The following is a 118,836-nucleotide window of genomic DNA, read 5'->3' on the forward strand; positions in this document are numbered from 1 at the left end:
CCCTGCAGCTCTGGGTCGCTCTCAGCCTGGAGAGCCAGCTTCATCACCCTGGGCCCTCCTCCAGAGCAAATGGCCCTCGACACCACCACAGCTCACCCCTCATGGGCATGAGAGGGCAGCACTGGGCTCAAGGGCAGAGAGGCTGAAGGCAGTGTAGCACCCTCTGGGCAGCATGAGCAGCACCGGGCTCAGGGGTAGAGCAGGGCGAGAAGACACAGAGGAAGAGGAAGCAGAGCTCGAGGCAGCTGTGGGCCAGGGCGTAAGGAAGCCCTTACCACATTGCCACACTCGCCTGGTCCCTAAGGGCAACTAGGATTTGGCAGTGGGGCCCTGGGCTTTCCCCACTGCAGGTGGAGCCAACCCCTGAGGGAAACAGGGCTGCACACCCCAGACCATTCTTGCACTGTTTGAGGACCACCGCGCCTCTCCTAGCAGATGGCTTAAGAGCTACTGCTGCTTGGCTCCTTTTCAGGTGGTGCCGGGTACTTAGAGGAACATCAGCGCATTCCATCCTCACAGCAGTCCTGAAAGGTAGAATTTTTTTTAACTATCATTTTACAAATGATGAAACTGAGGCAGCTCGGAGAGGTTAGCTGACCTGCCCAAGGTCTGTGAGAAAACTCCTAAGGGGTAAGAAGCAAGGTCCAACCCCAAAGCAGCTGGTCCCCCAGCCCATCCCTCTCCACAGGCCATCTGCCTGCCCTGAAGCTGTTCGGCTTTAGATGCACTCTGTCCCACCCTCTGAGTCCACCAGTGCCAGCTGTCTCCGCCACACTCACCAGCCTGAGCCAGGCCGTTAGCACTCTGTAGGAGGGCTCATGTTCTCCTGCTATCAGTGATCGCTTTGAACAGACAGTCCCTGGCAGCCCCTGAGCTCCACATTCTCCAGGTGAGCAGCCCTGGGCAGGCAGGTGGGTGTGCAGCTGGGCAGCGGCAGGTACAGTGAGTGCTTGCCCCCTGGCTTCTGCCCATGCTTAGCACTCCACCATCGCTTGCCACCCCCAATGCGTAGAGGACAGTCTCGATGATCTTGGTGTACCAGGACCCATATGGTCACCTGCAAGACAATACAAATGCATGAAGTGACAGCATTTGCTTACCTTTATCCCCAGAAGCCCTGCTGAATCAACTGAGAAGAGACCTGCAGAGCAATCACCATGAGTATCTCAGCTCTTGGAGGCAGCACCAAAGGTGAGGCCTGGGCTCCCTGGTGTCCCAGGCTCTGTTTGGGGCTGTTTTCTTCCAAGCCTGCCCCTACAGGCCGCAAGCACTGTCCCAGCAGCAAAGGGAGAGCAGCATACTGGGAGAACTGGAAAGGAGGCTGAGGGTCCTGGGGCTGCATTCCTCTTCTGAGGCTGTTGGCTTTTCTCACCACAGGGAAGCCTCTGCCACCAGGCGAGGAGGAGCGCAATAACGTTCTCAAGCAGATGAAAGTGCGAACCACGCTGAAGGGGGACAAGAGCTGGATTACCAAGCAGGATGAATCGGAGGGTCGCACCATGTAAGGCAGGGAGGCCGGGAGGGACCGCAGCCACATGGGGGCGTGCAATCTGTGGGGGCCCGACCATACCTGCGGATGCGAAGGGGCTTCCACCATTCAGAGCTCCGCCAGGCCATGTAGAGGGCAGAGCATGGGAAAGGCTATCCAGCAATGTCACAGGGTGGGAGAGCCCCTGGGTGCCTGGGAAGGAGAATGTGAGGCAGAAATGGCAGGACTTGCTGGGCAGCCTCTAGGATGGAGGCCACAGGGTGGCAGGTGGCAGGGAGTCTCAGAGCCACTTCTTCAGGATGCCTCTTTCCCCCAGAGAGCTGCCCTCAGGCCGGAGTCGCGCCACATCCTTTTCATCAGCTGGGGAGGTTCTGAAGCCCAGGTAAGAGGTGGTGCTCAGGTGGCTGGTGGGTCAGCCCCAGGGACTGTCCTGCAGCTTGGGGCCAGCCCTCAACAGGGAGGGGTGGGCAGTCCACAGGGGACGGCGATGCAGCCCCAGCCAAAGGTCTGCAATGAGTAATTTGAAATCTGCAGGAAGGAGGGGCTTCTCCACTGCACCTTCCTTTTGGGAAGGGGAGTGTAGGAGTCACTTGGTCCAGGCCCTTGGCCTTGCTGTGTGGCTGTGGGGCAGCTGACTTCCCTGCTGGGCCTCCGTGGCTCCAGCTGTTAACTGGGATTGAAATTGTCTTTAAGAAGAAGACGATCATGTGGCTCTGGAACAAGGAGCTTTAATGGAGGCAGAGGCCCAGCACATAGCTGGGAACCAGCACTTAGGCCTGCCCCCATCACTCCAGCAGAAACATAAGTACTCCCATCTGGTCATGAGGTAAGTGGTGAAGGGATAAGTCCCTTGTCTCCCAAGAACTTGTTCCTAGAGCTGGGTGGACCCAGGCAGTGCTGATCCCTCAGCTTAGATGCCTGCCGGGGCTGATGCCTGCTGGAACCCTCAGAGAAGGTGGCTGCTCTCCGGGAAGGACACTCATCCCAGCTTTGCTGCCCTGGGCAAGTCCTTTTTCCCCTCCTGGTGTCTTGGTTCCCCACCACTCGATAAGGGCGGCAATGACCAAACCATGGAAGAACACACGTGGAAGGGTGACCCCAGCTGCTACACCTTTCCCCCCAGTCCTCCTACAAGAGCCAGAGTTGGGCTTTACAAACCCAAGGCTCCAGGCTGCCCAAGCCCCAGAGCCCAGCCAGCCCAGGTAGCTCCCCTGGCCAGAGTCCCTCCACCCCTCCATTCTGGTCCAACTCAACCTGGGGACCACCACCACCAGCACCAAGGGGTGAGAGGGAGGCAGTTCCCTCCCAGGCTGTGACCGCCCCCTCCCCAAGCCTGTCTGACAGCTTCATTTGCTGGAGGACTTGCCTTGCCGGGCGCGGTGGCTCACGCTTGTAATCCCAGCACTTTGGGAGGCCGAGGCGGGCGGATCACGAGGTCAGGAGATCGAGACCACGGTGAAACCCCGTCTCTACCAAAAATACAAAAAATTAGCCGGGCGTGGTGGCGGGCGCCTGTAGTCCCAGCTACTCGGAGAGGCTGAGGCAGGAGAATGGCGTGAACCCGGGAGGCGGAGCTTGCAGTGAGCCGAGATCGCGCCACTGCACTCCAGCCTGGGTGACAGAGCAAGACTCCGTCTCAAAAAAAAAAAAAAAAAAAAAGAAGAAGACGATCATTCTGACCTCCCACCCATTCCCTGCAGGGAGTGATACTGCCTCTGAGATGCTTTGGGCAGCTTCCAGAGTCACAGTGACTCACTCCTGCAGGTCACCCTGACTGCTTGAGTGTACTTGGGACTCAGCATGCCTGTAGAGAGGCACGAGTTTACTCTAACTGTCTCCCAGGTTTACCGTGACATATTTTGTCAGCTGACCAAGGAGAACCGGCTTCTCCCTCTTTTGGGGACTTTTCCGTAACAGTGTCTAGGGGGCTCTGAAGCGTGGGCGCACCCTGCTGGCCTCTGGAGGAACTGCTCCTGACAGAGAAAGGGAACTGAAATTCAGGCTGGCTCCTTGCTCCAAACAGCTGGCAGGCGGCTTCTCAGGGGGTGGTAGAGGCAGTGGCGGCCTCTGGAAAGGAGGGCCTCAAGTTTACTGCCGGCACACAGGGCTGCCTTTAGTGACTACGGTCTCTCTGTCACCCCTGGATGACTCAGCGCCCACTACCTGCCAGGTCCCATGCTGGGCACAGAGGAGGCAGTAGTGGTCAAGACAAAGGCCCTGTCTCGCGGCAACTGACATCCCAGCAGGGGACTCAGGCAGGACCCTAGTAAACAGTTCAATACAAAAGCGAGAACCCCCAAGTGTGCCTGCAACATGGCCACCTCTGGGAGGCTGTCCCCTGTTAGGGATGGAGATTGTGGGGTTGGAGGCTACCGGGGCTCTGTGTTGCCCTTGACCCAAACCCCGATGCTCCAGCCCAGATCCCCTCCATTGCAGGACAGAAGGGTCTACCCTGACCCCTTGACTCCTCCCCTAACTCTGAGGAGGACTCTTTGCAGGGGCCCTTAACTCTTGCCCTGAGGCCACAACTTACAGGCCGACCACCCCTGGCTGTCAGCTCCCTGCCTGCTCGTCTTGGCTGCCCCCTGAGTTATCTGAGCCCCCTCAGTTGCTGCCAAGCAGGAGGTCCCAAGCATCCAGAGCCTAATGTTTCCCAGACACTGAACAAGCCCTGGCCATGCCCTCTTGTCTCAAACTTCCACCAAGACTTGGGGTGTGGGCCTGCAAGGAGCTGGAGCAAAGAGGGCCCTGAGGGACAGGAAGGGGGACAGCTGGCTTTGGCTGGCTGCTGCCTGGGCTCTCCCCTTCAAGCCCTCATGCACCTTCCTGGTGGAGGCTGTTGAGGGAGATCAGGTCAGATCCCGGGCTGAGGGGAAGCCTCTGGCTCTGACTGAGGAGCCTCCAGCTTGCACTGGTTCAGCCCCAAGCACAGAGCATGGGAGGGCTGTCAGCTGAGAGGAGCGCTCCCTCAGCACAGCACTGGGGCCCAGCTGGCCAAGGAGAAGCTGGACTTTGGAGAGGCCATCAACCTGCCTTCCTAGGCACCTGCCATGAGGAGTCACCTTGGGCACTTTTCCTGGCGGAGCATGAGGGAAATAGGCAGAGCATAGCGGGCACCTGATTAGGGGCACAGGGGGCTGGCACCCCTCGTTTCTGCTGTACTGGGACACCTGGAGCACTTGCCAGCCACCCTTATTTGCTGTAGTTAAGGGCAGGATAAAGTAGGATGACCTCAGCCCTCCAGCAAGCCTCGCTTCACTCCACCCCTCCTTCTCTTTGGCAGGCCTCCGAGCACAAGGGCTCCCACTGGCTACATCATCCGGTAAGTGACCGCAGGACTCTGCCGGCCTTCCTGTGCCCACTCATACCAACCCCGACTTCTTACCCCTCCAGTCCCTCCAGGGAGCTCACCAGCATCTTCTGGGCTCTCTTTTAGGGGCGTGTTCACCAAGCCCATAGACAGCTCTTCCCAGCCCCAGCAGCAGTTCCCCAAGGCCAATGGGACTCCAAAAAGGTATGTCCGTGGGGTGTTGGCCAGTTGGCCAGTGGGGAGGTGTGAGGGCCTGGCCTGGGCTCCTGGCAGAGACAGCGCTCAGCCTGTAAGGATTGTGGGGTCTTGGAGGCGCCAGCTTTCATCCTGTGTAGGGCAGGACCCTGGAGAGCAGGGTGGGGTGGCCAGAGGAGATGGGTTGGGGTGGCACTGGCAGTCCCAAGTGGATGTGTGGGTCTCTGGGAGGTCCTGGGCCACTAACAGTGTCCTTGTCCTGGGGTCAGTCCTGACTAGGCCTGGGTAATGGGACAGAGAGGTGCAGGAGTTTGGGAGGGGCTGGGTGTAGAGTCCCCCTAGCCTTGCAGTGGGCACCCTTGACTTGACTTGCTGATGGCATTGAGAAGGCTGGAGTTGCATGCCATTCAAGCACATTGGCATCAGACATTGTCTGGGACTCTGTCAGACTGGAAAGGCCAAGGGGACCCGGAAACAGGAAGCAAAGACAGAGGCAAGAGCCCACTGGGCTGTTCCCTGAAGCTCGGTGGGGTTTGCCTATGCAGCAGGGGCTGCCCTGCTCTGAGCGGCGCAGTTCTGGGTGTCTGTCAGGGCCAAAAGCAAAGAGGAGAGGCTCCCAGGCAGCTCCTGGTCCACCTGTCACGTGGCCAAATCTGGAGGCAGGAGGGAGCCTGCGGGTATACCCATGGAGCCTTCTCCTCTCTAGTGCTTCCAGTCTGGTGAGAACAGCTAACACTGCTCCTCCCCGCCCCTCCTCCTCTGGCTACAAGATGACCACTGAGGATTACAAGAAGCTGTGAGTATGCAACGCCAGGCTCAGTGTGGTTCCCTCCTCCAAGGAACAAGTCCAAACTCTGGGTCCGCTGAAGGCAGCTGGCTACTTGCCTCCGAGCACAGCCCGGGAAGTCCCGCCTGCCTGACACTCCCTGCCAGTTGCAGCTGTGGCCTGGAGCCCACCAGAGGGTAACAAGCCCCAGAAAACTGGATGGCTGTGCACATTGCACGTCTGATCTGAGGCAGAGCAGAGACTGCAGGAAGCTTGTAGGAGGGGCCCCACGGATCTGGGGAAAGGGTCACGGGTCGTGAGGCTGCTGCTGGCTGGCTGTGCTTCCAGGGCTTGGCCCTGCACCCCGCCGAGCCTCAGGTGCTCTGCCTGGCTGCACTGGGCTGGGGGCCTGGGGATCCTCAGGGTGCTGCTGTCAGTCTGAGCATTGTGTGCCTAAATCTGAGCTGCTTCTTGGATGGAAACCTTAGTGCTCCCCTTGGGGTCCCTTTCAAAGCCCCCCACCCCCCACTGCATGCTCAGGGAGGAGGGTTCTCTGGACAGAGGTGTGAATTGTGTCTCTAGTTCCCAGGGGACCACATCTTTCTGTTGTTTGTCCTTTGCCTCCATCATCCAGGGATGGGGAGCTGCTGGGTAACCTTTCTGGGGAAGGGGAGAGGCTCGAACAGGGAGGGAGGGGAGAGCTGGCTCTCAAGGAGGAACAAGTGACATGGACTAAGGCCCAAAGGCAGAGATACTGACTTGCCTTGTCACTGTTGTTGAAAGCCAGGAAGCCAAGCTGCTGAGGGTGGCAGCCTATGACAGGAAAGCGCCTCTCCCCTCTCTTAGGGCACCCTACAATGTCAGGCGCAGCTCTGCATCAGGGGACACCGAGGAGGAGGAGGAGGTGGTGCCTTTCTCCTCAGATGAACAGAAATGGAGGTAATGGAATGGTGCCTTTTGGGCATCCCGGGGGGCAGGGCAGGAGCCTGAGTCTTCGAAGACTGCTGGAATGAATTGTACTGGTTGGGGTGACAAAATGCACAACACGTAGGCCATCAGCGGTAGCTCATGGAGCATGACAACAGGTGTCATTCTCTGAGTGCCAGAACCGCCCACTCAGTGTTGGGCCAGCTGAGGGGCCCTTGAGAACCTTCTGTGGGGTAAATCCTAGGTAATGTGGGTCCAGGGAAAAGCCTCATGTGGGGGCTCTTCAGGGCTGTAAATGGGTGTGTTAGAAAAGGGCCCTGAGACGGTCGGACAAAACTATTCAGGGGGAAGCCACCTGCACAGTGCCCTCTATCTGCATGACCTGCATGCCTTGGGGGCAGGGGTTGACTCCACAGTTCTGAATGCCCCTGGACCCCAAACTGAGCCCCAGGCATGCACAGCAGTGGGAGTGTGCCCCATGCTGCTGAAATTCTACCCCTGTCTCTGCGCCAAGCTGCCCTCATCCACACAAAGAGGCCAGCAAAGTTCCATGGACCCTTGCCCCTCCTCAGTCCTCTATCCATGGGGACTGACCACACACCACTCAGTGCTGGCGAACTATGACAGGAAGGGTTTGTTAAGCACCTTTTGTATGCCTTTGGCTTGGGGCCTGTACAGCAGTTGGGCCCTGAGGAAATAAAGCCCTCCCCTCCCTGGGGTCAGCCAGCCACCAGTTCCATATCTGCTGACCCATCTGTGGCGCAGGAATCACAGCAAAGCCCCATTGCCAAAGGCCCTGGCAGATTGGCTATCCTCAGGGAATAGTTCACAGTGGCAGGGGCCCCCAGGCCTGGGTGGAGCAAGGAAAAGAGCCGGAAGCTAGGAGTTGCCGAGCATTGAATACCAGCTCTGCCACCTGCTAGGTGAGTGCTCTTGGGCAAATAATGAAAGCTTCTTGGACTCAGTTTCCTCATCTGTAAATCGCAGAGGATACTAGCACCTACTTTCCTTGATTGAGAAGAGCAATAAGCCAATGTGAGGATGTTGGCATCCAGAGCAGAGCCGGGCACATGCCACATGCTCGATAAACGTGGGCTGCCCTTCCTTCAGTTTCTACATTTCCTTTGAATAGTCCTTGGAGCAGGTGCAAATCTGGTTTCTCTCACCCCTTTGCTCCCTGGGGTGGCCCTAAGTCATCCCGAGTCCATCCCAGGCTAGGCTGGCAGAGCATGTCCAGCTTGGCACCCATCAGATGCTCCCCCACCCCGTGTCACCCCAGGTCAGAGGCTGCAAGCAGTGTTCTGAGGAGGACAGCTCCCCGGGAGCATTCCTACGTCCTGTCAGCGGCCAAGAAGAGCACTGGGTGAGTTGCCACCAACCGGCTCCAGGCTCTAGGACAGCTCTCCTCTCCTCAGAGCTCCAGCCTTCTCTGGCTGATGGAAGGGTGGGTGGAGAGATCACCCCCAAGGGCCTTCCTAGCTAAGCCTTCTCAGATTCTCAGATATACCTTCTAGAAAATGCAGAGGTCTGGCGGCTACCACCAGGGACGGTGAAGTGCCGGGAATGGAGAGGGCCCAGGACCGTCTGGGGTAGAGCGGTCTTGATGTCACCTGCCCAAGGGCTCTGCCCAAAGCATTGCCTTTCTGCTTCCTTTCCAGCAGTCCTACCCAGGAGACACAGGCGCCGTTTATTGCGAAGAGGTAAGTGTCATCAAGGGACACCTCGGAGGCCTGTTACTGGCCACAGGAAGGCCTTCCGTCAGCAGGGGTGTAGTGTGGGAGCTGTGGAGAGGGGATGTGGATGTGGGGGACTACTGTCCCTGAGCAGGGGGAGTTGGGAGGGGCTGGGGGTTTCTGTCTGGAGGCCTGGCAAGCAGCTGGGGGGCTGTGGTAGCATATGTGGTCAAGCTCTTCCATTTGCCAATGGCTAATGGGGCTGGGCCCCTGACCCAAGATGGAGCATTTCCAAGGCCCTCTGGGAGTTGTTCCCCTGCCCCTGTTGCCTTGCCTTCTGCTCTCATCCAGGATCCAAACCTGGGCCATCAGGAGAACTTCCCCTGGAAGGTGACTGTGACATTGGTGATGGGCCCTAAAGGGTGAACAGGGCTTAACAGGGAATGATCAGAATGTCAGGACACTCCAGCTGAGTGAGGGAGGGGCGTCACCATTAGTTGAGACAGGGCACCTTCTGGAGGAGGAAAATATTCGGGGGAAAGCAGGAAAGAAACTTCTGGAAACTTGAATTTGAGGGACTTCCAGTTGAGTGGACAGGGAAGGCCTCTCTCTGTGCTGAGGTGGCTAGCTGGGGACTGAAAACCCAAGAGAAGACAGCATGCCAACTGCCCCAGGCAGAGGGCCCCAGTGCACAGGCCTGGGGTGGGACTAGCTTGCTGTGTTGGAAGACCAGAAAGTTGGCAGGAATACAGAGAGCAGGGATGGTGGCAGCACAAAGGAAGTGACAGAGAACGGGGGGCGGGGGTGGTCTTCCTGGCTCCATTTGGTTCTTGTGGTTTCTGTAACGCAGTACCAAAAACTGAGTGGCTTAAAACATCAGAAAGGGATTCTCTCCCGGTTCTGGAGGCCAGAAGTTTAGATCAAGGTGTTAGCAGGGTGGGTTCCTTCTGGAGGCTTTGAGGGAGAAACCGTCCCAGGCCACTCTCCTGGCTTCTGCTGGTGGTTGGTGATCCTTGGCGTTCCTCGGCTTGTACCTGCATCACTCCAGTCTGTGCCTCTGTCTTCACATGGCCTTCTCTTCTCTGTGTGTCTGTGTCCAGATTTCCCTCTTCTTACAAGGGCAGCAGTCATTGGATTTAGGACCCATCCTACTCCAGTATGACCTCATCTTACCTGATTACCTCTGCAAAGACCCTATTTCCAAATAAGGTTACAGTCACAGGTTCCAGGGGACATGAATTTTGGGGGGACACTGTTCAACCCAGTATGCTGTCCTTATCCTGAGCTGGAGTCACTGAACCCCCAGCCTGGGCCACCTCTTGGCCGTGATCCTGAAGGGTTGGGTCAGTTAGACGCCACCGGAAGCATGTTCTTTGAGGCCTGCAAGCTCCAGGGCAGCCAAGAAGACCATGAGCGCCGTTTCTCTTCTTGCTCAAAGGGTGGAGGTGGTGGAAGAGGACGGGCCTTCTGAGAAGAGCCGGGACCCACCTGCTCTGGCAAGATCCACTCCTGGCTCAAACAGGTAATGCACTGCGCTCATCTCTGCCTGGGGCTGGTGGCTGCCATACCTGCCACTCAGTCACTGAGGAACCTCATGCTGGGCTTTGAGATCAGTGTCCCCATGTGCCCAGTGACAAGACGGGACAAAGAAATCAGTAAGGGCCCATCTGGCTGGATGTCACAGGGCTGAAAGGAGCAAAACAGTCCAGCCTCCCGGGAGAGAGCACCTGGCTCTGGTCTGTTGAGTTCGTATCTGTGTCACCTTAACCCTTGCACCACTGAGCCTGGTGGCAACTTGAACACCCCAAGAAAAAGTACCATCCTTGGGGTTTGAGAGGACCGGCCGCCATGGCAGTAGCCTGCCATTGTCAGACTTGCTCCTTGCATTCCAATAAGTCAGCCACATTCAGCATGACATCTCCAGAGCCTCTCACAGCCACCTTCTTTGCCAGTGCGGATGGAGGCAGGACCAAAGCATCTCGGGCAATTTGGATCGAGTGCCTGCCGAGTATGCCTAGCCCCGCTGGGAGCCAGGAGCTCAGGTGGGTGCCGAGAGCTGACTCTGGCTTGTGAGTGGGTGTGATGGCTTCCCGCCAGCCTGGCTGGCTGGTTCTGCCAGCTGGGGAGGGTCTGGCAGTGGGGCGATGGGGCAAGGACAGGCTGAGCACTGGTGATCTCACTCCAGGAAGGGCCGTGATTTGTCCTGATTTCTGATCCCTGAGAATCTGGGCAGATAATGGTGCTCTCTTGTCTGTGGACAACTAATACCTTCTTGTACTTTGTGCAGAATGGTGCTAAGTCCTGCAGGGAGAGCCACCACCCTGTTGTTGCTGCTGTTTAAAGTGCCTGCCTGGATTGAGACCTTTGCTCAAATCTAGGTCTCCTAAGAGCTGCATCTCTGTAGCACCCTTGGAAGACCCCTGCATCCAGAAGGGGAGAGGGCCTGTCCCTCCCGGTCACTTCCCAGGCCCCCAAGGGCTGTTCAGGCTCTCCTAATACCATAGCAATCCCCCAATTTGAGATCCACAGCCATTTATAGACAGGTGACCACTGTCTTCAGGGTTACTTCCTCAGTCTGGGAGGGAGACAGAAACGCTGGCGGAGGGAGCCAGGAGCATGAGGCCAGCTCCCTCCATGGCCCCAGGCAGCAGACTGCCAGGGTGCTCCTCCTTTTCACTCTCTCCCTGTCTTGATCTTCTCTGGTTGTCTGACTCTCCCCATAAGAACTTTGGTCCATAGAAGATGTGGAAAGGAGGATTTGAGAATTCTTTACAAGGCAATATCTGGGGCAGAGCTCCCCAATCTTTTTGGCACCAGGGATTGGTTTCGTGAAAGACACTTTTTCCACGGGACGGAGCAGGGGATGGTTTCAGGATGAAACTGTTCCACCTTAGATCATCAAGCACTGGATTCTCACAAGGAGCGCACAATCTAGATCTCTCACATGTGCAGTTCACAATACGGTTCACGCTCTTATGAGAATCTGCTGATCTGACCGGAGGCGGAGCTGAGGCGGTAATGATCTCTAGCTTACCTCCTACTGTGCAGCCTGATTCCTAGCAGACCACGGACTGGTACTGATCCTCAGGCTGGAGTTGGGGACCCCTGATCTACGGGACTTGGCAATTGAGGGATATGGGGGCAAAGGCTGCCACAACAAAGTATTATACCACACCCTGGGGGGCTTAAACCACAGAAATGTATCATCTCCCACTTCTGGAGGCTGGAAGTGTGAGATCAAGGTGACAGCAAGGTTGGTTCCTCTGGAGTCTCTCTCCATCTTCTCCCTGGGCCCTTATATGCTCATCCCTGTCTGCGTATGCCTGCGTCCTAATCACTTCTCTTTTTCTGAGACAGAGTCTTACTCTGTCGCCCAGGCTGGAGTGCAGTGGCACAGTCACCACTCACTGCAGCCATGACCTCCCAGGCTCAAGAGAGCCTCCAACCTTAGCCTCCTGAGTAGCTGGGGCTACGGTCACATGCCACCATACCCAGCTAGTTTTTTAAAAAAATTTTGTAGAGACAGGGTTTCACCATGTTGCCCAGGCTGGTCTGGAACTCTAGGACTCAAATGATCCTCCTGCCTTAGCCTCCCAAACTGCTGGGATTGCAGGCATGAGCCACTGTGCCCAGACCCTAATCACTTCTTATAAGGACATTGGTCCAACTGGATTAGAGCCCACCCTAACAACTGTTATTTTAATTTAGTCACTTCTTTAAAGGCCCCATCTCCAAATGCAGTAACATTCTGAGGTCCTGGGGGTTAAGACCTCAACATATGAATTTTGGGTGGCACAAGTCAGCCCATAACAGTATACAGTTCTCATTTCTCCTTATTTCTCTTTTAAAGAAAGGCAATAAATGGTTTCAGGTGCCTTTTTGTTTGTTTGTTTTGTTTGTTTTTGAGATGGAGTCTCGCTCTGTCACCCAGGCTCGAGTACAGTGGTGCGATCTCGGCTCACTGCAACCTCCACCTCCCAGGTTCAAGCGATTCTTCTGCCTCAGCCTCCCGAGTAGCTGGGATTACAGGTGCCCACCACCACGCCCGGCTAATTTTTGTATTTTTAGTAGAGACGGGTTTCACCATATTGGCCAGGCTGGTCTCAAACTCCTGACCTTGTGATCTGCCCACCTCGGCCTCCCAAAGTGCTGGGATTACAGGCGTGAGTCACCACGCTTGGCCTCAGGTACCTTTTAGAAGATAATACAGGAGGCTGGGCATGGTGGCTCATGCCTGTAATCCCAGCACTTTGGGAGGCCAAGGCAGGAGGATGGCTTGAAGCCAGGAGTTTGAGACCAACCTAGGTAACATAGCAAGACCCCAATCTCTACAAAAAAATAAAAATAAAAATTAAAAATTAGTTGGGAGCATTGATGTACACCTGTAGTCCCAGCTACTTGGGAGGCTGAGGTGGGAGGACTGCCTGAGTCCAGGAGTTTGAGGCTGCAGTGAGCTATGACTGCACCCTTACACTCTAGCCTGGGTGACAGAGCAAGACCCTGTCTCTAAAACAAGAAAAAAAAAGAGAGAAATAATGGAGGAGAATTAGATTGTGCTGTATTATAGATTTAAGAGGCACTTTGACATTTATTCCAAAAAATTCCTTTGGATGTTTAATCCCCATCATATGGCTGTCACTGCAAGGTGGCTTTTTAAGTTTGCTCAGGCTGCCATAACAAATAAAGGCTAGAGATTCGGGGTCCAGGGCAAGCTCCCAGCAGGAGGCTCAGCTTGATGCTTCTGACAGTTCTCTCCTCCAATTCTGCTCACTCAATATTTGGAGCTCACCCAGGCAGCTTCCAGGAAAGCTGCTGGCTGATCCTGACCCTGGAGGGCCGTCTTCTCTGACCCTATCATGTTAGGTGCTGCACTGGACCAAGCAGCCACCATCAGTACTCGCAGGCCCAGCTCCTATCTGCCTGGTGTCTGAGAAGCCCAGCCCGTGAGGGGCAATGACTCAACCAAACTCAGGGTCCTGCAGCACTTCAGAAAAGGCTGGTTTGTGGCAGAGTGGAAGAGGAGAATGTCACAGCCTTGTCCCCAGGCACAGACCCATCGAGGCTACCCTCTCCCCACCCTCTGCCCTGCCCTGTCTCCCTTAGCTACAGTGCAAAAGTCAGCTCCTCATAACTCTTGCCCCCCTTGCAACCTGAACCCAGTTTAGGGACCCTCTCTTGGAGAAACTGGTTCTGCACGAGCACCCCTTCTCGACACCCCCAGGCCTGGCTGCTTTACCTGCCTCCTGGGTCCTGGTCCTAGGCTCTGCCCAGCATGCTGCCTGGCAGAGCGTCTGGGGAGCAGAGAGTAGGAGCACAGCTTCTGGCGCAGGACAAAACCCTGGCTTTGCATCGGACTGACTGTGATCTTGAGCAAGTCTCTTAATCTCTCCATGCATCGGTTTCCCCGTGGGTAAAATAGGGAGAGCAGTAATAGCTACTTCCCAAGACTGTCCCAAATACTAAGTGAGATAATGCACCTGAAGTGCTTACCACAGTGCCTAGGTGCTGGTATCCTTGGGGGCTCCCAGTCATAGGCGTGCTGAGCCGCAGAGCCCTTATTCAAATACAGGAAGAGATCAATATCTCCACCTGCTGGCATTTGAGGGAAATGCGGCCAAAGGCAGTGACAAGGAGGCATCCCCTCGCCCCACATCCCCGCCTCCTCGCTCGCTCTTTGGCAGGATGAGTCACACACTGTTTGGCACAGGCCACAGTTGCTCGCATTCCCACAGGTGGCTGTGATCAGTTTTGGGCCTCAGGCTTCAGCAGATCCTGCCTCTCTTCCTTGAGTGCCTTCCAAGGGTGTGCAGCCTTCCAGTGTGGTCCTGGACTTCAGCTTGGACTGGAGCTGTCTGCGGTTGAGAGTCTGGGGAGATGCTGGGGTAGCGGGTTGCAGGGCAGGAGAGACCCTTGAATTAGTTTACTGGAGCTGCTGTAACAAGGTACCAGAGACTGAGTGGCTTAAAACCACACGCATTTATCCTCTCACCATTCTGGAGGCTGGAAGTCTGAGATCAAGGTGTTGGAAGGGCCCTGCTCCCTCCCAAGGCTCGGGGGAAAATCTGTTCCATGCCTTTCTCTTACCTTTTGTTGCCCGCAATCCTTGGTGTTTCCCGACTTGCGCCCACCTCACTCCCATCTCGGCCTCTGTCTTTGCACAGCCGTCTTCCCTCTGTGTCTGCCCACATTGCCCTAGTCTGACACCAGTCACTGGAGCAGGCTGGGGTGACACTTTGTTCCCATTGCCTCTGTGACAGAGCCAGAAACGCCAGTGAGAAAATATGTTGTGCTTGCCTGTGACATCCCTGTTCCCTGGCACCACCTGATTTAAATGAGGCAGCCAGGGGTTTTATACTGTCATCATAAATGACGTCATCCTCAACCACGATGTCATCTTCGTTATCACGAGAGGAGATGGGGAGAAGTCACAGCTGTCTGTGTGTCTGGGGCCCCTCCTGGCTTTCATGATGGGAGAGGCCTTGTCCTTGGTAGCCCTTCCATTTCCCTCTGGTCACTTTGAGCGCTCCAGGCCCTGGCCAGGGTGGAAGGGGAGGCACAGAGATGAGCGGCCCGCTGACCCAGCCCTCCCTGGCTCATTCCTTGCTTTCACCTTGGCCACTCCAACCCCTACCCCTCCTGGGACCCCTGAGTGGCCTCTTTAAAGTTCCAATCTGAACCTATAAACCCCCCACCTCCACTTCAAGCCCATCCTGCATCTTCCCTTTGCCATACCAGATCTAGTCTGTACGTTCAGGACCCCTGCCAGCCTCTACCTCCTCCTCCTCCCCCGGTCTCCCTTCAGCTGGCCGGGGTCAGGCTATGCCTCCATGAAGCTTGTCCACTGCTCCCATGGCTAAACCTGTTCTTGGCCCTATGACACAGCAAGGTCAGTTTCCACGCCTCTCTGCCCCTGCCTGACCTTGCTGGGCCCAGAGCTTCACCAGGGCAGGCCTGGGGCTCACGCTTGTCTGCACTTCCAGTGCCCAGGGACAATCAAAGGCAGGGGTGACTGCAATGTGGTTTGGAATTAGGCTTTGCTCCGTGGACCTAAGGAGGTCTGGTTTGGGGTGAAGGGTCCACCCCCACAAAGCCTGGGAGCTCTATATTCTCTCTGGCCCTGGCCACACCATGGCCAAACCTGCTGGGCGTCGTGCAGAGAATGCATGAGACTTGGAGGGATGTGTGTCCGGGGTGGCCTGTGGTCACCTGGGGGAGGGCTCTGAGCGTGGCTGGCAAGAGGAAAGCTCAAAGGGGCTCTTTGTCCTCACCCCCGAGTCTGCGACATCCCCTCCCACTGGTTTTCATTCCAAATTTGCTCTGTGGGTTTTCTCAGTCTCTCATACCCCTCAGTCCCCACCAGTCCCTGAATGCAGAATTACCCCTGGCCTCACAAATGGCCACTTTGCATACCCTGGTGGGGCCACAGGCTGGGGTTGCCCCTGCAAATGGTTGGTAGATACACGGGTTGGGAGGTTTCATTTCTACCTAGAAGGGCCCTTGCTGTGTCTGAGGGAGGGCTGGGCTCAGGTCAGGGGTGGGAGACTGGGGAAGGGGCCTACAGGTCAGTGGCCCAAGCTCGGCTGCAGCACCAACGAGGCTCAAGGCCAAGGAGGAGATGAGAGCAAAACAAAAGGAGACAGTGGGTCTGGACGGCCCACTGCACTCACCAGCCCAAGAAGCGGGGAGACTTTTCTCACTTGCAACCCACTGGGTCTCTCCTTTGGCCCGCAGCTCAAGAGGTGAGGAAATTGTCCGCCTGCAGATCCTGACACCCAGGGCAGGACTCCGCCTGGTGGCCCCAGACCTGGAAGGCATGAGGTATGGGGGTCCTGCTGCTGTCCTGGCTCCCTGGACACCATTCTAGAGAGGGAAGCAGCAGCCTCAGGTTGCAAATGATGAGGCCCAGGGCCGGCTCTGCCACTGTAGGGCCAACAGGTTGATGGGAGGCATGGTCGACCTGGGTTGTCTGCCCCATCTCATTCTTTCACTCAGAAAACCATTATGGAGCAAGCGCTTAGTCTGTGTAAGGGCACAGGCCCGACCCTGGGACACAGTAATGAACAGGACCCCCTGGCTGGAATTGCCATCTGCCTGGTGGGGGAGGCAGACGCCGACATGAGCGTGAATGAGGTCAGCCAGAGATGCTGTGTGCCAGGAGCCCCTGGGAAGTGACAGCTCAACCCTGCCAATCCCTGAAGATGGGACCAGCCAGCCGTGCTGGGGATGTTGGTGGGGGTGGGAGGAGGCTTGGGTCTAAGGAGCCCGTGAAGGCCACTGAGGCCATTGCCCTGCCTGTGTGAGAGGGCCACTGGGAACAGAGTGGGGTCACTGGGTCAGAGTCCACAGCTCTCCATGCCACTAGGCTCTGTGCTGGGGAGGGATGGGTCAAGGAGGCCACAACCAGCAGGGAGCACGAGGGGCTCAGCCTCTGCCCTGGGGTAGGGGTCAGACAGCCAGGTGACATGCAGGCAGGATTCGGGGGCTGGGGTGGAGGCTAGGAGAGATCCGAGCAAGGAGACTGGGCCCCTACCTTGTGAAGGCCAGAGACTGGGGGGAGAAGCGGGAGTGTACACTGAAGGTCATCCCTGAATCCCTGGGGTGGCAGGAACTTCGAGCAGAGGTCTCTCAACAGTGTGGTGGGTGGGAGTGTTTGGGGAGGGCTTCCTGGAGGAAGTGACATCCAAGACAAGTCCTGAGCGATCTCTAGGTCCCTTTACTCTCCTCCTTGGCTCCTCCCACTTTAATTCTGCCCCCAAGGCACCAAGTCCTGTCCATTTTATTTTAGAGATGTTTCCATCCCTATTGCTCTGCCCCTGGCCCAGGCCTCCACTGCCACTCACCCAGTTGTCTGCGACCGTTTCCTACTATCCACATCTACCTGGGTGATGTTTCCAAAGGGCAGAAGTAGTTATGCCAGCCCCCTGCAGAAAGCCCTGCAAAGCCCCTCCCACTATGCTCTGCAGCCTGAACTCAGTACCTGGACCCACCTGCAGGCTCCTCCCTCCCTGGGCCTTTCTCTGTGCAGGCTGGAGGCTCTGCCTGAGATGCCCTTTCCCCTCTTCATTTTTCTGTTCCACCTCAAATGTCCTCTCTTCTGGGTCATCTCCTTCTCCTGCGTTTCTTCCCCAGGCAGCATCTGAGGCCTTGTTGATTCTGCATGGATGTAGATACAATCACTATGCCCATTTTACAGATTGAGAAACTGAGACCCTGAATGGTGAAGTAACTTGCTCAAGGTCACATGGTCCAGAGCAGGCAGATCCGCTCAGCCTGCCCTACCCCCACCTTCCGCCTTCTGCACCATAGCTCATTGTACTAGTTGGGGCAGGGAGCAGGGGGACAGAGAGGGGTGATGGAAAGACTTGGCATTTGCTGAGTGAACTCATTTGACGAGTTTATTCGTAGGCATTGAAGTCAAAATTTCCAGGAGGGAGGTATTTTAAGATTTGTGATTGAGGTTTGAGAGAGTGATTAGGGCTCAAGAGATTTCCACGTTATATGCAGACAGAATAGAGCTGAAATCATGAGCATAAACTAGCTTTACATGGGGCTCATGGTGAGCCAATGGAAGCTGGGCACCGACCTCAGTATGCAGGTGGCAGCCACCTGGCCAGCCCTCCTGGGGACAGCTGGGTGAGGGCAGTCTCTTCTCGCCACGTTGAGAGTGAGCCTCCTGAGGGCCAGTTGGGCGGTAGTGGGTGTGCAGACCAGTATAGAGGAGAGGTGGGAACAAGTGGAGATCATTGCTTCAAGGGTGGCAGTTGACGCCTTGGGAGGGGAGGAGACAGCCCAGCAGCTGGTGGAGCATGCGAAGGGGAGGAGAAAAAGGCGGAGACCAGGAAGGTGTGTGGCCAGGGAGGTAGGCAGGTGGTGTTGACAGGATCAAGGGAGGAGGGGTGGCGAGAAGGCTGGAGTGGGTCAGCAGTACTGAATGGTGGTTTGAAATAATGTCGGGAGTGTCTCTCCTGGATTTGGCAACATGGGGCTCCCTGAGGACCTAAAGGAGAACAGAAGGGGGCTTAAATTAGGAGATTAGGATCAGTCTTACACTATACAGGGATATAGTCCAGAACTCTGAAGTCAGACTGCCTGGATTGAAATCCCAGCTACTCCTCTTATTACCTGTGAAATTTGGGGCAAATCACAGGGGCTTTGTGTGCCTCCGTTTGTTCATCTGAAAGATGGGCATGGGTGATAACAGTGCCCACATCCTGGGGTTGATTTGCAGAGTTAATGCATATAAGGTCACGAGAACAGGCTCAAATGCTCAATCAACAGTAGCTATTGCCAGGCGCAGTGGCTCACGCCTGTAATCCCAGCACAGCAGCCATAAAACAACAACAACAAAAAACAAAAAAGCAGTAGCTATTAGTAATGAAGTTTTGAGAATTAGCCAATCTGTCAGTCAGCAGCGTTTGTTTGTTTTTGGTGTTGTTTTTTAAGACAGCATCTTGCTGTGTGTGCCCAGGCTCAAGTGCAGTGGTGCCATCACAGCTCACTGCAGCCTCAACCTTCCAGGTTCAACCTCCCAAGTAGCTGGGACCACAGGCACACACCACCACTCCTGACTAACTTTCAAAAATATTTTTGTGGAGATGGAGTCTAGCTATGTTTCTCAGGCTGGTCTTGAACTCCGGGGCTCAAGTGATCCTCTTGCCTCGGCCTCTCAAAATGCTGGGTTATAGGCGTGAGCCACTGCACCCGGCCCGGTAGCAGGTTTTAAGCTCCGTGGAGACAGCTGGCATTTGAGGATGAGGTAACAGCCCACACCTGAGTGTGAATGGCTGCTTCATGGTTAACTTCCGTTTCTTTCCTCCATAGGTCTTCCCCAGGCAACAAAGACAAGGAGGCCCCTTGCTCCAGAGAGCTCCAGAGGGACTTGGCTGGTGAGGAGGCTTTCGGGGGCCCCAACACAGATGCTGCAAGGTAACTCAGTGCAGGAAGCAGACACTTCATCCCCAGAACATGGAGCCCACATACACCCAGCTGAAGGACTTCCATGGCCTCTGGTGCAATGTCAATGGATGCAGCTGGGGCCAGGAAGGTCCTGTTCCCACTGTTCCCCGAGTACCTGGGGTAGTGCGGGTCTTCAATGAACATCTGTTGAAAGAAAGAAAGAAAGAATGAATGAATGAGGCCTGGAGGGGGATAGGCGTCTGCCATGATTCCTCAGGGAGCCGGTTTGAGAGCAGAACCAAACTCCAGGGCAGGCTATCCCCAGCTCCCAGCCTGTGCTGGGTTCCTTCCATTCCCCTGAAGCTTCCACACTCACTATGCTTTTACTGCAGGACAAAGCAACCCTGCCAATGGCCAGGGCAAAGCAAGGCCACCAAGCTGGCTGTCTGGGAGAGTCAGTGACCAAAGTATGTGGGCCCCCATAGAGCATGTAGCAGAGACTTTCAGGATGACCTGTGGACTAAGGGAGACATTGTGGCAAGGGGTGAGGGGCCCAGGATGGGAAGTTGGAGCCATAGCGGTGGATGATGAGTCCAGATGGGATGATTGTCCCCAGTTGCTGTACAGCCAGCCCACTGACCTGTCCTCCAAGCCAGAGCAGTGCCAAATGTGTCTCATGAGCAGTGGCTGCAGGCTGGGCATTTCTTCAGTGAGAACCTGGTAGCCAGTTACAGCTAAGAACCCACACACCCGTCTTCTCAGTGTGGATCCCTGGAGCCCCTAGCTGGGACCCTGAGCCCTGGGAATGAGGAAAGGAATCCCTCTATGGCTTATTACCAGCCCCACGTCTTGCCCCTTGCTCTGTTGGCAATCAGCCCCCCGCCCCCCAAACGAACTGACCTCCTCCTGACTTTCCACCTTGCTCCCAACCAACCCATCAGGTTTGGAAAAAATACAGAAATACTTCCTGTTAGAGTCAACTTGGGCTTGGCTCAGCTCTCATGGCCTCTGGGTTAGATGAGATGAAAGCGCAACCAGAGTCAGCAAATACTCCACTTTTCATAACAGGTCAAGTGCACAGTTGAGTGATGGCAATATGGGATCTGGAGCCACGGGCTCCCGGCCTGAAGGCTTGGCTGCAGTAGACATCGGCTCCGAGAGAGGAAGGTGAGCTGCCCAGGGGAGGCAGGTTCTCTCATGCCCCTGGTGACAGACCAGGGTCAAGCTGCCAGGCTGCTTGGGCTGCTGTGGGTGGGGCACTGGTCACTTCCTATGGCTCCTGTCTACTGCTTCTCCCACACTCCCACCTTCCACCACATCCTGTGTCCTTGGGCTTTCCACTTCTTGGAATCTTGTTCATTTTTTCTGACCCCTGCCACTGGCCCTCAAGCTCCTCCAGAGTAGGCACTAGGCCCACTCACAGCTGGAGGCCCAGCCTTCACATGGTGCTGGTCTTAGACTGGTCAAATGAACGTGTAGAGAATACATGAAGGGACAAATTAATGAGTGAATAACTGAATGATGGAGGAGTCGGCACCTTCTTACTTCTCGGTTAAGCTCTGAGGACCAGCTAGGAGGCCCTTTGCTCCTGCTTTCTCCCTTCTCTCATTTTCCTGCCCCATCCCTACCCCAGCCAGCTCTGCTCTGAGGTTCAGGGAGAGGAAAAGCAGTAGCCCTGGAGAGACCAGCGTGTCCAGCTGGGCTCTGGCTTCTTGGACCTGGAGCGAGTCAGGAGCCACATTCTCAGGTGATTTGCAGAGTGGCAAGGTCCCTCTTGTCCCTAAGTGGTTCCAAACCAAGCCTGAATCATCCTTGGGGCAAAGGCTAGGTATGCAGATGTTGGCATAAATAGTTTAGCTCCAAACTATGCTAGAGTCCTTCTGGTTCAGAGCAGATGGCTAGGGAAGAGTGGCAAAGCCAGTGTCTGCAGAGCTACAACCACAAGATATCATCTGCCTCCTGCATCCTACTGCAGTCTGGCCAAGGAGGGAATCCTGTGGGGAAGGCCCCGCTGATGCTTTCCTACTTCCCTCAGCACACCCAGGGTCTCTTTCCCTCACTAACTTCAGTAGTTGACAATTCATGCCATGGAACCAGAGCCCGACCTCTAAATCCAGGCCCGCAAGTCAACACAGGAAGGGGACAGCAGGTCCTGGCCTCTGAAACCACTGTCTCTGAGCAGGTCCAAGGAGAGGCCACCAGAGACTCTGAGCTGCCACTAATGGGGAGGACTCCGCTAGAGCCCTGTCCATGCAGCCTGCATCTTTTTGCCATCTGCAGAGGCATTGGAGGGATCTTTTAAAAAATAATCTAGATCACATTTCTCCCCCGCTAAAACCTTCTAGTGGCTCTCCATTTTCCTTAGAATGAAGTCCAAACCCTTTCCCATGGCCCACTGGGTCCTGCATGGCAGAATTTTTGACCTTCTATCCAGTCGGGGCTCCTGCTACTCTCCCCACAGTGGTGCAGCTTGACCGGCTCTGCTGACGGCTGTTGCGGAAGAGACTTCTGGTCTACTGTGATTGGGTGGCTGTTGTCTCCTCCATGTCGCCCCGCCTGCTTATACACCCTTAAAACATGAAGCCTGTGCTGTCCACTGTTTCCTTAAAATGAAACCAAGCCTCAAAGTTACTTGTAAAGTCATCTGAAGAATCTTCTACATTTTCATGAATTTTAACCCATCTTTTACAGTTGTCTTACCTATATAGTTGTCCCTAGGTATCTGTGGGGGATTGGTTCCAGAACCTCACTCATATACCAAAATCCATGCATGTTCAAGTCCCTGGTGTAAAATGGTGCAGCATTTGCATGTAATCTGCTCACATCCTCCTGTACCCTTTAAAGCATCTCTAGATTATTATAATACCTCATACAATGTAAGTGGTATGTAAATAGTTGTTGTACTGTACTGTTTAGGGAATGATGACAGAAAAAAGCCTGTACATGGTCAGTACAGATGCAACCATCCTATTTTAATTAGTTTTCCCTCTCCTCTCCTCTCCTCTCCTCTCCTCTCCTCTCCTCTCCTCTCCTCTCCTCTCCTCCTTTTTCAGACAAGGCCTTGCTCTGTCACCAGGGCTGGAGTGCAGTGCTGTGATCACAGCTCACAGCAGCCTCAACCTCTGCGGCTCAAGGGATCCTCCCACATCAGCCTCCCAAGTAGCGGGGACTACAGGCATGTACCACCACGCCTGGCTAACTTTTGTATTTTTGGTAGAGACGAGGTTTTACCATGTTGCCCAGGCTGGTTTGGAACTCCTGGGCTCAAGCAGTCCACCGACCTCAGCCTCCCAAAGTGCTGGGATTATGGGCATGAGCCACTGTACCTGGTCCCAAATATTTTCAATCTGAAGTTGGTTGAATCCACAGATGTGGAACCCACAACATAGAGGACTGACCACACTTAGTTTGACTATAATTTTCGACAAACTCCTTTATTGTTTTTCCTTTTTTTTTTTTTTTGAGACGGACTCTCGCTCTGTCCCCCAGGCTGGAGTGCACTGGCACGATCTCGGCTCACTGCAAGCTCTGCCTCCTGAGTTCACGCCATTCTCCTGCCTCAGCCTCCCAAGTAGCCGGGACTACAGGTGCCCGCTACCACGCCCGGCTAATTTTTTGTATTTTTTAGTAGAGACGGGGTTTCACCGTGTTAGCCAGGATGGTCTCAATCTCCTGACCTTGTGATCCACCCGCCTCAGCCTCCCAAAGTGCTGGGATTATAGGCGTGAGCCACCGCGCCCGGCCTTGTTTTTCCAAAGGAAAGGTTGTTTCTTATGGAACCAGCACTCTCCTTTTCCATTCATTTTCATGGATTTACTTAATCATTGAACTTAGTGATTCTTCCCCACTAGTGGCAGCTCAAAGAACTGAGTTGCTGCCCCAGGGGCCTTTCCTTGGATCTGCTCAGAGACATTGGTTTCAGAGGCCAGGGTCTGCTGTCCCCTTCTTGTGCAAATACAACTGGCATAAAGAGGTCTGGGACCGAACAAGAGCGCCTCTTAGTGAGTGTGCTGGTTAGTGGAGGGCACAGGCTTGTATAGGCAGTGATTGCTCAACATGCCGTGAGCATCAGTCTGCCTGGTTTACAGAGACACAGAGAATGTGACTCAACCCTGAGAAGGTTGGGTAAGACGTTCCCCACTAAATCCGTCTTGAGTGGGTGAATACAGGTGGACTGGGAAGGGGCACTGCTTCTATAAACAGCCACTGCGCCCAGTAGTAACAGGAACACATTAGCACATGTTATGGCCCAGGCATTATTCAAAGTACTTGGCATCTATGAACTCATTTACTTTTCTCAGAATACTTACGAGACAGACATGATTAGCATCCCTATTTCATTGATGGTAAAACTGAGGCCCAGAAAGAAAGGTCAGGTAACATGCCCAATGTCACACAGCTGGGAGATAGCAAAGCCATGATTTGCAACGCCAGAGGGCAACCACTATGCCACAGAGCCCCAGGTGTCAGGCTGCCTTGAGATATATAAATTTTGTTCCCCAAGCATCCATTTGAGCAGCTTCTTGGTCCTCATCATCTGTGGGGGACAGGATCCACTCTCTTGGGAGAGGGTAGACATACAGACACACAGTCCTGAACCTGGACCAGGTTTGGCCTCCTTTCACAGGCTGTGTGCAGCTGCTAGCTTTGCCTCTTTCCTGGAAGACCAGGATGGGCACAGTGCCAACTCTCAGCCCTGTAAGCCTAGACCAGCAGCCATCAGGTAAGGTTAGGGCCACTGCCCTAGTGCCCTATCCCATTGCCGGACACAGCCTTTGGGGCCCAGCCTCAGCTGCAGCGCCCCAGGATCCCCCTCGAACTTCTCAGCTCCATGCCACTTTCACATCAGGTGATCACAGCAAGACAGGGAACTCCAGGGGGAGCCCTGACCAGGGGCAGTGGAAGAAGAGGGACGGGTGATATGTCTGCTCACCCAGAGAGCCCAGCACCAACCTACATGGACCCAAGCTGAGGTGGCAGAGAGGAGGGCATCGGAAGGCAGAGCCTGGGAAGAGATCCTGCTAGGAGGTCTCAGAGAACCTCTGCTGTAGGGACTACAGCCAGGGTTAGCAAGCAGGAGTCAGGGAGAAGATGCCTAGGGGCAGCCACATGACCGGTGGCTGGGATGGGCAAATGGCTCCTGGGGCACAAAGGTACAATGGGAAGAAGCTGTGCATTCCCATGCTGTAAGCGTCTGCCCTGTTTCACTCACCAATCCACCAGTGGGCATGGCCACTTTGCTGTGGGTGTGTGGAGCATTTGGCAAGTCCTAGTAAGGAACAATCTTTCTTGACTCCCATAAACCCTAAGAAGGTGTAGATCAGGTAAGGTTATGTCATGCTCAGGGTCAGGTTCCAGCCACAGCTGAGGGCTGAGGGGAATGGGTGGACGTGGGGCAGGGAGCTGGAAGAACACTCGAGAGATAGCAGGTAAATGAGACATGGCTTTACTCAGCAGCAGCTCTCTTACACAGCTTTCTCAAACTAGCTTTCTCATTAGCAGCTTACTCTCACACCGTCTGCCCTGACTTGGCTGCTTAGTCCGGTGGCCCCTACGCACAGCCGTGTGGCCAGCTCTCCCTTGCCTTCAGGGTCAGCAGCTTAATTCTTTCTCTCCCTGGGCACGGGCAAGCCAAGCTGTGTCCTGGCTCCCCTCTGTCCTGGCTCCCCTCTGTCCATCTGCAAAGACAGACAGCTCTTGCTCTCTCTATTTCTCTAGGTTCCCGTGCACCCGCCATGTCAAGCTATGTTGAGCTGAGCCAAGCCCAAAGAGACATGTCCCCCATACACAGCTTCAACAGGGCAGTTATACCTTTTACAGACAATAGTGGTTTAGAGCCAAGTATGAAGTTACACAAACAGGTTTTATAAGAAGTGGAGGTGTGCACCTGTGCACCAGACTCATTGAGTCATGCAGGCCTGGATGTCCCCCTCTGCCTATTCCTTGACCAAAGCACATCCAGGTACCTTACAGGATACTAGAACCCAAAACCAGGAGACTTCCCCAGGGAACCCAAGTTGGTCAGGGGCAGTGTTTGCTCTTGAACTCAGGTGCTAAGGCCATGTCCAAAGCTGACATGAAGTTGTCACACACAGTGGCATCGGTGCCACACTACTGCCAGGACTGAGACACCAGCCTTTATTGGAAGACACAGTTCCCCCCTTTCTGGTGAGAAGGCAGCCTGGAGGGGGAAGACCTGGGCCCCAGCCTTCTTTGGTCTGAGATTTCAGCGGGCCTGTGTTTCCTTCCTCAGCTCCAGTGCCACTTCAGTCTCTGCTGTCCCTGCTGATAGGAAGAGCGACAGCACAGCAGCCCAGGAGGATGCAAAGGCAGACCCAAAGGGGTAAGGCATGAGCAGACAGTGCTGGACTTCTGGGGTGCAGAGAGGCAGCTTGGGCTGTGTGTCCATTGGCCTTTGGCTGGGAAGGTGAGGCCAGCAAGGTTTGTGAGCTGGCCCGAGGCACAAAGCAAGGGCAGAAGCCCCAACCGGAACCCTCTGGCTTCTGGGGCCAGGGAGCTTTCCACCAAACTCTGTTGCCTTGGCCAGGAAGTACATCATAGTCAGAAAGGGTCTTTCAGTCAGCAACCACTCTGACAGCAACTGCCTTTTGCTGGAGGCTGGAGCACGCAGAAAAATCAGAAACACCGCTGCCCTCCAGGAACTCTCAGGCGGGGGTGGGCAAAGGCTGGTCCAGATTAGAGCAATACATCAGAGCTAGAGCAGGGGAAGGGGGCTTCATGGGGACTGTATGTAGCTGGGTGTGGTCAGCGATGAGTGTCCTTGTCGGGGAGTGCTGGAAGAGGAGGCTCAGTGAACTAGGTAGGGCTTGATTGGCCTCTTGTACTGTGATATTGGAGCCTACTGCGTGCACAGCCCTCTACTCACAGTGTCTCATATGGTTCTCCTCATAGTCTCTCAAAGGTTTATGCCTAATTACAACAAAACCCAAAAGCCTGGAGCCTAGGTCTCTGTGCCTCCTGGGAAGGACAGTGCTCTGAAGAAAACAGCCGCAGCTGAGATAGAGTGACGGCGGTGAGGAGGGTACTACTTAGCTGGGTGGAAAAGGCAACTCAGGCGAGCTCCTCTAAAGAGGAGAAGGAGCCAACTCTAGAAAGAACACGGTGGAGAGAGCTGTAGATAAGGAACCACAAACCAACTAACCCTGAGGTGGGAACATGCTTAGCATGTTCCAAAGGATAGAGTGGCTGGAGCTTGGCCAGTGAGGAGAGCCATAGATGGAGCAGGGCCATGATTAAGAGATTGGATCTTATTTCAAGTTTTAAGCCAAAGGGGAGTCTGATGTGATTTAGGTGTTTAAAAGGTGAAGGCATGTTTGCATTTTCATACCACATTGCTGTTGCTTTTTTACTTAAACCAAGATGCTGGGGGCTGGGGTGGGCAATGGATATCTAAGGTATGAGGCCTTATTGTATTTCTTTTCTCATTCAAATTGCACTGACAATTAACAATCAGTGAAAACAATAGCTGACACCAATACTGTGCTGTGCTAGGTGCCTTACAGCCTTTCCAGCAACCTTGTGAGATGGGTAAGGTGGGAAACTGAAGCACAGAAAGATTAAGTGACTTAGCCAAGGCCTTACAAGTGGCAGAGCTGAGTTCCAAGGGAAGAGGCTCTAAGAAAATCCTCAGGAGAAACTACGAAAAACTAGTTTATGAAATCTTGTCTTTGGAGCCTAGTCTCAAGACCCAGAATCACTAACTTACAGCTGGTTAACATGGTTAACATGCTGTCTGATCTCACCTTAATTCTCCCCAAACGTGGAAAAGGATAAGGCTTCTTATTATGCAACTTGACAGAGGAGAAAATTGAGGGACTCACTCCTGTGATGAACACACTTAGGAACAGAGCCCAGATCCAGCCAACTCTAGAGCCAGGCTCACACTACTTTCCTCGGATGTTTAAATGTCTGCAAAATCAGAGGTGTTTTTCTTTTTTTTTGAGATGGAGTTTCACTCTGTCGCCCCAGCTGGGGTGCAGTGGCGTGATCTCAACTCACTGCAACCTCTGCCTCCCGGGTTCAAACGATTCTCCTGCCTCAGCCTCCGAAGTAGCTGGGATTACAGGCACGTGCCACCATGCCCAGCTAATTTTTATATTTTTACTAGGGATGGGGTTTCACTACGTTGGCCAGGCTGGTCTCAAACTCCTGATATCAAGTGATCCACTCATCTTGGCCTCCCAAATTGCTGGGATTAGAGGCGTGAGCCACTGTGCCTGGGCAATACAAACTTTCTTGATTACAGTGTTTCACAACTCTGGGGCTGTACTTGAGAATCACCTAGGAAGTACTGAAATACACTGTTGATGAAAAAGGCCGGACTCTGTAAAATATTTGAAGAAATTCTGAGCCAAATGTTAGGACTATGACCCATGACACAGCCTCAGGAGGTCCTGAGAGCATGTGCCCAGGGTGGTTCAGTTACAGCTTGGTTTTTTATGTTCTAGGGAGACATAAGACATCAATCAATACATGTGAGGTATACATTAGTTAGGTCCAGAAAGACTGGACGCCTCAAAGCTGGGGGTGTGGTGGGGGTGGGGGTGGGGTTCAGGTCATAGGTGGATTCAGAGATTTTCTGATTGGCAATTGGTTGAAAGAGTTGTTATTCTCTAAAGACCTGGAATCAACAGAAAGGAGTGCCTGGATTAAGATAAGGGGTTGTGGAGACCAGGGTTCTTATATAGATGAAGTCTCGTAAGTGGCCGCCCTTAGAAGCAATAGATGGCCAATGTTTCTTATTCAGACCTTTAAAAGGTGCTAGACTCTCAGCTAAACTCGTCAGATCAGAAAAAGGCCTGGAAAGGGAAGGAGATTCTCTACAGAATGTAAATTTCCCCCAGGAGAGACAGCTTTGCAGGGTCGTTTCAAAATATGTCAAAAAATATATTTTGGTGTAAAATACTTCAATTTCTTTCATTACCTGCTCTCTGTCATGTGATGCTATACTAGAGTCAGGTTGGAATTTGGCATATTATTGCTTCAAGGAGTCTGTTTTGTCAGTCTGAATATCTCTCTCAATGTTAATACTGGTCAGTTGGGCATGAATTCCAAAGGGAGGAGAATATATTGAGGCATGTCTGACCTTCCCCTTTCTCATCATGACCTGAACTAGTTTTTCACGTTGTGTCCCCTTGGCTGAGAGAAGTGTCCATTCATTCAGCTGGGGAGCTTAGAATTTTATTTTTGGTTTACAACACAACAAAAACTTTCCGAAGTCCCAGGTAGAGATTTGGATTTTATTTTTCTGGGGTGGGTCTCCATCACGTGTGTCTTTTTCAAAGTTCCCCAGTTTATTTTCCTTCCAGGCTACGTTGAGAACCATTGTTCTCAGGCAGTGGTTCTGAACCAGGGGCATCTCCCAAACCCTCCAGCCACGATACAATGTCTGGAGCCATTTTTGGTTGTCAAAACTGGGAGTGGGAGACACTACTGGCTTCTTATATGCAGAGATCTGGGATGCTACTAAATCTCCTACAGTGAACAGGATAGCACCTGCCCCACATCCCCCAACACACACCATAGAATTATGGGGTTCAAAATGGTAATAGTGCTAAGGTTGACAAACCCTGCTCTAGAGCTTTGACGATCTATTTGGGAAGACAGAAGGGACGATAAAGAAAAAGGGATGGCACAGAACCACACTCCTCGCCTTCCCCGGAGTCTGGATAGCGGGCGCAGGACGTGTGCGCCTGCGCGAATGCGCGCTCGCCACCAGCGTACGCGACGCGCGCGCGCCTGTGCACCTCGGCGAGCACGCGCCCGTGGTGAGTACGCCTGCGCAGGCCGCCATTTCTTGAAGCCCCGAACTCGGTCGCAGTGCCCGCCGGGAAAATGCGACTGTCCACAAAGTGAAATGGCCGACCGGGACGAGCTCGGCCTCGGCGGGGATTCTCCTGAGGCCATGCCCGTGTCGGCCGCCAGAGGTCGCCCGAGGATCACGAATGGGCCCGAGGAGCTGGCTGCCCCTTCCCCCGCGTAAGGTCTGAAGCCGCGGCCAGAGTGGCCTTGGGGTGACCGCGCGTGGACCGTCGCCGGCGGGAGGGAGCGCGGTCCCGCGGGGGCCGAACGGGGCTCCTGTGGCCTGAGCTTGTTTCGCAAGGAGCCCTGGCGGCCATGGCCTCTGGGACACCGGACACGGGTCGTCAGGGCTGTCCAGGGGGAGGGGGTGTGGACGTGCAGACAGGGAGGGCAGCTGGACCCTCCAACCACGCTGGGCCCTCGGGCTGACCGGGGCTGGTCTGTGGGGCTCAGTGAGGAGGGGCTTCGTTCCCTAGGAGTTTGATGAGGGAGCGCCATGGGGGTGGCGTCATCCTGACATCCTGCAGGACAGTGGAGCCTTACTTTCCCTAGGTTACAACACAGTTTTAACTGTCCCAAACTGTGGGGACTCTGCCCTATTCCACCTTGGGCCGCTCCATCACACTGAAGGGAGAGGCGGTATAGTATAGTGGTTGAGAGCCTGGACTCTGGTGCTTTGGGTTCCAGTGCAAGCTCTGTCACTTACAAGCACCGTGACCTTGGGCATGTTACTCATCTTCTCTGTGCCTCAGGTTCCTCACGTGTAGAATAGTGGTAATCATGCCTCCTACCATATAGGGTTGTTGAAATGGCCAAATCGGTTTGTATATGCAAAGCATGTGGGACATTTAAATCTGCGAGCTAAGTGAAGCAGCACCAGACGAATATCTCCTCCTCTCAGAGGTGTTCAGGGACACCTGGAAAGCTAACTTTACCAGCTTTATTGGTTTGATTTCATTTGACATGACATGATATCTCATCTCCTTCCTACTAAACTTTTGTCATCAAATTTTACATCTGGAACATGCTGTTTTCCTCATGATGTTGCAAGCATGGGCTTCTCAAGTTTCTATTTTTTCTGCATGAGGATCAGGTGAAGTTTAGGCACCACATTTCCTCACCACTGGCAACCGTTGTTGGCCAGTGGAGGAGTCTAGTGGAGGCAGTACAAGAGTGGAAGTGTCAGCTGGGTGCAGGTGGCTCATTCCCACCTGTAATCCTATACTTCGAGAGGCCGAGGTGGGGAGACCACTTGAGTTCCGGGGATTGAGATCAGCGTGGGCAACATAGTGAGACGTGGTGAATGAGCCACCTGCACCCAGCTGACACTTCTACTCTTGTCTATCATATATATATGATGTCTATCATATACATGTGATGTCTATCATATACATGTGATGTCTATCATATATATGATGTCTATCATATATATGATGTCTATCATATATATGATGTCTATCATATACATGTGATGTGTATCATATACATGTGATGTGTATCATATACATGTGATGTCTATCATATACATGTGATGTCTATCATATACATGTGATGTCTACCATATACATGTGATGTCTACCATATACATGTGATGTCTACCATATACATGTGATGTCTACCATATACATGTGATGTCTATCATATACATGTGATGTCTATCATATACATGTGATGTCTATCATATACATGTGATGTCTATCATATACATGTGATGTCTATCATATACATGTGATGTCTATCATATACATGTGATGTCTATCATATATATGATGTCTATCATATATATGTGATGTCTATCATATATATGTGATGTGTATCATATATATGTGATGTGTATCATATATGTGATGTCTATCATATATATGTGATGTCTATCATATATATGTGATGTCTATCATATGTATGTGATGTCTATCATATGTATGTGATGTCTATCATATGTATGTGATGTGTATCATATGTATGTGATGTGTATCATATGTATGTGATGTCTATCATATGTATGTGATGTCTATCATATGTATGTGATGTCTATCATATGTATGTGATGTCTATCATATATGTGATGTCTATCATATGTATGTGATGTCTATCATATATATGTTTTTGAAACAATGTTTCAGTTCTGTCGCCCCAGACTGGAGTGCAATAGGGGTGATCTCGGCTTACTGCAACCTCTGCCTCCTGGGCTCAAGTGATTCTCCTGCCTTAACCTCCCAAGTAGCTGAGACTACAGGCACACACCACTGCACCTGGCTTATTTTTGTATATTTTTGTAGGGATGGGTTTTTGCCATGTTGCGCAGGCTGGTCTCAAACTCCTGACCTCACCTGATCCACCCACTTCTGCCTCCCAAAGTACTGAAATTACAGGCATGAACCACTACGCCGGGACTCCAATTTTTTTTTTTTTTTTTTTTTTTTTTTTAAAGAATGGCAGTGTGTAGATTATGGTTGTGTTAGGAGTTGACAGTGGCTGTACTAGGCTACTGGATCTTTGGTCCAATTACATTCAGAAGGAAAGGCTTCAGAGAAATTAATCCCAAATCCAAAGTCCCGTTGGTCACCATCCCCTGTGTTACCTTGCCTATGTCTAACCACTTGACTTCCAGGAAGTTCATGAGGGGCTCGGACAGTATAGCTGGGAAGTAATTCCCCTGGATGTTACATTGTCCAGCAGAGCTTCCTGTGAGTGTTTGCCTAAGATTTCCTTTTTATGACGCACATAGGTCATATCTCCTAAAATCACAGTGGCCCTGCCACAGGCCTAGGAACGAAGAAGCCTTGTTCATCCATTTGTCCCTGTGTCACAGTGGAGCCCAAATTTCTCTTTGGGGAGAATCCTGGCTCTATCCACAAACTTGGTGAGGGCAACCTCTACTAGTATATTTCTACAGAGGACGTGGGACAGGACGGGACTCTGATTAAATCCATAGTAAAGCTAACTCAGGGCTACCACAGTAGGGAGACAAGCTCTTCAGGCCTTGTATGTTTGTCTTTGGCTCAAGCAAGCATGTCACTGACAGAGATTGAGTGGGTGTGTCAGGGCACCCTGCTGGCAACCCTGGGACTGGTGTTACCTGTGCAGAGCACTTTTGGATTTGCATGGGCTGCAGCAGACCCTAAGGGTGGAAGCAGCACAGAGAAGCACAGGCCCAGTGGGATGGTTCCCCACAGTTACTGTGTGGCGTCACACTCACTTGCCTGCAGTTCTGCCTGGTGCAGCTGGAGGTGGCAATTAGCTTGTTTTACCTGCTGGAGAATTGTAGTCCCCTCGACCTCCACCTGAGGCTGAAGAATCATATTGCTTTCAGGGCATACTTTCCAAAAAGTGTGGCCTCTGTTGGCCTTGTTATTCCAGCTTGAAGGCAGGAAACCTGCCTAGACAAAGTTAGCTCCTATATACAAAGAGTCCCAGGGTAGTTTGTAGCATGTTCTTGTCTCGGGGTAGCCCCCACCAGCTATTGAAGGCAGGCTGGTGATGTTGGGAAGGTTATATTCAGAGTGAGCTAGGATCGAGGTGATGGCGAACTAGATTTTCATTCTGAAATGCTGGGCTCACTCTCTTAGTAGCCCAACTTGGTGTTTGCCCCTGGCCTAGTAGACTCTGGAAGCAGCACCTTGCACCTCGGTGTGGGGCTGGTGATGGCAGGGGTGTGGAAGTGGAGGATCAGCTAGCAGCCTCTTTCCCACGGTACCCAGATTGGAGGGTGAGGCGCAATCATGGGGTGAGGCCAGGGAAGACCCCTGAAGAGCTCGATGCCTGAGACATCGGGGGGAAGCCCCGTCCTTCTTGCTGGATTCAGGGGTGGCAAAAGCCAAAAATTGGAGGGCCAGGTGCAATGGCACATGCCTGTAATCCCTGCACTTTGGGAGGCCAAGGCAGGAGGATCACTTGAGACTAGCCTGGGCAATATGGTGAAACCTTGTCTGTACAGGAAAAAAAAAATACAAACATTAGCTGGGTGTGGTAGTGTGGACCTGTAGTCTCTGTTACTCGGAAGGCTGAGACGGGAGGATGGCTTGAGCCCGAGAGGCAGAGGTTGCAGTGAGCCGAGATGGTGCCACTGCACTCCAGCCCGGGCGACAGAGTGAGACCCTGCCTCCAAACAACAACAACAACATCGGAGGCTTCGGCTTCGTCTGTTACACATGGAGGCCTGTTCAGTGAGAAGGGAGCAGCGATGCTGGGCTCCTACCAAGGAGGAGACTATCTGCTCCCTGGAATTGGGGCTGTGCCTGGGCTCCTTTCTGCCCCGCTTTCAGGGATATGAGTCCCTCCAAGTCCACAGGAGGTGACAGCCAGCTTGCATCCTGGGGCTGAGGCAGGGTTAGTTTCAGAGCACTGTTTTCATAAGGGTGCTTATTCTTCTTCAGGACCTTGGCTGATTATGAGGGGAAGAGTGTGGCCACCAAGGTTGGAGAGGCCTGGCAGGAAAGGCCTGGAGCCCCAAGAAGTGGCCAAGGAGACCCAGCTGTACCCACTCAGCAACCTGCAGATCCCAGCACCCCAGAGCAGCAAAGCAGCCCCAGCGGATCTGAGCAACTTGTTGGACAAGAGAGTTGTGGCAGCAGGTAAGGGCTGAGCTGCAGTGGGCTCTGCTTCTAGAGCCATGTTTTTGTTGGGGTCTGCGACCCACATAGGAACCACTTCCCCACACCCTGTGCCAATACCCGACACATTGCACACCTAGGCTCCTGTTCTGTGAGTGGGTCATGGTGGTGATTCCCTGGTCCTAGAGCAGTGTCACCAGGCTTCTTGTGGCTCAAGGAGCTGGGAGGGGACTGTGATAGGAGGATGTGTCTGTCCCCAGGTGTGAGAAGCCCTGGCTAATTCCCAATGCATGGGGCAGGAAGGAAGGCTGTCTCTCAGAGCACAGGTGCTCTACAGGTGGGGGTCCTGGGCAGAGTGAGGGCTATTTGTGTGGGTAAAATGCCATTGTCAGAGAAGGACAGAGTGAAAGAGCAAATAAAAAAGAGGGTAAAAGTGCAAAAGTGACAGAGTGAAGCAGAGAGATAGAGGCCAGAGGGAGAGAAAGGGAGCATGTGTGAGCAGGCATGAGAGAGTGACACAGGATGTGACTGGCCAAGTGTTGGTGTGTGCCAGTGTGCATGAGCAAGAGGACAAACGTGCCTGTTACTGGAGCTGACCATGTGGCATTGGTGTGAGAGTTTCAAGTCAGGCTCTCTTGAAGGCATCTTGCCTGCCAGCGCAAACACTGCATGTCCATGCAGCTCTGGACACGTCAACAGGCCAGTGATTCCAGGGGTGCAAAGCGAACAGTTTCTTACACAAGACAGAAATGTAGAAGGAGAGAGCTAAGACTCATATAGCCCCGAGAGAGGAGCTGGTGGAATCCAGCAGGGCATCTGCTGTGGGGAGCAGGTGGAGCCTGGGGCTCCTTTTGCAGGGATGAAAGAAACACAGTCATCTGCCTTCTTTGCTCTGGGGCTTCTTGTACCATAGAGGTTCCATAATTATTAATAGTTAGATAGGAGGTTATTTTTAGGGCCTGGCTCAACTATTAGATAACAAGTTTTACCTTCTAAGAATATCTAGCCCATCTTGTGACTTTCTGTCACATCGTGTGGCTTCTAGAACTAGTCAGTGTTCCATGCAGAAGGGGTATAAAAAGTGAGGCTTGTGGATGAAGGAGGAGGTGAGTGGTTCTGGGTTTTGTTCTCGTTTTGCAGGGGGAGTGTCAGGAAAGGCTTTCTTTACAGGGAGAGTGATGTTGGAGCTGGCTTTGGAGCTGAGGGAGATTTTGCCAGATGGATGTGCTTGGGAAGGCATTCCGAGTAGAGCCTCACAAAGTGTATAGGGAACATCACAAAGGAGGGTTAATCCAGCCTGGCTTGGCAGGAAGCACTGAGTAGGGGCTGCGCAGGCACCTGCTCCTAGGCTGAGGAGTGTGACCCACATCCTGAGGGCCCTGGGAGCCACTGATGGTTTTCCTGCAGGAGAGTGCCACAGCCAGACTTGAGTCCAAAGAAGATCCCTCCATTGCCCTGTGGAGGACCAGGCCAGGGGAGTATACGACAAGACAAGGCAGGAGGCCATATTGGAGACTGTTTGCTTACACCAGGGGCGAGGTGATAAGGCTGCAAGTATTTTTGACTTATTAAAGGTAAAAGTGGGCTTGGCTTGGTGGCTCACACCTATAATCCCAGCACTTTGGGAGGCCAAGGTGGCAGTATTGTTTGAGCCCAGGAGTTTGAGACTATCCTGGGGAACATAGCGAGACCCCATTTCTACAGAAAATTTAAAAAACATTAGCCAGGTGTGGTGGCACATGCCTGTAGTACCAGCTACTTGGGAGGCTGAGGTGGGAGGATTGTTTGAGCCTTGCATGTGGAGGATACAGGGACCCATGTTCCTGCCACTGCACTCCAGCCTGGGTAACAAAACAAGATCCTGTCTCCAAAATAAAAATAAAAAAACTACAGATAACAGTGAGGGAAAAGTGGTAGCCAAGGTTGCTCCCCAGATTTCAGGGCTAGGCAGTTGGATGGGTGGTGACAGGAGCTAGCTGAGGGTAAGGAGTTTGGGGGCAGGCCTGCTGAGAGATGCACAGAGATGCTAAGGTCATTGGGCCATGCCGAATGAGAAGTGCCTGTAGGGGCTCCAGCCAGTGATGTCCAGTAGGCTACTGAGTAAACAAATCTGGAGTTGAGCAAAGATCTGACCTGGGGCTAGAGAGCTGGGAGTTGTCAGCTCATAGGAAGTCACTAAAGAGAATGGATGAGGTTGCCTGGAGAATGCCTTTGGAAGGCAGTGTGTACAAAGCATGTATTCTCGGCTTTTCTCTGCAAGCTTCCAGGGCCACTTGTCCAGCCAGGCCCTTGGCTGGGTGGGTAAGTCCATGTGGTTCAGGGGTGCTGAGGGAGCCTTCCTTTTGGGATGTACATCTAAAGCCACCTGCTTCATCAGCTGACATTTATCTCCATTTTCTGCTCTTCTTTTGTCTCAAAAAGAAAAAAAAGAGGGGATATTAATTATTGATCCCCTAAAACCCTAGCTGAATATATAAAATGAAAAGAAGTAAAAATATGAGAGAAGCAAAGGCAGATGGACCATAATTTTGGAAAATAATTCCAAAAGGTCTTGAGGAGGAAGAGGAGCTACAGAGAGGTATTGAGAAGGAAAATTTTGGATAAATGGAAGAATCAGGAAAGACTACTGTCATGGAAAACAAGCCACGCTGAGCTAACTTTCCAGTGCTCTGTAGATCCTGAAATAGGCCCATCAGATTTGGCTGTGTAGAACTTATGACTGCCTTGAGGGGAGTAGGTTGGGGCAGTGGGAAAGGCTGTAGTTGGATTATAATGGATTGAGGAGGGAGCGGAAGATAAGCAGGTGCTGTTGATGGGGTACACACTCTGAAACTGGCTGTGACGTGATGGATGTGGGAGGGGTGAGCAGATAATTACAGCTACAAGATAATGGGGAAGGTTTCCTATAGGTGAAAGCAACGTGTCTATGTTAGGTAAAGGCTGGGCAGAGGGTGCCTACGTGACCAGTCCCCGATAAAATCCTTGGACTCTGAGTCTCTAATGAATTGCCCTGGTCGACAGCATTTCACACTTGTTGTCACAACTCACTGCTGAGGGGAACTGAGTGAATCCTGTGTGACCCACTGGGAGAGGACTCTGGAAGCTTATGCCCGGGTTTCCTCAGAAATTTGCCCTGTGTGCTTTTCCCTTTGCTGATTTTGCTTCATATCTTTTCATTATAATAAACCATAGCCTTGAGTGTGATGATGTGCTGTGTCCTGTGAGTTCTTCTTGTGAATCACCAAATCCAGGGATGCTCTTGGGGACCCCTGACACATCCTGGGCAGGATCAGAACTTTATGCCATAACAAGGACTTTAGATTTTCTTTCGAGGGCAGAGAGGAGCCAGGAAGGTTTGAAGCAGAGGAATGATGCGGCAAGGGTATTGCTTTGCGATGGGGTCTCCAGTGGAGTCAGAAGAGTGGACTGAAGTGGGCAGAGTGGAGCAGGGAGAAGAGAATCCTCCCTGCCTAGGCTGGCCTGGCCGGATTGCCCTGGCCCACTGTACTGTTTTGCTGAGGCAGACGGCAGCACTCTGCAAGTGCTCCTCTCCTGTTCCTCTTAGTGGTCTAAATCCTGTAGCATGCTGGGGTGCGACTGTAGACAAATCCTCTTTCCGGGCCACCTGGGGTTCTCTATTTGCAGTCTCTGGGTCTGGTCACTGGCAGGGCATCTCAGTAGGCTAGGTTCATCAGGAAGGGTCGACTATGTCATGGCACCTGATGGGCAGCATTTAGAGTCTGTGGGCCAGGGGCTTAAGGGCTGCTTACTGCTAATAGTTCTAAGTAGCAAGCATTCCCTCAGCTCTAGTCTGGGCACACGCCGGGAAGAAAGCCACTAGATGCGCTCTCCTAGTGGATAACTAGCCTGGGGTTCCAAGAAGGGAAGGGACGGGCAGAGTGAGAGCCTCCAGAGACGTAGGCAACAACAGTAGCTGAACTTCGAGGGAGAGTGGATGGAAAAATCGAAAAAAAATCCTTGTCATTATTTTTAAATGTCCGAATTGACCAGATTAGAATCTTTGAGAGTCTAGACACTAGGGAGTTCTCATGGGTGGGCCAGTTACTATATCATATGGAGGGAGAGTAGATATGACCCAGCACGAGAGGACCAGAGGGCAGTCAGTGCTAAGGGTAAAACCTTAGCCCTGGGAGATTGAGTTTTTCATCAGTTTGTAAGTTTTCACTTTAATACTCTACTGTTTCCATCATTTCAGATGACTGGGGATGATAAGGACAATGTAATTTGGGGGATAAAGGAAGAACTCATTTTATTTCTTGAATGACTTTACTGGGGAAATGGATTCCTTAGTCATGTGAAAGAAGCGGTAGAATTCCACATGTGGGGAATACTTGTTCTAACAAAAGCTTAATGACATTAGTGGCAATGATCCTTTTATATAAGGGAAAGCTTCAAGCCAGTGAGAAAAACATAAATAAACTAGTAAGAACATATTTATAACTGTGAGATTTGGGTGCAGAATAAAATCAAATTGGCAGTTAAGGAAAGGTCCTAAACATCTGTATATTAACAATATTCCATCAGTGAGCAATGTGAATTTCCCATAATTGAAATGATGATTGATAACCTTGTATTGTTCTTATCTAATATAAGGCAAAGCAGCACTGGGGCTTTGATAAAAAGCAATATCTCATGTGCACTGAGGACACTGAAAACCTGCTAGAAATTCTATGGAATTTCTAAAATATTTATATTAAGGACATTTTACCCATTATAGACTAATTTAGGGAAGTTTCTGCATTTTTTTTTATTTGACAATGCTTCCAATGCAATTTATACAATATTAAATAAGACTAATTAATTTTTGCACCTTTCTTGTTACAAGGTGAAAGAACTAATCCTTTGAGATTTTCCAGAAGGTCCCTGGCAAATCCCAAAGCCAGTTTTAGGTATAAAATATATTTAAGGTTTGATTGTGGGGAGGCAAATGTTAAGAGTTGTCAGGAGTTCTTGAACATTTGATTGAATAGCATTATGGGTTAGTGAGAAATACTACTTGGTTAGCTAGTGAATCAGAGTTATAAAAATTTTAAAGTAAACATATGAGATAACATGATTGTAAAGAATCTTCCCTTCCTTTAAAATTGAAAAGACTTTTAAAAAATAACTAAGGACATAATAAAGTGAACATACAGATAGGTCATTAGAGTATTTTGATAAGACATAAAATCTTTGCCTCTTAGGCAGATTACTCAGAAGAAAAACAGACCATTTATAACTTTTTATTAGGGACAGACTAATGATCAAGATTTTTTTTTTTTTTTTTTGAGACGGAGTCTTGCTCTGTTGCCCAGGCTGGAGTGCAGTGGCGCGATCACCATGTTGGCCAGGCTGGTCTCGAACTCCTGACCTCAGTGAACTGCCCACCTCAGCCTCCTAAAGTGCCAGGATGACAGGCGTGGGCCACTGCACCTAGCCTAAGAAAATTTTGTTATGTTAACAGAGAAACCAACATTTTAATTTTATACAATTATAATATTTGATATTAGTTCTTTTTTGAAAATCTTATAAATATACTGAATAAATACTAGTTTCAACCATGACAAATAAAATTCCTTTTCTGTGAACGTTTTCTAATTTTAAAGATATTTATTTACATTTTGTCTCACACATTTTTAAATTATTTGTCATTTTAATTCGGGACAAAGCTATTCTCTTTTTCCTTAGGAAAAGCATATTTGCATACCTTGCGTACAAAGTTGTTTCCCTTTGCCATTATTACTTTTAGTAGTTTCATTTATATATATATATATATATATATATATATATATATACTTATTTACTTATTATAATTTTAACCATTAATAACTTGTCTTTTACAGAGAAAACAGGAGGTAGGTAATTTTGAAATATCATATACCAGCATTTTGTAGCAGACTAGTAAAGCTTATGAATATACATCTCATAACTTTTTATAGTTATATACTTTTTATAGTACCATTTTGCAATGTGGACAAATAAACACATTTAACAGATCCAAATATAGTCACACTGTACCATAAAAAAAGAAGCAAAAAGTATATAAACTCAAAATTAGGTCTAGTGACTAAATATTTTATCTTCTTTATAAATGATATTTAATGAATTTAGTTAACTTAATTCAGCATAAGTCTAAGGTTTTAAGTTACCAAAAAGATTTTAGAAACTGCCTTTAAGCTTACATCTTATAAAACATAATTACTGTTGAAATAAAGTTTGCCAGAATAATGACTCAGTTTGGTTAAAAGCAAATTTAAATTTTTATAATCTTAAACATGTAGTAGATATAATACTAGCTTATTCAACATGTAAACCTGTTTAAGAGGAATATACCCAAGTAGGGTAAAAATGTATGCTTGTATTCTGTTGTATTATATGTAATGCTGATAACTCAGACACATAGGTGTCTATTAAACTAACAATATTAAACTAGTTTTGTTTGCCAAAAGTTTACGTAAATTCTGTGAACTTGAATTTTAAAAGCATTTGGGTTAGTTTTTATAAGAATACTTTTGTTGTTTACATTGAAAGTATTAGAAGTTGTTTCCTTAATTTATGAGAGCTTTATAATTATTTAATTTCTATAAGTACTTATTTATCTCTAAGTCAATTAGAATAGAGGATAAGGGATTTTGTAAATTAATTTGGTAATGCCATCTGGAGGTACTGAAATATTACACATGTACAACATACATGTATACTAAACGTACAGACAGACACAAATAGAGATCTAATGGCGAGCCCTCAATGGGGGCAGGGGGCCTGAAGCTCTACTGGCTATAGGTAGTTGAGAGGCCTGAGTGGGAAGGGGAAAGCCTGGTGAAGAATAGGTAGGGGTATGTAGGAGGTAGAGGCGTTGAAGGGGACAGATGAAAAGATTCAGGGAGCTGAAGGGAAGGTCCAAGGTGGTGAAAAGAAGGGAAGAGAGATGCGGTAGGAAGATGGGAAGGGAGAATCTTAGATGAGCAGGTTTGGGGAGACCCCAGGTTCCCTAATAAGGTCACTGAAGTTCCAAATTACCCTTTGTGATTACCTTTTTTTGCCAGTTTTGGAAATACTGGACAGAATGAGTGCCACAGGGGCAGAGCATGTAGTCAGCAAGGGAGGAGGAGGAGGAAGAGGAGGAAGGGCACCCAGTAGATTGAGAGTTACCTGTGGGAAGAGGCAGATCAAATAGAGAAAGGAGCCAGGCTGAACAGTCTCATTAGAAAGTTCTGCACGCAGTCCAAAGTTTCTCTTCAGTCCTCATTGAAGAGCTGAAGGGCTTTCCTTGTGCAATCTCTAGACAAGGTGTCAACGGAAACAATGAGGCCTCAGAAAAGAGCCAGGAATTTGGAGTAAATCTCCACTCAAAAGGAACCAAGAAAACTTCTATCCAGGACGATTCTGGCTAAAATTGAAAAGAACCAGGAAGAGTCCTGCTCAACAGAGTCAGGGGTTAAATCCCTACTCAAAAAGAGCTAGGAAGACTTCTGTCTGCGAAGATTCTTGCTCAAACAGAAAAGAACTGGGAAGAGCTCATTTAACAGAATCAAAGTAACTGAATCACAGAACCATAAAAAGTGTCCAATAAAAGCAAATACCGTCTCCGGGCAGGGTGCAATGGCTCACACCTGTAATCCCAGCACTTGAGAAGCTGAGGGAGGAAGATCACTTGAGCCCAAGAGTTCGAGACCAGCCTGGGTAACATAGCGAGACTCCTATATCTGTAACAATTTTAAAAATTAGCCAGGCGTGGTGCTGTGTGCCTATAGTCCCAGCTACCTGGGAGGCTGAAGTGGTGGAGGATTGCTTGAGTTCAGGAGTTTGAGGCTGCAGTGAACTATTATTGCACCACTGCACTCCAGCTTGGGTGACAGAGTGAGACCCTGTCTCAAAAACAAAAAACAAATATGGATTTAGATAAAGAGAGACTTTTATTTTATTTTATTATTTTTGAGACAGAGCCTTCCTCTGTCACCTAGGCTGGAGTGTAGGTGCCATCTCAGCTCACTGCAAGCACCACCTCCCGGGCTCAAGCAGTTCTCCTGCCTCAGCCTCCTGAGTAGCTGGAATTACAGGCGTGCGCCGCCATGCCCAGCTAATTTTTGAATTTTTAATAGAGATGGGGTTTCACCATGTCGGCCAGGCTGGTCTTGAACTCCTGACCCCAAGTGATTCACCCGCCTTGGCCTCCCAAAGTGCTGGGATTACAGGTGTGAGCCACCATGCCTGGCCAATACTTTATTTAAAAAGACCATTGCAATAGGGATGATGCTGCAGCCTCAGGACTTGCAAACATCATAAAATAATACAAAAACATCACAAAATAATACAAAAAAAGCCTTTTTTTTTTTTTTGGTAGGGAGTAGTAAGTAGAGCTAGCAGCTCAGCTACTTTCAAGGGCCAGTGGGCAAGCAAAGGGGAACCTGTTTGGCATGACCAGAAATGTGTTTTCCTGTGGTCAGCCGATTCTCAGGATAAGCTACTAAGTGGGGCATGTTCTGCATTTCAGCACTTAACCAGGAGCAAGCAAAGTTCAGGCCCTGTGGGGAGGAGAGAAGCCTGCCTAACATTCTGTCAAGGCAAAGGAGAGGGTAGAAAGCAGACAGCTGTGAACACTTGATCATCCTCCAGGCAATAATCCATTCTGGGTTTCTGGCTTAAGACTCTTGAGAAGCAAGGGGAAACATAGCTGGTAGGAGCAGCAGGCTCACCTATACGTAGTTCCATGAGGTAGCCTTAGGGACTTCTGCCGCCTTCCAAAACTCAGCACGTCCCAAACCATCTTTACCAACACAGCTTCTCACCAAAAACAACCAGATAAAACAAATTAACTAATGTACTAATTTTGCATCTCCCCCTGTGTTGCTCATCTCAAAAAACTGTTATCGCCTCATTGACTCAGGCTCTCAACCAGGGAGGTAGAAGAAATGTTTGGGGGCATGTTAAATGTAACACCTATGAGACATGTAAGAGGTGAGGTGCAGGACGCAGGTACATGGTGATAAAAGAAAAACCTCAGCCGAATTAAATTTAAAGCAGTTTCATTGAGCAATGAACTATTTGTGAATCGGGCAGCCCCCAGAATCACCGCAGATTCACAGAGACTCCAGCGCAGCTACATGGTGGAAGATTTATAGATTAAAAAAAAGGCAGGGGGGAAATGACGTACAGAAATTGGAAGTGAGGTACAGAATGGCTGGATTGGTTACAGGTTAGGCGTATGCCTTATTTGAACAGTTTGAACACTCACCAGTGTATGAATGGTTGAAGTATGGCCGCTGGGATTGGCCAAGACAATTAGCTATTGTTACAGATACACACTCCTAAGTTAGGTTTTCAATTTTGTCTGCCTGTAGGTTACAGTTTATCCACAAAGACTCAAATATAGAACTATGGAGTCCTTCTCAGGCCGTATTTAATTTGCTTTAACAATTCCCCCTTTTTGGTCATTTTCTCAACTTTGAGAGATTGACAAAAACCTTAGTTATTGATATCACTATTACCATTGTAAATGTACTTATATGGTCTTGAAACCCACTGGGAAACAGGAGGACAGTGGGTTTTGTAAGGAGAGAATAAGGACTGAATAGAAGGTACCTCTTTATGCTAGAATGTTCTGTTTACAGGACAAAAACAAAACCTGGTCTGTTTTAAGAACTATTTGTTTCCTTAAAGTCTTAGTTTGATTATGTTACATTTAGCATGAACGACTCCATTTTGTTTGGTTTGGTCTGTTGGGGCCTAGTGCATGAGCTCAGTCCAAAACAATGGCTTGCTATAATTTTGTTTAAAAAACTCCCCCTGGCCGGGCGTGGTGGCTCATGCCTATAATCCCAGCACTTAGGGAGGCTGAGGCGGGCGGATCATGAGGTCAGGAGATCAAGACCATCATGGCCAACATGGTGAAACCCCGTCTCTACTAAAAATACAAAAATTAGCCGGGCGTAGTGGCACGTGCCTGTAATCCCAGCTACTCGGGAGGCTGAGGCAAGAGAATCACTTGAACCTGGGAGTCAGAGGTTGCAGTGAGCCAAGATCACGCACCTGCACTCCAGCCTGGTGACAGAGCGAGACTCCATCTAAAAAACAAACAAACAAACAAAAATTTCCCCTTATTGGCCAGGTTCTCACTTAGGTGAGAGTGTGACCAAAACTTAGGGCCTTAGCACCACTTTTAGTTACCATCATTTTAGGTTTTCCAGTCTCAGCATGTCATTCATAGGTTATGATGTCCTCATAATCACACATTTCTTTCAGTTTTGTTATTCCAGTTGAAGAGAGACCATTTGACATTTCTGAGATGGCTGCATGCAAACATTTAAAACCTTTGAGAGAATACAGTGCACTGGGGAGACTATTATGACTATCGGTATGATAATACCCAGAGTTTGGAGTATGCTGTTTACCCGAGATCCCCATAAAACAAACCACCTAAATCAAATAAAATAAAGAACGAGCTAGATGAAGAGTCTACTCGCTTCACTAAGTGATCTTTTCATTAATCCCCTGTGACTGAATTTTTATAATCTGCACTTGATATACATATTAGAATTTTAGAAACCCCATATAATTTTGGAATATATATTAATATCATTCACTAAAAATATAACCTGAAGATTAAACATTATTTTTATTGGCCAAGCGCGGTGGCTTATGCCTGTAACCCCAGCACTTTGGGAGGCTGAGGCGGGTGGATCACCTGAGGTCAGGAGTTCGAGAGCAGCCTGGCCAACATGATGAAACGCTGTCTCCACTAAAAATACAAAAATTAGCCAGGCATAGTGGCATGCACCTGTAATCCCAGCTACTCGGGAGGCTAAGACTGGAGAATCGCCTGAATCCAGGAGGTGGAGGTTGCAGTGAGCGGAGATCATGCCATTGCACTCCAGCCTGGGCAACGAGGGCGAAACTCAGTCTCAAAACAAGACAAAACAAAACAGTATTTTTATTTTGACAATGCGTCCCATGATTTTTATACCAAATAAGCCAAATGTCACTGTTCCATTAATGCATTATCGATGTCAAGCCTAATTCTTAAATAAAATCTTATAGACAAATGTATTCAATCTTAATCAGTTTGAACATAAGGTAAGAATTTTATAAACCTTTTATAACCCTTTACAATTTTTGTTAAAGAGCAGATTAGTGCTCTAAGAAAACCTGTTGTGCTTTTATTTCTGTGTTCAAGTTATGGAAAAACCGAATAATACCCTTTTAAATTTAGTCAGTATTTTCATACATATAATTTTTTACAAGGTTAATTTTTTTTTTTTTTTTTTTTTGAGACGGAGTCTTGCTCTGTCACCTAGGCTGGAGTGCAGTGGCATGATCTCGGCTCACTGCAACCTCTGTCTCCCCAGTTCAAGCAGTTCTCCTGCCTCAGCCTCTGGAGCAGCTGGGACTACAGGCGTGTGCCACCATACCTGGCTATTTTTTTTTTTTTGTATGTTAGTAGAGAGGGGGTTTCATCATGTTGGCCAGGCTGGTCTCGAACTCCTGACCTCAGGTGATCCACCTGCCTCAGCCTCCCAAAGTGCTGGGATTACAGGCATGAGCCACTGTGCCTGTCCTACAAGGTTAATTTTTATAAACCTTCCACAATTTGTTTAAACCTTTAGCTTTATTTAATTTAAAACAATCCTTTAACCCTTTAATCTAGGCAGAACAAATCCACATTCCCATACCTTCTTATAACCTTTTATCAAAAACATATTTCACTTTTCTTATCAGCCTTGCAGGTAAAACTGTTTCTTCAGTAGTCTCAATTACATGTTACAGTGTTAACTTTTAGGGACTTTTACTTTTGGTAAAAACCTTCGTAATTTCAGAATTTTAATTATGTACTAAGTGTGGAGCCTAGGACCCAGACAGAAATGCAGATAAGGTCTGACTCTTTCCAGCTTCTCACTCCATGTGTCTCAGGCCTTTCCTAACTGTAAAGCAGACAAGTTGTACAGTTAAGAGTTACAGTGGCATTTTATGAAGCATTTAGGAGTCCTAAACATCTTTAAATTATACAACATTTTTTGCATAAATTCCGTTTCATAAATTCTTTCACAACTTATACAGACTAAGACATTCTTGGACTTTCTGACTTGCCCTAAACATCCCTCTTTTTAAACAACCAGTCATTTTACTTTAGGACAAGAATTTACCATACAAGATCCTTTCTTATATAAAGTTTATTTTCTTTATAACCTTCTTTGCATAACTAGGGAGCATGGCTAATTCCACATGTCCCCAGGCCTTATCTAGAATCTAATGCTCCAAAATAAATTGGGCAATTTTCAAAAGTCAAAGCAGTTTATGACCTTAAAGCATTTAGCAAACCTAATATCTGACCTGCATAATTTAAAACAAATATTTTTATTTTGCCAATAATTTTAAAGCTGTTTTTATTTCCCAAAGATTACTAAAGTTACATGAAGTAAAAGGCACTAGAGTTTTTATTTTTCTTTTAACATATTTGATTTAAATGCTTATTTTTGTTTAAACCAATTAATTAGAGCTCCTTTGTATAACTATTACACACAACACATATATAACTACACAGACAGAAGATTACTACAGTAGTTGTAAGATTTTTCATTTGCCAGTTTTTAAGTTTCTTAATTGACTTTAGGATGGAGTCCTTGGAAGAACAGGGCCAGGAAAGGGTCATCAGTGCCTCCTGTTCTTCTGAGGAGTCCAGGCTGTTAGAGCTTGTATATCTGCTCTTAATTAAGCTGACTTTTAACCATAGCACTCTTTATAAATTCATTTTAAAATTTTTTATTACCCAACTTTAGCCAGGCAACATGGCCAATATTTCTGGCTTTTGAACTTTACTAAATGTAACTCCCAGGTGCTCAAAGGAAAATTTAAGACAGTCCATGGAGGAGAAGGGAATAGACAAGGTCATGCAGATATTAAACCAGAAAGGACTTATTTCCTAAGCCAGGAATCGAACCCAGACTGCCACTGTGAAAGGGCAAAACCTTAACTACTGAGCCCAGAAGGAGTCTAGGGTAGTTAATTTTGAGCTTGCAAAGGCTTTTAACTACTCAAGATAATTTTTAGAACTAACTATGATATGAACCCTAAAATTCCTGTTCCCTGGAAGGTAGAGACAAGGAGAAAGTACTGCCACATGCTTACAAGGTCAAGCTCCCAAGGACATAAAACAGGATGGCGACCTTGTCCAGTTTTTTGTTCGTTTCAGGGACCTGCAGCAAAGTTTGTCACTGACCAGCTTGCTGGGCCATCTTGAGCAGCAAGCTTATGGGGGCCCAAGCCCATGTTTTATCCTAAGGTACCCCTCGACACAGAAAAACGACTTTATAGCACAAAATATACCAGTTTGACTACAGCTTAAGACTAGCCTCAGAATTCCTTTTTGCATTAATTAAAATTTTACAGAGGAGATAAACAGTGATTTTACAATCAGTTTGCACAGAGAGAGAGAAGCCTGAAATCTGACTGGTAAGAAATATTTACCCTTTTGCTGGCATGCCAGGCTTCTGGGCTCCCTTTCCCTGAGTGGCCCTGGTGATCTGGTTCTCTGCACCACTGCCCTGGGAGCCAAGCCACAACACAAAAGAATTTTGTTTTAAATGCACTTCAGTGTGGTGTTGTTCATTTGGAACATTCCACCATAAGTTATCTTTTGTAAGATGTCACCATTTCTGTAAGAATTTGCTGCCTCCCGGGCGTAATGTGTAAGCCAGAAGGAACTCAGTTTTCCAGAAATTAAGGATCCCATTTTTACCTAAAATATTGGCTTTTCTCTCAAGTTCTCTTGATTAACTTAGCCAATGATTTTTTTCTACCAAGGCATGCAAGAAAAATGAAAGTAAGGAGTAGAACACAAAAATCTCTGTGAATTTTTAAAAGCCAAATTGTATAACCCTTGCAATATTACTGTTTACTACCAGTTCCTTTCTGATCCAGTCAGATGTGAGCGACCTCTAACTGGATCCAAGCCAGTTAATTCCCAGATCAAATCCATTCCTGGACCCAGCCCAGTTTCTGTCACAACTTCCAAACCCAGTTTGGATCAGAAATGTGCTCAAAGAAACTTGGAGAGTTTGCTCAAAACACAAATCCATGGAGCTCTGAAATCTGAGAGGGAGCTTACCCACTATCCCCAGCCACTCTAAGAGATCAGTGGACACAAGTGGGTCCTGCAGGTACCTTGTGTGTTCACTCAGCACTCTTGGCGGGGGGGCGTTGCTAGAAGCTCCACTTCGGATCCTGCTTCTGACACCATTTGATAAAAGAAAAACTTCAGCTGAATTACATTTAAAGGACTTTAATTGAGCAATGAGTGATTTGAGAATCGGGCAGCCCCCAGAATCACAGCAGATTCACAGAGCCTCCAGCACAGCCATGTGGTAGAAGATTTATAAACAAAAAAAGGGAAACGACGTACAGAAGTTGGAAGTGAGGTACAGAAGAGCTGGACTGGTTACAGCTTGGCGTATGCCTTATTTGAACAGTTTGAACACTCAGTAGTGTATGAATGCTTGAAGTATGGCCGCTGGGATTGGCCAAGACTTAGCTATTGTTACAGGTGCATACTACTAAATTAGGTTTTCAATTTTATCTCCCTATTAAGCTAGGTTACTGTTCATCCACAAGGACTCAAAATATAGAAGTACAGAGTCCTTCTCAGGTCATATTTAGTTTGCTTTAACAATGGACAAATGGGACTGGAACTTTGGGGTGAGGTCTGGACTGAAAATAGGTATTTGAGAGTCTTCTGTATATCAGTGCAACTGAAGCCAGGGGGATGGGTAATATTGTTGTGGGGGCGTGCATAAAGTGAGAAGAGAAGACATACAGGAGGAGCACCCCATATTAAGAAGTAAGATAGAACAGGAGCTTGTGAAAGAGATGAGTGAGCAGTGGCCAGTGAGGTAGGAAACCAACCAGTGTGCTGCTGTGGAAGAAAAACGTAAAAGGGAGAGTCACCAACTGTGTCAGTTAACTGGACTTAGCTGCAAGAATGTCTAGAGTAGTGTGATCTGCACAGTGATCCTGGATTAAAGCATCCTAATCCCCCCCCCACCAATTTGTTACCACCTTAGACAAGTATAGAAATTGAGAATATTTATACTTTTGTAGCACTTTGACATTGCTAGGACATGTAAGCTTGTGATCAGTAGACTTTCTGGTTGAACAGGGTAGCGACCAGTTCAGGTGTTGTGGTGAGTCCCATGGTGTGGGGGGCTGCACCTTAAGACCGCATGTCAGTCCCAGACAGATAGGAAAGGGAGGTCATTCAGTGCAGATAGTTTGAGAAGCAATTAATAGGTTCCATGGAATGTTGATGGTAAGAAAGGAAGGAAAAGGTGACAAGAGTGAGTGCAGGCAGCTCTTTCTAAGGAGTTTGGCTGCTGGAAGGGGAAGAGAAGCAGCTGGAGTTAGGTGGGAGGAACTAAGTTTAGAGACGCTAAAAGTGTAGCAGGGGTCACGTGATCAGGTTGAGCTGCAGCAGGAACAACGAAGTTCCATTTTGACTACTATTCGTTGCAATTGGACCCTTACGTCAACTTTTTCATCTGTAAAAAAAGGGATGGCCAGGCACGGTGGCTCACGCCTGTAATCCTAGCACTTTGAGAGGCCGAGGCAGGCGGAATGCCTGAGTTCAGGACCAGCCTGGCCAACAAGGTGAAGCCCCGTCTCTACTAAAATACAAAGAATTAGCCGCGCGTAGCAGCGGGCGCCTGTAGTCCCAGAATCTCCGGAACCCGGGAGGCGGAGGTTGCAGTGAGCCGAGATCACACCACTGCACTCCAGCCTGGGCGACAGACCGAAACTCCGTCTCAAAAAAAAAAAAAGGGGGGGGATGAAAATGCTATTGCTTTCCAGGAATAGCTATGACTGCTTCCAATAAAAAAGACCAGAAGGTTCCACATGTGAAAACTGCGCTGTCACAATAAGTGGATGGGTACACGCACGCGCGCTGAGATCGTGCGTGCACAGGGCGGGGTGCGGCCGGCGTGAGTACGCCTGCGCGTGCCGCCATTTCCTGCAGCCGCAGACTCGGCCCGCGGTGCCTGCCGGGAAATGAGGCGCTCAACAAAGAAAATGGTGGTTTTGGGCGAGATCGACCGTGGAGAGGCTTTTTCTGCAGCAGTCCCGGTTTCTGCCGCCAGATGGCGCTCGAGGATCACAAATGGGCCTAGGGTTCTCATCATGGCTCCGCCTGATAAATTTTGGATTCTCCTGGCCCTTCCCCCCTTTGTGGGGTCAACAGCGGATTTGGGAATCTGGCGACCAACACGTGCCCACTCCCCTACTCTTGCCCCTACCGAGCCCTCCAGGGTAACTTGGGGGAGAAGCTCCTCCCTAGCTTGCCGGGTTTTTGATGAGCCTGGCCAGCGCACAGGTCTTGAGCACCGTGGTCAGGGAAGAAGGCTGAATGGCTTAGGTCTTCCTAGAGAGGCCGGAGGCGGGAAAGAACTGGAGAAAGGAGAGATGGCAGTGGGAGGACAGGGACAAGAATACCAGTGTGTTTCCAGCCAGAAGACTATGTCTTTTAATACCTCATTGAAGTCGTCAGGTGACTTTGCCCTTGTCAGAAAGGAGCAGCACTGCTGGGGTCCTACTGAGGAGGAGACTACCTGCTCCTTGCGGTGGCGGTTGTGCCTCCTTCCTGTGTGCGCCACCCTCGGGGAGATGAGTCCCTCCAAGTCCACGAGACATGACAGCCAGCCTACCTGCCATGGGAGAACAAAGTCTAGTCTCAGGGCACTCACTTCATAAGGGTCTTATTCTTCCTCAGCGTGTTGGCTGATTTTGAGGGGAAGAATGTGGCCACCAAGGTCGGAGAGGCCTGGCAGGACAGGCCTGGAGCCCCAAGAGGTGGCCAAGGAGACCCAGCTGTACCCACTCAGCAACCTGCAGATACCAGCACCCCAGAACAGCAGAACAGCCCCAGCGGATCTGAGCAATTCGTCAGACGAGAGAGCTGCACCAGCAGGTAAGAGCCGAACTGCACTGGGACCTTACCTGCTAGAGCCAGTGTTTTTGTCCAGGGCAGCAACCCAGGACAGACCCCTACATACTAGGCATGCCTGTTACCCTCTGCAGGTGAGTATGGTTAGGAGCCAGAGGGAAGGAGAGAAACCAGCATCTCGGGGTAGATATTCATAGGTTTCAGCTTGGAGCCATAGCATCAAATCTGTTAGACTAAGTCTGGCACAGAAAGGATGCACAGAGAATCAGGTTGTCTGGCAGCCAGTTCGAACCTGGAAACCTGGATCGGGGAGGGATATAGGTTGCTTTTTCCATTAATGGAGATGGAAGCTCTCTGAGCAAGGTGTGCCATGGTGTGGATGGGATTCACTGCCAGAAATAACAACTGTACCATTTGGATGAGCTCTTCCACTGCCATCAGCACTGGGATGGCCATGGATTTGGGCAGTAATGTAGCTCCACAGTGCTGACTCAGGGTTGCTCATTGGTTGCAAGAAGTTGGAAGCAGTAGCCTGAGGAAACAGGGGCTCTGAATTTTCTGAGAGAGACCAAGAACCAAGGAACAACCAGGTACTAGGGAACAGACAGCACCAGACGCTTGTGCTTTTCTGTGAGCAGCTCAGGTCTCCCAAAGTGGTAGTTTCGTGGCTTCTGGCCTTTGTAGATCAGTGTGGATCCACACCAAATTATGATGTTTGTGGTAGCTGTAAGAACTTTCCCGATTTTGAAATCCTAGGTGACTTGTAGCATATTTTTTCACATTTGAAAATAATTGAGTTTTGAAAATGTTTTTACAGGCAATCTAGTATCAGATTTTATATCATCCTGAAACATTCTGTCAATTCTCATTTCCAAAAATCCATGGAAAGCTGGAGTTGTTGGACTGGAAACAGTGTGGTCTCAGGAAGGGCTTCACAGCCATTGCAACATGGGCAGGGCCTAGAGGGCAGGAGAGAATACCATGATTTGATGACATTTTACCCATTCCTACCAGGTGAACTTCATCTCCCTCTCTATGACAGAATTTTCTGGCTCTCACATCCAGCTCTTGTCACTGAGAACCCCCCTATTGGCTCTTGCACTGGCAGGACATGTGGTAGAGGCTTGCAGTCTGAGGCAGGACAGGCTGCATTCTCAAGATGTCCTTATTTCTGGTGTTTTGTGGCTATTGTCCTGTCCACTTAACTGATTTTGACCCATTGCCTTGCTGTGACCTCTGTGCTCTCTCTGTCTGTCAGTTCCAGGTCATTCCCTTGACCAGCTTCCAGTCTTTCCTCATCTTGTCCCTGCCAATGAAGTATTTTGGCTCTGCCTTCACTCTCCTGCCATGATCCATTGCTTTCACAGGGTGGCTTCAGGAACAGAGTGAGGAGAGGGCTGTGCTAGCTTTATCTTGCCAAGGAACCCAGCAAAGAAAATTTTTGCTGACCTCTTGCATTCCTCAGCCTGGCTCTGGTCTCTCAAACCTAACACATGGGATGCATGCCAGCAGCCAGCCTCAGTTTCCCTCTGGTCCTTTTCTGTGTGAGGCCAGAGGTCCTTTCTTTATCACTGCCTGGAGCTGCAGTTGATGATGGTGAAAGAAGGTATACGTGTCTTTTGAGAGCTCCCTTTGTTCCCCAGAGTTTTTTTTTTTCCCAAAGTGGCCATGAGTTTGAGAATAACCAGGAGCCATGGACCGCTGGCTGGAGATGCTGCATACTAAGAGCCTCCCGTGAGCAGCCATGTACACAGTGAACATGATGGCTAAGGCCCCGTCCAGCCGCCCTCAAAGAGCACAGAGTCCACTAAGGAATAAGCAGGATCATAATAACCGTTAGCACCTGCTGTGTGCTGAGAATGTGCACGCACTGTTCTCCATGCCTTATGTGGACTCACTCATTTAATTCTCACACCAACTCTAGGAAGGAGGTGCTTTTATTATGGAGAAACTGAGGCAGATGGAGGTTAAGTAATTTGCCAGCAGTTTTGCAGCCAGGAAGTGGCCTAACCGAGATTGGAATCCAGACAGAGTTCAGAGCCTGTACTGTTCATCGCTGTGGCATCCATACTGCCCCTCTGTTTGTGATAAGCCCAGGAAGGAAAGAAACCAGGTGCTCTGATGGAGAGGGGTTAGGGCAGAGTGTGGTAGCAAGGATGGTTAGGGAAAGCTTTGCTATCGAGGAGGAGACAGTTCAGCTGAGACCTGAAACATGTGGAGGAGCCTGCCTTCCAAGGAACCTGGGGATAGGCACTGTGGCCAAAGAAGATAGGGAGGAGGGCCTGAACACTGAGCCCTGTGCTTGGAGGGTGCGGGGTGAGGTGAGCAGGGGGCAGGAGCTGGGCTCTGTAGGGTCTTGTAGGTGAGGGAGAGGAGGCTATTGGGAGGGCTCCTATTGCTCACATTGCAGTCCTGGGGGGATGCCCAGGGGATTTTATTTTTTTAAGAGGCGGTGTTTCACTGTGTTACCCAGGTGGTTTTTGAACTCCTGGCCTCAAGTGATCTTCCTGCCTCAGCTTCCCAAGTAGCTCCAGGGAATTTCTGTTTTACCTCGCCCCTGCGGTATTCTGCTGACACGGATCATGGGATACCAGACACCTGGTAGTTGTTCAGTCAGTAGGAGGTCTTCCTTCCTTCCTCTTAGAATCAATCCTTTTCTCACTCGTTGGCTCTGCATTTTATCCCCCATGTGTCTTTTCAGATTTTTGTGGGGCATCCTCTCCCATCCAGTCCACCTCCTCCAGTCTCTATGGTATATTTCTTTGTCATAGGGTGAAGCAGGAACAGGCACAGGATGATTGGGTACACTGAGGTGAGGTAGGAGGGCAGGACTTCAGGAAGGGCTTCCCAGAGGAGGAGGTGATATTGTCTGCAAAGGCATGTGAGAGCTTGGCAAGTCCAGGGGAACTGCAGCCTGGTCTGTATGGCTTGAGCTTGAGTGGCACGTGATATAGTTTGAGACTGTGAGGGATGAGAGCTAGGCAGATGCTAGATCATGATTGTTCTTCCCTTTCCTCACTCTTCAACTAGTTGTAATCTTAGGCATTGGATTCTCTGGCAAGGGGACAATACCCAATAGCCTGGGCCAGATGGAGGCAGCCATATCTGGAGTATGATCTGAGCCGCAGCATGTTGGAGAAAAGCCAGAATCAGCCCAGGGCAGTGTGCACCCATAGTGCTGGCCTCAGGCCATTGGAGGGTGGGCAGACTGAAGTTGGAAGGTGCAAACAAGTGGTCAGTGGTGCTGCCCAACATCGTGCTCTGAACTGCAGCAGACAGCTACAACAGCTTTGGTAATGAGGCTCATAGCCTGGGGGCAGGCAGAGTGAGAGCCAACATGGGCTTGGCCAGAGAAAAGCCCTTTTGGGCTGCCGAGGAGGTTGGATTCCAGGCCAAGGGCCGTATCTGGCAGCTGAAGTGTGGAGGTTCAGAAAAACTTCGACGCTGGTCAGTTTCTCGCCTCTGCTGGGAATGAGGTGCATCTGACTTTCCTCCTCAATGAGGCCTAATTTCATTTGGTCCTCTGCCCCTTGGCCTTGTGTTCTCTAGAGAGTTCCCTGTAGGGTGGCAGAAGGAGCTGATCCTAGTAAGGGACCGTCCCATCCAGTGAGGAGGTGAGCTGGGCTGTGTCTTCCCCTTCTGCACCCTCCTGACTGTCACATCCCCGGGAGCCCCATGGTTCCACTCTAATTGAGTGAGTCACAGAGGCCAAGGCCCTTGGCTGCAGTCAGGAGTACTGAGTGGACACTGGAAGATTGGGGTCTTGCTACCGATTCACGATGTGACCTAGGACATGTCTCAACTCACCTAGCCTGGGTTTGCTTATCTGTAAAGTGAGAAGTTCCATTTGTTGGTCTTAGAGGAACCTTCAAGAGCAGTGGTCAAGGGTTAGGCTCAGAAAAGCCTGTTTGACCCTGGAAGGTGTCAGCTCCCAGGTTGACACACCTACCCCTCCCTTTATTTCTTTCAGGGTGAGGAGCCCCTCGAGCTGCATGGTCACCGTTACTGTCACTGCCACTTCTGAGCAGCCTCACATTTATATTCCAGCCCCCGCAAGTGAATTGGACTCCAGCTCTACCACGTAAGAAGGGCTATCTGGCAACCTGGGAGATGTTCCTCTGCCACTTCCTCCTTGGCAGTAAAGGACTTGGCTTTTGTTCCATGTTGCTTCCCATTTAGTGCCTTCCCCAATTTCTAGCAGGTCATTAGCCAAGGGGCCACACAGGACAGTGTTAGTTCCCTAATACAAACTCCCATCTACGGGCCTAGACGTTCCCACACCTCCTTTTTCCTATCTCTGTAAGAGGCTGCAGTGGTGCTTCCTAGTGCGCTAGTGGATGTGGCTCTGCCATTCATGGGTCCATGCCTGGAAAGCCAGCTTAAGTCCATGAAGGCCGGGCGTGTGAGGGCATTCCTGTGTTGCTGTAAAGGAATACCTGAGGCTGGGACATTTATAAAGGAAAGAGGTTTAATTGGCTCACAGTTTGGCAGGCTGCACAAGCGTGGCACCAACAGCTGCTTGGCTTTTGGCAAAGGTCTCAAGAAGCTTATAATCATGGTGGAAGCTGAAGTGGGAGCAGGACCATCACATGGCACGAGCAGGAACAAGAGTGAAGAAGGGGAGGGCCCGGACTTTGAAACAACCAGATCTTGTGTGAACTAACTGAATGAGAACTCACTTTTCACTAAGGGGATGGTGCTAGCTGTTCATGAGGGATCCCCCCATGATCCCGTCACCTCCCTCCAAGCCCCACCTCCAACACTGGGAATCACATTTCAGCATGAGGTTTGTCTGTCTCTCTCACATGCCCACTGCTTCACCTGCATTCCTGGCCACCTGTCAGGGTGCAGGAAGGGATGTCACTGCAGGAAGGCTGCTCAGTGAGGTGTGTGTGTTGGGGGCGGGAGGGGGGCATCAGGTCAGCAGGCTGGAGTGTGCAGCATGGAAATGGGGGCAAATTTGGGGCCATCCCGAGCCCAGCATGATGCAGACCTTGTTTCCAGCCCTGCAGAGGCCAGTCCAGCATGAGGCCACCTCTAGGCCTCTGGACTCTAGGAGGGAGAATGGAGAGGTTAGACGTGAGGTGGAAACTGCACAGTAGCTGAGTACCTTCTGGGAGGTGCTGAGTGGTAAAGACTGACAGTGTAGGATTAAGGCTTGGAGGATATCTTGGTTGTGGGTAGAGGGGAAAGACGACGCAGCCCTAAAGTAGGGGTGGAAAGCCCACAGGACTGAAGTGTAGAAGTATAGAAGCCTGGGGAGAAGATGGGGTCACCGAGGTCTGCGTGGAGGAGGACAGCACATTGTCATTGGTTGCAGGAAGCCTCTTTCTGGGGCCCTCAGTCCAAACACAGCAAGAGACGCTCATGGCCTGGGATTGTAGCCTGAGTCCACAGCAGTGCCAGTGCCTTTATCCTGGGCCTTCCCATGAGCTGTTTCACTTCCTTCAAACCAGGCTGGGTCTCCCCAGCCCTGAATCACTCCTGTGGGCCAGGCCTGGTTCCCTGGAATCTTCTGGTGTACCTCTGATTTCTTCTGTGCTCCTTCTACAGCAAAGGGATTCTCTTCGTGAAGGAGTACGTGAATGCTAGTGAAGAGTCTTCTGGGAAGCCAGTATCTGCACGCTATAGCAAGTAAGAGCGGGTCCCAAACCCTTCCATGTCGGCCTTCTCCTGCCGGCTCCCATATTCTCATCCCTGCATTTCCAGTTCCTTGTCCAGGGCTTGGCTCAGAGTAGCTTCAGGGTAATTGTCGAGTGGATGAGTGATGTAGTTGCCCTCTGATGGGATTGATGCATTTTCTACTGAACTGGGCACCTTTGGGTTCTCTCTTCCGGTGAATTCATCCTGCACACCATTTTCACTGCCATTCTGTTCAGCTTGTCTTTGTTATTTTATTTTGTAAAATGCTGAGAGCACCACTCTTGACAGAGCTGGCAGAGCCCTAGGGACCAACTAGCTCATCCTATTTCCTTTCAGATCACAGAGCTCTTCTCTTCTGCCCTCATGTTCTTTTCTGTCACACCAGGCTGCCTCATTTGAACACACATGTGACTGCAGTTCCTGATACATGTGTGGCTTTGCTTTTTTATTTTAATTAATTAATTAATTTTAATTAATTAATTTTTTTTGAGATGGAGTCTTGCTCTGTTGCCCAGGCTGGACTGCAGTGGCGCCTTCTCAGCTTACCCCAACCTCTGCCTCCTGGGTTCAAGCAATTCCCCTGCCTTAGCCTCCCTAGTAGCTGGGATTACAGGCGCCCACCACCATGCCCAGTTAATTTTTGTATTTTAGTAGAGATGAAGTTTCACCATGTTGGCCAGGCTGGTCTCGAATTCCTGACCTCAAGCAATCTACCTGCCTTGGCCTCCCCTTTTCATTGATCATCTCTTCATTTTCTTGCTTTGTGATGCCATGTAGAGGGGTACTTCATGTCACCTCAGTGTATTGCCACCTACCACACTGAGATGAGGTCCCTTAGAATGTTTCTTATGACATGTCATCTCACTGGAGGATTTTAGTAACAGAGAGGAGCATCCTGGCTTTATTTCAGGATTGGGCCTCTGGGGCTTCTGGACTGGCTTTCATTGGTGCTGTGGAATGATGAGCATGGCTGTGGGGGTCAAGTTCAAGCTCCAGCTCAGGCCCCCCGTTAGGATCACTTCAGACAACATGTTCAACCTCTCTGAGCTTTGCTTTCACCATCTGTAGGCCCTTAGGGTGGTTTTTCTCAACAGCTTATTGAGTTATAATTCACCCTTTAACGTGTACAGTCCTGAGGTTTTGGTACATTCACAGAGTTATGCAAACATCACTATCCAATTCTGGAACACCTTTGTCACTCCAAAAAGAAACTCCAAACCCGTCTGTACCCCCTAATTCTACCCCATAACTCAAGCACAGGTATTATACCAGAATGATCCCTTCTTTCTTCTCATTCCCAGTATCTGATTTCTGCTGAGTGGGCTCCTGGTGACTGTCACATTATATCATAGGTGGGGAGGAAAGCTCTGCTCTTTTCCCACTGGTCAGTGGGGTCCCCTTGGCATATACAACCTCAGGAATCCTAGCCACCCAGCCCCGATCATCTCCCTCATTGTGAAAGGTCTCTTTTGCCCCCCCATAGAAGGGCCCTGTGGCACCAAGTCATGGATGACGACTGGCATCGTAGTTATGTCTCAGCTTGTGGCCAAAGGTTAATTAGAAAATTAACTATGATAGTGATTTGGCTCTCATCTCTGCCCTCCTCTCCCCTGTCAAACTCCCTGCAGCGTCAGCAGCATTGAGGACTCTTTCGCCATGGAGAAGAAGCCTCCATGTGGCAGCACTCCATACTCTGAGAGGTATGTTGACTTTCTTAGCACAGAGCTTGCACTTCTACAGAGGAGAAACAGGGAAGGGAGAGTTCCTGCTGAGTCTGTTTGCTTTTGTCTTCTGCTTTGCAGCCTCCAATCCATTTGCAGAAAGGTGAAGGACACTACCGTAGGGTGGTGCTTCCGTTGTTGGGATATCACACTTGTGACAACTAAAGCCTTTGAATTGAGCTAAGACTAGAGGGTAGATACCAACGGTGACTCAGAAGGGAAGTGGTGGTGTCTGACAGCCCAGAGGACTCATGTTAGCAGGAGGGGCCCTTCAGATTAGAACCTAATCAATCACTTAATTAACTTGCAAATCTGACCAGAAGTAAAAATAAAATGACTACAAAAGAGAGGAGTGGGCAGAGAATGAAGAAAAATGGGCTGCTGGCATCAAGAAGCCAGAAAGACACACAGAGGTAAGAATGCCTAGTGCTGTGGAGCCACCAAATTGAAAGCAGGGGCAGAGAACACCTTGTTCAGCAGTTTTGAAAGCTGTCACTAGATGATGGCACAGTCACTAGAGAGTCTTAATGACAAAGAAATCTTATGTTAAAATTCTTGGAATGGGGAGAAGAGAGTCTCAGAGATTGAGTTCACTCAGGCTTCTGTGAAGAAAATAGAATAAGTAGCCTTCAGTCCACAGTAAGCGAATATGGCAGACCCTGGACTAGACCCCAGGGCCCTGACTACTCCCAAGTTAAGGATGTTTCCACTCTGCCATCTGGCCTCTCATTGATGGGCAGATCTAAATTCATGTGGATGACATTCAGAGACTAAAGCTACATTGGGGAGGAAAAGGAAGGAAGTAAGAGGGTTAAGATAAAGAGAATCCTACCGGGCCCCAAGGGCAAACATATAGGAGCAGGCAAGCATATGGGGCCAGGGAATCTCCTCCACTATAGCTGAAGAAGCAGGTGGTTCTGAGTAACTACAGATTACTTGGTGAAGCACATCAGCAGATGAAGTCTTAGCAGAGAAGGGCAGGTTGGTCAGAAACCTGAGAGTTAACCACCTACATAGGAGCAAATGGAATGAGGCCTCCAATTCTAGTGGACTGACAAACCAGATACTCTAGGGACCCCCCTTTCCATTGCACAACTACGAAATCCAGAATCAGTCGTTACTGATCCATTGCTAGGCTTGGAGGAAGGAAGGGGACTCTCTAGGGACAATCTCAGTCACTTGCACACATGCATATGCACAGACACACATGCACATGCACAAAGAACAGCTGTGAGCTGGTGCTGCTGGTGGTGAAAGAAGCAGGAGGAGCAGGGCTGTGCTGAGGGCAAGGGTTGCCAGCAGCACGGCTGTCCAGAGTGAACCCTGGGCCAGCAGCAGGATGGTGGGCCACACCCAAGCTGCCCGTGGCACTTCTGGGTCCTCCGACAGAGCTAACGTGGATCTAGACTGGTAATGTCCCCCCACCCCTTGGGCTCCTGTCAGAAGCAGACCGAAATCTCTGGAAGAAAGTACCCTGAATTTTGGCTTGTAGGATCAGATCAAGCAGTCACTTTCAGGAAGTCCAGTCTGAGGAAGAAAAGCAGAGGTGACTCTCAGAAACAGGCATCCTGGATCTGGAAAGATGCTCAACCCAGGAGTCAGTATCTAGAACTTCAGTGTCGGATCTGAGTAGGCTCTACAGACAGAGCATGGAGGGTGGGTCCAGGAGTATAGGCAGGGGCAGGGCTCAGTTGGCCCAGGCATGAGGAGAAGGGCCATCAAGACAGGGGGCCAGGCAGGGCACACAATGACATGTCTCCTGTAGGAGAAGGCATTGGTCTTCCTGCTCTAGAGGGTAGCAGGCCCCAGCGGATAATCTAAGCCGAAGGTCAGGGGGAGGCAAACTGTCTGGAATAAGTATCACATCAGGACACCTACAGGAGACATGTCATTGTGAGCTGGAAAAAGATGCATGACTAGTTTTTGGAAATAATGCAGAGGTCTACAGCAGGCTGAGAACTGATCTGGCCCAGAGCTGTGCTGCACACCACAGAAGACGATGGCAGCCTGGGGATCCTGACAGCAAACCTGGACCTGGCTGCACCAAACCGGAAGGTCTGGCTGTGTCACATCAGAGGTCTGTACACCAGCCTGACCACTGGGTTATTGTTCTTCATCTCACAGGACAACTGGAGGGATCTGTACTTACTGCAACCATGAGATCCGAGACTGTCCAAAGATTACCCTAGAACATCTTGGTATCTGCTGCCATGAATATTGCTTTAAGGTAAGAAAGAGGTGGAAGACAGCTTGAGCTAGGCGGTAACTCCTGATCACGTGCTGCTAAGAACGTTTTGTAGCGTGCAGGAGTCTTACGGGTTCAGAGACTGTGGAGAAGGCTTGATCTCCATATACAATTGCACATAGTCGCAGAGGCTTTGCACAACTGGGAGGTGAATGAGCTTCCAAGTCTAAGAGAGTAGATGAGTGTTGGTGGTTCTGCATGCTTAGTACTGTAGGGGAGACAAAAGAGGTCTTTTCAGGAAAGACTATTCCTGGCAGAGGGCCAGCAAGTGCAAAGGCCCTGGGGCAGAAGCCCTAGAGTGTTCTAGCTTGCATGGCATGAGTGACAGGGTGGGCTAGATCATGTAGGCCTTGGCGGGCACAGAGTTTGGATTTTATTCTAAGTGCCATTGGGGTCCCCATTCTCCACAGTGTGTGGCACTTTGTAACCCCAGGTTGTTGGTTCCAATCCATTTAGGGTGTCACCTCTGGGTGCACTGAGAAAAACAACCCTCTCCTTTGCCTTGATAGAATGTTAGGCAGGCTTCTCTCCTCCCCACAGGGCCTGAACTTTGCTTGCTCCTGGTTAAGTAAGTGCTGAAATGCAGAACATGCCCCACTTAGCAGCTTATCCTGAGAATCGGCTGACCATGGGGAAACATATTTCTGGTCATGACAAACAGGTTCCCCTTTGCTTGCCCACTGGCCCTTGAAAGTAGCTGAGCTGCTAGCTGTACTTACTACTCCCTACCAAGAAAAAAAAAAAAGGCTTTTTTTGTATTATTTTGTGATGTTTTTTGTATTATTTTGTGATGTTTTTGTATTATTTTGTGATGTTTGCAAGTCCTGAGGTCCAGGATGTGCCACGGGCTCACAGCATCTGCTCGCCCACCTTGTTCAGGCATCCCCTTCCCACTCCACTCATTCCTCTTGCTTTGCTTTGTGTGTTGACCTCCAGCTTGCTTTTTCTTTCAGTGTGGGATTTGCAGTAAACCGATGGGCGATCTCCTGGATCAGATCTTCATTCACCGTGACACCATTCACTGTGAGAAATGCTATGAGAAGCTCTTCTAGGTGGGTGCTGGCACTGCAAAGGACAAGTGGCCAAGAGACTCATTAAGGAGTAGAGATGCGCCCTGGTCTCTCCTGGAGTCTCAGCCCCAGACACAGCTATCTTTCTTGGCTCTTCCTTATATTCAGGGAGCCTTATGTCCTCATGTCCCTATACCTTGTGATACTTTGAGATCTTAGGTAGCATGGACAAAGGCCCTCTATGAGGACACTTCCAAATCACACCTTCCATCCAGCACCTGAGCCGAGCCCTCTAGCTACCCTGGGATACTCGCTGGGCCACTGTTGTTAGCCCCGTTTTGCAACAAGGAAATAAAGATATAGAAAGAGAGGGGGCCTGGAGAAACCCAGGTAGAATCAGGACCTCACCCCAGGTCTTTGGATTCTTGTCCAGGGCTCTCTGTTCACTGTCGCTCGCATAGCTTCAGATCAGGACTGCATAGCCATGGTGCTCAGTGAGACAAGCCTCTGGGCTACATTATGAGAACTGCCTGAAGATGTGTGTTTGCATGCTTATAGCCAGAGGAATTTATCACAGTGTCTGAGCACAGAGCAGAATATATCCCTTGAAGGCAATCGGGATCAATAGCAACCAGGCTTTCCACTAGCTCCATGCTGATGGTCTTCTCTCCAGAAGACACCTTGAGCTAGGCGGTAACTCCTGATGACTGGAGCAGTCACCCACCCTGAGGGCCTCTAGCTGATGTGTTTCCAGTCTCATGGCTACTTCTGTTTTCTTTTAGCGCCCCCCGGCCAGGCTGATCAGAAGCTGATGACTCGTGGACAAATTTGGCTGTCCCCAGTTTTGCCCCAAGTTGCTGTCTCCCCTTCTCTTACCTCCTCCCTCCCTGTTTGATTTCTTCATGCTTTTGCCCTTCTCAAGTTGAAGTTGCATACATCCAATATCGTATCTTAATGATGCTAGGATAATTGCTTGTGTGTGTAGCTTCTTATAGCTTGGTAAGCGCTTTACGTCCGTGATCTCATTTCAGGCTCAACCAAAGAGGATCAAACAAGAATTCCATCTTGGCTTCCCTAAGACAGATTGGCTTTCTAATGAGTTTAAGTGGGCAGAAGTGTAGGGTTCAGTGTGTCCTGACTCCCTTGAGGCTTATGATGGGCCAAGTTGAAGACTGTTGATGATCCCTGGTGGGTAAATTGCAGACATCGAATGCTAGGGATTGGCATAGGCTAGTGTTTAGCTTGTCTATTTGCCATATCTATTTTTTTAAATTTCCATACACTTGTAAAAGTAGTTAGTTGCTTTTGATTGAGTTATACAGCAGTTTTTCATTTTGTCTTCCACTCACCTTTCACTATATTTGAGTGTTCCCTGTTGGCATGTGTTGGAAAATTTACACAATTAGGTTTAAATTCAGTAGGATGTGATTTTAGGATGCTACTGATCAAAGTGATATATGTGTCTGTTGGAATCTTGATAGCTGATTAATTTGCCCTCAATTCTGCTCCCTGAACTTTACACATAAATCTTCCCAAGTGGGTTTTAGGGTGTACAGATCCCAGCAGGACTAAGGAGGTGGAAACGCAGCTAACATTTCTTGAGGCTCTACCACATAGCAGGCACTGTCACAAAGTGATGGCATTAATCCCCATAATAATCCTGTGAAGGTGATATTCTCATCCCATCTTAGACATGAGGATATTGGAACTCAGAGAGGTGGCTATTGCATTGCGCAGAACTCTACAGAGCCCATGCTCTTCCCAGAGCAGCACCCACAAAAGCAAGCATTGATTTTGTGACCAGTGTGTGCCAAGCACTGTGCAGAGGGTACATAGTTCCTGCCAGGTTAACACCCTCCCTTCAGGCCTCCCAAAGGCATAGGCTTGCAAAGAGCAGAAGGTGTGAAATCACACTCTTCCTCTGGGCATCTTGGATCCCTGAATTATCCCCACCCCCCATGAAGTACTTCAAGGGCCAAGCTTCCCCTTTCCCTCCCCTCCCCCCATGAAAATGCCTCCAAGCTGAGATGCTTTCAGCTGAGAACAGATTTGACTCACAGACATTACCAAAGAGGAGCTTGTGAATCCAGGAAAAGCTCCAGGGGGCTAGCTGATCTGAGCAGAGAGCGTTCAGTGACCCATTTTCCTGTCTAGACTCTGCCTCAAGCTAGTGGCAACTGCTGGGGCCCCAGGTACTTGGGACATGGAAACTCGTTGGATCGCTGGGCAGATGCAAGCCTGTTCATGCAGTCAGCCGACCCTCTGCTCAGGTTCAGCTGGACTCTGCCATCTGTGGGCCCAGCATCACTCTGTAAGTTCCTTGAAAGGAAGAACAACCTTAGAGTATTTCTGATACAAAATGAGGGCCTCTTCTCTTGATTTAATTATAAAATGTCTATGTCTTTCTCCAGTTTCTGAGCCCTATGCACATTGGCTTGTGGACTTGTTCTTCCTGCCAAATGATCAGAGAGGAACATTCCATTTATTTGTATTGGATTTCCTCTGGAGGGCATGTACCCACACCAAATACCAACTGCTCTTCCTCAACTGTAGTCCCCAATATCAGACTTGGCACATGGTGGACACTAACACACAGGTACTCAATGAGTGAGTGAAGGAAATAAAAGTCACCCCGTTGGTGAGAGGTGCTATCCCTGAGTCTCAGTGCAGGCCCAGTGGATGAAAGGCAAGGTAAAGAGGCCCAAGATAGGCTGGCTTCCCCCGTTCAAGGTATGGTCTGCCTTTAAGGGAGTTTTAGAACCAACATACAAGATATTGAAAAAAATCTTGCAAGAGCCATTATTGACTTAGATCCAAAACAGCCTCTCTCATGTCTAAAAAGGCACAGAATTTTGCAGATCTGAGGAAGAGGGATACATTACCTTTTTGCTTCTTTTTAATTGCTTAGTGTTTCTAATCATACTTAATCCACATTAATGTGCACAATTATAATAAATGGTAAGATATTACATGTGTCAGTGTTAAAGTTTTCTTTTGAAGTGTAGAACTTGGTGTATTCAGCTGTGTGATTTCTTTATTCCTATTGCCTGAAGCCATTCTCTGTACAAAAGTAAACAAGTACTTAATAGCAAGCTGTAGACACTAGGCATGCACAGGAACTGTGGAATTCTAGACACATCAAATCTTAATGAAGAATATTGTATTGTGGCGGCAATGGGGGGGGGGGTCCATCTTCCTCATCATTACCATTGCAGACAGACAGCCACCTAGTCATTAGTGCCCACTTCCAGTGACCAGGAGCTCAGTTCCTTACAAGCCCCTGCTGTCTGTGGTTTTAGAAGATGCATTCTTCAGTTGAGTTAAAGTCCATTTCTGTATGTGACCCACTGGTGGTCTTTAATTCCTCTGCTAGATGCCAGCCCTTAAAATAGATGAAAATACTTCTCAGATTCTGTCTTCGTCAACTCTTCTCACATTTAAACACCCCTGGTCCCTCTAACTCTTCCTTGACAGTAATTCTGAATACACATCTCTCAAAGGCCCTCCTCAAAGGTGACCCCACCACATACTCCAACTCATTCCTCTAGATGTGTACCAATGTAATCTGCATGCGATCCAAGTCTTGATTCAATCCAGGGACGGGAAAGGGTGATCAGGAAGTCCAAAGATAGATATAATACTCCGAGAACTCCTTCTACCACTGAGTAGGGGCCTCAGGGCCATTGGACTAGTGTCCCTCTAGCTATTTTCTCACCCCAACCTTGGCCTTCATCTTGTTACAATGGGAAGGAAGGAAGAGCTTTTACTAATTCAAAAGACAAGGACTGCAACAGTAGCTCCTAACTAGGTATTTGTAGGACTCTTAATTGGTGACAGTGTGACACAAAGACCTAAAGGAAAAATAGGGGAGTGTCATTTTGAAACAGCAAGTCGATCCTAGTGTTGGGCCTCCTCCATTACCATGACTTCTCCTTCCTATCCCAGGTTTGTATCTGTGACGGTCCCCTACCCATGCATCTCTATGTCCTCTGGGGACTGCTCCTTGCTTATGATTGTGTTCGGCCTGTGGATTTTCCTCCCCAGAACATATTCCTCTTGTGAAACTTCTCTGTACAGTATCCTCTGCCTGTGAAGGTCCCAAGCCTGCTTCTGAATGCCTTCTTCCCACTGTCCTCTGCCTCCTAATGCCTTCTGCTCCTGGCTCCTTGCACAGTCCCTTCTACCTGCAGATGCCTTCTGCTCTCTGATCTCTGCTGCTGAGTTCGTTCATCACCTAGGGCCCAGCCAATGAGGCCTATCTGCACGAGGGCTTCTGCCTGTAATTGCCCTTGCCATAGTGTGCTTTGCTTAGTTAGTCTTACTTAAGGTCTATTGTTTTTCTTGTTTCTAAAGAACCACATCATTGACTTTTAAGAAAAAATCATTTTATTGATTTTTTTCTATTATTTTCTACTCTGTTTCATTAATGTTGCCTTTAATCTTTGTCGTCATTTCTTCCCTTCTACTTGCTTTGGATTTACTTTGCTCTTCTTTTTCTAGTTCCTTTAAGTTGTAAAGTTAGGTTATTGATTGGAGATCCTTCTTTCGTTTTTTTTTTTTTTTTTTTTTTTTTTTGGAGACAGGGTCTTGCCCTGTTCCCAGGCTGGTGTGCAGTGGCACAATCATGGCTCACTGTAGCCTTGACCTCCTGGGCACAGGCAATCCTGTCACTTAAGCCTCCTGAGTAGCTGGAACTACAGGCATGTGCCACCATGCCTGGCTAATTTTTTCCTTTGAATTTTTTTGTAGAGGTGGGGTTTGGCCATGTTGCCCAGGCTGGTCTAGAACTCCTGGGCTCAAGCAGTCTTCCCACCTTGACCTCCCAAAGTGCTAGGATTACAAGTGTGAGCCACCATGCTCAGCCAATACCTTTCTTCTTGAATGTATGCATGTACAGCTGGAAATTGTTCTCTGAGCACTTCTCTAGCTGCATGTTGTGTTTTCCGTTTCATTCATCTCAAAGGTTTTCTAATTCCCCTTATCACTTCTTATTTGATCCACTGGTTATTTTGGAGTTTGTTGTTTAATGTGGGTTCCCCAAATTTCCTTCAGTTATCAGTTTCTAATTTCATTCCATTATGGTAGGTTAACACACTTTGCATAACTTCCACATTTTAAAATTTGTTCAGGCTTGTTTTATAGCCCTGTGCTTTGCTGTGAATGTGTTCTTCATGGGGTTCTCCCTGCACAGCTGCGGTCACTGCCTGTGACCACTCTCCACTCTGCCCTCTGCCTTCACAGCCTCTCTGAATAATGCACACTGCTTGAGAACTGCCTCTCCCTCTCTCTGAAAGCCTGCTGCACATTGCTCTTCATTTCTGAGGCCCACTGTACACTGTGCTCCACATTGTGCAAGCTGTCCGGTTGTGAGCTTGGTGCGACGTGGCATGCATAATGCTTGGCTGCCAGATCACCTCCTTATCATGTCCTCTGCCTGCAGTGCCCTTGGCAGATCCCCCTGCTTCAGTATCTCCTCCCACAAATGTCTTCTGCCTATTGATACCTTCTTTTGATCAGCACCTAGATGTTCCAGTTGGTCACTTAATCACTCAACAAGCATTGATTGGATATCTACCCATGTGCCAGACGTGGGGGCCCCAGAAAAGTATACACAGTTTGTATTTCTGTGGAGCTCACAGTGTAAGAGGAGAGGAGTAAACCAAACATCCCACAACAAAATACTGTTGTGATAAGTGCTCTGAACAAAACATACAGGGTATGTTTTGGAGACAGAGTCAAGGCACTCACTGTAGCCTTGACCTATATGCTATAATATAGTGACCTACTCTGGGCTGCTTGGTTATCGGGGGAGCCCGCCCCCAATATTTCAACATAAGTTCTTTCTATTTTCCATAAGTGTCAACCAGCTGAGAAATAAAGAGAAAGAATACAAAGAGAGGAATTTTATAGCTGGGCCTCCGGGGGTGACATCACATATCGGTAGGACCATGATGCCCACCTGAGCTGCAAAACGAGTAAGTTTTTATTAAGGATTTCAAAAGGGGAGGGGGTGTACAAATGGGGAGTAGGTCATGTGCTTTAAGGGGCAAAAGGCAGAGCAAAGATCACATGCTTCTGAGGAAACGGAGCAAGGACAAAATCAGAACTCCTGATAAGAGTCTATCTTCAGCTGTGCACATATTGTCTCGATAAACATCTTAACAGAAAACAGGGTTCAAGAGCAGAGAACCAGTCTGACCTCAAATTTACCAGGGTGGGGTTTCCCAATCCTAGTAAGCCTGAGGGTACTGCAGGAGACCAGGTCGTATTTCAGTCCTTATCTCAACCTCATAAGACAGAAACTCCCAGAGCTGCAGTTTATAGACCTCCCCCCAGGAATGCATTCCTTTCTCAGGGTCTTAATTATTAATATTCCTTGCTAGGAAGATAATTTAGCAATATCTTCCCTACTTGCACTTCTGTTTATAGGCTCTCTGCAAGTCGAAAAAATGGCTCTATTCTGCCTGACCCCACAGGCAGTCAGACCTTATGGATGTCTTCCCTTGTTCCCTAAAAATCGCTGTTACTCTGTTCTTTTTCAAGGTGCACTGATTTCATATTGTTCAAACACACATGTTTTACAATAAATTTGTACAGTTAACACAATAGTGGTCCTGAGTGGACCTGATGTATATTCTCAGCTTACAAAGATAACAGGATTAAGAGATTAAAGACAGGCATAAGAAATTATAAAAGCATTAATTTTGGGAGCTGATAAATGTCCATACTAAAATGAAATCTTCACAATTTATGGTCCTCTGCTATGGCTCCAGCCGGTCCCTCCGTTCAGGGTCTCTGACTTCCCGCAACATCTCTCCCTTTCTTTTTGAACATAACAGGATTAAGAGATTAAAGACAGGCATAAGAAATTATAAAAGTATTAATTTTGGGAACTGATAAATGTCCATATTAAAATGAAATCTTCACAATTTGTGTTCCTCTGCCATGGCTCCAGCTGGTCCCTCCATTCGGGGTCCCTGACTTCCCACAACACTTGGTCAGGGAAGCTTTTTTTACATTTTTTGTTTTTAGAGACAGATTCTTACTCTTTCACCCAGGCTGGAGAGCAGTGGCATGATCATAGCTCACTGCAACCTCAAACTCCTGGGCTCAAGCAGTTATCCAGGCTCAGCCACCTGAGTTGCTGAGACTACAGATGCACATACCACCACATCTAACAGAGAAGCTTTTCACAAGGACATGATATTTGGCTTTAGTATGAGTTTGCTATACAAAAGGAGGCTATCTTCCAGCCCCTCTTTAATGTTCCCCTACACTCAGCTCCACCCCTCAAGGCTACTCACTTTCCTTGTACAGTGCATCAAACCTTCTGTGGGGCACTGGGGATACATCAATGAGCAAGACAGACAATCTGTGAATTTGTGGAGTGACCATCTCGTGGGGAGAAAGACAAGGCAACAATCCTATTTCAGTAGCAATAGCTAAAGGAGCACAGAGGTGTGTCACCTGGATTTCTGGGGCTAAGGATGGTATTCTGGGGGAGGTGACCTCTGAACTGAAACCTGAAGGACGAGGAAGAATCATTCATTCATTCATTTAATAATTTAAATATTTCCTGAGCACCCACTGTGGGCCACACACTATAGTAGGCACTGAGGACACACCAGTGACAAATCAGACAAAGACCCTGTCCTTCTGGTCAATGATGGGAAGCAGGTGCTAAATAAACATGAAAGTCTTCACTCTCTTTTCATTTTCTTTTGAACCCCCTTCCTTGAGGCTCTCACCTCCACCATGGTACTAAAAATGCTAGTGCTAAGGTCCCCAATGACCTCCACATTGCTAGACCGCATGCACACTTCTCAGGCCTCATCGACTGAGCAGCAGCATTTGGTCCAGTGGGCATGTATTAGTTTGTTCTCACACTGCTATAAAGAAATACCTGAGACTGGGTAATTTATAAAGGAAAGAGGTTTAATTGACTCACAGTTCCACATGGCTGGGAGGCCTCAGGAAACTTACAATCATGGCAGAAGGCGATGGGGATGCAGGCACCTTCTTCACAAGGCTGCAGGAGAGAGAAGTGCAAGCAGGGGAAATGCCAATGCTTATAAAGCCATCACATCTCTGAGAAGTCACTATCACAGGAACAGCATGGGGGGAACTGCCCCCATTATCCAGTCACCTCCCTCCCTCAACATGTGGGAATTATGGGTCCCTCCCTTGATGTGTGGGGTTTACAATTCGAGATTAGATTTGGATGGGGACACAGAGCCAAACCACATCAGGTCCATTCCCTTTGCTAGGCCTCTAGGCCCATTCTGCCTTTCCTTCCACCTCACTGGTCACTCCTTTTCTATCTCCATTACTGGTTCTTTCTCATCACCCCATTCTTTCAACTTTGGAGTACTCTAGGACTTTGTTCTTGGACCCCTTCGCTTTTCTATCTGCACTCACTGCGTTGTATCACTGGGGTCCAGGCTTCAACAGATATAGTATACACTGCCTCCTTCTGGAATTGCAGCTGCTCCAGCCCATGTCATCTTCCTGAACTTCAGACTTGTGTTTCAACTTCCCACAGCTCATTTCCACCTGGGGAGTCTAATTGTCATTTCATACTCAGCCACGGAAGCCATGCTGTATGCATTGCCATCCACAGCTTCGTAAATAGCAGTCCCATTCTTCAGCTTGCATAGACCAAAACCTACACATCACCTGCTGATCTCCCACTGCACTTCCAGCCCATCAGCCTAGCCTGTTAACTCTCCCTGCCAAAGGGCTCCAGAGGCAAACCATTTCTCCCCACCTTCACCATTAACATTGTCCCCTAATCCCCCATGTGGATGATTGCAATAACCTAAGCAATCATCTTTCCTTCCTTCCCACCCTGAAGTGTACTCCAGCGTGGCTGCAAGAGTGAAGAGTTTGAAATTTCAATCCGATCACGTCCCTCTTTTGCTCCATACCTTCCCCAGGCCTCGTTTTACTTGGACTAAAAGCCAGAGCCCTCAAGGTGGCTGGCCAAGCAGGCGCTGCTTTCTCCAGCCCCCACCACCTTTCCTTCTTACTCACACTATTCCAGGCATTCTCTGGCCTTGAGCTGTGTGCTGGTTGTCTCTTCTGCCTGGAATGCTCATCTCCCAGATGCCCAAGTGGCCATCTCCCTTGCGTCCTTCACATCTCTGCTCAGATGCTACCTTCTCCCTGATACCTTCATGGACCATCCAATTTAAAATTCTGTGCACACCCCTAACACTCCTTATACCTGCTTCCTTGCTTTTTCTCTGTAGCACTTATCACAATCTAACATACTATATGTTTTCTTCTTATTTTATTGTATTTCCTTACTTAAATGAAATCTCCATGAGAGAATTTTGTCCTTTTGCTCCACTGCTGAATTCCCAGTGCCTATAATAGTGCTCTGCACATAGTAGGTGCTCAGTAAATGTTGACTAAATGAATGCATAAAATAGATGATTTCAGACAAGTTCTGTAAAATGATAAAGCAGAACGAGCTAGAGCTCTGGTCTCCACATGCTAAATATGGTCTCCACATCCCACATTAGGCTACTTGTGTTTAAATAGAAATCAACTAAAATACATTTTAAAAATCCAGTTTCTCAGTCACACTAGCTCCATTTCAAGTGCCTAGTAACCACACATGGCTAGAGACTACCCTATTTGGCAGCACAGGCCTAGAATATTCCCACTCCCACAAGTTTTCCAGGTAGAGGGGCCAGTAAGGGCAGAGGCCCTGAGATAAGATTAAGAGCCAGGTGTATTTGAGGGACTAGCCAGTGGGGCTAGAGGGTGGTAAACACACAGCAGAGTGGGGGACAGATCATGTAGGGTTTGTAGGCCATGGTTAGGAGTTTGAGTTTTAGTCTAAGTGATAATGGGAAGCCATCCATGGCTTCTGAGCAAAGAAATGATGTCATTTGATTTCTGATTTTTAAAAATCACTGTGAGTTATATTTGGAGAATGGACTATAGAGGAGCAAGAGGAGAGAGAGAGAGGATGCTATTGCACTGCAAGTATCAGTGACGGTGGCCTGGACAATGATGGCGGTGGTAGAGATAGAAGTGGATGGAGTTTACATGTATTTGGAAGTAGAACTGCAGTACTTGCTGATAATGGAATACGAATCTATGAGGGAAAGAGAAGAAGACAAACTGAGTCTAGTTTTGGAATCAGAGCAGTTGGGTAGATGCTGATGCCAGTATCTTTGGTGAACTTATGAGCAGTTTGGCGCTGATTGAATGGTGTGGCTTGGGAGCCAGAGTTTTGTGTTGGGAAAATTGGTATTGAGATGTTCTGTTGCCCAGGTGGAGATGTGGGTTAGGCACTTTGACATATAAGTCTAGAGCTTAAGAGGGAACTGGGCTTAGAAACAGCCTGCCAATGATAATGAAAGTATGGACAGGCTGAGATCACCAAGGAAGTGAATGTAGATAGTAAAGAGAAGAGGACCCAGGGCACTGAGTCCTGGAGAGAATCAAGCAGAGAAGGAGGAACCAGAAAACTCTACCAGGAGAGGCCAGTGAAGTAGGAGGAAACCCGAAGCATGTGGTATCCCAGGAGCCAAGGGGAAAAAGTGTTTCATGAAGGAAGAATAGTCACCTGGGTCAAATTCTACTGAGATGTTGGTGTAAGTAAGATGAGGACAGAGAATTGACCTTTGGATTCATCAAGATTCAGGTTGTTTGGTCACTTTGTTAAGAGTCCTTTCAGTAGTAGAATGGGTGAAACCAGTGTTACAGAGAATTAAGGAGAGCATGGGAGCTGAGAAAGTGTGGGTGGTAGGCATAGACAGGTCTTCAGAGGAGCTTTGCCATGAAGTGGAACAGAAGAACAGGGTGAGAGGTAGAGGGATGTGCTAGTTAATTGTATGTGTCAACTTGACTGGGATAAGGGATGCTCAGATAGCTGGTAAAAACATTATTTCTGGGTGTGTCTGTGAGGGTGTTTCCAGGAGAGGTTAGCATTTCTATCAGTACAATGAATAAAGATCACCCTCACCAATGTAGGAAGGCATCATCCAATTGTTTGAGGGGCCAAATAGAACAAAAAGATGGAGGAAGAGCAAATTATTTCTCTCTGTCTCTCGCTCGCTTGTTCTTTCTCTCTCTTCTTGAGCTGAAACATCTATCTTCTCCTGTCCTCAGACATCAGAGCTCCTGGATCTGAGGCTTTCAGACTCCAAGATGTACACCAATGGGCCCCGCTCCCCACTCCTTCAGCTTTGGATTAGAAGTAACACCATAAACTCCCCTGGATCTCAGGCCTTTGAACTTGGACTGAATTATACCACCATCTTTCTCTATTCTACAGCTTGCAGATGGCATATCATAGAATTTGTTGGCCTCCATAATCATGTGTGCCAATTCCCAAAATAATATATCTATCATCTCCTACTGGTTTTGCTTTTCTAGTGTACTCTGATTAATGCAAATGGGAATTTGGAGGGTTTGTGTCTGTCCGTGTCGTAGGTAAACAAGGAGAGCATTCCTGAGTCCTAACTAACTCTTATGGGGAAGGGGTATTGTGTTAGTTTCCCAGGCCTGTCATAACAGAGTACTACAAACCGAAAGTCTTAAACAACAGAAATTTATTCTCTCACAGTTTTGGATGCATCCAAGGTGTCAGCAGGCTTGGTTCCTTCTGAGGGCTGTGGGGGAATAATCTTTTTTTGCTTGTAGATGGCCATTTTCTTCCTGTTTCACTTCACATTATCTTCCTTGTCTGTGTGTCCAGATTTCTTCTTCCTATAGGGACACCTGTCATATTGGAATGGGGCCCACCATAATGCCTTCATTTAACTTTAATTACCTTTTTAAAGACTCTATCTCTAAATAAGGCCATATTCTGAGGTACTGGAGTTAGGACTTCAACATATGGATTTTGGGGGAAATAAAATTCAGCCCACTCATAACAGTGTTTTTGTTGTTTTGTTGGTTTTTTTTTGTTTGCAATAAGTCATTTTCTGGAACACTAAAGGATGGGGGGATTTTGTAATCATTGCTGTTTTCAAGGATCACAGGGCTTGAGTAAAGTTCAACATTGTCAGCAGGCACCTGGTGCCAGGAGCAGGGCAGCCAGAGGTGCTGGAGGCCAAAGTGCTCAGAGGACTGACTGCTGTGTGCAGGGACTGCAGGCCTGGGAGGCAGGCCCCACTTTGGGCTCCATGAGGAGGGGATAGGGTCTGGAGGAAGATAGTAGCCTTGAGAGAGGCTGCCCTCAAATGCTGGGTGTCTTTGGATGGGGAAAAGCTCAGAGGGCAGAGTGTAAGCCCAGGCCCAGAGCCAGCTGAGCCCCAGCGGCCCATGGCTCAGGGGACCACAGCAGCAGGGGACCAGGGTCTGCCCTGCAGGCCCAGGTAAGCAGCCAGCAGGTGCCTCTGTTTTGGCCTTTGCACAACCCACTGTGGGTAAAGGAGTCGGGGCCTGAGTGGTGGTCCCATTTGAACAGGCAAAGAGAAAGGGGAGAGAGAAAAGGTCACATTTGGCTCTTTCCAAATTATCTTGCCCAGTGGGAGAGGACTTGTTCCCTCACCAAACTGACAGTCGGGCTGCTATTTCTTGTGGCCCGATAATGAGATGCAGATGAACTGGGGAGGAAGACAGTTTTTATTTCTGTAACTGGTTACAGAGAGAAAACCTGGAAAATATCACCAGACCAACTCAAAATTACAAAGTTTTCCAGAGCTTATATCCCTTCTAAGCTGTATGTCTACATGTAAGTGTGCATTCATCTAAAAAGACATAAGTGATTAACTTCTTTTAATCTATAACTAAGATCTGAGTCCTGAAGACCTTCCTCTGGAGCCTCAGTAAATTGACTTAATCTAAATGGGTCCAGGTGCTGGGGTGATGACCCTTATCTTGTCTCCTGCTAAATCATGGAGGTCTGGGGAGTTCCTTTAATCTCCAATAAAGCTTGTTTGTGGAGGCCTGGTGAGTTTCTTCAGACCTTCAATAAAACGGGTTTAATCCTAAACGGGTCCTGTGAAAAATTCCTTCATTATTTTGTCATGTTTCAAGGCCCAGGAAAGGTCTAGGCAAAACTCTTGGTGGGCTTTTATTACAATCAAGCCTTTGTATAAGGGTTCTGGCTCTTTCAGCTTTTAATGTTTAACTTTACCACTCGGTCAGTGCTGAAGCAGTTGTTGTGGAGGCCTGTGTTAGTGATACCTGACCTGCCACAGACTGAGGGCTGGGAAAAAGGCAGCTCCCAGGGGTCTCACTCTTCTGTGCCAGGACCTGTTCCTGTGTCTGGCAGCCAGAGGGCCCATTCCCAGAGCCCATCTACAGCCAGACTGCCCAGGGCGTGACCTTCCTCCTGGCACCCTGCCATGGGAGTGGCTGGGAAAGTGACTGCTCTGTGGCATCTTCATCTTCAGAAAAATGAAGCTGCCACACGGCTCACCAAGAAGAGGTGATCCCAGGCCAGGAACAGGTGGAGGTCGGGAGTCCAGAAAGGCCACAGAGGGTGCTGGATCCTGTGGGAGAAGCAGCAGGGGGTCCCGGCCATGCCCCTAGGTTGCCCTTGTCATTCCCAACCAACTGCAATGGGACATAGACTTACCTTACAAGGCAGTGAATCGACAGGTTCTCAGATGAGCCTAAAATTAAGTACAAAACATGCTGGCCCTCCACAGACCCCGGGGTGCTATCCATAGAAGGACAGGGCACAGGCCTGAGGACGGCACCCCCGTCAGTCCTCTCTGCTCGGGGACAGACCTGAGGATGGGACCCCTGTTAGTTCATTCTGCTCAGGTGAAAGGCCTGAGGATGGCACTTCTCTCAATCCACTGTGCTGAGGAAACAGACCTGAAGACAGGACCTAACTCAGTCCCCGCTGCCAAGGGAAAGAGCTAAGGCCATGACTCTCCCAGTCTTCTCTGATCAAAGCCAATGACAGAGCAGGAGTTTTCTCCGTCCTCTCTGCTCAGGGGACAGACCTTAGGACGTGACCTCACTCAGTACTCTCTACTCAGGAGCAATTCATAAAGGGACACCTCTCCACATACATGTCACTCAGCAAACAGGAGAACAGGAACTGTCTTGGTCCTCTCAGCTCGGGACAGGCCTGAGGATGGGACCCCTGTTGGGCCATCTTCTAAGGGGATAGATAAGAGAACAGGACCTCTCTCAGTCCCATCAACTCAGGGGACAGGCCTGAGGCTGGGACCCACCTCGGCCCATCTTCTAAGAGGATAGAGATGAGGACAGGACCTCTCTAGGTCCCCTCAGCCCAGGGGACAGGCCTGAGCATGGGACCCCTGTCGGCCCATCTTCTAAGGGCATAGAGGGATTGATATGAGGACAGGACCTCTCTCGGTCCAGTCAGATCAGGAGACAAGCCTAAAGATGGGAACCCTGTCGGTCCACCTTCTAAGGGGATAGATATGAGGACAGGACCTCTGTCGGTCCCCTCAACTCAGGTGACAAGCCTTAGGTTGGGACCCCTGTCCATGCATCTTCTGAAGGCATAGATATGAGGGCAGGACATCTCTCTGTCCCTTCAGCTCAGGGGACAGGCCTGAGGATGGGACCACCATTGCTCCATCTTGTAAGCGATTAGATGTGAGGACAGGACCTCTCTCGGTCCCCCAGCTCAGGGGACAGGCCTGAGGATGGGACTCGTGTCGGTTGATCTTCTAAGGGGATAGCTATGAAGACAGGACCTCTCTCAATCCTCTCTGCTCTATACACAGACCTGAGTTTGGGACCCCAGTCAGTCCAGTTTCTGAGGGGATAGCTATGAGGACAGGACCTCTCTCTGTCCCCTCAGCTAAGGGGACAGGCCTGAGCATGGGACCCCTGTCAGTCCATCTTCTAAGGGAATTGATATTTTGACCAGAACCCTCTCAGTCCCCTCAGCTCATGGGACAGGCCTGAGGATGGGACCCCCTCTCTTTCCAAATTCTAAGGGGATAGATGTGAGGACAGGAACTCTCTCCATCCCCTCAGCTCAGGGGACAGGCCTGAGGATGGGATCCGTGTCGGTTGATCTTCTAAGGGGATAGATATGAAGACAGGACCTCTCTCAATCCTCTCTGCTCTATACACAGACCTGAGTTTGGGACCCCAGTCAGTCCAACTTCTGAGAGGATAGCTATGAGGACAGGACGTCTCTCAGTTCCCTCAGCTCAGGGGACAGGTCTGAGGATGGGACCCCTGTCAGTCCATCTCCTGAGGGGATAGATATGAGGACAGGATCTCTCTGAGTTCCCTCAGCTCAGGGGGCAGGCCTGAGGCAGGGATCCCTGTCAGTCCATCTTCTAGGGGATAGATAGGAAGACAGGATCTCTCTCAGTCCCCTCAGCTCAGGGGACAAATCTGAGGATGGAATCCCAGTCCGTCCATCTTCTAAGGGGACAGATAGGAAAACAGTACCACTCTTGGACCCCTCAGCAGAGGGGAGAGGCCTGAGGATGGGTCCCCTGTCCGTCCATCTTTTAAGGGGATTTATATGAGGGCAGGACCTCTCTCAATTCTCTCTGCTCAGGGGACAGGTCTGAGGATGGAACCCCTGTCAGTGCATCTTCTAAGGGGATAGATATGAGGACAGACACTCTCAGTCCCCTCAGCTCAGGGGACAGGCCTGAGGGTGGGACCCTTGTCAGTCCATCTTCTAAGGGGATACATGTGAGGACAGGACCTCTCTCAGTCCTCTCTGCTCAAGGGACAGGCCTGAGGATGTGACCCGAATCATTTTATCTTCTAAGACGATTGATGTGAGGTTCAGACCTCTCTCAGTCCTCTTTGCTCAAGGGACGAACCTGAGGATGGGACCCCTCTCGGTCCATCTTCTAAGTGGATACATATGAGGACAGGGCATCTGTCAGTCCTCTCTGCTCTAGACACAGACCTGAGTTTGGGAACTCTGTTGGTCCATCATGTGAGGGGATAGATGTGAGGACAGGAACTCTCTCAGTCCCCTCAGCTCAGGGGACAGGCCTGAAGATGCGACCCCTGTCAGTCCATCTTCTTAGGGGATAGATATGAGGACAGGACCTCTCTCAGTCCTCTCTGCTCAAAGGACAGGCCTGAGGACAGGACCCCTCTAAGTCCTCTTCTCTGATATGGGAATGGGACCTCTCCCAGTTGACTGTGCTCAGAAGACAGGCCACAGCACAGGACCTCTTTCTGTCCACTAAGCCTCAGGTGCCTGAAGACAGCATCTCTCAGTCTTCTCTGCCCGGGGACACCGGAGGATGATACCTCTCCCACTGCTTTCTACTCAGGGTCAGGCCTGAGGACAGGACCACTCTCAGTCTTCTCTGCTAAGGGGACAGACCTTAGGATGGGATCCCTCTCTGACCTCTTACACAGAGGATGGGCCTGTGGGCAGGACCTCTCTTATGACTCTCTGCCCAGGGATGGGTCTGAGGACAGGACTCCTGTCAGTCTTCCTGCTCAGGGGATGCCTGAGGATGAGACCTCTCTCAGTTTTGTTTACTCAGGGGACAAACAAGAAGATGGGACCTCTCTCAGTCCTCGCTGCTCAGAAAGAGACCTGCAGACTGTACTCTGGCAGACATTTCTGCTCATGGACAGGGCTGATGATAGGACCTCTCTGTTGTTCTGCACAGGGGACACCTGAGTATAAGACCTCTTTCAGTCCTCTTTGCTCATGGAACAGGCCTGAAAATGATACCTCTGCCATTTCTCTATGATCAGGGGCAGAGCTGAGGACAGCACCTTTCACAGTTCCCACCGCTCAGGGTTCGGAGAGAGGCCTGTCTGCTCAGGAGACCCAACCCAGTCCTCTCTCGCTAAGGAACAGGTCTTATGATGGCAGCCATCTCAGTTCATTTTCTCGGAGGTACACCTGTAGACAGGACCTCTCTCACTCCTCTCTGCTCGGGGGACAGACCTGAGGACAAGACCTCTCTCAGACCACTTTGATCAGGCACAGGCCTGGTGACGGGACCTCTCTCAGTCCTCCCTGCTGAGGGGACAGGCCTTAGGATGGGACCCCTCTCAGTCTTGTCTATTCCGGGACAGTCCTGAGGACGGGACTTCTCTGAGTCCTCTCTGCTCAGCCTCACCCCCCGTGATTGGGCTCTGATCGGGCTCCCTCATCCACTGCTCAAGCCCTCTGTGAGCCCAGGAGGCTGCTGCTTATTGGATGGCTTTGGTCAGCCCCTGGGCACCCAGGAAGGCACCTTGATGGACCTTTCCGTCCCCAGGACACACATGTCCCCCTCCTCAGGGGCACTTGGTGAGGACTGTGCAGCGAAACACAATGCATGGTAGGAGCTCTGCAAGCCGGCACGTGCCAAGGGCCTGGCCGGGATAAAGGGGACAGGGGGCCCCACGGGGGGGGCCATCCTTCAGGCCCAACAAAGTCTCCTTGCTCTGGGCTGGTGGGAAAGCAACTTGTTTCTCCCAGTACCTCCTTCCAGGCTCCCTGGCTAGATCCCTTCCAGGTTTCACACCCAACTGTCCAGCATGTGTGCTCACACGCCCACTGACACGGTCACACACACATTCACACACACACTTATGTTCCAGACACACTCACATGTGCACACACATTGAGTGACAAACACACATTGAGTGACACATTCATGCCTGCTCATTGACACACCCACATTTGCAGTCAGCACATGCACGCACAATGACTCACAAACACACACTGACACACATTGACACACTCACAGTGTCACACACATTCAGCGACATGCATGCACACCTTCAATGGCACAGCCTCATTCCTCCACACCCTCCCACTCACACACTCTCAGTGATGCAGTCACATGCTGTCACTTGGATTTGCACACACATTCACATTCTCGGAAACTCATGCACATGCTCACACTGACACACACATGCACACGCTCAAACACACCCGCTCACTCACACTCACACCTGCTCGGGAATCATGGCACACACAGGTCCACTCTGAACAGGGAAAACCAAGGAGCCCTGACAGGCCCTGGCAAGGTCAGCCAAGCTCTATGCCCTCTCCTCTTGTCCCGTCCCCGAAATCTGGAGGGGCCCTTGGAAAGTGAGCAGTTGACTTGGCCCTGCTGAGACACAAGGGACGGACATGCTGGGGTTGTGCCCAGCCTGAAGAAGGCAGGGAGAACAGAGCACAGTGGGGGCCCCAGGCGTCCCTGCAGGGCACCCCGATGGGACACACTACAAGGGTCCCTGAGACACTGGTTAAGCACCTTCAGGCCGAGGAGGCTGCAGGCCCAGCCCCAGGGACCTGCCGCCCCCTGCCCCTCCCCGACAGCCCCGCAAAACGAGCCCTCCCATGCCTGCAGTCGCCTGTGTATGCCTGGTGTCTCCCAGGGCCCCTGCCACCCTGCAGACCTGCTGACTGCAGCTCTGCTCAAGCAGACAGGTCGCCTAGATCCAGGATTCCTCAGCCCAGGTGGGCAGCCACCCATTCCCAGCACTGGCTCCGAGGCTGCTCTGGGGGACCCTGGCTATCATCTGAGCCATGGGGACGGCCGGAGGCTCTGTGCTCCAGAACAGCCGGAGGAAGTGTGGGGGCACAGACCGAGTGAGCCCCGGGAGACCCTCGCCACGTCCAAGTCAATGATCCCGTCCCCTCCCCACACATGTGCAGGAAGGGGCCTATCACTTGTCCCAGTTTCGTCGCCCACAGACTCTGGGTTAGTTAAATGACTGATCAAGGACTACCCTCCATTTGTGGTGAGCTCCCTGGCCTGTTGGGAGAGAGAGGCAGTCCCAGGAGGGCTCAGGAGGGTGGGTTCCGGGATCCTCAGGCCCCCATTGAAGACTGCTCCTCCGGCCACAGTGCTCAAGGAGGGGTGTCCGGATTAGCAGCGCCGTCCACCCTGAGGGAGCCCTCCTCAGGCAGTATCCAGGGCTCAGAGGGCCTCGGGGATGCAGGACAGAAAGGGGTCACTCCCCAGGGCCATCTGGGCTTCCTGCTCATGGCCCACTGCCCCCTCCCAGGACACAGGAGTAGAGTGCCTCCCAGCACACTGGGAAGGGAGAAGGACAGGACCCAGGATGAAGTGCAGCTCCCCCTGCCCTTCCTCTTCCCCTCCCCAAGACATGAGCACTTGGGATCCCTTTCTGGCCCACACTCTGTCCCTTGGCCATTACACACACACTGTCCCCAAACACCCCACAGGCCCTCACAGACCCTGCCCCACACACACCTCAATGTCAGCGTGGCCACTGTGGCCCCATCCCCAGCAGACCGCCTCCCACCCCAGTTTCACACAGCAGAGGCAAGACACGGCTGGAACACTGAACAAAATTTATTGAAGAGAAACATGAACTGAAACCGCTGAAAAGAAGGGAATCTAACACAGAGAGAAACTGCAAACAGCCACTACAGGTCACAAGTCCCCGGCCCCTCCCTCAGTGTGGCCCCCCCACCACATCCCTCCTTCCATAGGGCCCCAGGATCCCCATCTTGCCAGGATGGTGGGCTCTGGCAATGTGTATTCGCTTCAGGTAACCCCCTCCTGAGCCCAGCTGCTGGGGCAGGGCCCTGCCCTATAGACTGCACAGGATAGTCACAGGATGCTGGAAAACGTAGCAGGGAAAACCCCACCAAGTTGAGGAAACTGAGTCACGAGTAACAGCAGGGGTGGAACGCCAAAGCACAAAGCTTCCTGGGGAGCCTCAGGCAGCCCTGCTCCCTCCCGTGTCTGGTTGGTCCTCCTGCAGTCGAGGTCACGGTCACAGGGTGAGCGTCTGCCATGCCTCCTTCCCACCGTCTCCTGGAACTGCGCTGGGGTACTCTGGAAAGGAGCTGCTCAGACGAAAACACACACATCCCCAAGAGAACAAGCAGCCACTGGCCGAGATCTCCACCGGCAAAGCAGAGGGGGAGTTCCTGACACGGAACAGCAGTGAGCAGAGACTGGGCCTGATGATGACGCAAACCAGAAACAACTACCCACCCCCAACACATCCTCTCTTCTCTCCTCACAGTTCTTCCCCCTCCTTCCCCTCTTCCTCCTCCTTTTCCTCCTGCTCCTCATTCTCCTCTTCCTCCTCCCGATCATCCTCTTCTTAATTCTCCTCCTCTCTCTTCCTCACTGGTGCAGGGGCTTATGAATGCTGCCTTCCTAGGGCTCCCCTCATGCAGTGTAGATGATCCTAAAGATGGGCTGGACCCTGTGGCCTCCCCTGTGGGGCTTCACTTCTGCCCCACAGCTCTTCCTCAGCAGCCCTGGCTCCTTCTGGCAGAGGCAGGCCCCAGGCAGGCTCCTCCAGGTCCCACATGGCCTGGGTGCCAGTGGGCATGCTCAGCTCAAAGTCCACAGGGTGGATATTTGGGGGTGTCCAGATAACCAGGCCAGAGCCCCCAGCCACACCTTCTTCAGCCCCCGCTTTGTTGGGGTCCCCATCTGAAGCCCAGGCACCCCGTGTGCTGAGTGTAGTGGTTCCCCGCTTGTGTTTCCTGTACCTGTTATGGGCTATGGGCCCAGTCCCCACTGAACCAGATGCTATTTGGTCTTGGTTGCTGAATTCCCTTCCAGCTGGTAGAAAGTAAGGGGGCTTGATCTCGACCTGGCTTCCCTGTCCCTCTGCCCCAATCAAGCTCCCTGTTAGTGTAAGCTGCCCCTTCCCCTTGTTCAAATGTCCCTGCTGCCTGCCAGGGGAAGGAGTGCTTGGGTCTTCTGAGCCTATGTTTCCCAGGGCTTGGGATGGCTCATGGCCCCAGCCCCTGCCTCGTTTCCCAACTCCTCTCCTGCAGCCTGTGGCCCCTCCCTGCCTGGAGTCTGGTTTTCAGCATTGGGATACATGGCCTGGCCGTGGTCTTCTTCCCTAGTGCTTTCACTGCATGAGAGCCGCCTGCGTTTCACTAATGGGGGTAAGCCTCCCTGTATGGTCTGGGTGCTGCTGTCGCTTAAAGAGCTTGCCTGCACGGTGGCCTGAGGTGCAGAGACACTGGCTTCTGCTTTTGCCTGTCTACCGGAGGCCCCCCGGCCTCTCCCTGACGGCTTCTCCTTCTTCTTCGTCACTGCCTCAGTGTTCTCCCACTCTTCTTCATCTCGAATGAGCTTCATTAACTCCAGAAAATTGGGAGGACACCCTCGCTGATCCAAGAGCTCCAGCTTGCCCCTGAGGGCGCGGGGCATGGAGACCCGAGCTAAGAGATGTTTCAGACGAATCATGTCTGTGCTGCGCACTGACAAGGGGCTCTTGTGCACGGCTTTCTGCAGCAGGGGCTCTAAGCGCAGCAGGAAAGTGGAGACTTTCTCTCCAATCTTCGGAAAGGTCTGCAGAAACCTAAACTGAGAGGCTCTAAAGTCCTCTTTGTCCCCAAAGATCTGCTTGAGGGCGTCAAGGCACTGCTCCACGGTTATGGAGTCATTGTTGGCCTGGAGCACCCGCATGATTGACAGAGCAGGCCCGCGTAAGCTCTCCAGCAAACGCCGCCTCTTCTCCATCTCAGACACTTGCCATATGGGCATTATTTCAGTGACCTGCTCTAGCCAGGCTTCAAAGGTCTCTTCGCCTGGGCTAGGGGAAGCAGTTCCCGAAAACACTTTCAGTTTCCGGTACCACATACTTTCTTTCAGAGGCTCTAAAGGTGGGGATGTAACTTGGGGCATGACCTCTGCATCCAGGCTCTGGGCAGGGAGGCTGCAACATCCCAGGACTCTGGCCACATCTGTCATACTTCGGCCCTCATCTTTCAGGAAGTAGTTCAGTCTATTGAGAAACTCGTCATCTGGGTTACGGGGTTTTACCACCACTTCCCAGGAGCCCCCCTTTCCTAGTATGTGACTGGGCAGAGTAGCGTAATCAACAGTGTCAGCCAATTCGATGAAAACCGCCTTGGCATTGTCTTCCCTCCTGAACATTCTCCCTAGCACCCTGTATGCGCACAGGGGCTGTAAGCCTGCCTTCACGGTGTCCTGAATTTCCACCTCACTACACTCCACGGGGATGCCTACAATCAGCAGGGCCTTTCTGGGGTCCATGTCCATCCCCTTGCACCAGTCCTCTAGCAGTGTCAGTGCCATTGCCCCCACTTTCTATGGACTGATCTAAACTAGGGCAGCAATCAGCTCAGTTTGACAGCACTCAAATAACTCTGAGCCACTGCCACGTAGGAAGGCAGAAGTGGTCCCAGGTTTCCACAGCCTGCAAAGCAAATGGGATGAGAGCATTGTCAATGCCCACCCCAACCTACACCCCCAAGCACCCCTCCTCTGCCCCCACCCCCAAGCAGGGATGGAGTCCTTCCTTCCCAGGGTTCCCCAAGTCATTTTGGGGAGGGTAGAGTGTGGAGGTTCTCCCCAGGCAAAGATCTCCCCATCTCACCACTCCCTGCTGACCTCCTCCTGCTGTGGGTTCCTCCTCGAAGTCCAGAGGACTCTGCTGTGTGTGCTTCGGGTGCCTGTAGTGAAAAGGCCAATGTCAGGAGGCAGGGCCTGACACCTGGGGACACTGACAAGCCCTCCAGGCAGAAGAGGGCAGGAGACAGCCTCACTGCCCACTCAGGGCTATGTGGGCCCAGGTCACCCAGCACCCTCCTTGCTGGAGTGAAGGCTGGCAGCAGGAGAGGTAGAGTGGCCCTCTTTCTCAGCAATGCCTGACAGATGAGAAAGATGGCTGAGCTCTGCGCAATGCAATGAGAGTGGTGGGTGTGGAGATTGTGTGACAAGCTGCAGTGTTGCCATGGATACAGAGAATACCATGGACCATGGGTTGCTATTGCAGGGGAGTGTCATGTGGTAAGGCCAAGGTCCTTGAGAAGCAACAGGTGATGTCATTGGCCTCCAACCAATAAAGCGTACTAGCAAAAAGGAGGGTGGGAGAGGGAAGGCAAGATGGACATAAGGAGTGAGTGATGAAAGGACAGGAGCTCATGGTTTCAATTGTGTGGAAACTGAAATCAGGCAGAAAAGGGACCCAGATAAGGTCCCCACTGCCAGACTGCAGGAAACCAATAACTCTTGCCCTAGAGATGGCCCTATCCTGCCGAGTCTGTGAACCCTGGCAGGCAGTCCCCTCTCCCCACTCTTTGCCAGGGTTCCAGAGCCCCTCCCAACAGGGCCCACCTCACAGCTGCTCACCTTGCTGGGTTGGCCCTGCTGGCAGCGCGGATGCTGCAATAACACAGCCACTTCAGACTCGTTCTGCTCTTCAACTCTATCCAGTTAGGCAGTTCCTGACTCAGGCGTGATGGGTCCTGCTTCACTGGATCTGTCCAAGGCAAAGCAGAGGTATTTTGCTGTGATTCTGTCCCACACATATGTCCCTGCCCAGGCCATGCCAATTCAGATTCTGCATAGGTGTTCACTAGGACCCTGGTGCAGGGATAGAAGAAACTGCTCAATTGGCAGAGGGAGCAGGGAGGGGGGTGGAGGAGTGGGGGGAGGAATGGTGAGAGGGGTGGGAGGTGAGGAGGGAGGTGGGGGGTGGGAGCAGGGGGCCTGCTGCTAGGGCAGAAGGGATCCTAAGGTAAGGTTGCTGCCCTACCCCCACTGCAAACTGCACTCCCTCCCAAGCTCCGCCCCTTCAGCCATGTTGCATCCCTTCCTAAGCCCCACCTCAAAACCTGCACCCCTGCTGCCAAACTCTGCCTACAACTAAGTTGCACCTCTACCCCAAGCCTAGCCCCCCACCAAGTCCAACCCCTTCCACCACCCAAGTCTAACTCGTGCCTCAAGCCCTGCCCCCACCCACAGTCCAACTCCTACCCCAAGCCCTGCCCCCTCACCAAGTCCAACTCCTACCCCGACGCAAGTCTAACTGATGTCCCCAAACCGCCTACCTCCATTCCCCTGTTCCCCCAAGTCCCCACCCGGTTATCTACATACACCCACACCACCGGCACCAGTGGAAGCAGGCGGAATCTAGGAGGGGAAGGTTCGAAGCCACTTTCCCTCAAGGGAAGGGCCGAGAGCTACTCTCCTGACTGCAGTGTCTCCGGGCAGGTCAAGGGTGGAGTAGGTCTCCCTGAAGTTTGTTTTTTTTCCTCTTTTTTTTTTTTTTTTTTTTTTTTGAAACGGAGTCTCGCTTTGTCACCCAGGCCGGAGTGCAGTAGCGTATCTCGGCTCACTGCAACCTCCGCCCCCTGGGTTCAAGTGATTCTCCGGCCTCAGCCTCCTGAGTAGCTGGGATTATAGGCGTACGCCACCACGCCCGGTTACTTTTTGTATTTTTAGTAGAAACGGGGTTTCCCCATGTTGGCCAGGCTGGTCTCCAACTCCTGACCTCAGGTGATCCACCCGCCTCGGCCTCCCAAAGTGCTGGGATTACAGGTGTGAGCCACCGCGCCCGGCCAGGTCTCCCTGAAGTTCTGCCTAGAAATGGCAGGGATTCCTCGGGGTGCTGGGTGTGATCTAGTGGGATCCCGCCTCCAGGGAAACCTATGGCCACCAGCCCCTAGACCCCGTTGAAAATAGCAAGAGTTATTGGGGGGATCCCCCGTAATCTGGGTTGCTGTCCGAGCCCGGGGTCTAGCTCCGTACCTGCTGGAGGTGCCTCCGAGCCGGAGTTCCGCGCAGCGCGACCACCACACGTCTATGGCGGCTGCCGCCTCTGGGCTGACTGCGCCACGAGGCTGTGGCGGGAAGAGGTTGTCTGGTGACGACCGCCCCCCGCCCCCCACGAGCGGAACTGCACACGGCCCGCTCACGGTTGCGCACTGGTGACATAAACCCTCCTACTTCCTGCAAGGTGGTTCCTCACCCCACCCACCCCCGTGCCGACGACGGTGGCAGCCAGGCTCGCCACGTGCCATTTGGCCCAGCAGCCACTGCGGTTCTTTCTCATTGGAGGGGAGCTGTGGCGTCCCAAGCCCGGGTGCAAATCACCCCGTGCAACGTATAGGCCACGTGAGTGTGCTTACTACTACCTGAAAGTCATAGCCCCCATTTATTTTTTATTGGACTGTGTTCTAGGGGAGGAGGGCAAAAAATACAGCTATTGCCTGCATTTCACAAGGGCATTAGTTTTTTTTCACTGCTCACTGAGAGCCAGATGACTGAAAATATTCCGTTCTCCCATTATTCTCCTGATTTCACGACCAAACATTACGCACCTAGTACCCAACTGCTTCCTGTCGTTTCCCAAAGCAGGTTTCTTCCACAGAGGGAAGATCCTGGGGCCTGCAGCGGCCCGAAAGTGCTGTCCCAGAAAAGGGTGTGGGTGCGGCACAGGTAGCATACTTCAAGGTGCAGACAAATCCCCTGGTAATCTTAAAAAAATGCGTGAGGAGATCTGAGGCAGGGCTGGTTCCACTGAAAGCTAGGTTACTTGCTGCATATCCCTGCCCAGGCTGTGTGGAGCAAGGGTCTGAAACCTATGATTACATTTCAGGGCCAGAAGTTGTGGACCTTTAGTGACAGAATATATTTGTTTTTCTTTCTTTGTGATAAAAAAAAAAAAAAAGGCTTTTCTGGCAGTGTTTTAATAAATATGTTAAAAGCGGACAACATTTTAAATTGATGGTCACTGAGAAAGATATTTGCAGATATCACCTTCTTCAGCCAGGTGTGGTGGCTCACACCTGTAATCCCAGCACTTTGGGAGGCCAAGGTGGGCAGATCACTTGAGATCAGCCTGGCCAACATGGCGAAACCCCGTCTCTACTAAAAGTCCAAAAATTAGCTGGGTGTGTCATCTGAGTAGCAGAGTAGCTGTAATCCCAGCTACTCAGGAGGCTGAGGCACGAGAATCGCTTGTACCTGGGAAGCAGAGGTGGCAGTGAACCCAGATCGCACCACTGCGTTCCAGCTTGGGCAACAAAGTGAGATCCTGTCTTTTTTTTTTTTTTTTTTTTTTTTTTTTTGAGAAGGAGTCTCACTCTGCCGCTCAGGCTGGAGTGCAGTGGTGCAATCTTGGCTCACTGCAAGCTCCGCCTCCTGGGTTCACGCCATTCTCCTGCCTCAGCCTCCGGAGTAGCTGGGACTAGAGGCGCCCACCACCACGCCCGGCTAATTTTTTGTATTTTTTAGTAGAGACGGAGTTTCACCGTGTTAGCCAGGATGGTCTCGATCTCCTGACCTCGTGATCCACCCACCTCGGCCTCCCAAAGTGCTGGGATTAGAGGTGTGAGCCACCGCGCCCGGCCGAGATCCAGTCTAAAAAAAAAAAAAAAAAATAGACCATTCAGAGCCTGTTAAATCAATCTCCTTCATGTGACAAGGAGAAAATAGTGCTGAAAGCCATTGCTTAGCTGCCTGGTATCACAACATCACAGAAGGTGATGCCTTGGAAAGAGGTTCTGCCTCAGTCACCTCTGGGCTACTGGGTGCTCCCCTGGCCAGACATATACTTCAATTCATTCTATTTCTCACTAGAAGACTAGCTTCCTCTCTCTCTTTCTTTTTCTGTCTCAGTCTGTTTTATGCTTTTATAATCAAATACCTGAGACTGGGTAACATATAATGAACAGAAATTTATTTAGCTCATGTTTCTGAAGGCTGAGAACTCCAAGATCAAGGGGCTGCACCTGCTGAGGGCCTGGCATGAAGGCATCAAGACGTGAAAGCATGTGTAAGAGTGAGCAAGAGAAAGAGAGGAAAGGGGCCTAAACTCATTTTTTTAAAAAAATCAGGAACCCACTCCCACAATAACAAATCCACTCCCGAGATAACAGCATTCATCCATTCACACTGGCAGAGTCCTCCTCACCTAATCACCTCTTAAAGGTCCCCCTTCTCAACAGTTGTACTGGGGATTAAGTTTCCAACACATGAACTCTGGGGGACACATTCAAACCATAGCACTTTTCTTTAAAAAAAGTTATTGAGGGATAGTGACAATGTTGAATTTTTCCTGAGCCCTGTGATCCTGGAAAACAGTGAAGGTTAAGAAACCCCTCAGCCCTTTGTGTTCCAGAAAACAGCTTCCTGCAAAGAGCCCTCCTTTCCATATGACTTATATAAGACTTAGGGGATGTCACCCGTGTTTATGTATGACAATGCCAGACACGAGACCCTCCAAATTCCCATTCTTTACTTAATAAATGATAAACTGAACTGCTCGTTCTCTTGTGGCTGGGTGCGGTGGTTCACACCTGTAATCCCAGCACTTTGGGAGGCCGAGGCAGGTGGATCACGAGGTCAAGAGATCGAGACCATCCTGGCCAACATGGTGAAACCCTGTCTCTACTAAAAATACAAAAATTACCTGGGCATGGTGGCACGTGCCTATAGTCCCAGCTACTTGGGGGGCTGAGGCAGGAGAATCGCTTGAACCTGGGAGTGGAGGTTGCACTGAGCTGAGATGGTGCCACTGCACTCCATCTTGGTGACAGAGCGAGATTAAAAAAAAAAAAATGCTGGTTAGCCAAAGTTTAGGTAGCTTCTCTTCTTTCTCCAGACTCCCGAAATTTGGCCCACCTTTAGTCTGAGCCAGCAGATAACCTTAACAGGCCCTTCTCATAGGCTGGTCCCAGGTAAAACATTCTCTGATCTAATATCTGGGCATTCCACATCCTCACACCAAGTTCTTTCTAGGCTTGTTTGCTCCTCCCCTCGAACTTTTTTTTTTTTAAAGCCCCTTTTTGCCTAACCCTTGAGTTGCTTGTGGAACTGACAGTTGGACACCCAATTGAAACATCTCCTCCCCCAGTTGCAAGAAGCCTTTCAAATAAATTATCTCTCATTAAGTCCTGTGATTCTTTTCCTCCCAAACTTTGTTAAGGTATGATTGACAAATAAAAATGTACATACTTAGGGCATACAATGTGATGTTTGAATATATGTATGCATTGTGAAATGATTACCACAATGCGCTAACATATCCACCATTTCAGTTACTTTTTTTGCATGTGTGACGAGACACTGAAGATCTGCCTTGTTACCAAACTTCAAGTAGACAATACAGTATTATTAACTAGACTCACCATGCTATACATTAGGTTTCCAACACTTATTCATCTTATAGCTGAAGGTATGTACCCTTTGACTAATATCTCCCCTTTTCTTCATACCCTAGCCCTTGATAACTGCCATTATACTCTCTGCTCTGTTACTGTGAGTTTCACTTTCTTTTTCATTTTTCATTTTTTTTGATGGAATCTCCCACTGTTGCCCGGGCTGGAGTGCAATGGTGCGATCTCGGCTCAATGCAACCTCTGACTCGTGGGTTCATGCGATTCTCCTGCCTCAGCCTCCTGAGTAGCTGGAATTACAGGCACACATACACTACCACACCCGGTTAATATTTTGTATTTTTAGTAGAGATGGGGTTTCACTATGTTGGCCAGATTGGTCTCGAATCCTGACCTCGTGATCTGCCCGCCTTGGCCTCCCAAAGTGCTGGGATTACAGGTGTGAGCCACCACTCCTGGCCTGACTTTCACTTTTTAAAGATTTCACATGTGGCTGGCTGCAGTGGTTCACATCTGTAATCCCAGCACTTTTGGAGGCTGATACAAGAGGATGCCTTGGGCCTAGGAGTTCGAGACCAGCCTGGGCAACATAAGGAGACCCCTGTCTCTACAAAAAAAAATTTAAAAAGTGGCTGGGTGTGATGGCACATGTCTGTGGTCCCAGCTACTCCTGAGGCTGAGGGAGGAGGATCGCTTGAGCTTGGGAGGTTGAGGCTACGCTGAGCTGTGACTGCACTCCAGCCTGGCCAACAGAACGAGACCCTGTCTCAAAACCAAACAAACAAAGATTTCACATACAAGAGCATGCAGTGTTTGGCTTCCTGTGTCTGGCTTATTTCACTTAGCATAATATCCTCAAGGTTCATTCATGTTATTGCCAAGGGCAGCATTTCCTTCTTTTTTTAAGGCTGCTTGTGAATATATATATATATATATATATATGAATATATATATAAACATATATATTCATATTATATATATATGAATATATATATAAACATATATATTCATATTATATATAACATATATGTTATATATAAAACATATATTCATATATATATAACATATATGTTATATATATAAAACATATATATTCATATTTTATATATAACATATATGTGTTATATATTATGTACATATAACATATATATGTTATATATTATGTACATATAACATATATGTTATATATTATGAATATATAATATATAATATGAATATATTCATATTATATATGAATATATAATGAAAATTATATATAATATTTATATATAATATGTATAATATATATTATATATATATAAAACATTTTCTTTATCCATTCATCTGTCAATGGGCACTTAGGTTGTTTTCTTATCTTAGCTATTATGAATAATGCTGAAATGGACAAGAGAGTCCAGATACCACTTAGAGATAGTGATTTTATTTGCTTAGGATATATACCCGTAGTAGAATTGCTGGATCATACAGTAGCATATGTGGACAAGTAATTTTCAACAAAGCTGCCAAGAATACACAAAGAGGAAAGTGAGATGGAGCAGGGACCCCGTCTCAGGGGCCTGCAGGCCCCCTTAAGCATATAAATAAAGGAAAATCTTGAGTTCTTTCAGGGGAAATGCCAGGCGCCTAGCTAGCCCTGAGAAGTAAATAAGCAACTTGATAAGCAAGAAGGTAATAGCTTAAAACAATAGCCAAGGAAGCTACAATCACAGGATGTTTTCTTTCCCTATAGAAACTAAAGATAACATGTTAACATATATCTCTGAGTTGTTTTTCAGAAACTTGGATCCCCACCAAACTGATCTGCTGGCATGCAGACCCCAGAAAAGGGGGAGTTGAGGACCGAACTCTGACCACCACTCTTCGTTCCAAACTTCTTCATGAGGGGCCTGGAGGAAATCACATCCATCTGTCAGAGTAATATTCCTTTCTGCTGACCCAAAAATTTTAAACAAAGCTTCTCTTGCTTAACCAACTGCAAACCAAAAAACCTTTGAACCTACTTATGGCTTGTAAGCCCTCACTTCAAGATATCCCACCCTTTTAGGCCAAAACCAATGTGTAACCTCTGTGTAATGATTTATGAATTAGCCTGTAACTTCTGCTTTCCTGAAATTTACTCCTGCCTTTAAAAGCCCTTACCTGCAAGCCATCAGGGAGCTGTGGATTTGAGCGTTAGCTGCCTGATCCTCCTTGCTTAGTGCCCTGCAAATAAATGTCTTCCTTTCTACCACTGCAAAGCTCAGTGTGGATATGTGATCTTACTGTGATGGGCCAGAGAACTCCAGTTCAGTTCAATAACATTTGGCCACAACTCAAAAGCCCTGAGTGGGTGTCTTGTCAATAGCACATCAGCTCCTGGCTATGGGCACCCTTGGACCCCGTCCAGTAGCTGCCTGAATTATTTTATTCAGGGATGGATCTGTGTATTTGGCTGCCACCAAGGCATCACTGGCTTGTGTTGCTTTTACTTTTGCAGCATTAGAAATGAGACACTTGGCTTGGAAGACATTTTTTTGGCAGGTGACAAATTTGTGGCCAATAGCCCCAAGGTATATTTTCTTCAAATACTACTTTCTGCCTTGGCAGGACATCTGGCCTTGCTTTGGCAATTTACAGGACTCTGCTTCATCATAGTGCATTTAGTAGGGAATACTCCATAAATAACTGAAGGGATGGAGACTTTGAGAAATCACATTTTGATTTTGATTTGCTTGCTTGAAAATCTGCCTAAAGCCCAGCTGAGGCATTAAGGGCTTTTCACCTAAGGCCTTGTCATCTAAAATGGGAACTACAAATTATGTTTCTCCTTGTAGCCCATTATGGTGCATTCTGCAGAATCGGGCCATTTTTAGCTTTGAGCCCATGAAAAAGAAAAATGTTTTTAATGTTGAAATTCTGCCTGACCACAGTATCCCCTAGGATCCAGGGAATGGTAGCCAGAATACAATTTTTCAATTAGAATTGTTTTGTGAACAAGAAGGTAAATGGGATGAAATTCTGAATGTACAAGCTTTTATGCGTTTGTACCAAAGTGAGCTAATTCAAAGAAGGTGTAATTTGCATAGAATCATGGTTGAAAGAAATGCCTCTAAGGTGAAAGAGGTAAAGGTTTTACCCGGTTCTCAAAAATCAGAAGATGACTTACTACTTCAACAAATGAATGCACCAATCCTATCTCTCCACCTTATGGGGGGTGAGATATGGAAGCCAGAACAATGGCCCCGCCCCCCTGCTCAGGCAGGAATGGGAACCCCTATTGCCCTGGCTGGACTGGGGAATAATAGTGATGTAAACAGGCCAGGAGTGCTCTCTCCTTCACACACCTGACAGGGCACTCAATATGGTCAGGGAGCCACTCTGGTTGAGGTAGGGCAATTCCATTAGGCAAGTACCCACTGGCAGAATCAATGCCCAGGGTCAGCCAGCAGGACCTGTGTGGGTACACATGCCATTCTCAATCTCTGACCTATACCATTGGAAGGATAACATGCTTACCTACTGGGGTGACCCAAGGAGGATGGAAAATGTGTTCTCCATTTACACTACTCATAATCCTAACTGGGAGAATGTGCAAGATTTACAAAATGCACTACTTACCTCCAAAGAGTGGAGAATAGTTTCAGAAAAAGCTAGAGAAGAAGCTGACCAGTAACATACTGAGACTGCCAGCAATCTGGTCTGGGCAGCTACTGTTGAGGCTATAGCCTAACACAAGCAGTCTTAGCTCCTCCCAGCCTCCCATTGGCCCAAGTGTCTGGGCTTTAAGATGTTCTCAATAATATTGGTGGTGTGTTTTTCTGCTCTGTGGTCAAAGAGGGCATCTTGGAGCGCACATGCTTATTCTGGTGGCACCTCAATATCCAATTTTCCCAGAGCAAAGGTTACTGTGGCAATTAACTTAGTTAACACATCCTGTCCCAACAAAGGGATTGGGCATTCTGGCATGTGCAAGATCCTGATAGGATCCAAATCATGAGAGTCAAGCTCATTGCGAGCATTAAAGAGACTGAATTTTAACAATCCTGAGGAAAGGGGTCTCAAAGTAGTGTAGCTTTAATAAATTTCAGGAAATATGGCAGAAGCCAAATGAAAACTCATCTGAAAGTTTTTAGAGACAATTTTTGAAGCCTCCTGGCAGTGTCAACTCCTGTCATACTGTGTGTCCTGGGTAGACAGATTGGAATCTGTAGGAGCCCCAAATGTATAGCTAGTTCTCCCCATCAATGGATTCTCCTAATGAGTCTTTTTTTTCTGAGTGCATGGTGACAGAAGTAATATGGCAGGCTGGGGTGAGACAGAGAGAGAGAGAGAGAGAGAGAATCAATCTTGTATTTAGGCCCCAAAGTTCTGCTTGACTCTAGCAACTGGAGGAAGCAGCCTTTAACACAAATCCTACCTTCAGGGTGTTTGAAATCGAATACTAATAGTAACTAAAGATGTATGCAAGCCATGGTATAGCTCGAATTCTGATTGGATTGAAGTTATATACCTCAGGGAAACTATAGTACCTAACCAAGGAAAGAGTGTACTCTAATCCCTATGGTTCTTTGAAGCAGAATGCCTGACATACAACTTTTAAAAATCCAGAACATGTGAAGTAACAGGGAAATGTGACCCATGATCAACAGTAATTGGCATCTCATCACTTCTCTCATGTTCTATTTTCCAAAGCAAGTCTCTAGGCCAGCCTAGATTCCAGAGGTAGGGAAACTGACTCTAACTTGTGATAGAAGGAGTTTTGAAGTCATATTACAAATGGGGAACCAGGGACATTAAAAAATCAATCCCAACACTTTGGGAGGTCGAGGCAGGCCAATCACGAGGTCAGGAGATCGAGACCATCCTGACTAACACGGTGAAACCCTGTCTCTACTAAAAATACAAAAAATTAGCTAGGCTTGGTGGCACGCACCTGTAGTCCCAGCTACTCGGGAGGCTGAGGCAGGAGAATCGCTTGAACCCAGGAGGCAGAGGTTTCAGTGAGCCAAGATTATGCCACTGCACTCCAGCCTGGGTGACAGAGCGAGACTCCATCTCTCTCTCTCTCTCTTTCTCTCTCTCTCTCTCTCCCTCTCTCTCTCTCTCTCTCTATATATATATATATATATATGTATATACTACAAGAGTTCACAGGCAAGTCCCTCACCTACACTTTGCATGGAATGTCAGATGTGGTCTGCTTCTGCCCCTCCTACCCTTACTGTTCCTGTTGCTCCTGTTGGTGGCTAGGGAAGTGAGGTGAGGGCAGTGGTGCCTGTGCAGCAGTGCTCAAGGATGCACCAAGGGTTCACTCTCAGGAAACTCCCAAAGCTGCTGGCCAGATGGGTGGCCAGTCCTAGACATGGCAGAGACTGGCTGAGTTTCCCAAATGCCTCTCTTGACCAAGGCCTGCAGAAACAGAAAGTCATATTTTCACATTGGCCAATCCTTGCATTCCTCAGGAAAATGGTTCCAATGTTGCCACTCACATGCTGCTTTTTCTCAGAGCTCAGACCTGGGACCACTGGGCTGGCTGCAACAACCAGCCTCCAATACCCACACCATTCTTGGCCACACCACCGTTTTTCATTCCTGTGCCCTTGTGGTTATTTACTGAAGGCTTACTGTATGTCTAATAGAAGGTAAAGCTCCATGACTCCCCTGCAAGAAAAATGTTCTTATTGCTCATTTACAGATGAGAAACAGAGATGTTCAGTGGTTTGTGCAAAGCCACCCAGATGCTAGGTGAAGCCAGCTTTGCCTGCTTCCAAAGGCCATACACACTCTTTCCAGTGCAATGGCTTCCTAGGTGGTGAAGGCTGACTTTGTACCCTAAGAACTGTGATGAGGCTCTTGAGTCAGGAACAGCTAGCCTCTTCCTGTTGTGAAGGTTCCTGGAATGAGGAGGTAGGCCTGTGAATGTAGTGATTTGGGGGACCTAGTCTGGAGTCCTAGTACCTGGCTGTCCGCCAACTTCCAGCTTCCAGACCCTGCCCCTAAGCATGAGCTTCCTTTCTGCCAGTTTCCAATCCCCTTTCTCTCTCAACACTTCCACTAGGCCATTTTGATGGTAGAGGGTCAATGGTTGGGCCTGTTGCCCCCGGAGGCTCAAAGCCTTGGCACATCAAGCCCTTACCATGCAGATCCCGATCCCAGGGCAACACGGATGCCTCCCCCTGTCTAGCTATTTGCCTCCCACAGAGACTCTGAGATTTTTCTCTCTCATCTATATGAGGCTTCTGGGAGAAGTTGGAAGCCCACGTGCCCTTAGTACAGCCGGCCTGAGATATCCCTGCCCTGTGCAGTCCCAGCTGGGCTGCTGAGGCGCGATCTTCCACCTTCCTGTTCCAGGGCCTCAAGGCGGCCTCCAGAGTGGGCTCCACAGCCTGAAGGTGGCATTTCCCCGTGGGTGGTTACAGTGTCTGCACACAGTGAGCAGGCACCAGCGGGACTCCAGTGTGGCTGAGGTCCCACTGGGCAGGAGCCAGATCGCTGTCCCCCCAGGCAGTAGGTGCGAGAGTGGGTCCTGGTCCGGAGCCTGAGGAGAGCCTGAGAGGAAGTCTGGGTGGGGTGAGCTCCTGGCTGCAGGGCACCTCTGGCTACAGAAGGGGACGATGGGAGAGAGAGGGGCTTTGGCTGTGGGGGAAGGGGACTCCTGCTGCTGATGTGGGAGGTGTGGGAGGGGGTTGCCAGGTTACAGGAAGGATGGGATTAGGGAGAGGGCTCCTGGTCAAGTGGTCAAGTGCTGGGAAAAAGAGGAGGTGGGCACATCCAGCTGCAGGGTTGCACATGATGGTTGGAGGGGCTCCAGCTGTAAGTTTTGTGATCAGGGGCTGTTCACCAAGGTGAAAGAGGCGCTTCCTGCTGTGGAGGTGGGGGGTGCAGTGAAGGGCTCTGAGCTGCAGCAGTAGGGGTGGGGGAGCATGGGCTGTGACACTGGGCAGGGGAGATGCTTCAGGCCCTGCATTTGGGAGTGGCTGGTCTCTGGCTGTGCGGTGGGGGTGGGCTGACTGGCATCAACATTCCTTTCTCCCTTTTGCACTCACAGCCTGCGTCAGAGACTGCAACAGTCAGCACACCTTCCTGTCTGATCAGGCTCCCTCCCTCAAGTCCTCTGCGATGGCTCTGGCGATGCTTCAGGACTGGTGCAGGAAGATGGGTGTGAACACAGAGCGCTCTCTGCTCATCCTGGGTATCCCTGATGACTGTGAGGAACATGAGTTCTAGGAGGCTGTGCGGGCTGCCCTGTCGCCCCTGGGCAGGTACCGAGTGCTCATCAAGGTCTTCAGAAAGGAGCTCGGGGCCAGGGCAGCCTTGGTGGAGTTCGCTGAGGGTTTAAACCGAAGCTTGATTCCCTGCCGAATACCAGGCAAAGAAGGACACTGGAACGTGATCTCCCTGCCCCAGGCCCCTGATGCTGATTTCAGGATATACCCAGTTTCCCTGCACAGCCCCAGGGGCAAGCAGTGGCCAAAGGTGCAGGTGAGGCAGGAGCTGCAGGTGAGGAAGAAGAGGCAGGTGATGGAGGAGCTGCAGGTGCAGCAGGAGCCATAGGTGAGGCAGGAGCTGTGGGTAAGGGTGAGGCAGAAGCCACAGGTGAGGGAGGAGGTGCAGGTGAGGCAGGAGCAGCAGGTGAAGCAGGAGGTGCAGTGAGGGAGGGGCAGCAGGTGAGGCAGGAGGTACAGGTGAGGGAGGAGCTGGAGATGAGAGTTGCAGAAGAGGCAAGAGAGTCAGATGAGGGAGCCGCAGGTGATACAGGACCTGTAGGTGAGGCAGGAGGGACAAATGTAACAAGAGCCTGGGTCCAGCCTCAGCGCTGCACCCTGCAGGCTGTGCTGGAAAACAGGGCCTACCGGAAACTGAGACCCTTTTCCGGGAGGGAGCAGCCAGGCTTCGATGAAGAGTCCTTTGAGAGCTGGATGGAGCATGCCAAGGATATGCCGCAGCTGTGGTACCATGTGTTGGAAAGGGAGAGTAAGAGGTGGCTGCTGGAGAGCTTGGGTGGCCCAGCCCTGGACGTTGTGAGCGGCCTCCTGGAGGAAGATCCCAACTTGGCGGCACTGGACTGCCAGGCGGTACTGGACTGCTGGGCGGCGGTGCTGGGGCAGGTGTCTAGGAACTGGGACACTTGAATGACTTCCAGGCTGAAGTTCCTGACCTGAATGCAGGGGCCCTTTGCCTTCCTGGTATGCCTGGAAGGCCTGCTGCAGATGGCCCTGGAGAAGGGGGCCGTCTGCCTGGCCCTGGCCAACCACCTGCGACTGCGGTAGGTGCTGCCTCAGGCCTGCCCTAGCGAGGCACTCCAGAATACCCTGGGGGGGATGCACTGGAGAGGAGGCCGCCCTACTTCCTGGGGCTGCTCCAGCTCATCCAGGAGATGGAGGCGTGGGCGACCTCCCCAGTGAGGAGCCAGCAAGTTGTGGCCTGGCCAGTGGCCGCAGTGGAAAGTGAAGATCCAGTTGCCGCCCAGGCAGCTCCTGCCTTTGGAGATGCTGCTCAGGCCTCCTCAGCCCAGGTAGAAGATGCCAGCCAGGCTGATCCTGGCATGGAAGATGCTGCTGAGACTGCTCCTGCCCCCAAAGAGGCCGTCAGGGGCACCCCAGCCACTAGGGAAGGTGAAAATGCCCCTGCAGGCCTCGAAGGAGCCAGACAGTCTTGTCCAGGCAGGAGGCCAGGAGGCTGAGGAGCCCCCCCACCCCCCCAAGGAGGGCTTATGTTCATCCTGGAGGAGTTGGAAAATGAGGATGGGGCCAGGAAGGTGGGCCAGCCCAAACCCTCCCCAGGCAAATAGGCTCGGAGGGCCCCAGGAGCATCCTGGAGGCAGTGGGGAGGCCAGGCCAGGGCTGGTCCTTCATCCCACATCATGATCGGGGCCCCTCACCTCCCTCCAAAGGGCCCTGGCCACCACCATCAGCCCTTCCCAGTGACCCAGATGACCACGTTGATACCATATGGGGTTGGGGAGGCGCCCCTGCTTTGCACCCAGTGCCGCACCCAGCCCCAGCCCCAAACCCTGCTGTCTCTGGGGGGCTGGCCTGGAGGGAGCCCTGAGTGGCCAGCTGCGACCTGGGTGGGGGCACCTGAAGATGTCTGTCCCCCACCCCTTGTCCTGGGTTGGGAGAGACAGGGGAAAAGAGGTCCTCTCAAGTGTGCCAGCTGCCTGGGTCTCCCAAGAGGGTCGCCCCACTTGCCATCCCCAGGGCAGGCTGCCCCCTGTTCTGGGAAGCCCACCCTCACCTGTGTAGGCCCCGTAGTGACCTATGCGCCCAGCAGACGCCCAACCACTGCTAGCTGTTGTTCCTGTGCAAAGTTGTGTGTTGTGCACCCACCTGGGCGGCCGCCTCTAGGCCCGGGGCATGTGCTGTGAGCTTCCTGCGAGCCCAGGTTCTGCTCACTGCTGTCTGTCCTGCATCCTAAACACCACCTCTGCTTTCCTGGCGTAGATCCAGGCCAGGGGCTGCTTGTTCTCTTGGAGCTATGTGTTCTTCTCTGAGCAGCTCCTCCCCGGAGGCTCCCAGCACAGACCCAGGAGATGGCGGGAACGAGGCACCAGGGCATGGCAGATGCTCACCCTGTGACCACGATGGTGACCATGACTGTGGGAGGAAGAGCCGGACCCGGGACGGAGTGGGGCTGCCCTGCCTGAGGCTCCCGGAAGAGCTTTATGCTTTGGCGTTCCACCCCTGTTGTTACTTGTGACTGTTTCCTCGACCTGGTGGGCTGTTCCCTGCTGTGTTTACTGGTGTCCTGTGACTGTCTGTGATGGCCATAGGGCAGGGCCCTGCCCCGGCAGATGGGCTCAGGAGGGGGCTCCCTGAAGCCAGTGGACACTGCCAGAGTCCACCGTCCTGGCAAGAGGCGGGCCCTGGGGCCCTCGGGAAGGAGGGAGGTGGCAGCGGGGTCGGCAGCAGTAGGGGGGTAGACGAGGTGCCTTGCAGGAACCCCAGGAGGACGGATCCCAGGACCTGTGTCCTGTAGTGGCTCTTCGCAGTTTCTCTCTGTGTGTGGTTCCCTTCTCTTCAATGATTTCAGTACATGTTTCTCTTCAATAAATTTCATTCCATGTTCCAGCCGGTCTTGCTTCTGCTGTGGGAAACTAGTGGGAAAGGTCTCTTTGGGATAAAATGGAAGTTGGGGGACAACAGTGGCCTGGAATTCTGACCCTATTGTGGTCACTGGGATACGGTCAGGGCATAGTAGGCCAGCGATTGTAGAGAATGACCTAACTGCGATGGTGGTTCCAACCCAGAGTCAGCGGCTTATGGGGATGAGGAAAGAAACTAAGCTGAACATGCTGGATGGTGCCAGTTGACGGAACACTGCCGTGCGAGGGCAATGTGTGGCTTGCTCCCCAGGGCATGCATGGAGCCTCCCAGACGTGGAAGGGCAGGCAGGGGACAGCAGGCTGGGGCGGAGGCCTGGGTTGAAGCTCTAGCATAGACATCTTTTTAATTGTTCCTCAGTTTCTCATCTTTATCCTGTGTGTGGACTACAGTGCTAGAGCTTTCACCATCTCTTTGGAAAGACAGAAGAGACGGATAAGGAAAAGGAGCAGAACAGAGCGGCACCCCTTGCCTTCCCCAGGGTCTGGGTAGCGGGCGCAGGACGTGTCGCCTGTCCAAATGCGCAACCTTCACCAGTGTACGCGACGCGTGCGCGCCTGTGCACCTTGGCGAGCGCGCAGCCGTCATGAGTGCGCCTGGGCACGCCGCCATTTCCTGCAACCGCGACAGCACGGACGTATGTTTCCGGTTGTCATTTTATTCTTTTTGAGAAATGGCATCGCTCTGTTGCCCAGGGTGGAGTGTAGTGGCGCTATCATAGCTCACTGCAATCTAGACCTCCTGGGCTCAAGCGATTCTCCCGCCTCAGCCTCCCGAGTAGCTGGGACCACAGGCGTGCACCACCATACCCGGAACCACAGTCACAGTCGGTCGCAGTGCCCGCTGGGAAAATGCGACCGTCCACAAAACGAAACGGCCGTCCGGGGCGAGTTCGGCCTCGGCGGGGATTCTCCTGAGGCCACGCCCGCTCTGACCGCCAGAGGACGCCCGAGGATCACGAATGGGCCCGAGGAGCTGGCTGCCCCTTCCCACCCTCAAGGTCTGCAGCCGTGGCCAGAGTGGCCTTGGGGTGACCGCGCGTGGACCGTCGCCGGCGGGAGGGAGCGCGGTCCCGCGGGGGCCGAACGGGGCTCCTGTGGCCTGAGCTTGTTTCGCAAGGAGCCCTGGCGGCCATGGCCTCTGGGACACCGGACACGGGTCGTCAGGGCTGTCCAGGGGGAGGGGGCGTGGACGTGCAGACAGGGAGGGCAGCTGGACCCTCCAACCACGCTGGGCCCTCGGGCTGACCGGGGCTGGTCTGTGGGGCTCAGTGAGGAGGGGCTTCGTTCCCTAGGAGTTTGATGAGGGAGCGCCATGGGGGTGGCGTCATCCTGACATCCTGCAGGACAGTGGAGCCTTACTTTCCCTAGCCCCAGAGATCATGAAGCCTCTCTTTGTTTAAAGGTAGAAACCAAGGACAAGAGATTGGTGGGAATTGCTCTGATTACAAAATTGTAGAACCAGACTTCTTAATTCTGGGACCTGTGCGGCTTTCATTACACTCTACCGCTTCCAGTTTGTGATGTGCTCCTTCTGTCAACAGTTAGCAAGCCTGCTAGCTCTGTTGCTCTGGCAGTGAGTCCAAAGGTGAAGGATGGGGGGGCTGATGCATTTTGATACTCAAAATGTCTCCTAAACTGTCCAGTATGGTATACCATCTCCTGCCTCCTTGATGCTTGTGATGGCACCCCAAACAGTATATTTGGAAATCTAACATTCTTACTCCTTCATGGACAGGCCCTCAGTATCATTCAACGAAAACTTAATTATTACACAGGGAGTGACAGCACAGTCGTGACTTTCCCGTTGTCATTTTTTTTTTTTTGACACAGTCTTGCTCTGTTGCCCAGTATGGTCTATGTCCACCGTATCTTCCTGGTCTGCTTATACTAAGTCAAGCAATTTCTGTGCTGGCATGAGTTCCAAGCACCTGAGAAAGCCCAATGTCATCTCTTTTCACAGTGGTTTTGTCTTTTGGCCGTACTTTATATTCCTTCTAGCATATAACCCCTTCCTGACTGAAGGCCAGGCAGAGCACAGGCCACTTTAAGGTTTAACTTCCAAGTAACTAAGATCCTCCCTTTCCCAGAGCAGCAGCAGTGCTTGGAGAAGCACCTGCCTCAGTCTTTATTCTCCCTAGAAACTGACCTTTCCTTTTCCCATTGTAACCTACCTCTGAGCAAGCTGGCAAAAAAGCCTGCATGCTCCCTTCTTTGCTGCATGAAGGAAATTCAAACCATGCAAGTTCCTGTCTCCATGTGGGAATTCTCATCTTGGCCTCCCACTTCTAACCTCAGTGGAAACCTAGGCCACTCTCCTTCCTTTGCTTCCAGAAGCCATTTTGGAATTGCTGGAGATGACTGCTCCCCTCTCCTGAAAACCCTCAATTACATAAGTAGTGAAACTTTTCTTGTCCTCTTGGTGTGTATGTGGTGTCATCAGTCTTAACATCCTAGCCGATTTTTGAGTGCAGATCTATCTGCCTCTGAAGGTGACCTTAAAAACAATTTTGCAGGAGGCATAATGGAGATTAGAGCCACTTTAAAGACCTCTAGGATGTATTAACAGGTGTGGTGGTCCCCATCATATCTCCATTTAATCCACCAGTTCTGTCCCCTGTAGAAATTGGATGAATTCTGGAGAATGAGTGTACACTACCTCATGCTTTATCAAGTAGTAATCCCAGTTGCAGATGCTGTGTACCAGACACAGTATCATTGCTCAAATAGATTTATAAGGCCTTAGGTGCATAGTATGTGGCCATTGGTTTGATGAAGGCACTCCTTTCCATTTCAGCCAGTCAAGGAAAGAGGATAAGAAGCTGCTGTGGTTTGAATGTTTGTCCTCTCCTAAACCTATTGTTGTGGGAAATTGAGGACCAGAGAGACCAATATGGAGAACAGGAGGATTGTTTATTTTAGGTACACACCAGCTTAGTGGATTTGTATTCAAGAAGCTGAGCATTAAACAAAGACAGAGCGGGGTTTTTATAAGTGGATTTACAGAAGTAAAATAAAAGTAGCTAATTATATGATAGGTTATATAATTTATAGCATAGCATAACTTGTGGCCTTGCATAGCCAGTGGCCTTGTAGCTGCGTTGAAAGAAAAATAAGAACTGGCTAAATACAGATATTTGTAAAACATAGTTATGCTTAAGAAGCCAGGGAAAGGAGTAACAGTAAAGGAATTTGTGTTTCTCTCTTTTTTTCTCCTTTAACCTTGTTTTGGAGGGGAGGGGTGTCTGGAGCCCATTCCTTTGGCCTTGGCTTCTTAAACAGCGTTATCTTATAACTGTCTTTGAAGTGAGCTTGCTAGGCAGAGGAAAACTTGTTTTATTCTTTTTAACCCTTGCCTTGCCTGTTACTTTTTTTTGGAGTGAATGAATGCATATTTATTTTTAAATTTCTGCCTCACTATGTTGAAATTTAATCCCCAGTGTGACAGTATTGAGAGGTGTGGCTTTAAGCCTTACACTTTTCAAGTGTAAGGGAAGCAGATGAAGTTCCTTAGTCATCGGCTTTTTTTTTTACTTGTTTTAAAACTAACAAAAAGTATTCATTCTACTTTTGAATTGTCCCCAAAATGCCAAGTCTTCCCTTTCTCGGCAAGGCAGGATTTGGGAGAATGCCTTCTGAAAACACACTGCTCCTTTCTGGTATTGGGCCACTAAATCCCTTACCTTACTCTCTTACTCATTGGCAAGGCCCTCATGAGTAGATTAATCCAATCATTGATTAATGGGTTAATGGATTAATGGGTTATCGTGGGAGTGATACTGGTGGCTTTATAGGAAGAAGAAGAGAGACAGAGAGCACACACAGCCATCTCACCATGTGATGTGTTGTGGCACCTCAGGACTCTTCAGAGAGTCCCCACCATCAAGAAGGCCCTCACCAGATGCTGCCCCTTTACCTTGGATTTCTCAGCCTCCATAACTGTAAGACCTGTTTTTTTCTTTATAATTACCCAGTTTCAGGTGTTCGATTATAAGCAATAGAAAATGGCCTGACAAGGAAGCATTTCATGATCACATGGACAAACAAAAATATTTATTTACAATTTGTCTCAGGACCATGTTAACTCTTCTGCCCTGTGTCATACCTATCCTCTGGCATAATATAGTCTAAAGAGATGTGGATCATTTAGACAGTGCATAGAATGGCACGTGGATCTGTTACACTGACATCATCATTCTGATTGGACAGGACAAGTAAGAGGCAGCCTACACACTGGGAGGCCTTGGTAAGACACATGCACTCCCGAGGGTGGGCAATAAGCCCTATGGGGATTCAGAGATCTGCTACATCAATGAAATTTTTAGGGGTCCAGTGTTCAGAGGCATGCCAGGATGTCCCCTCCAAAGGAAAAGACAAATTACTGCCTCTTGAATCCTCCACCACAAAGAAAGTAGTGCACCTGGTGGACCTCTTTGGGTTTTGGGGAGAAAACATTCCACCCATAAGATAACTTCTGCGGTTCACACACTGGTTGACACAGAAGGCTGGGAGATTTGAGAGAGGCTGGGAGCAGGAAAGGGATCTGCAGCAGGTCCAGGCTGCAGTGCAAGCAACTCTTGAACCATCACTTCTGACAGACCCTGCAGTGTCAGAGGTGTCAGTGGTAAGAATGGAGGCAGGGTAGGGTTTAAGGCCAGTCCCCATGGGAGGATCGCCACACAGGCTCCTAGGGTTCTGGAGCAGGGCCATGCCACCCGCATCAGAGAATCATACACCTTTTTAGAAAAGAGCTTCTGGTGTGCTTCTGGGCCCTGGAAGAGACAACGCTTGACCGTGGGACACCAAGTGACTGTGTGTCACTTATAAGTTGGAATTTCCCCTTATAAGCTGGGTCTGTTCAGACCACAAAGTGAAAGTCAGATGACCCTCCAGCAATCCATTGCACGATAGAAATAGTTCATCTAGTCAGGAACAGAAGTGTGAGTGAGCTATAGAAGTAGCAGCCAAGACACTTGTGTGACCCATCACAGTTACACCAGTGCCCCTCCCTTAGCTCACACCTATGGCTGTGCGATCTCATGTGGCTAGATGAAGGAGGAGGAAAGGGTCTGAATATTGCTTATGAATGGTTTGGCTCAGTCTCTGAAATGGACAGCAGCTATATTCCAGCCACACCCACCTAGAGACGGCCCTCAAAGACAGTGGGGAGGGAAGATCTTCCTGATGGTTGGAGCTTTAAGGTATGCACCTTGTCATCCACTTTGTGTGGAAGAAGTGGCCCAGGGTGGGAATATGCACAGATTTCTGAGCAGTGGCCAGTGGGCTAGCCAAAGGTCTAAAAGGGAAAGGACTGGAAAACTGGAGACAAGGAGGTCTGGGGTAGAGGCATATGGATAAACATGGGAGTGAGCATGAAGGAAAAGTTCACATCACATACAAGTGCCCACCAGAAAGCATCAACAGTGGAAGAGGAGCTGAACTGTCAAGTGCACAAAATGACTCAGCAAGTTGGATATCAGCCACCCTTCACCATCAGCCAGTCCAGAACTGACACAATGGGCACATAAACAGATGGGCCACAGTGTGAGAAATGGAGATTGCTCACGGGCCCAGAAGCATGGAATCCTACTTAACAAGGCCTTTATTGCTGCTACTAGCTCTGAAGGTCCAGTCTTCCAGCGAAAGAGACCAATGCTGAGACCCCAATATGGTACCATTTCTCCATGTTGGGTCCATTATCTCTTAGAAGAGACATCCATTCTTTCTTACAAGGACAGAAACCTATTCTGAGTATGGGTTTTCCTTTCCTCCTGGCAGAACTGCAGCTAACATCACTATCCAGGGGCTTTCAGAGTGCATGACCTGCAGACCTGGAATCCCACACAAGAAGGTATCCTACCAAGGGACACGGTTCAGAGTGAAGGAGGTATGTGCATGAGCCCATGAGCGTGGGATAGTCTGGTATCACACTGTGCCACCCAGAAGCTGCTAGCTTGACAGAGTGTTGGAATGGCCTTCTGGAGGTGTAGCTGGAGCACAGGCTTAGAGGCAATACCCTACAAGGATGAGGCGCCATCCTCCAGGATGCAGTATATGCACTGTCTCAGAGATGTCCATGTGGCACTGTGTCCCCAGTAGGAAGAATACATGGGTCTGGAAGCCATAGTGTGGAGGCCAAAGTGGCCTCACTTTCCATCTTTCCCAGTGACCTACTCAGGGACCAGCACTGTGCTTCCCATCTCCTCAATTCTAGGCTCTGCAGGGTAGAGGTTCTGGTTCTTTGCACTCTTATCAGGAAATACAGCCTGGGTTCCAGTTGTACTTACAGCCACCACTGCTGCCTGGTATTTTGGGGTTCCTTGATTCCAGACACCAGCAGGCAGGAAGAATCATCTTGGTGGTGGGAGTAATAGAGAATTATCAAGGAAGAGGTAAGACTGCTGTTATTATGTAACAGAGGCAGAGAGGAATATGCTTGGGACTCAGATGATCTTTTCTAGTGACTTTTGGTACTCCTTTGCCTCATTGGCTGTAAGTGATCAAGTACAGTGTGAGTGGCCTAAGAAGGGTATAGATACAAGGGATTCAGACCATTCAGGGATGAAGGAAGCTGCCAAAACTGCAGAGGTTATAGTTGAGGGTGAGGGAAACCTAGAATGGATAGTGGAAGAGGGTAATCATAAATACCTGTTGCAGTTGCAGGACGAACTGCACTGATGGGGCTTGTACTTTGTCCCGCCAACTTCTCTCTTCCTCTTCTTCTTTTTTTTTTCTTTTTTGAGACAGAGTCTTGCTCTGTCACCCAGGCTGGAGTGCAGTGGTGCGATCTCTGCTCACTGCAAGCTCTGCCTCTCAGGTTCACGCCATTCTCCTGCCTCAGCCTCCCAAGTAGCTGGGACTACAGGCCCGCCACCACGCCCAGCTAAATTTTTTTTTTTTTTTTTTGTATTTTTAGCAGAGACGGGATTTCACCATGTTAGCCAGGATGGTCTTGATCTCCTGACCTCGTGATCTGCCCACCTCGGCCTCCCAAAGTGCTGGGATTACAGGCGTGAGCCACCGCACCCGACCCCCAACTTCTAAGTTTACCTTCAGAAAGAGTGGCCCACAGGAGCCAAGGAGGAACTGCTTGCCAAGCAGCTATGGAGTAGTGGATCTGTGTAGCACAAAGGATGGCCTGTGGCAGCTATGGAAGTGCATGCTTGGATGTCACTTTAAGAGAGGGCCTGTTATGAGGAGTGCAATTAGTTGACAGCATTCAGGTGGAATGTCTTCAGGGTCCAAGGCAGCATTTGAGGTGAGACCATGCTAGTTCCAGGCAGCTCCCTATCAGAGGCTTAGCACAGCAGGGTACTAGGGTCATTTTTGCTCAGTGTGGGACTCCTGTAAGGGCCATCTTTGCATCAGAGCTCCCCGTTGGGCTGGCCAAGACTTTTTGAAAGCTGCACCACTGTCTGAGACTCTTCCTTCCAATCCTTCCTTCTCCCTCTCTTTCCACTTGTGTTAGACCTGCCTGTGGCCTGAAGGTTCTTCCTGCCTCTTTCTGTGTCCTCTCCCCTTTATATTCTGTGATAATTTTTTTGCACTTTTAACTCCATCTTGACTTCCTGGAGGACCTGAACTGATGCATTTGATTTGGTTTTAGAGACAGCGCCTCCTTATTCTCCCTCCTGGGGAGGGTAGGAGAAAAGCCAAAGCACTCTTTGCTCCTAAAAATTTCCTTTAAAAATAACTCTGACATGTTTAATCTCTTCAATAGCCTTGATGGAATGGTGTTTGCTGAATGCGCTTTGCCATCATTTAGTAAATTCAGGGAGTTTGTTGAAGGAATTTGAGGGCTGATCAAGGAAAAAGATATGACCGCAAGGGGCAGTAACACAACAAGCTTTATTCAGTGGCACTTGGACAGGGTTGCTTAAGAGGGAAAGTCCTCACAGCACAAGACTATCCAGAGGTTTATGGATGGGCTAAGAGGCCACCACCTGGAAGGGAAGGAAGGCAAAGGGACTCACAGGGCAGAGGAGGAACAAAGAGGGAGCTTACGTGTCTGGGTGAGGTCAATCGGTACCACATTGGAGAGTCTCTGCATATGCAAAGCAAGCAGGCTTTAAATGGCTAAAAAAACTGCTTATTTGGGATGTTTTAAAAATAATCAGGCAGGGTGCGGTGGCTCATGCCTGTAATCCCAGTATTCTGGGAGGCCGAGGCCGGCGGATTGCCTGAGCTCGGGAGTTCAAGACCACCCTGGGCAACATGGAGAAACCCCGTCTCTACTAAAATACAAAAAATAAGCTGGGCATGGTGGTGTGTGCCTGTAATCCCAGCTACTTGGGAGAATGAGGCAGTAGAATCGCTTGAGCCCAAGAGGCGGAGGTTGAAGTGAGCTGAGACCGTGCCACTGCACTCCAGCTTGGGCGACAGAGTGAGACTTCGTCTCAAATAATAATCATAATAATCAGACGTGTAATTATATGAGTTGGGCACCAGTGAGCTTTTCAGCTAACAGGTCTCAGCCTGCAGTGAAGAAATAAACAACATAGGGGCCAATACACAGAGGCCATCTTTGGTTCATTTATATAACAAACAATGTGTGATGTTTCCATTGAGAATGTAGATCGTACAGGGACTTAGCACCTCTTGTCCTCAGACTTGGGCTAAAGTTCTGTGAAAATAGGCAACATTTCATTTGCCATCCTGTTATACATTCAATACTCAGCAACTATGCCCTGCTGTGCCTTGTGGCAGATGCTAGGGACACAATGGTCTAGGGTTCCTGCTGTCACAGACCTTTGAAGTGTTGAAAGAATTGCACAAATGCATATGTGATCACTGGGTTAAGTGCTAAGGAAGGCAAGTAGTACAAGAGTGCTATAAGAATGTGTTAAAGAGTGACCTCAGAAGAGGGTGCGGGTGCCAGAGGAAGCATCCTTGATGAAGGGACATGAATGCTGGGACATGGAGGATAAGTAGGATTTAGCCAGGCAAAGAGTAGAGGTGGGGGTGGAACCATGCTCAGGCAACAGAGACAGAATATGCAGCAGGCCTTGAAGCTTCCTCTACCTAAGCTACCTGCTCCCAGTCAGTCACACCCTAGGCTTTGTCATCTCCTAAAATTGTCCCATCTTGAGAATCAATGACTCAAGTATGCCACTTTCTGACCTTTTTCTGTGATCCTTTTTCAACCTCTTTGGGGCCTTCAGATGTTGACTCCTCTGTTTCTTCCAACCTACCAGCCCTCTTCTTTCCCTCCTAGTTTCTTGTTGTTTGAAGAGCTTTACTCAGACACAATTCACACACATATATTTAAAGCGTAACATTTGATAGATGTTGGTATAGGCATACACCTGTGAACCCATCACCACAGTCAAGATTAGCGAGTGTATTCATCACTCTCAGAAAGTTCCTAATTCCCCTTTGTAATCTCTCCTTCCCTGTATCCTACAACTTTGCTAAACTCTAAACTCCCTTAGTTCTAATAGATCTTTTGGGGAGATTCTATCAGATTTCCTACACAGAAAATGTACCTGCAAATAAAGACAGTTTTACTTCTTCCTTTCTGATATGAATGCTTTTATTTATTTTGCTTGTCCTATTTTCAAAAGGCTTTCTTCTTGGCTCCTTAGCTTCTTACTACATACAGCTTCATAATTCAATATTGGTCTTGCGTGGCAAGCCAACAGTGTGACAGACACAGTCTTCCATCTCTCACTTCTCATTGGAATCTCGGCTCCTTAGGTCACGAAGTTTGTCTTTCCAGCCCTGTGAGACTGTGGAAATCTCTGCTGGGTGTTTGACCCCTAGCCGTGGCCATCTAGGTAAAGCCTCAATTCTCAGCCTCCTTCCCTGCACCTGGAAGTGTCTGCAGTGCCACCTCACCCTCTCATGGTTCTCTTCTTTCCTGCATGTTGGCCCCTCAAGTATTCATCATTTTAATAGGTCTCCAGTGCCTTTAAACTGATCCTTTTGTCATGTTTCATCGGGCTTTTCTTGTTGTTCTCTATAGGAGAGTTTGTCTGCCAAAAGCTACTCTTTCATACCCCTAAGCAGAAGTCAAATCAATAAAATTCTTACTCCTTAAATGTTCTCAAACACTTCCACTTCTCTTTATCTCTTCCACCACCATCCTAGTCCAAATCACTCCTCTGTGTTAGTGCAACGACCTCCTTCATTGCTCTCCTTGCATCCACTCTGGCCTCCCACTTAGGCATTCCCCATATAGCAGTAAGAATTCTTTTTTAAAAAACAGATAAGATTATATCACTTCACTGCTCAAAACCCTTAAATTGTTTTCGATAGTTTTCTTAGCATAAAATGAAAAATAAATATTATTAATAACAGTAAATGGTACTTGCTGAACTGTGGTCATGCTCAATGTGCATCAGTAATGCAAATGGTCTTTCCTGTGACTCCTCTCGTTAATACAGAGAAGTAAGCAGACATTCATCAAGTTCAACTTAATCGGTCAAGGACACAGATAGGGTCACTAAAGGCAGAATTTCAAGCCAGGTCTCTTCAGCTCAAGAGCATGTCTTTGAAGCAGAGTCCTGAAATGGAAAAATGACTCTTTTTCTATGTTCTCATCTTGGTATCAGTTAGGGCTGTCCAGAGAAACAGAATCAATAGGAGAGATAGATGTATCTCCTGTTGAGGCAGAGAGAGACAGACAGAGAGAGAGAGAGAGAGAGACATTAAGGAACTGGCTCACATGATTGTGAGTTGGGGGCTGGCAAGTTTGAAATCTGTAGGGTAGGGCAGCAGGCTGGAGACCCTGGGAAGAGTTAATGTTGCAGCTTGAGTCCAAAGGCTGTCTGAACACAGAATTCCTTTCTCTTCAAGGGACCTCGGTCTTTTCTCTTAAGGCCTTCAACTGACTGGATGAGACCCATCCACATTGTGGAAGAGGGCAATCTGCTTTACTCAAAGTCTGTTGATTTAAATGTTAATAATATCTTAAAAAATAGCATCACAGCCACATCTAGATAGTTTGACCAAGCAACTGGGAACTATAGCCTAGCCATGTTGACACATAAAAACAGCCATCATACTTCCTCACTATATTTTCATGGTAAAGAATTCAAACAACAGGGAGATATATAGAAGAAATACTGAAAGTCACACTTCCACCCCATCCCTTTCCTTCCCCAGAGGTGAACACTGTGAGTTCCTCAGTCAGCATCCTTCCAGGGCTCTGCCTATTCCTTTAACACTCATACATGTAAATATATGCATATATAATTTGGTTTTATTTTACTTAAATGAGATTATCCTGTAAGTGCTGTCTAGTGTCTTGTTTTTTTGTCTCAAATGGTAACTCAAGGAAATCATTCTGTGTTAGTTCATACATATTTATCTTGTTTTTTCAGTTGGACAAACAAAACATTCATTCAATGTTTACAAAATTAAATCAAGTAAAAATAAAAAGTTCTCTTTGATCACTTCCTAAACCTCACTCTCCTTCTCAGCAGTAAGTGGTTTAAAAAAATATATTATTTTTTTGAGACAGAGTCTCACTCTGTTGCCAAGGCTGGAGTGCAGTGGTGTGGTCACAGCTTACTGCAGCCTCGAACTCCCAGGCTTAAGTGATCCTCCCACTTCAATCTCCCAAGTAGCTGGGGGCACAGGCACGTGCCACCACACCCAGCTAATTTTTTATTTCTTGAAGAGATGGGATCTTTCCATTTTGCCCAGGCTGGTCTTGAACTCCTGGGCTCAAGCCCTCCTCCTATCTAAGCCTCCCAAATTGCTGAGATTACTGGCATGAGCCACCATGCCCGGCCAGTGAGTACTTTGATAAGTTTGGTGTACATCTATCTAATTAGACACAATATTACGTAAAGAGGTGAAGATGGCAGGGTGGTCTCTGTATTTCCTTCATGTCCTCTTTTCGTCTCTGTTCTCACCCCTGCATAACTTGTATCAAGAATGTCATGCTGTAACAGTGAACTTATATCATGTGACATGATCTATATTAATAAGAGAGAAGCTTGTTTGTCTTTCAAGTGTGCCACTATGAGGCATGTGAAAATCTGAGCCTATTCCTATGGAGGGCTGTTAGCAACAGACAGCTGTAAAATCCAACCTTTTCATCCAGGCTGGAGCCAGGAACTATCAGTTCTTAGGTTGGGAGACATATAAGGGTCAAAAAGAATTTTTCAACCAGAAAGCCAAGACTGTGTTTTATTGTGAGAGTTTCTTAGATAAGTATCTGCAGGAACTTTCCAAAGGAAGGGATCAGGGGAAGGGAGGCTGTGGAGAGGACTCTGTAAGCTGATAGGGTCCACTGCTACCCTGTGGGTGGGGGTGGGCATCGTGGGTTGGACCAGGGCCAGGGCACAAATTGGGACCTGTGGTAGGTTGAATAATGGCCCCCAAGGATAGCAGGTCCAAATTCCTGGAATCTGTATATATTACCTTATTTGGGAAAAGGGTCTTTACAATGTGATTAAGCTAAAGATCTTGAGGTGGGGAGATTATCCTGGATTATCTTGGTGGGTTCTAAATCCAATCACACTTGTCCTATAAGGAGGTAAAGGCAGATTGTCTGCACACACACCCACATACAGGAGGAGGTGATATGATGAGGCAAGAGAGAGAGGTTTGAAAATGCTGGCCTTAAGACCAAGGAATGCAGGCAGCCACCAGATATTGAAAGAGCTAGGAATGGATCCTCCCCTGGAGCCTCCAGAGAAAGTGGGGCCCTGCTGACATCTTGTTTCAGCCCAGTGATACTGATCTTAGACTTCCAACCTCCAGAACTGTGAGAGAATAAAATTCTCTTGTTTTAAGCCACCCAGTGTGTAATAATTTGTTAAAGCATCCACAGGAAACTCATACAGGACCTAATCGAACTCTTCAGGTGTTAACCGCATACACATAGTTCCCCCAGCTCCTTCCTCCCATAGCCTGTGGATGGAAGCATGGAGATTTTGACGTTGGGGAGTCTTCCTGTTACTGAGGAATGGAAAGAGAACATGAGGAAGAAGCTGAGTGCCTGGATCAATGTTTACTCCCCCTGTGAGTGGTTTGTGAGCTAAGCAAAAAGGGGGCAACAGAGAATACAGTTTACATGGCCCTCACGTTTTAGGGAGCACTCTAGGGGGAAAGCTCAGCCAGAGGTCCATGATCCCAGGAACAATATTAAGAAACTCTTAATTAATGGCACTCTAGCTGAATCTTAGAGTTGGAGTGCATCTGCCTTCACAGTAGTGCAAGAGAAATTCAGGGGAGGTGGGGTGGCTGTGTATGGAAAGATGCTGGATAAATGGAGGCAGAGACCGGCTGGGGAGCAAGACAACCTAGATCACCCTGGAGGCCACCTGGGGCTATATGTATGGCTCAGGGGAAGGGGAGAAGGCAGGCAGAGAAGTATCAGTTGCTATTTGTACTTTGTTTAATTTTTGTTTATCATTAATCTCATAAATTTGAAAGCAGCCAATTAATAACAATAATAATAGAAGACAAATTGCCAAGATTCATCTGAATGCATATTCTATGCATTTAACAAAGTAATTTTGAGGTAGGAGATCAGCAGGACTTGTTTTCTGAGCACTGGTCATGACCCCACTGATAAAAACAAGATCTGGTCAAAATATGTTATAGTAAAGAAACTGGTCATAACAGCTAAAACCAAGATGGGGATGAAAGGGACCTCTGGTTGCCCCCACTGCTCATTACAGGCTAATTGTCATATATTTGCATGCTAAAAGACACTCCCACCAGTGCCATGGCAGTTTACAAATGCCATGACAATGCCTGGAAGTTACCTTATATGGTTTAAAAGGGGAGGAACTCTTGATTCCACCCTTTTCTAGAAAATTCATGAATCACTTATGCCTTATTTAGAATATAATTAAGGAGTAGCTATAAATATAGCTAGCCAGCAATCCACGAGGGCTACTGTGCTTATGGGATAGCCCTGCTCTATGGAGCAACCATTTTCCTGTACTCTGTTGCTCTGATAAACTTGTTTTGCTTTCACTTTACTCTGTCAGCTTTCTTTTGAATTTGTTCATGCATGAAGCCAAGAACCCTCCTAGGCTGAGCCCCTTTGGAGATTTGCCCACATCAACTTCCCACAGACCTTCAAATGTTGGCCTTATCAGCCAAACACTTCCAAACGTTTAATGAAAATTACCTGCCTATCATATGACACACTCTTTAGTGTTTCAAACACCTTCAAAAGCAGACCAAGGTGGCATCTCAGGTGTGGTGGTGATCTCACAGGTGGCAGCAGAGGGGAGGTTTAACCTGTCAGGCTCACAGTGGCCTGGGCCTAGACCCCAAGGCATGTGCCCATGCTAGTATTTCCCACCAGCAGTGGATGGTCCTCAAGATAGCTGAGCACCTAGACTTGCAGTTGGTGGAGGGAGGGTATGGGGAGGAGGGTTCAGAGGTGTTGGGCATGCTGCTGTTCTTTTTGCAGCCCCCAAGCCTGGATGGTTCAGGAACTGCTCTCCCCAGAGAATGCTAAGAAACAGAAAGGGCTTCCTGGATTTATGCCAGGAGTATGTGTGCATGGTACATATACAGTCCAACTATGATCAGATCACAGCCCATCCTGATGTCCTAATCAGAGTTTAAGGGGGTTCAGCCAAGTTACAACGTTCTGCAATAAGTTTTTACCTGCTGGAGAACACAGAAGGAAGACAAAGAAGTAGAAACAAGGATGTGTGGTCCACTAAAGCAGTGTGTGGCTGGGAATGTGTGGAGGAAGGGTGCTGTCCCTGGGGCCCCCTAATGGGAAGGGGAAAAAGTGGCTTCCTTTTTCCTCTGTAATCTCTTTTGGAAAATTCTGTTAGTGCTCTTTTCCTTATGTTCATTTCCACTTCTTTGTCTTTTTGCATTTTCTGGGAGAGTTCCTTGATCTTTAACTTTCAGATCTGTGATTTAGTCAACTGTCATCAGCCCTACTATTGAACTTTTTCTTATTTTGGGCAATGCAGTTTAAGAATTTCAAGAATTCCCATTACTTAATTTTGAAACCAGCTTCTAGTATTTTACAGGTTTACGTAAGTAGATCTAACCCTAGTCTGTTGTAAGGGTTTAACAAAGATACTACTCCCAAAAGGCTCTCTGATCTGATCATTGGTTTGCTGTCTACCTAGAAGAGACTCTGTGATTTGACATTCGATCCCATGTAGGGATAAGGCACTGAAGCTGCCACTGCAGAGGATTGGCAGCTAATGGTGCTGTTGCATTTAATATTTCAGCTCTTTAACTATTCCACCCAGGAACCAGAAGCTCTCTGCCTGGTTCCCTAGTGGCTTCGTGGACCCAAGTATATGTGGCCATAGAATCCTGGCACATAAATTGCAAAATTACTATAAAAAATGCTGAAAGTATAGTCTTTTGGAGGTCAACTAGATTCCTCACATTTCCAAACCCTGCATTTCAGGAAATATTGTAGTTTTGGCAAAGGCCACCCATACCCACACCCTGGTGAATTCCTGAACCACCATTCAGTCACCCAGAAAAATGCCCCTTATGCTTCCAATCATCCCTTAGCTCCACCCTCATGTCACTGGGACTGAGGTTTTAGCTATAATTATTGTAAATTATTAGGGGAAGGATGCTTTAGATTCCTGTTATGGACTATTGGTTACAAAAGTTATTTTCATTTTCTTTATGGGATATTGATTTAACCCATTTATGCCTGAGGTTGCAATTTTTTGAATTTTTGCAATCACACCTTGGTGATGACCTTGAGCAGTAGGATATAAATAACTTCCACATGCTTAGCATTCCAATAATGGAACACTAGGCACAAATTGGTAATTTTAAGCTAGCACTGAAGTATGGAGTTTAGGTTTTGTGAATCATTCCTTTATAGGAGTAAGGAAACCTTATATACTGAAAATTGTGCTGGGGCAATCAAGAGGTTGTATGCTGGGATGACCAATCTCCCTGGGTGTGTTTCTTTCTCCAGCCCCCTTAGTTGCTAACAACCACTGTTGATATTAGACGTGAAAGACAGGGCCAGGCATGGTGGCTCATGCCTGTAATCCCAGCACTGTGGGAGGCCAAGGCAGTTAGATTGCTTGAGCCCAGGAATTTGAGACGAGCCTGGGAAACATGGTGAAACCCCATCTCTATAAAAAATACAAAAATATTAGCTGGGCATGGTGGCACACACCTGTAGTCCTAGCTACTCAGGAGGCTGAGGTGGGAGGATTGCCTGAGCTCAGGAGGACAAGGCTACAGTGAGCCATGATCACACCACTGTACTCCAGCCTGGGCAACACAGCAAAACCATGTCTCAAAAAAAAAAAAAAAAAAGTGAAAGACAGGAAGGTTTAGAATGGAGATGCTAAGCTCCCAAAGGACATTTGGTGAGAAAACTATACTGGTCCGTGAATTTGCACTCTTTGACACCTGACATCTATAAAGTGTGAAATGGAAGGCCTTCCTTAGTGACTGGTAAGAAACCTGGTATTTCTGAAATTTCCAAGAGTACTACACCAGAGAACTAAAAACAAAAAGTCAGGTACCAGCTACTAACACATCGCCACCACCCTGCCCACCCTGCCCACATGCACACATACATAAGATCATTGCATAGGGCTGGGACTCATGACAATACCGTGTAGGCATGGACAGAACCTCATGTCTCCACGAGTTGACTGGGGTTTCCAATATAGCGATTACCTATATAAACTGATGGCCAATATGAAGATAACCCAGCTGGTCATAATCCAGGCCTAACGTTATTGATTTCAAGGGGGCAGCATCTGACATTTTGCCTCCACAGACCAATCCTCTTTGCCATCCTAAAAGCAAGCTAGACAACACTCTGAAGCCTACACCATGTCTGTGTCTCCTGTGTCTTCCCCAGAAGTGTCAAATTCAACCTCATTCATGGAGACCCTCCTGTTATCATGTAGTCTACAGTGGCATTATGGTGACCCCAACTGGGCAAGTCAAGTAAATGTGTCAGCCAGAAATGAGGAAAAGCTCATCTTCCCCCAAGACAAACACCAAGGGGGCTCCAATGTCCAAAAGCTTACCATATAAAAAGGTAACCCTACAAATTGAAATGCAATGGAACATGAATATTATGCAACATTTCTAGTTTGTGATTTTCAAGAGGGCCTAAATATCTAATAAATAAAGCCATGTCCTCTTCTGCCATGTTTCTCTTCCATGAAACTATTGCCCACTTTCTTCCTACTTAGAAGCAAGCAAGTTCCATTGCTCACTATTATCTTCCACTTATTTCTCCTTGTGACTGTTTATAATTTTCAATAGTATCTCCATTCAAAGCACCATTCCGTTCCAGGCTCCAGTTACCAGCACTGGAATATTACAGGTTATGTGCCGTTCCAGGCTCCAGTTACCAGCACTGGAATATTACAGGTTGTGTGCTCCTCCTCATTGTCTCCAGGGCATGTCAGAGGTCTTCATGGCAGCCTCTCCCATCACAGGCCCAGAGGCCTAGGAGGAAAAAAATGGTTTTGTGGGCCAGGCCCAAGGAACCATTGCTGTTTTGTGCAGTCTCGGGATTTGGTGCCCTGAATCACAGCCATGGCTAAAAGGGGCCAATGTAGAGCTCAGGCCATTGCTTCAGAGGGTGCAAGCCCCAAGCCTTGGAGGCTTACACATGGTGTTGCACCTGCAGGTGCAGAGAGTCAAGAATTGAGGTTTGGGAAACTTCACCTAGATTTCAGAAGATGTATGGAAACTCCTGGATGTCCAGGGAGAAGTTTTCTGCAGGGGTGGGGCCCTCATGGAGAACCTCTGCTCAGGCAGTGCAGAAGGGGAATGTGGGGTTGGGTGGGAGCCCCAACACAGAGTTCCCACTGGGGCACTGCCTAGTGGAGCTGTGAGAAGAGGGCCACCATCCTCCAGACCACAGAATGGTAGATCCAGTGACAGCTTTCACCATGGCACCAGGAAAAGCCACAGATACTCGACACCAGCCCATGAAAGCAGCTGGGAAGGGGGCTGTACCCTGCAAAGCTGCAGGGGCAGAGCTGCCCAAGACCATGGGGGCCCACCTCTTGCATCAGTGTGACTTGGATGTGAGACATGGAGGCAAAGGAGATCATTTTGTAACTTTAAGGTTTAATGACTGCTCTATTAGATTTCTGGACTTCCATGGGGCCTGTAGACCCTTTGCTTTGGCCAATTTCTCCCATTTTGAGCAGGTGTGTTTTCCTAATGCCTATATCCCCATTGTATCTAGGAAGTAACTAAATTGCTTTTGATTTTATAGGCTCATAGGTGAAAGAGACTTGCCTTGTCTCAGATGAGACTTTGAACTTGGACTTTTGGGTTAATGCTGGAATGAGTTAAGACTTTGGGGGACTGTTGGAAGGGCATGATTGTGTTTTGAAATGTGAGGACATAACATTTGGGAGGTACTAGGGGTGGAATAATATGGTTTGGTTCTGTGTCTTCACTCAAATTTCACCTTGAATTGTAATAATCCCCACGTGTCAAGGGTGGGACTAGGTGGAGATAACTGAATTATGGGGGCAATTTCCCCCATACTGTTCTTGTGATAGTAAGTTCTCATGAGATCTGATGGTTTTGTAAGGGGCTTCCCCCTTCTCTCATTCTGTCTCCTGCCACTGTGTGAAGAAGGATGTGTTTGCTTCCCCTTCCACCATGATTGTAACTTTCCTGAGTCCTCCCTAGCCATATGAAACTGTGAGTCAGTTAAGCCTCTTTTTTTTATAAATTACCCAGTCTCGGGTATTTCTTCATAGAAGTGTGAGAACAGACTAATACAGAATCCTAATTAAACTATGGACTGTGAGTGACAATGCTTTGTCCATGTATTTTCATCAGTTGTAACAAATGTACCACTCTGGTGCAGGACGTCAGTAGTGGCAGGGGTTGTGCGTTAGCAGTGTAGAGGAGGTACATGGGAACTCTCTACCTTCTATTCAGTGTTGCTGGTAACCTAAAACAGCTCTAAAGTTTTTAAATTTAAAATGCTGCAAAATGATGACTCTGACTTTTTAATATTGGGCTAGATAATTTTCTAATTCTGGACTCACTTGATTGTTCCCAGAAATTTAACTTTGATTGACTAAAATTCATTTTAGCCCAAATGTTTTACAATTCTGTAAAGTAACAAAGGTGTGATTTTTTTTTTCCTGAATGGGAAATAAGTGCCATGGCCTTATTGTCTCAAGGCGTAAATCAGTTTTGAATTTAACTTAGCAATTTACCTCATCAATTTACCTCATCATTTCTTTCCCCCAAAACTATAAGTCCTTCAAATCTTTTCGAACCAGCTCTTCATTCTGCTCCTCCCTCACTAATGAGTTAAATAAAACTTTGACCCATAATCACTATCTGTGTGGGAATTTTATGATTAAAAAGAATTGGTAATTGTAACTTTACATCATCCTACGATCAAGGATGGCCTGTTCTTGTGGGGGCCCTGGCCTTCTGTTGGTCAAGAACAATGTAAAAGTTCTTATTTAGAGCACAATGAGGCAAATGAAAAGGGAACAGATAGTGACCGACTGTTACTTAAATCTAACCTGTAAAAGAAAGATTTTTTTTTTTTTTCCCAAGCCAAACTGTATCCAGCTTTATTAAAGATACTTTCCAGAAACAATCATGGTATTTCAGGCAGGACATGGGCAGACAATCATTCACAGTATAAAACATTTCAAATTCCCTACTTCAATGGACTACCAAAAATCAGAAAGCCACTATAAAACCCAATGAAGACTTCATCTGATGCTCTGAACAGGGAAAGTTTAGAGTGAAGGTTGACATTTCTCATTTAGCATGTTGTTTAACAACCTTTCATGAGTTGACCCTGACTTTCAGGAAGTGAAATGAAAATGGCAGAATTTATCTGATGATCCACAATCTAGAAACAGAACCGCT

At 49.3% G+C, this 118,836-nt stretch overlaps 2 protein-coding genes and 1 pseudogene across 14 annotated transcripts; 2 read left to right on the plus strand and 1 right to left on the minus strand.

The window, feature by feature from the left end:
- Positions 1 to 1,099: 1,099 nt before the first annotated feature.
- On the plus strand, positions 1,100 to 64,155 carry ZNF185 (zinc finger protein 185 with LIM domain). Of its 9 annotated transcripts, none has more exons than XM_055268522.1 (24): positions 1,110 to 1,191; positions 1,378 to 1,501; positions 1,806 to 1,871; positions 4,773 to 4,811; positions 4,926 to 5,003; positions 5,701 to 5,790; positions 6,607 to 6,699; positions 7,967 to 8,050; positions 8,349 to 8,387; positions 9,799 to 9,882; positions 10,313 to 10,402; positions 16,092 to 16,178; positions 19,182 to 19,286; positions 20,325 to 20,423; positions 23,884 to 23,979; positions 25,510 to 25,599; positions 33,455 to 33,652; positions 50,385 to 50,582; positions 54,529 to 54,639; positions 56,112 to 56,192; positions 57,830 to 57,901; positions 60,047 to 60,149; positions 61,121 to 61,219; positions 61,960 to 64,155. In XM_055268522.1, the coding sequence occupies exons 1-23, from the start codon at positions 1,158 to 1,160 to the stop codon at positions 61,217 to 61,219; spliced, it is 2,160 nt and encodes a 719-aa protein (XP_055124497.1). In that variant the 5' UTR covers positions 1,110 to 1,157; the 3' UTR covers positions 61,960 to 64,155. The 9 variants fall into 9 exon arrangements, with proteins under 9 accessions (XP_055124499.1, XP_055124497.1, XP_055124500.1 ...); XM_055268520.1 differs by having other exon boundaries at positions 1,113 to 1,191; positions 8,346 to 8,387; XM_055268524.1 differs by lacking the exon at positions 23,884 to 23,979 and having other exon boundaries at positions 1,100 to 1,191; positions 8,346 to 8,387.
- Positions 64,156 to 67,131: 2,976 nt separating this feature from the next.
- LOC129476145 (paraneoplastic antigen Ma6E-like) lies at positions 67,132 to 98,668 on the plus strand (annotated as a pseudogene).
- Positions 80,374 to 85,658, minus strand: PNMA5 (PNMA family member 5). 5 transcript variants are annotated; one of them, XM_055268794.2, is made up of 4 exons: positions 85,576 to 85,658; positions 84,175 to 84,304; positions 83,434 to 83,495; positions 80,374 to 83,239 (listed from the first exon to the last, which is right to left on the minus strand). In XM_055268794.2, exon 4 carries the CDS (start codon positions 83,116 to 83,118, stop codon positions 81,772 to 81,774), a length of 1,347 nt encoding a protein of 448 aa, XP_055124769.1. In that variant the 5' UTR covers positions 83,119 to 83,239; positions 83,434 to 83,495; positions 84,175 to 84,304; positions 85,576 to 85,658; the 3' UTR covers positions 80,374 to 81,771. The 5 variants fall into 5 exon arrangements, with proteins under 5 accessions (XP_055124769.1, XP_055124770.1, XP_063491136.1 ...); XM_055268795.1 differs by having other exon boundaries at positions 83,420 to 83,495; XM_063635066.1 differs by lacking the exon at positions 85,576 to 85,658 and having other exon boundaries at positions 84,175 to 84,364.
- Positions 98,669 to 118,836: the final 20,168 nt, after the last annotated feature.

This window comes from Symphalangus syndactylus, chromosome X (assembly GCF_028878055.3).
Source record: "Symphalangus syndactylus isolate Jambi chromosome X, NHGRI_mSymSyn1-v2.1_pri, whole genome shotgun sequence".
NCBI classification, from domain to species: domain Eukaryota; kingdom Metazoa; phylum Chordata; class Mammalia; order Primates; family Hylobatidae; genus Symphalangus; species Symphalangus syndactylus.

Bases quoted from the DNA above. Each gene is read 5' to 3' on its own strand.
- ZNF185 (XM_055268520.1), top strand. From the start codon at position 1,158: ATGAGTATCTCAGCTCTTGGAGGCAGCACCAAAG. The intron at 5,004-5,700 runs GTATGTCCGTGG...TCTCCTCTCTAG, and splicing joins GCCAATGGGACTCCAAAAAG to TGCTTCCAGTCTGGTGAGAA. The intron at 60,150-61,120 runs GTAAGAAAGAGG...TTTTTCTTTCAG, and splicing joins GCCATGAATATTGCTTTAAG to TGTGGGATTTGCAGTAAACC.
- PNMA5 (XM_055268794.2), bottom strand. From the start codon at position 83,118: ATGGCACTGACACTGCTAGAGGACTGGTGCAAGGGGATGGACATGGAC.